This window comes from Taurulus bubalis, assembly GCF_910589615.1.
Source record: "Taurulus bubalis genome assembly, chromosome: 19".
NCBI classification, from domain to species: Eukaryota; Metazoa; Chordata; class Actinopteri; order Perciformes; family Cottidae; genus Taurulus; species Taurulus bubalis.
In genome coordinates, this window is record NC_136607.1 from 5607279 (window position 1) to 5751457 (window position 144179).

At 43.9% G+C, this 144179-nt stretch overlaps 6 protein-coding genes across 8 annotated transcripts; 2 read left to right on the forward strand and 4 right to left on the reverse strand.

Moving 5' to 3' along the window:
* Positions 1-1247: 1247 nt before the first annotated feature.
* LOC306751309 (dihydropyrimidinase-related protein 2) lies at positions 1248-13714 on the reverse strand. Its single transcript, XM_079234870.1, has 13 exons — positions 13680-13714; positions 13372-13556; positions 11470-11634; positions 10535-10596; positions 9336-9416; positions 9104-9172; positions 7878-7998; positions 7595-7751; positions 7329-7470; positions 6723-6893; positions 4557-4736; positions 4292-4457; positions 1248-2128 (listed from the first exon to the last, which is right to left on the reverse strand). Exons 1-13 carry the CDS (start codon positions 13697-13699, stop codon positions 2037-2039), a joined length of 1611 nt encoding a protein of 536 aa, XP_079090996.1. The 5' UTR covers positions 13700-13714; the 3' UTR covers positions 1248-2036.
* Positions 13715-34503: 20789 nt separating this feature from the next.
* Positions 34504-43277, reverse strand: bnip3lb (BCL2 interacting protein 3 like b; the record flags this gene model as incomplete). The annotated part of the gene is made up of 6 exons (XM_079234914.1): positions 34504-34845; positions 36207-36356; positions 36502-36602; positions 37010-37088; positions 40412-40628; positions 43220-43277. The coding sequence occupies 6 exons, from the start codon at positions 43275-43277 to the stop codon at positions 34797-34799; spliced, it is 654 nt and encodes a 217-aa protein (XP_079091040.1). The 3' UTR covers positions 34504-34796.
* A 735-nt stretch (positions 43278-44012) lies between these two features.
* On the reverse strand, positions 44013-58701 carry ppp2r2ab (protein phosphatase 2, regulatory subunit B, alpha b). Its single transcript, XM_079235058.1, has 10 exons — positions 58608-58701; positions 56361-56429; positions 53647-53744; positions 51843-52008; positions 51215-51327; positions 49985-50162; positions 47677-47841; positions 46835-47004; positions 46127-46218; positions 44013-45739 (listed from the first exon to the last, which is right to left on the reverse strand). The coding sequence occupies exons 1-10, from the start codon at positions 58612-58614 to the stop codon at positions 45460-45462; spliced, it is 1338 nt and encodes a 445-aa protein (XP_079091184.1). The 5' UTR covers positions 58615-58701; the 3' UTR covers positions 44013-45459.
* Positions 58702-63666: 4965 nt separating this feature from the next.
* On the forward strand, positions 63667-82688 carry gsna (gelsolin a). 2 transcript variants are annotated; one of them, XM_079234738.1, is made up of 17 exons: positions 63667-63753; positions 72074-72274; positions 73948-74102; positions 74909-75070; positions 75195-75344; positions 75427-75516; positions 75714-75846; positions 75958-76262; positions 76836-76969; positions 78202-78292; positions 78460-78486; positions 79910-80080; positions 80615-80789; positions 81307-81428; positions 81513-81590; positions 81687-81747; positions 81891-82688. In XM_079234738.1, the coding sequence occupies exons 2-17, from the start codon at positions 72079-72081 to the stop codon at positions 82058-82060; spliced, it is 2220 nt and encodes a 739-aa protein (XP_079090864.1). In that variant the 5' UTR covers positions 63667-63753; positions 72074-72078; the 3' UTR covers positions 82061-82688. The 2 variants fall into 2 exon arrangements, with proteins under 2 accessions (XP_079090864.1, XP_079090865.1); XM_079234739.1 differs by lacking the exon at positions 78460-78486.
* Positions 82689-86444: 3756 nt separating this feature from the next.
* On the reverse strand, positions 86445-94199 carry stom (stomatin; the record flags this gene model as incomplete). Of its 2 annotated transcripts, XM_079235464.1 has the most annotated exons (8): positions 86445-86633; positions 86748-86882; positions 89463-89666; positions 89809-89891; positions 92617-92689; positions 92952-93061; positions 93403-93429; positions 94139-94199. In XM_079235464.1, the coding sequence occupies 8 exons, from the start codon at positions 94197-94199 to the stop codon at positions 86445-86447; spliced, it is 882 nt and encodes a 293-aa protein (XP_079091590.1). The 2 variants fall into 2 exon arrangements, with proteins under 2 accessions (XP_079091590.1, XP_079091591.1); XM_079235465.1 differs by lacking the exon at positions 93403-93429.
* Positions 94200-132746: 38547 nt separating this feature from the next.
* On the forward strand, positions 132747-137401 carry barhl1b (BarH-like homeobox 1b; the record flags this gene model as incomplete). Its single annotated transcript, XM_079234694.1, has 3 exons — positions 132747-133197; positions 135646-135868; positions 137116-137401. The coding sequence occupies 3 exons, from the start codon at positions 132747-132749 to the stop codon at positions 137399-137401; spliced, it is 960 nt and encodes a 319-aa protein (XP_079090820.1).
* Between the last annotated feature and the right edge of the window lie 6778 nt (positions 137402-144179).

The window sequence follows — 144179 nt, forward strand, 5'->3', positions numbered from 1 at the left end:
AAAGAGGCAACAGCAGCCGGACGGCCTCGGGTCTGAAGCCCTCACTTCCTGACTTCCCATCATGTCTCATCTTTGATGGCTTCAGACCCGCGCTTCATTCAACCTGCTTTAGATCCTTTAAAACACACACACACACACACACACACACACACACACACACACACACACACACACACACACACACACACACACACACACACACACACACGTGCTACCGCTAGCTTTTATGTGCTGCTCTAGCGACTAGTAAGACGTGAATTCAGGAAGATGGTCTTCGACAGTCTAGAAGAATGCGAAACAGTTTTGCAGAAGCTCGCTGGGAGGACAGAGATGGTGACTGGCGGCCGAGACCTCGTTGGCGTGAGGACCGGCACAAGAAATCAGCCGCTTGGCTTAATGAAAACCAGATCATGCAAAGAGAAAACGTTATAATGAGGAACGTCGAGCGCTCAGCAGAGTCCTCACTAGTCAGAAGCATCAGCTCGTGTCTACTTTCAAGCATAAATCAACAGTGCTCGGCCCTCGGGCGCCGAGTCACAGAATGACACTAAAAAGACAAAGCTAAAAACCCTAAAACATTAGTACACGTCAAGATATCAAGCGGTTTTATTTTCCCGTCTTTACTTTGGGGGCTCCTCCGACAGAGCGGGGGCCCCCGTGAAGAGCGCAAAAATCTGGCACCTTGGAATCGGTTTATATCCTGGCTATTTCTACATTTATCTTTTCTTTTCGCCCCATCTCACATCCGTCACTTAGCCTGAATAAGAATAACACAAAAAAAAAAAAAATGGGGGAAAAAGGAACCATCTGTACAACTTCCGTGGGTTCAGGCACATAAAGAGTAGAAAAGAGGAAAAAGAGAGGAGAGGGTTAAAGTACAAAACACATTTGGAAGGAGGAGAAACATTCTGGATGTAAATGCACTGGATGGTGATGGGCGGTGGGGGAGGGGGCTGTTCATCAAAACCTTCATGGACGTTTATGATTCTCTAAAGGTTCTCCCAGAAGGACGGCACCGAGAGCCATCAAGGCGAGGAAAGGTCGAGTTTGAAGCGACAAGCGGGTCCAACTTTCTCTTTCCTCCCTTTTCCGTTGCCTCCGTTCTCCCACTCGTCGCCAAGCTCCATTTACCACCTGCCAGAGCTCCTTCAGCTCAAAAAAAGAAAAGAAAAAAAAGCGCTAAGGCAGCTGCCAAATGTGGAATATGGTTTTTTACTTATGAACCTTTGCAAAGCCACAGGTGGGAAAACATGAGATGAGTCAGTGCAGCCAGAGTGAAATAAAAAAGGTTGCTGTGTGGTTCCATTTTTTTCTCCTCCTGGCTCATAATCGAGTGGATGCTGATGTTGTGACGGATGGGGATGCAGTGGAAAGTGAAGCAACAGAAGTGCAACTATAATACAAATCACGAGTGAGTCGACGGCTCGTCGGCTGCATAAACGGTAAGTGTTCGATTCCCAAGCAAGCTGCTGTTTGGCCTGTTCAAGGAAAGCAAGAAAAATAATAAAACACAAACAATACTGGTTTTGTACCGGCGCTCCATTTAGACCACTCCCCCAAACGACAAAGGGAGGAGTGGGAGTACGATGGGCATCCTGCATGGAAATGTTCCTTAGCTGTGTCAATTCACTTTAGTCTCACTCGACCCCTCTATTAAAACAACGATAAAACAAACATCAAACGGACACATGGCAGGGAGAAAGTACGGTGTAAAAAATAATAATAATATAATAATAATGAAATAATACAGTCAAAAGTGCTCAGATGAGGAGTGCTTTCTTTTTTTTCTCTTTTTTTCATCATACGAGGCAGACCTTTTCTTCTTGTTGTTGTTTTTGTTTCTAACGGTGTCCTCTAGGATCGCGGTGAAGGGGTGGTGGGGGAGGGGTTTGGGGAGGAGGAAGAGGAGGAGGAAGACTGGGCCCGGTCGGGTGCTGCCAAGGGTGTTCGTCTTCACTCGACCCCTCAGCTCCCGTCGGCCGTCCGTCCTCCGATCTCTCTGGTTTCCTCCCCCAGCGGCCCGATGGGGGCGGGGTCTAACCCAGGCTGGTGATGTTGGCCCTGCCGCCCGGGGGCGCCACGATGCGCTGGGTGCTCCGGCGAGGAATGTTGTCGTCAGTCTGAGCGCCTGGGACAAAGAAAACAGAGAGTTGTTTAAAACTATACAACAGATGAAGGCTCATTTTATTGTCTAATTGTACTGTAAGAAAACACGCTATGGACAAACAAAATAAACAAACTTAAAGTCAACCTCCCTCCAAAATGTGACATACCGCTATTACACTTAATGCACATGTGAGAAAACATAACTTCTAGTTCATCCGATTTTGAAAACTGCATTTAAAAAGATGTCAAGTTGCTTTCCAATTTCTGCTTTTCAGTTGTATTACGCCAGAATAACCCCTCAGGTTCTTTCAAATGTGGTTCCAAAACTACAAAACCTAATTTTCAGCCATCGATCCCATCTGAAATGGTGCCTTTTTATTTTTACTCGTGAAAACAACATCGTCAGACACTCCGCTACAAGTGCTAGCGTAGTGACCGACACACCTCCAAGTGGACTGAGGAAACTTTCGATCCTGATGAGTGAAGCCAATGGGAAAGTCTCTTCAAACTTGCATTCTCTCTACTGACCAGCAGGGGGCGACTCCTCCGATTGCAAAAACTAGTCTGTATAGAAGTCTATGAGAAACTGACAGCAGTCCACAATCCAATGGGTGATGTCACGATGACCACATACAGTCTGTGGTATAGACAGAGCTACTTCACATCCGTAGTGTAATTTGCCCAAATACATCTTCCACAAAAAAAATCAAATCATACATTTAGTTTGTGTCTGACTACAGAAAGCCATTAAAGTCAAAAGTAGACTATAATACTATAAAATAAAGTGTCACCCAGTAGTTTCTGGTGAACCTGCATGATTTTTTTTCAGAGTCTGGCCCGGTGGCACAGATATAATAACTAAATAGAAATAGTCTTCTCATTGTGATGGTCTTGTTTACTTATGAAGGTCATATAGAGGCATCGATATTAGACTAGGACCAATTCATAACTAGTTAAACGTTCCTCACAGTAACTTTAATCTTTCACTAACACGTGTAATACCCAGTAAACCAAACAATAAAAATAAACTGTTCCAATTGACTTCCATAAATGATAAATTGTTTGTAACGCAGTTAGTGTGACCTGCTGAGATAACACGAACAGTCTCATATTGTTGTGCTGTAGGATGCCGTGATTTCATTTGTGCATGTGTGGGCCTGATGGGCCTGTATTGTAGTGCACCGACAGTGACTGCTTGATGAATGGTTGTTGCTGCAATGCAATTTCCAGGTTTTTCTGTAGAACAGGCTCAGAAAGCATTCTGGGTTTCTGCCGGCTAGATTTGTGTCCGACTTGATCCCGACTTGCTCTGACGTGGTGCACACGTGGTCAACGATAAGCTCAGGAGAGCGAGGCGCCGCAGTAGGACCCAATCACACTGTCCCCCGTAAGGCCTGTAAATGTAAGTTATCGGGCTGAACGTCCACGTTCCGTTCTTTGTTTTTTATGTCTCCATGCTTCCACTGGTAACCACCGTGTGTTTAACGACACATTGCTATGAATTGTGGGTAATTCCCTTGGGCAAAGTCTGCATCTAATCCTGACTCACTGAAAGGATTCATAAAGGGCTCAAAGTGTCTGCCAGAGAGCCTTCAAACACTCGACGATGCGACAGCGGGACAGAACTAAACCCTCACGGACTTAGCGGGAGCGCGGCTCAAAGTCTGTGGCTGCAGCCGAACAGTCCAACCATGACCTCCTAACGTCTAACCACTTGTCCTTGACCTCTGTGGAAAACGTCACAGGGTCAAGGAAAGATGGGAAGGAGAATTCATGAGAAGCTAGGACAAGACAACAGCGGTGTTTAGTAAATCAGACTCCACTTTCACTGAGCTGTTATGATGGGACGGCAGACGGATGCTAGTGACGTCGGTCTGCAGCGGTGAAACTACAAGTCACCTTGGAAGCTTTTTTTTGGAGAGAGCTCTTTGTCTCAGTTTAAATTGTCCTCTTGTGTCTCTAGATGAAGACAAACGATGCAACGAGACCGCTGACTGAAAGAGCTTCATCCGTCATGAGAGTTCAATCCGCGTGAGAACTTTTGGACATAACCCATTGAGAGCATCAACTCTTTCTTTCATCTTTTTTTTAAAATTGCACTTGAGATTTTATCAAATTTTATCCCTTTCAACATAACGACGTGCTTATGGAAAACACGGGACTAGTGATTAACGTCTGCACTGACCGGATAGGCTGAAGCCGGACTGGTGCAGGTTGCGGACGGGCTGGTTGGGCTGCTTGGCAGGTGAGGTCTTGGCGGAGGAGGAGGGAGTCATGGTTTTGGGGGTGACCGACACCTCGCAGACGGGGCCGTCGTACAGTCCTCTGGGCACGCCCCTCAGCTCGGCCAGCTGCAAGAACACACAGGGAAGAAGACACACGTCAGCGAGAATGAACCAGCAATAATCTGTCCTCCGTTAGCGGGTGTGCAGGCGACCAGCGGGACTCACCCTGCTGCGAGCTTTTATCCTCTTGTAGACGTAGTCGGGGAATGGTTTGCGGGCCACGAAGCGTCCCGAGCCCTCGGTGGCGTGGAGGTTCCCTTCCTCCAAGACGATCTTGCCCTGGCTGATCACCACCAGAGGACCGCCGCGCACCTCCGTGCCCTCAAAGATGTTGTACTCCACGTTCTGCGGAGGGGAAGAGGAAATGGTTTATTATTCATCTCAGGTACTCATGTGTTGCAGCAGTGAGTTTGAAAAAGAGGACAACACAGAACAGAGAGGCTCTAAATTACGGATTTTTTAAATGAAATGTTGTCGTTGAAAGGAGGTTTATTCTCTAGGCTGGCTAGGACTTTTTTGGGAACGCTGGCAAAAGACGTTACCGGATTGGCAAGAAACGATGTTAATGTTAAATTGAGTCTCGCTCCCAAACAGGACAAACTCATTGTCTTTACAATGGAATCATATTGAGTCCTCTTGATTGAGAAAACAAAACTGATCAGATAATCACAGGAATACCTTCAAAGCAGACACACTATAACCCCCCCCCCCCTCCATCATGATGTAACCTGCTGGAATTCTAAAAGATTTACGAAAGTCTTTCTCTGGAGACTTTCCAGGGCAGTTTGTGTTTTGCACAGGATGCCACCGTTTAAAATCGGCGGAAATGTCGATGGATTTAAGTGCACTTTTGCGTAAGGAGCTTAACTGATTTAACCAGCCCCGCTGGCTGCTAATGCTAATAAAGGGAGCAGAGCTAATAGTACGACTGATGTGGTACAGAGGCCTCAGTTCGCCGACCAGAGGACAAAGACGAGGAAGAAGAAGAAGCGGGGTCGTCTGTGTGTAAAAGCTGCTGTATGACTGCTCTCTCATGAAAGATACCGGAGCTGAACTGAGGTCATTGCAATCTGGTGGACTCTGACACACACACACACACACACACACACACACACGCACACGCACACACAAAATGAGCAGTTTCTCCCATGAACAGTAGTTCCGTCATATTTAAAAAAAGAAACCGAAGAACATGACGGGCTTACACAAACAGAGTCCAAGAATATACACAGCAATAGTCTCTCTGTGTCTCTCTCTCTCACACACACACACACACACACACACACGCCTGCTTACGATCAGAAACGACGTGTTCCAGTTCTCTGGCAGGTTTTAGGGATGACATCACTCCCTTGATGCCGTGTGAGGCCCACGCCCCGTCCAACAGGGAGGCGGCCAGACCACAAAGAGTGGACTAATAAACCGGTCGCTCTGGCTGCCATCAATTACGTTACCTGCATTCTTATCATCATTAATCACTATCACATGGTAGATTTTTATTTTATTTAGTATTTCATGGGGAATCGCTTGGTACTTTTAGGAAAGTAAAAAAAAAATATTTGGAGTAATGTTAAACTCCATGTTTAGACTGTGTGGCAAAAGTATGTGGAAACTTTTTTTTGGTACCTTTTGGTGTGCGGCTGACATCGATAGTTTAAATGATGAATTATCGCTGCAGCATACAATGATAATTTAAACAGCAAGATCCCAACTTTGTGGCAGCAGTTCCAGAAGGACCGGTTTCCTGTTTTAATATAAACAAAGCCTACGAGCTCAAAGCCAGGTCTTTTCTTTTTGTGCATTTTTCTTCAACAACCGGCCTGTTTCTTATCTCTTCAAAGACACAGACGCTTCATCTCTAGAAGCCTCTTGAGGTGGTGAAGAGCTTAATAGTTTCACAAGTCTAAAGATTTTAGGACCCAGATATAGACATAAAATACTTGACTAGATGGACATATTTTAACTGCATGGTCTTGAATGTGTGAATATTATTAGATTTTTAGAAAACATTGTATTTAGTCTTGTTGTGAGTCGCTGCTCTAGTATTCTGCTTAACCTGGTTCCTCATTTACATTCTGTTCTGTGGAGCACTTTATGCATTAAAAGGTGCTATATAAATGAAGTATTATTATTATTTCAGCTAGTCACACATTCTTAGAGCTTTTACTGTCCACATTTACAACAACAGTAACTTGAGAAGCCTGAAACAGGATCTTAAAGCCACTAGGTAAAAATAAAACGAATATAAAAACACAGGTAGAGGCTTCAACGTTTGCCGTTTAGAGGCCTCCCTCTCCGTGATGCGCTATGAAGTTAGAGTGAAGCCGGTACCGAGAGGTGGGTCTTGGCAGAGATGATCTTGGTGACGTCTGGGTCCCACAGCACCAGGTCGGCGTCGGATCCCACGGCGATGCGACCCTTGCGGGGGTACATGTTGAAGATCTTGGCGGCGTTGGTGCTGGTCACTCCCACGAACTGGTTCTCGTCCATCTTACCGGTCACCTGAAGGGAAGCAGAGCAGTACAGGGGGGTCACTCTTCTAATTGGGTCTGATTTGTCCCGATATTCTTGCACCGTTTGGCAATTTTTGTTATGTGTGCAGGGTTTTTTGTGTTTCATGTTTCCCTTTGTTCTGCTACTGGTGCGTGTGTCTTCTCACGTCTCTGTAGTTTACATTCGTGTCTGTATTTGTATATATTAGCATTAAGTCAAATGGAAACGCTGATGTCAGCATGCTAACATGCTTACAGTGAGAATGCTAACATGCTGACGTGACTAAAAGAAAAACACCCATCTGGTTATTTTAAGCATGAAATCAATCGTTTTGAAAGAAACTAATATATCATGATATCTACAGATCTAACTGTATAATGTGATACATATCCATCTTGCCCCGCCCCTCGCTGCAGGCTTCATTTGAAGTGGAAGTACACATACCACACACTTGTCCCAGATGATGGACATCCTCTCCTCAGTGCCGTTGACGCCTTCAGGGATCAAGCTGAAGTCGTCTTTGCCCACGGCCCGCTGGGCGGTGTTGAAGGGGCAGTGGGCGCTTCCTGTCACCTGCAGGTCACCACTATGCACGCGGTGTGGAAGGAAGGACGGGAGGAAAAGACGGAATTTTAAAGTTCACCATCGAGAAAGATGAAGACGGTCGTGTATATCTTTGACCGTGTGTGCGGTCTGAATGCCCCTCTTACCAGGAGAGCAGGGAGTTGAGATAGTCTGGTGTGGTCGGGTCGGGGCTCAGCGGAGGTGAGGTGACGTAGGCAGCGGCCTTGGCCCAGTTCTTGCTCCAATAGTGGGAACCGTCCGTTCCCAGGCTCGCGGTGATTGGCTCTCCGTAGACCACGGTGCCTGAAAAGTGCGATCCAGATTATGCCACCAGATGCTACGCTCCCGAGTTTGTGTGTTGCAGTAGTTACTGTTTGTGCCAATTGTATTTAGAGTATATCTATCTCTCTCTCTCTCACAGAGTCTCACCCTTCTTTCTGGCCTGGGCGATTACATCAGCAGCACTCTTGCTCATCACCTTAGTGATGTAGAGAGGGCAGTTGGTCTGGTTGGCCACAGTCACAGAGCGGTTCACAGCCTCCGCCTCCACCTGGAGAAGACAAGGCCCAGCAGAAAGAGGTGGAGGGGACATATTGTATTAGTTTGACTCTTTCTTCTTCCACACTCCACTACTATACGTCTCTCTCACCACCGACCACTAAAAGTAGATTTAAAACCTTGAGCAGGCATCAACGCTGATGCACTCTGGTAATTATTACAGACAAGATCAATTATAACCAGATAAAATGAGTTGAAGACAGAGAGTGGACCAAATCAACTTAAACGCAGCCTGAAAGTAGGTATAATCATAGTAGCATTAAGTATGCTTATTTGCAATCTTGCCCTGAATTAAATGATAAAAAATAAAATACCGCTCTCATCTGTACGGTATCAATCTTTCCATCTAACTTTCATCCAGAAAGCGAAGAAGCCCATTTCCCCAAAACGTGGCTCTGTTCCTTTGCAGTTTGTTTTGATGCATGAATGTCCTTCAATGTTGTTTTGCATCCACAGCAACCCAAACAAAATGTTCCAAGAGGAGAGAAAACTGGATCTCGTCTTCTTTTGGAGCATACTTATTTTTTCCTTTGACAGTTTTCTCTTTTCTCTTTCTGTCTGAGGCTTTTAATCTCCATTCTATAAAATGGCTCCGATAAAACAGTTTGGATTACAATCAAAGATTTGATTCATACGAGCAGGAACGGCATTGCTATGGCAATTCCCTCAGGGTACTGAGAAATCACTCTGTGTTTTACCTTAAATGAAGGTTGTAACCTCCACAGAGGACAGGGTGTCCCAATATGCAAAACACAAACTTTAGTTTTTTGTCTGCCCTTGCCTTGGGAACTGAACTGAAGTTTTAGCAATAAAAACAGCTGCCATAAGTCCTACTCTGTTCCCACATCTGGATGTTTACGGTTAACAGTGATTCATGGAGACGATGTATCTGTAACACCTGTGGGGTTGCTACGTGAAACACGTCAAGGTGAATCTGAGGTGGATGTGTAAGTATTTGCCAGACACCCACGGCTTCAATGTAGAACTGTCAAACGACGAAAACACCGACCGGAAAGGTCGGAGGTGAACTCTTTTTCCCTGAAGTCAAACCAGATTTTACGCCCCCTTAAGACCCGGACAGGTCAACTCTGTCTTACCTCCTCAGGCCGGCTCAACACGTGTCCCTCAGGCCCGGTGATCCCCTGCTCCAGGATCTTCTGTTGCTCCTACAGACACACACAAACCCACACAGTTAAAAATGGGAAATGTTGAGTCGCGACCAGCCTCAGCAGCGATCCTTGAGACACTCAAAGCTTACGGCCTTCATTTTCCATTTAACATCAGATAATCAGGTGCCAGATCCCGGCTCTCACACTGGAGTGAACTTACCTCGGCCACGATGTCCCCATTCTCAGCGTGCACCTGGGCGATGGCTCCCAGGTCGCGGATCACACTGAACACCTCGTACACCTGCAAGCAAAGAGAGAGACAGGTATGATCCCTGATGCAATCGGCTCTTTGCGGTGTGTTCGCCAACACACACCTCGATGGAATAGATCATTTAGATGAATAGATCATTTATTGTTCGACTAGTTTCCACAACCTGCGCATACATAAGAGCAATTGAGGAACAGCAGTTTGAGAGAGCATTTTCTTTAAACAAGCGTTTTTTTTCTTCTAAACGTCGATACTTGTGATTTTGTGTGTTGGTCAGTCACACGATCTTTGATTGTTAAACTGAGCGATACCGATTGTATTCAGTCTCCCAGGAGAAACGGCGGCTACGAGATGACGGCGACGCCCAGACAAACAGACTCTCAGCGTAGGATGAAGGCTACCTTCTTGGCATACTGACTGAAAATATAAATACAGATTATTTTTAACCATTTTAACCATAATTGCTATTCCGTCAGCGACAGAAAACCAACTTTGGGAGCACTTTAAAATCTTATTAATCATTTATAAGTTCTTCATACTTCATTTACAAATGGGGAATCCATCATTTATAAAAGAAGTAAACCCAAGCTTATTAATCAAGAATGAAACATTTATAACTGTGTTTATGAATTGCATGAGTTACTAATGAGTGTTCATGTTGGAGTAATGCTTTATAAATGATGAATTCAGTGTTTATTCAAGCTTTACTAATGCTAAATAGTGTGTACTTATTATAAAGTGCTACCACAACTTCTGCTTCGGTTGTTGATTTGGTTAATCCGACCACCACTTCGGCATTAACCAGCATCCTCTTTGTCCGTGGATCGTTAGCCGTCGCGTCTCATATTTCCCGCAGCACTGATGGCCATGAGGTCGACTCTAATCAGATTGGGTTTCATGCCCGGAAGCGAGTTTGGCGTTAAAGGATCATTTCGGTTTAATTAGATTCAGTGTGGGAGGGGCTGCATCTCAACAAATCCAATCAGTGTCATTGTTAACAGTACAGGTCTCTCCAGGTTTCATATTTATTCTCGTTTGACCTCGGCATAAAGCATGCATCGTCTCGACAAATGGGAGAAAACACATTATGGTCTTCAGTTTCTCGGCATGGAGAAAGAACAAAGAGACAGGGAGGAGAGAGGAAGCCCCACCTGAGCATCAGTCAGCTGGAAAACATCCTTATACGCCAGGTAGACCAGGAAAGAGTTGACGCCTGAAAGAAAAAAGACAAGGCGTCAGCGTGAAAACCACGAGGGGGAACGGAGGACTGACACAGAACGACATCAGACCCCTCTGATTGTGAAAAGTATGATAACAGTCACGTCAACATCTGATCAGAAACAAATACCTCCTGGTTGTGACAATAGGTTGAGTAAAAGTGCCACATTTCTACAAACAGAGAGAGATATTGGGAGTAGAGTTGCAAAATTAACCCAATGTTAATGATTTGGGCTTCCCACAATTAAATGAATGTGCTCGACTGATGTTTATAATGTGTGCCTCCGCTCATAGAAAACTCTGCTGCAGGTCAAATAAAACGCTTCCTTAACTAACAGCCACTAGGGGGCGATCCAGATGTTTCTGCTGGACAGCCTGTGACAAACTTTCTTGAATGTTGTAGCTGCAGTATACATATACATATATATTAAGAACGAAAATGCATTGAATTCAAGTGAAGAAGAACCTTATTTTAAATCTTATTGGATGCAACAGTTTGTTGTGAGCTTGCGTGCCTTCATCGTGATGCGTTGGAGGGAGGGGCCTCTAGTGTTGCCGACTTGGCGAATTTCGTGCTAGATATAGCGACTTTTGCTGCTAGCGCTGCGAGCTCATTGGTAAAGAGTTGGCAACACTAAGCTGTGTTTTTCCAAGATTACCAACCCTAACCTTTAAAAAGGTGCATTACAAATACTTTGCTCCTAAAAAGAAAATCAATGAATGATCGGGACATGAAACAGTTATGATTTTGGCCATCACCGTGCAGAAAATCAGCAATTTTATAATAATAACATCATCTTTCAGCTGTTTTGAATGCCAAGTGGATGAATGTTTCCTGTGAGACGGCGTGACTTGATGGAGCGCGTACCGTGATCCTTCACCAGCGCCTCCATGTCTTCCTGGATGCCCTTGTGCCACTCGGTGATGTCCACGTGCAGCGAGTAGTCGCAGCAGGACTTGCCGTCGGCCCATTCGCGCCACTGCTCGAAGGCCGTGATGAGGCTGACGCCAGGCTCAGGAACCACGTGGTCGACTGGAGAAAAACACACACACACACACACACACACACACACACACACACACACACACACACACACACACACACACACACACACACACACACACACACACACACACACACACTCTGAGAGCCTGGTTGTGGTATCATCGGTCAGATTGTAGTTCACACCTGGCGGACTAATGAGTTCCAGATTTTCTCTCAAGCGACCGCATTATTGATCTCTAAAGATTTCCAGATTTAGACTCCCGTCTCTGCACCAACAAGAGCCAGAGCTACAAACACAAACCGGCCGTGTGCTCCTCAAGGTTTCTGCCACACGGAGGCAAACTTCCAGTTCACGGGCAAGGATGTTTCTTGAGCTTTCAGACCCGAATGAGTGAACCAAACGACTCACATCTGCTGAGGATCCGGCGCGATCAGGGAAGAATATACGTTCCCATTTGGGCTGCAAAATAATTATGTTTCATCCAACTCATCGACACGTCTCTCAAGTAAATTACTTATTATATAGTCTGTGAAACGTCATAAATAAGTTAGCCCCAAGGTCACGTCTTCAAATTGCTGCAGACCGCACAAAACCAATCACATGCAATTTATTTGTTGTGTAATTTTCTATTGATAAACATAAATATAAGTTTCAGAGACAGATTCATGTTCTACTAACTGCTAAGTGAGTCTTTATGTTGGGACTGGCAGCTCACACCTTATGTTTCAAATCAGTTATATATTAATAGTTATTATTATTATTTTATAGTAGTAGTGGTAGTATTATAACAATGGATATAGCGCCTTTCAAAAACTAAGTTATAAAGTGATTTACAATAAAAAAAACATGATGAAAGTAATTAAGATCCAGAACTTAAGATATATGTGATATGATATGATTAAATGAGTCTAGACCACACGCAACACGGCAGTTTAATCTCAATCCGAGCCGTTGGCGGCGCGGTCACGTCTGCTCCTTGTGAAGCGTCCTCCCTGACATTGCAGTCGGCGGGCTGCCATGCTTCACCTGCAGCTCCAGACCCGCCTGACCCTGCAGCAGTCAGCGCTTCACCGAGGTGACATCGACAAGCGAGTCGCCCGGGAGTGTGTGTTACACTACGAGGGAGGAGAGAGTTCAGCTGCTGAGTCAGCAGGGAGGTGGGGAGCGCCGTCTAATTGTGTTTTTATTTACAGTCTTGAGTCTCTTTCAAATAACATGAAAATTAAACGAAGCCTGGCTGGGGACTGACATTATATACACTGCAGCTAACATCTAATACAAAAAAAGTTTATTGAAATCAAAATCCTCAACTCAAAGAATCTGGGTATTTTATCAACTTGCTGGATATAAATTCTGATCACCAGAACCAAACCTCAGCACCTTAAGAAGCATATTAAGAAAAAAAGGGCTAAATTATGCAGTAATACTGATAAACCTTACAATATGTGAAGAAAAGCAGGTGGGAAAAAACAACTAGGAGAATCAATCACGTGTCCGAAGGGAGTTTAACCGCCATCTTGACTGAGTGTGAACTCAGAGTGCTCAGAGCAGACGGACAGTTTTACATTTTGGCTCGGTCATGAACGCGCCTGGCACACGTCCTGCTGTCAGTAAGATGTGTTAAATTAAAAGGCGGATGAAGGACCGCTGCGGCGGGAAAGACGCTCTGCAGACCTCGTCCAGCTTTGCTTCCCTCACAGAAAAGAACCAATGGAAGAAGGCCGAGGCACGAAGTCCCAGATCCTTCCGACCGAGCGACTTACTGATCATGGTGGTGCCTCCGCCCAGCGCCGCCTTGGTGCCCTGGTAGAAGTCGTCGGCGGACACCATGCCCCGGTCGGGCATCTGGAAGCGCGTGTGCACGTCGATGCCGCCCGGCATCAACATGCGGCCGTGGGCGTCGATGGTCTTCACCCCGCCGGGCACGATGAGATTCTCCCCGATTTGTCTGTTGACAAGAACGTAGGAAATTACAAAACAGAGAAATAAAAAAAGCAAAAAGGAATTTACACATCGTCACGATTGTGCCAAAAGAGACAGACTTCGTAAACAGGTTTTGCTGTCAACTTACTTGATGACTCCATCCTCCATATAGATGTCAGCGCAGAAGGACTGGTCATCGTTCACAATCTTCCCTCCTTTGATGAGGAGACGGTCACTCTGGAAAACAATAGGAAAGGATCAGCCACCGCAAATTTGACGACATGTGAACTGCTGCATTAAATACTTCGTTGCACCGCAGACCTGAGCACGTGAAGGCCGGTGTTGGGTTTCTTATAGACGGCAATAAAACATACACTTTGAGAGGGGCGAGTGTCTGAGTTTAGCTGAAGCGCATTTTATTAAAGGCATTTTGGGAAATGTCACAGTAAATACATTTAAAAAAATACGCAAATTTACACAGCAGGCTTCACTTGGCCTTTTTAAGGATGCATTCTGATAAGGAACACATGGCTGTGCAGAGACTGGCTCTCTTCATCTCCACACACATGATACCCATAAACACACTTATTACTAATCCAATGCATGGATGGAGAGTGAAAGGGACACAGAACAGAGCTGTGATGTTTGGATCTGCTTTTTTTCTGTGTGGCTGTTTGAACAATGACAGAGTGACCAGGATTCTTCATTCCCGCTCTGCTCCAGAGACAAAATGAGGGGTGCAAAGTATTCAGTGTTACACAACAATGAGGACAAGAGCCCGCCTCCGGACACGCCCCTCCGTCCCCTTCATAGGGCTCTCAGGAACGGGACATGCGAGAACCAATCAGGGCGCAAGCTGTGTAATCAATCATCCACGCCTGCTGCTGTGCCACTTGTGTCTCTGTGTGGGAGGGGGCCCCCCTGCCACCGTCCCACCGTCCCACCGTCCCGCCGTCCACAAAGGGAGTAGCGGCTCCGGTCACAAGGCCTTCAGCATCCCCCGGCTGACAAAGGCTGCTCTGTTCCGAGCCTCCGCCGTGAGCTGCAGCTCTCAGCCCCGAATGCAACTGCCTCTCCTCTGCAGAAGGCCGGTCTGAGACCCCGCCCTGCATCTGAACCAGCGCGCGCTGGTTTGTCGGTTTCAGGTGTTTAAACGCACTTTGTGGTTTCTTATTAACAATCAAAATAAAAAAAATCTCTTGGATGCATTTCTCAATTTCATATCACTGTGATTTTTTGTGTTCGTCGGACAAGTAAGCAATTGGGAGACCTCACCGCTGGGCTCTGGGAAATTGTGATATTTCACTATTTTCTGACATTTAATGATAATCGACGGATTAATCAATAATGAAAATCATGTTTAGTTGCAAAGGCAATCTCAAAAAGACTACACCACTGTCGGACTAACGATGGATGCAGCAGAACAAGAGCTGTTCCCAGCATTCTTCTTCCTTGTCAAAACATGGGGCGACACTAAATTTCCCCTTGGGGATTAATAAAGTATATATTCATTCATTCATTACCCACAATGCAATGGGACCGCCAAAAGTTAAATCAGAGGTACAGAGGTCTGGCCGAGCACACTTCCTCCACATTTTTTTCAAACTTCAGGCCTTTTGTTCCTTGTAACATCACTAAAGACACGCACAAAGGGGCGGTGCCAAAGGAGCTGATGCAAGTAGATCACATGGTAATCTTGGATCTATGGAGGCTGGAGCGGCGGGCCTCGCTTCAAAAACCGCGACCGCTCGGCTTTGAAAACACGCCGTTACATCACGAGCCTCGTCATGACCGCGACTGTCATGCTCCCAGCACTCCGTGGAGTTCGTCAGGAGGCCTCGGCTCTCACATTTTCACACGGACCCAAAAGCTGCTCGGCAAAACTTGTCTTTTCAGAGACAATCACTCACTTTTTTTGTATCCAATCATAAATGATGCGCTAGTTTTGGGGGGGTTTGAGAGGCAGATGGTTTTGAGAGTCTCACTAAAGGAGGTGTGTTTTTTTTGTTCCTTATCTTCAGCTGCCGAACGCTAAAAAGACTCAAAAAATTAGCAGAACAATGCCATGCCCTGAATCCAGACTGCATAATCCTCTGATTGTTTTTGGAGCACACAAGCGGTTGGGAGAGAGAGAGAGAGAGAGAGAGAGAGAGAGAGAGAGAGAGAGAGAGATTGTACTGGCTCAGAGCCAAACATGACAGTGACCTTTCCCTCATGGGAACCTCTCACCGCCTCGCAAACAGGATGTGCACGAAGCTCAATGGGCTCACTGTTGTTGAGCCGCTGTGTTTTCCTTCCGCACTAGAGCTCGCTAATGTAAATGTCATAGCAGCGACGTGGAATGTGTCGAGCATGGCGCCGCCGTGAGGCTACTTGTACAACGTTTAATCATTCACTGATTTGTGTTGTTTTTGTCTAAGGCAATAACTTTCCTAAACCTCACATCCTGGCTGTTGTAGGGGGAGGGGCCAAAAGGAAAAAAGTCTGGGAAGAAAAAAAAAAGCTGAATGAATTTGTTTTAGGTGAGAACAGCGTTTCAGCTCTACTACTCTATACAATCTAAATATACCCTCATCTGTTGTTTCTTAGCCGCCTTTGATTCCTAGTGCCGTCGGCTGGCGGCTGTACAGCCCGTGTACGAGTTGACAGCTCGTACAACTTCCCATGAAACCCACGACTCTTCTTTGGCAAGACCCTCCTCTGTAGCTAGAGATCATGGTTGGGTCTAGGTCTTGACCTTTGAGTAGCTTAGGGGTCGGATAGGCCATTCGGCACGGGACCCAGACAAACAAAAGTACGAGTCATATTTCAACGTGATTGACAAGTAGGGCTGTGCGGTATACCGGTTTTAGATTTCCGTACGGTATGAATTTTTCACATACCAGTCGCCGCTGTTTGGCAGGCAACAACATTTAATGTTCACAGCTTGAAGCTGAAGGAGCAGCGGACCGAGCAACTTACGTCACATGTTAACTTACTTGACTCATGGTGTGCAAGAAATTACATCGCCAAAATGCATGCTGGGTAAATGACACCGCCCACACAGGAAGACTTTTCTTGTGCAGGAAGAAGTCTTTTCCTGTGCAGCTAAGTGGGCGGGGCTTTACCCATCATGCATTTTGGCGATGTCATTTTTTTTCAAACCATGAGTCAACTTCTATCCGTGAGATGTAAGTAGCTCAGACTGCTGTACACGTATCTGTGACTGTAAACATTACATGTTGCTGCCGGCCGAAGAATGACAATAGTCGTTACGCCCGCGCATGCGCCACTTTATCAAGGGATTCCCCTGGGTCCTAAATCCCTCCATGTTTAGCTCCCTATGTACCAATCAAAACAGCTGCTGGCCAGTTGCGAGCGAGTGGTGAATAACGATGGCGGTGGCAGTCCTTTTTGGCGTCAATAAATGAATGTGTTTATTTTGAAAAAAAATACTGTGATATACCGTGAAACTGCCAGAATCTTACAAAATACCGTGATATGAATTTTTGGCCATACCGCCCAGCCCTATTGACAAGCCTTCAAGGCAGCGCTACTTCAAGGCCTCTCGTGTCGGACTGAGGACAGAGAGAGGCTCACCATCGCCCCTAGAGGTATACGTGGTACTGCAAGACAGAATGGGCCTGGGCTAGCTGGTTAGCATGCTCATTTCAGTATGTATTTTAAATTTCCACGACACATAAACGTCTTTGACAGAACATCAACACTGTGTCCTCCTCTCAGCTCATCTTCTAAATGTTTTAAACTAAAATGCTGGCCAGATCTTACACGTTGCACTTTTAAACAAACATATTTCTAGGAGCCAGTCGTATGAAACTGCTGTTTCATATGACTCATTAATGAGTATGATCATTAAACACACACGTGAAAGAAATGGATGAAATCCATTTGGGCGCTGTAAAAAAAAAAAAAACATCTCCGTGTGTCAGACGTAACCCGGCAACGCAGCGTGTGTTGTCCAAATGGAAAGTATCCTGGGAACACTTGTGAAGTCAGGTGGAGAAACGCTGCCAGGTCAAACGCTGTGATTTATGCGGGTCCTGGATTACTCAAAAAGCAGCCTGCTACCAAAATCCTCCGAGTGTCCGTTCAGACCACTGCTTTAAAAACACGTGCAGACTTTTTGGTGCTTAATAAGACCTGTTCTTCAAAATAACCAGCTCAACAGGAACCACAGAGACAAAGTCCCAAAGGGATAAGTGTGTAACTGAACACCTTGCCGAATACAACACAACAGTGATTTATTTGTGTGTGTGTTTCTCTAACTGATAGATTAGGATTGATAGAGCGTGACCTTTGTGTTCACATCGGCAGTTTCGTAGAATTCAGAGGACATGCAGTCATCCAGCAAGTTTGACTGCTCACAGAAACTGGACTCATTCATTTGAGTTTCTCTTTCACAGAATTATTCACTTTAAAATTACCTCGTGAGTATGAACTTCACTTAATAAGCGCAAGTTCTCTTTGATCATGAAATATTCACATAAATTTGGTCTTTGCCCCAAAAAAAAAAGCCTCAAATTCTCTCTTTAATAATATTTCCCCAGCCATTTTGTGGGAGAAATTGTGAATGGTTTGCATCCCATACTAAAGACTAATTATCTCCTCAACCACAAGGCTATTTGAAGAATTTCAGAAAGGTATAATATACAGAAAACCCTTGTGAGACTAGTTAAGAAGTTCATATATGTGTTGCTGGTATATTGGTTTATGATAGTACACAGGAAAGGAAAAAATTAAAAAATATTTTTGTTAAAGAAAAGAATTCCAGGATGTATTTTCTTATGATTATTATTATAATAACATATACCTATGTGTTAACAGTATCTCTGCAAAGTTTGGCTTTGACTAAGTGAAGTTACGTACTTTTAATAATTAATTTAGTGCAAATATTTCAAATATTTATGTGTCAAATCAGCTTTCTTTGTGGCATTTGTACGCGCCTCGCGTCACTTCAGCCGGCTGCTGCGGAAGCATACGCTGCTAAAGAGCCCAAGCAAGGCCGTGTGAATTGTTGTTTCAGACATAAGGAAGACATATTTCGTTATAGCTTGACAGCGGATTTGGCATTAGTAAGTTCTAAGCTTTCCAAAACAGTGTGCAAATCCTGTGTAGCTTTATGCTATCGATATGGAAATTTATATTTTTAAAACTCGGGGTGCTCTCTCAAGTCACTCTTGAGTCCCTTCGTGTCATATTTATGGTTTATGTTAATATTTAAGGTGGAATAGTGTCATGAATATGAAAAATTGACTTAAATGCTCTTGTAAGGCAAGGCTATGCAGTTTATTTTGTCACATCAGTAGCTTTGATATTGATGGATAGGACTTGGGAAGAGCTGAACCCCATTTGAGGCAGTTTCGGGAGGCTGGCTCCCAAAACCATATTTCACTTGAATTCTCTCTTTGATAACAAAAAATCCCATTGATTATGTCTTCAACTGCAAGAAATCCCTTAAATTATTTCTTTCACTGTGAAAAAGAGCCCTTGTTGACTCTTTGTGCAGTTCAATCGTTACAGATTTGACTCCACAGTATTCTCCTCTGTTCATGTGCTGATTAATAAAAATAAACTAACTAATTTCTGGCTTTATGAATGGGTGGATTCAGAGCCAGTGGTGGGGCTGATCAGGACAGCAGCCCGCTGTGTGTGATGTGAGAGAACCGCGTGAACCAACCGACGGAGGCGGGAACCCGCTGCGCCGCCACCGGGGTCCACTGCGTCACTACAGGCACGCAGCGGACCGCCTGATGATCCTCATCCGCTGAGGATTGTGTCGTCCCCGAGAATGTAATCCAGGACAGTCTCCTTATAGCCGCAGCTCTATTTTTACCTTTCTTTAACGTGGACAGTGGAGCTGCTTTTGCTTCACTGAAACACCGAAGCTTTGTTTTTTCCGTCTGTATTTAGATCTTTCTCTTCGTTACGCTTTACTCCCTTGGCTCGACTCTTGTGCTGAAACGATCGGCCAATGTGACACCAGTTTTGATAATCTATTGATTGATTAGGTTATTTATACAGCCAAACATTTTCCGCTGACATGAATATTTGCTGTTTTTTTTAAATATATATAATTTTTAATCTGTTGATTATCCCTCTGATCAATTCATTTGTTATTTAGTCTTTTAAATGTCCATAAGAAATTGTGAAAAATGGCCAGCACAAGTTTCCCTAGTCCGATGTGACGTCTCCTAACAACTTGTGACGTCCAAACAAAAAACCAGAACCCAAAGATATCAGTTAAGGAAAACTACGAAAAAGAGCAAATTTGAGAAAAAACACCAATGATCAACTGAATATAGAAGCTATCACTTCCTTTGAAGAGGTCATCTTGGAATCTGGGAACTAGTAATGAGCCATCATTTACATATTAAAAGACCCAACCCTAAGAAAAGCATTAGTGTTGGCTCTACTATGTTCCCTTCCATCACACACCTTTCACCTGGGCTCTGGTTTAGCTGTATGCTCCTGAAACCCAGGAGGCTCATTCATATTTGATGAGGTCCGCCTTAAGTAGGTCCCTGCCTGTGAAGCTGACCCGACTCCCATCTGTCCAAGACTAACCAGGTCGCTCCACCCCGAACGGCTGAGGATGGATAGAGGAGATGTTCAAATTCGGCATTACGATATTTTACTGGGCACGAAGACACAGGCTTCCTTTGTCGCTGCTGCAGCCTTTTTCTATTGAGCTTCTGTTTTTTTATTTATACATTTAATTTAACCTCATTTCCTCTCCGCTCTCCGTTTGGCTTGACAAGCGTCACCCACTTCTTCACTCTCCCCTCTGTTCAGAGCAGAAAGCCCAGCGGTGACGCTGGTCGTTCTGAACCAGCTTGGAAAACACGACTTCCACGAAGCCGCTGAGAGACTCCCCTGTTCACCGCGCTCGGTTCTTAAGAGGCGGGGGAATGTGTTTGAAATTTCGTCCGCTGACCTTCTTGTTCTTTCATGCACTGTTCAAGAATAGGCTTTGGATCCATTTAGGTCTGTCTTAATCACTACTGGGACTAGAACCTTTACTAATCCTCTGAGCTCTCCGCCAACTGGCCGCAAGCACTCTGCAAGGGAGTCTGGGAGGGAAACGATTCACCTGAGAGGCTGGCGGCTGCTTTTTCCCCACCGGGGACGTCATGACATCAGCTTGAACGTGGCTAGACAAGTCGTCTTCACGTCCATTGTCTTCATGAACGGGCAGAATAAGCAATACGGTCAAGCTTCAATTAAACTAGCGGAACAGAAAAGGTGAGATTAATATTCTCCACTGTTTTGCAACGTATTCAGACAGATGTCAGTTTGGGTTTCTTCTGCTGAAAGGCGGTTCCCCATGGACCAAATAAATGAGCTTTTTGGGGACACCTATTGGTGTCGTCGCTGCTCACTTTGGCTCTGCTGGGTTAGGGCCTCTGCTCATCGAGCATAAATAAGAACGAATGGACTGAGACGACGGGCGGCCCCCATGGGCACGGACCTAGCAGGCGCCACCGCACCCTCATCCCGCCATCGCCCCGGTTGTCTAGTTTATTGTAGTGAGGGAATTGGATTTGCTCTAAAGGGACTCTGTAGAAAGTGCAACAGCCCAGGGGCCACCTGAGCACTGGCTCGCTGCCCCCTTCCCCGGAGGGCCCGCTGGAAGACGAGCACGAGCCAAGGGATTCATTTAGCATCTGCACAAAGCAGCGACTCCTGCCTGCACCGAGGGCCCGGACTGAGAGGCACAACTCCCCCGACCGGGGTGGCTTTTGTTCCGCGTGTTCGGATCCACCTCCTAACGCTTCGGCCCTGTCAGGCCACCAGCTCAGCCTGCATGAGCATCTTCCCTTCATCCTCCTCTACACAGCTGAGAGAGGGAGGGGGAGACATGGGAGGAAATAGGACCCACCGCCCTCCCTCCCTCCCTCCCCCTGGCTCCCCTCCCTATTCTCTACTTTCCATTCAACCACAACCCAACCAACCCTTGCAATACCGCTGTGAATTCGGGGAAACAGCGTGGCCCACAGTGACGATGTGCCAAAAAGTGGAAGGGGAGCGGGTTGGAGGGACGCGTTGGCCCCGCCAGTGTGTGTGTGTGTGTGTGTGTGTGTGTGTGTGTGTGTGTGTGTGTAACAAAGACCACCGGCATGAATAACCCCGGACACAGAGCCATAATCTACATTTCACGAGGGTAGGCAGACGGAGCACTTGTCGCAAAGATACTGCAAAGAAAAGAAAGCAAAAATATTTTTTTCAGCCCCCACCACAACGCTACCGGCGGCCCTTTGATGTATAGATTAACGTGCGGTCCCTTTGATGTATTAATTAGCGCGAGGTTCCAGTCCCAGTGAAGCAGATTCCACCATAAAGAATAAAACAATAAAAAACACGGAGGGGCGTCTGCAAAAAACAAAAACAAAAATGCATCCCGGGAAGCAAACATGCTGCGGCCGTGCCCTTCAGGTTTTTTATTTTTTATTAACGAGGGTAGCGGCGCAGGCACCGTGCCGCGGTGGTGACATCCTGCACACACCGCGCGCGCACACCCGCAGCAGCAAGCAGCAGGCCCACGCGCCAGGGACACCCGTAGTGTCTCACGCTCTGCAGCCACTTCGACGTGAAACACACACACACCCAAACCACTCACTGTGATGCGGGGGATGTTCTTCTTGCCCTGGTAGCCGGACATCTTGCCGGTGGTTCGTCTCGCGCTGCGCCGTGGACCGCTATCAATGCGTCGGGATGTTCCGGATTACCGCTGCTCGCCGGGATAAAAACGAGGATGACGGCGATGAAGAAGAAGAAGCGGAACAACTAGGGAACTCAGCTGATCCTCGGAAGGCCACAAGATGGAAAGAAAGTTGTCTCTGAACTCCGGTTCGCGTCCTGGCAGCCGCCCGGTCTCCGCCGATGCACCAAACCTTTTTTTTTTTCCTTCCCAGACGGAGTCAGACGGAGAGAGGGGAGGGGAGGGGCTGCTCGTGAGCCTCGTCCCAATGAAAGGACACCACAGCGCATGCGCGGAGCCTCGCCCTGCTCCTTTGACAGGAAAGAGCCACTAATGCCATCAATTTGCTCCCCGTTTGGATTAGTGCAGGCACAGAGTGTGCACCGGCTGAACACATGAAGACACAGCCAGCGGCCATCTTGACTCTTCTTCATCTGTTGTGTTTTTAAAATAAATCTGGGTTATTGTTGTCGTTTCTTTTTTTGGTGCACAGACCACTTCACCTGTTTTTCCAGCTCCAGTGAGCTCGTTTCAGCCATTTTTCACTACTTATTGGTGATTACAAAAATTACTAAATAAATAAAAAGTCCCAAGATAGTTTCAAGATGGGGTTTATCTTTCCCACCTTCATACCCTGCAGAGGATTATGTGTTTGGTTTGTGTTGAATAGCAGAATGGATGCCCCGATTTGTCTCAGAATAAAATCTGAATTTACAATAGTTCCCTTAGGAGTTATTTCATTGAAATATATTAATTCCCTAAGGGCAAATTATGGACAACTGCAATGTTTTTTTATGTGGGACTGTGGACATCTGCTTAATTCTTTCTTTACTCACAGAACACCAGGGGAGAAGTCAGTAAGCTGACTCAGCAGTTACAGAGCATTAGCTCATAAGGCTGTGACAGCAAAAACACCCTTGATTTGATCAAATGGACAAAATGCATTTTAACTTCTTATGTATTGAACTTTTCATTTACAAGAGAAGGGAAGTGCCGTTTCTTCTTTTAAAAGACATGACTTTCATTTTAAAAGTCACAGTCTCACCATGAGGGTCTTTAAAAAGGCTGCAAAAGTCTGTTTGAGGAAATAGATTGTCAACCTTTATTTCGAATATAGAGCTTTGCAGTCTGCTGGTGGTGGAAGAAGATATTTTATTTATATAAATACATTCAATATTTTATTCCTTTTTGCTTTCGGCTGTTCTGTTACACCTTCTTATATACATTCACACATGGATCAAACACACAAACCTTCTCTCTGAGGCTGCACTGATAACCACTGTGCCAACTCTGTATTACTTCATTATATATATATATATATATATATATATATATATATATATATATATATATATATATATATATATATATATATATATATATTTGCTCATTTTTTCTACAAAGATATATAAATATATAAGTATATATATATATACTTATATATTTATATTATAATATATATATATATAATATATATATATATATATATATATATATATATATATATACTTTGTAGAAAAAATGAGCAAATGTTAAAGTGCTGCATTAATGTGCAAAGATGTGGATAATTTGTAATATCTTAATATAAAGCTAGGCAGCTTGTGAATTTGACCATGGTATCAATAAAGTCTATTTCATTATAATGATTTCATAAAAGAGTTGTTGATTATATTGTGTATTATGAATCTGCAAAGTAACTTGTAATCTGTCAATAAATGTTGTGGAGTTAAAAAAAAGTGCAATATTTGCATCTGACAAGAAGTGGAGTAGAAATGTAAATATTGTACATTTACTAGTTGTACTGTATACATTGAGTAAATGTACTGCAATTACTTTCCACCTCTGCTGCTGATGTGATGATCAAGCCGGATGCTATATGTGTATAGGCTTTCCTTTTTATTAAACATCCCATTGTTTAATTGTGTCGCAATATTAATATGCCAGAGCAAATCAATTCATGTCAACATGTATATGCAGTATATCCAATCAGAGAAGAGCGAAGCCAACTGTACTACACATGTAAGAGTTCAACAGAGTTAAGAGAGAGGAGGTAGAACAGCTTTCATGGCTGTATGCTGCCAATCAATATGTAACATGAGGCTCGGCACCACTCAGAGTGCTGATGCTTATTAAAACATAAGTAAAGGAAGGAAGCGCTGGGACTGTCAGGGCCACCCGGTTCACCACCCAACTGCGTATGAGCCGGCCGGTGAGCTTGAACCGGCAGCAGAACAAAGTTTGGCCTCTCAAGTCATACAAGTCAGAGCTGCCGTCTCTCGTCCATCAGGCCCACACCCCCAACGCTGCGGTTGAAGAACTCAATGCACTTAATGCAGCAACCACGCACCACAATGCACGCGTGTCCCATTCAGAACCAGGGTTTCTCTGATTATTTTCTTCACTCAGACTCTCTTAACACCTGCAGGGCCGGCGCTTTTTGCTCAAGGACACTTCATGAACACACACACACACACATGTGTTGTGCACTATCATCCGCACTGTGCAGCAAAAATTAAAAAACACAACAACCAATGCAAGCTTCGACTCACAGGGGCCACTCCCTCTGCTCTGCATGCGTGGGCCCCTCCATCTACTCCCGTTGCATCGCACTGCCTTCTGGGTAATGTAGTCGGAGCAAGTTGTCTGGCATACATTTGGGCTGCAAGCTTACACAAACTCAAACGAGTGGAGGCTGTGAATTGAGAACAATGTTGAGATGGAAAAGGCGCAGCTTTGGCAGGAAATTAGAGGTGGAGAGAAAATGACAGACAAAATTAAATTAAATTAAAATGCGCAATAAGCATGGGAAAAATAGGAGAAAATTACCCTTTTATCGTCCAGGTTCTGTAGAGCTTCCTTCCCCGTGCTCTCCCTGATCTCCACCTTCCGCGGCTGTGAGATGTCTTTCTGCCGGTCGATGACTCGGTCGGCACTCTTGCTCCTGTCCGCCGAGAGAGCGTCAAAGTCCAGCGTCTTGCTGTCCGAGGAGCCCTCCACCGGGCAGAACATGCCACAGAATTTCTGCCTCGGCCTGGACGGGCTGTCGGAGCCAATGCTCTTGAAGAAGGCTGGTAATTCCCCGCCGGTCGACATGCCTCGCAGGTGTGTTGGGTGTGTGTGGGGGGGACTGCGAAGGGGGGCGAGGGGAAGAAGTAGCAGCACAGATGCTCAAGAGTCTTTTTTTTTTTCTCCCCCCTTTTCTTTTTCCTGGACAGCCACCGCCTTTTTCTTCTTCTTTTTGCCGGTATTCAAGCGCAGGTGGTCGCACTGTGACAAAAGATCGGATTCGGCTAATGCCGCGTGAAAACACTCCCACTGTAGGGGAGAGAGAGAGAGAGAGAGAGAGAGAGAGAGAGAGAGAGATGCAACGCGAATCTACGAGATGTTCCTAGATATCATGGGAAAGATGAGAGTATAAAAACCCTCCGCTCCGCTCCGCTCCCCCAGTCTACGCCGTTTAAATTTGCTTACTCATGAGTCTAAATGAATTAGCCCCCGTTCGCCTCGGGCCAATCACCTCCTGCGATATCCACGAGTCTCTGCCGACCGGTCCAGTGTTCAGCTGTGTCACATTCAGGAGGATGAGGGATTACCTGTAGCCTGTCGACTCGTCAGCAGGCTGCAGGAACGCGTCTGATCCCAGAGCCCGGAAGTGATCGGTGGTTTTATTGGGAGGGGGGCAGTGACCTGTCTGTCAGGGAGTCCAGACGCTAAGTAGGTAATCGAATAAAGTGAAGCATGTCGTAACATTTGGGGTCCCCTGTGTCTTTCTTTCTGTATTCGTGTGTCTCAGAGGGGCGTTTTTGGCACGAGGCTTGGGGTCATGAAGGGTTCAGCACCACGGAGAGCTCCAAAAGGTCCACACCCAGTGCGCACTTGAAGGGCGCTGTCCCTTCAGCACCTGCACGCGGGCGGACATGTCTCTTGAGCTTGCATATGAAAAGATAAATGGACGAGGGGACAGTCACATGAAATGCTGTTATAGCCTGCATTGCGGGGAGCCAGTGTTTCTGGAGTTTGACCCCATTTACTGGGGATGAAAGACATGGGGTCTCAGGTTCTGCTGCTCTATTTTCACCCTTTTTTCCTTCTTAAATTTGTCACCCAACTTTATGGCTGAGGTACCCACTGTGGGTCAACAGACCTCTAGGTATCAGCTGAAATATATTACCCCCTACACTGTTATTCCGAATTAATTAGAACATTTCCTGGAAACCCGTTGCCTCAAACCATTTACGTGTTTACACATGCAGGAACTAAACAGGTCAAGTTGTGTTAACATACATTAAATGGATGCAGTAGACATATTCAAGTCCACATTAGTAATCTTTACTCAAAATCATCAGTTCACTTAAATGATTTCTTTTCTTTAGTTTAAGATTATTAAAATAACTATTTTAAGTTCAACATACATAGGCATACATAACAAATGACTAATATAACATGATGTATTGCTACTTACGACCATTCATCTATTTTATTTTATTGGATCGAAGGAAAGGAATTCAACAAAACATTTTAAAGTTCAAATGTGTTTTATTGTTTCAAAACATTGCATTTTAACCCTTCAAATTTTTTAGCAGCATTAAAAGAAAACCTTGTCAACCAAAATATGAATAAAAACCGACATTAAAACTACTTGGTAACAATGACAACTTCCCTAGAGAAGGAATATGAACATACAGCAATACAGTATCTGGGCCTTGTGAACGACATACAGACAGCATCAAACATTTTAACTTGACTGTTAAAGAACAGATCAACTGGGTTTACCACGAAATCGACTGAACACGAATATGCAGTCCAATACAACACAACAAGGGGTGGAGCATTCCTGCTCCTCATTTAACATGAGTCACTTCTAACATAATTAAAAACAACATGCACCTGTTAAACATTTCCTCATCATCGGTGACAAAGGGGAATGAAACCATGTGAGGCTTTTGTGGTGCATTGTATCACTTGTAATGGTTTGGAGGGGCCATTAGGGTCAAAGCGGGGAAATAACAATACGATGGGCACAAAGGCACAAGGTTGTAAACAACAATAATGTTACCTTCTTCAGTGTAGACCAGTGAGATGCCATGTCATCATGCAGATAGATAGCACAGGGCTGAGAATGATGATGTCACCGTTGAGCATTTGCTAAGCTATCAGACCAAGGTTGAGTTGATTCTGCATATAAGACCTGGAGATGGAGGGAAGAAGAGAGCACAGCACCTTCAATGTCAACGAGGAGGAAGGAGTCATCATCATCCGAGTCCTGAACAAATAACAACAACATAAGAATACAAGTATGACATTTATCATTAAATAGCTAATGTCATGCAATAGCTACAGGAGAATCAGACACATGACAATCACTACACTACTATAGACACCACACAGTGCACCACACAGTGTGGCACACTGTGTGTACACAATGTCTTCAGGAAGCTGCCCGGCCTCTTTAGATCCTTTTACCAGTGACCATAATGGGTTCCAATGATATTTTACTCTGAGAAATACACATTAATCCATCACTATGCAAAGTGAGCTGGTTATTTATACTACTTGGGGTTTGGGGAAATCTGTCAAATGTTCTACATCTAAGGAGGTAAGAGATTATATTGCTAATTTACTGACTGCACCAAACTCGCTACAGAAAATCAGTAGTCCTTAGTCCAAATTCTCAAACCATGTATTGCAAGCATCCCAGAGGCGTGTATATATATATATTGTTTGTAACGGCTTTTAAGTCATCCGACTCACACAGGGAGAACTTTATCAATGCATTAAATATTATAATACACATATGAGCAGGCACCATGAACATGATGGGCAAATGTCTTTTGACTCTTACTAGAGTCTGGTTATTATATTTACTTAATAATAATACTTTTATTTATAAAGCACATTTCACAGACAAATGAGGTCACAAAGTGCTGTACAGTTAAAAAACACAGTAAAAACACATTAAAAGATGGAGGGGTAAAACAATGTTTTTGCACTAGCTTAACATTAAAGGGGGATCAGAATTATTTTCTTACACGCAATAATGTATTTAAATAAATTATATATATTTATTTACTCAGATGAATATATATGTATTTATATAAATATATATTTATTTATTTATTCATATAAATGTATATGTATTTATTTATATTAATTTATTTATATACTATAAGTTGTAGAAGAGGTTATTGAAGTCCTGCATTTGTGTATATCAAAGTAATAACTGAAGTTGCATAAGAAAAGAGCCACGACAACTATAACATCGTACATGTAGATTAAACTCAATACACCATGTTGCTCACAGCAAAGTTATAGAGTTTTGTTTGAACAATATGTATCTGCATGATGAAGGTTGGCGATGGACTCAGTTCCAGTTGAGCCTCGTGGAAAATATAATGCTGAGGTGTAGATAAATCAGTGCTGCACGACGATCAATGAGACCCGTAGGAACCGTTTCACATGGTTGATACTGACTCAAGTTGCAGGAGACCAAAAGCTCTTGTGCACGATGTCCATTAAGAACATTTCACCACTGAGTCCATGTCCACACAGTTGCCATAACAACGTGGCGAGTAGCAAATGGCTTTGCTGCTGCTATTTCCTCTCCCAGGGGCTGCGAGGGCCAGTGTGTGTGTGTGTGTGTGTGGGAGTGAGTGAGTGAGTGAGTGAGTGAGTGAGTGAGTGAGTGAGTGAGTGAGTGAGTGAGTGAGTGAGTGAGTGAGTGAGTGAGTGAGTGAGTGAGTGTGTGTGTGTGTGTGTGTGTGTGAGGGTGGGTGGTCATCTCTGCAGGAGAAGCCAACAGTCTGATGTCTGAATGTCAGAGTTGGATACTGAAAAGTGAAAATGTTGAAGGTGCAGCCACGCCCAGAGGAGGAGAGAGCGCCGCAACACAGAACAAAGGCCTCCTGCTGAGCATGGGCTGGTAGTGGGGCGGGGGTTTGATAATTAGAGGAGAAGGTTGGCAGCGTGCCCGATATACAGTTAAGAGAGAGAGAGTCTGGTCTCTGGGCAGGAGGGGCACGGTCCCGGCCTCTACACATGCAGGACATGCTGTGGGATCAGCAGCGGGAGCGACTCTCTAGCGGGCCGCTCCCCGTGAGCAACCCTGCGGAGCGGCTCGTTAGATTAGATTATTGCTTCTGTTCCGGTCCGTTTACACAGCAGGTTGTCAATCTGAATGAAGCCAATTTAATGTTGGCTGCATTTTGCAGGGAAAAAAATCGAAATGAATCAGCGGTCACAATGAAGCCGGGGCTGATGTCACAAAAGAGGCCAAAAAACCCAGAGAAAAGTAAAGATTTGAGAGAATAAGAATGAAATCGAAGATAATAGTCCTCTCTCCTTTCCCTCCTTAAACACACTGAGGGCCCCTGGGGGCCATACATGAGCTGTGGATCTCCAGTAGATTGTTATTGGTATATGTTATAGAATGATATTACAAAATAGTTTTACAACCAATATCTCCGTATTGAAGACTTTAAACTAGAGATTGAGACATAAACTCAAGTTCACAACGTTTACTGAGGGAATGAGAGGAGCGTTTCTAATAGTTATTCAAAGACTTGTGGCTCTCTTTCATTATTTAAAAAACAACATCAAAGTTGGTGTCATCACTTTGACACAGATCTTTAACTGAAAAACACCGTCTCTTCCCTGTGGAGGGCCAGTGAGTCAGCAGAGGAAAGACGAGCGGAGAAACACGGTATGCCTCCGACTTCCGCTTAATAAATAAATATGAATTGCCTTTTCTATATATTTCATGGTTTCTCGTGTTAGCCGTTTGATCAGTTGACTGTCTAAATAAAGCATGAGCACAGCTGATGTTTCATATTGGCAACAGCTGTCTTGATGAGCCGACACGGCGTCCAGAGAAGCTCCTCGTGTGCACGAGCACTGAATTATTACTAATTATTGATGGACTGCAGCTGATTTAAAGCAGGAGATGAGGAGGGAGGAGAAAGGAAGGGAAAAGAAAAGTCTCCTCACCAGAGGGATGGAGACGGAGCTGGCCACCACCCTGTAACCCATGGTAACGCCGTATCAGCTGCAGTGGGCGGGGCGACGAGTCCCACCGCGTCCGGATTGGTCGGGAACAGGTGTTCTGAGGCTCCATGTAGGGAAGATGGAGGAGGACCAGAGGCATTGAGGAAGGTGTGTGAGTGTGTGTGTGTGTGTGTGTGTGTGTGTGTGTGTGTGTGTGTGTGTGTGTGTGTGTGTGTGTGTGTGTGTGTGTGTGTGTGTGTGTGTTCTCTATTAGTTTAGCATTTTGTTCTTCATTTCTTTCATGATTTCTTCCGTTCATTTCGGCTGTCTGCTGTATTTGACTCAACCCATGATCTTTGTTTCACACGTTTGTGTTCAAAAGTCAATGAGAAAAGCTTAACCTGCCTCTGGAGCTGCTTTTTCTTCTTCTTTTTAAACGAGGATCGTTAATCAACCTGATAAAAATTATACTTCTGAATCTTAAAAGGAATCATTTTGGGAAGTATTCAGCTTGTTTTCCTGTTGTGCGTCAGGTGGGAAGACAGACTGAAGACTGTCTCATGTCAGCCAGCCAGCAGCCAGTTGAGTTAGCTTAGCATAAAGACTGAAAGCAGGGGGAAACTGTTAGCTTCCTTCTGTGAGGAGCTCTTAAACTGCTTCCATGTGTTTAGCTGTTTGTCAAATTGCATTCCTTCTGGTTTGACCAGTCTCATGTAATGTATTACGATTTTAAGTTGTCATTGTCTGCCACATTTTTTTTTTAATTAATTGCCTGCATGTGACATGTTGTACTTTGCATGATGCTTGGATTACTCCTCTAAGCTTTTTTTAATCCTGTTCACGGCTGTTGATGTTTCGCTTTCTGAGCTTCTAAAATGACATGTTGTGCGTTGCACTGTGGTTTTAACGGCCAATTTAACATCTGGCACATTTACAGTGATGTTGATTCATGTGAACTGTCTGAAAATGAATAAAAGCCAACTTGTTTGTCTAATCCAACAGCTGGTTGAAAGGCAAGACATTAAGTCATAACAGAGGAGGTGAAGGCCCAGTGTGGCGAGGAAAACAGAACTTCAAGCTTCACAAGAGTTAAGCCGCCCAGATGTTCTTCATATGGCCGCAATAAAGCCAGTTTCTGGAGGAAAGACGGGTGCAGATTACTGAGCGAGAATGAAAACTAAATCTCTCTTGAGGAACAAGTTCTTCTAATCATGTCTCAATCCGGCTTTGTGATAGGTACACCCGTCTTGTGTTACAAGTCAAAGATAAAGCACACAAAAACAGAAGTAGGCTGATACTCTTCATATGCCTTGAGGCGTGTTGGAACGAAGTCCATGGTTATGGTTGGGGGAAACATTTTGGAGGACGCTGCGCGAGCGTCTGCCAAATAGAGCTTCAAATAGTTAAACGTCAGCGCCAATGGGACATCTTCCTGAAGGTCGTGCTGCTCTGATTACAAGCGTCTTAAACATCCAGGTCAAGGTCAAAGGTTAAATGGGTTGGAGGGTTTCTAAGAACAACTCAGCACAAAGCGTTATATAGAGCGCGTTTGCCTCTTTACTTGTTAATAAGTATGTCTTCTGTAAGGACTTTTGTGGGAAAAAGTAATTCAGATATTGAGATTTTAATGCTTCTTTCGGTTCCATATCATGATAAATGTAATATTTTAGATAATCTTTGGGCCGCTGGTCAAACAAAACCAGCATGTGTATTGCATTATTATTTGGATCATTATTTCAAAGTAGAAGCTGAAGAATTACTGAATAAAACATGAAAATCATTCTTTTTAAACACACTTAAGCATTATTAAAAAGGGAAATGATTTTCAATTAAAATGGTCATTAGATTTCGGAATTCAAAGCAGCATTTAGGAAAATTAGATCCTTTATTTTGCTTTTAGTTTTAAACACTCTGGGATTTAGCAGCGTGGTTAAATCCCCAGATTGTTTCTAATCATATTAAGATATTCAGTAATAAATCTTTAAAAGGCGGAAGTATTAAACAGGTTTGCAGTGATTTAGTCAGAGCTGTCATAATAAAAAGAATTGAAGAAAAAATAACACTGGGGGGGGAAAGGTTCATTCAGGTCATTTTTAATGACAAAACGTGGATTAATTCTTCCAATGTGGCGGGAAAAAGAAAATCAAAGCAAACGCATCGTTACAATAATTAATGTTAGACCATCGCAGTCTTAAAGTCTCTTTCCACACCTTTTCTTTTCCTATTCACAGTAGTCTCTGCCGTCACCAACGACCGTTCCCTTTGCACACTTTCAAACTCGACTCCTTCTCTGTGCGCTCACAATCTTTCTGCGACATCAGGGAGGGGGGAAACAAAACAAACGGACACTCAAAAACGGGAAAGAAGGATCCACAATACTGCTGTCAAACAGGTCGCCAAGTACCTCTGCGGTTGAAATGGAGATCATCAATAAAAGAGAATAAATCAGAGTTCAAACTAAAAGAGAAGACGGAAGGAACGGAGTCGGCACACGAGATGACGCTCCCGTGAACATTTAGTTGATGATAAAACATCCCCTTTGGTCATCAACTAAATGTTCTCGAGCATCACCTCGCATGCAGGACTCTATTTCCCATCCCCCGTCTTTTACACGCCTTTCTGTCCAGCACCTCTCTATTATCGTCTGGATGCTGGTGTGAAAACGAAGAGAGAGCAGGACCCGAGTCGACCGGCTGGCTCAAACAGTATTTGCAGCTAAAAGTATTTCAAAGAGCGACAAATTCGACTTTTACGTCAAGTAGCTGTCGATAGCAGAAATAAAGTTAAGTAGTGTTTCTTTCCAGATACTTTCACATCGATGACACTCAACCCCTTGATTAAAAAAAAGCTAAAAAAAACTGTCAGAGGTCATAAAAGTTATTATTTTTTTCGTCTACTTTTTCCTTGCTGCGTGAAATGTAATACTGAAATGCAGCAATCATAAAAAAAAAAAGGTTAAAAGGCAACAAAGCAACGTCAGGTAGTATACGGTTCACCTTTAAAACTCAAAGTCATTGTGTCGTCATGTCAATCAAAACCTGGACATCTGTCAAAGGAGTCGGAAACAAGTGGAAAGGGGAAGAGAACCAAAAAGAGTTTTACTCCTCAGTCACTAAAATATCAGATCTAGGAGTTCTTTACTTCCGGATGGGTGTTCAAGGAGATCTGCACTTCTACATCAAATATTATTCGACCCAGGTCTGACTGTGGAAGGTCCACTTGGGACAGGACCGGCCACAGTCCAACCTCAGATGCTGCAGTGAGGCTTTTCCATCGTGCCGTGGACCTCACTGGACTAGCCAAGAACATGCGTTTACACGTAGAGCCCGCTGAGGCGAGAACAAACCTCCCATCCGCAGCGTCAAAGTGACGGTCGCTTTCCCCGCCTGTCAGAACCCTGGGATCTGTTCCCTTACACCGGCAGCCTGATGCCAGTCCTTCTGGGGACGTGGTGGGAGTGTTAGAAAGCAGAAGATAACGCCGTTTAAAAGTTCTGCTGACACAAGCAAACATCTTGAAAGTAAAAGTAAACTAATTCCAGTTTGATATTCAACTCATCGTTCAGGAAATACTTGACTTTTAAATAAAATTACTCGAAAAACAAATCTCACATTTCATCACTTTTGTCGCCACAGTATCATGCCATATCCGGCCCTACTGGGAGTAAAAACATGTGGGAACTGATCCGTCGGGACCAAACCAGCTCCACGATATGTTGCAGACAAACCAGGAAGCTCACTGGAAGGACAACGTGGACACCGACAGACGAGGGACACGCCGCATCTACACCCTTAATTATAGTTATTGTCGGCTTTGCAGAATATTCTCTCTAGATTCTAATTCCCAGTTTCCTGAAAAAGTGGGAAAAGAAAATGTCACAGAGATCTGTCCCCAGGGTACAATTCACGAGAACTCGTGGTTTAGCGTGGCCACTATGGTAACTGTCATCATTACACCAGTGTCGTAAAATAAATTTAAAAAAAAACTAAAATCTTTAAAAAAAAAAAGGCATGATCACATATTCGGTCTGCGTGGCCGACGCGGAATTTGGTCGGACCCTTTTTCCCCCTTTTCCCCCCCAAAGACGGCGTGCTGGGCTACTGGCGGGCGGCACGATCTGTGGTCCGTTCTCAAACTGGACACGGCCTCCCTCCTCGTCACATGATCAGGGGGGGGCGGTGTGTAGTAGAGGAGTTTTGGTTTGATGCTGCGACGCTCCCTGGAAACCCACCCGTTCACAAACGTTGAACTAAAAAAAAAGAATCGCCGGGGAAAAGTGACACACGACGTGATTCATTCTTTGAAAAAGCGGCACACAAATGAAGTGAAGGGCACAAGGCGGGAGGCGGGTCATATCTACAGACAGTCAGATAACTAAAAAAAGGCTGAGGAGTGAGGGAGGGAGGGTAGGAAAGGAGACAGAGAGAAGGGGTAAAGTCAGATGCATTACTCCTGAGAACATGTCCTATCTCAGGGACGATGGGGGAGGGGAGGGGTGGAGAAGAGATGGCCGTTCTTCTCGCGACAGCAAAACTTCCTCCGGCGCCTCGTGGACGCTCCTCAGGCACTTTTCTTCAGCTTGGGGTTTTAGAAAGAGCTGGCGGGTGGCGTGGTCAGCCTCTTTCCGATGTACACTCTGTGGAGGAGACAGGGAGCAGGAGATAGGGAGCAGGAGACAGGGAGCAGGAGACAGGGAGCAGGTTACACACTGGTTTTGTTTCGTTTGTTGTGTCCCTGTCTCGCATAATGACAATAAAAGATCCTTGAATAGCAAGGCAAGCAGATTTGTAGAGCAGATTTCAACAACAAGGCGATTCAAAGTGCTTCACATAAAACCACTAAAAGCATCAAAACATAATACAGAAGAAAACAAGATGTAAAAAAAAAATAGGAAAATTCATTAAAAACAGTCAAGAAGCAAAAAATAGAATAGCAGTTTCAGTGCAACTGCAAGTGAATTGCGATTAGAAAGGGACTGAAGTGAGATGAACTCGGTGAAAACTTACGAGATAAAAATGGGTAATAAATCACAACATATCGCAATGTTTAATATCGTAACACTAAACAACAAAATGTTTGAAATCGCAATAATATCGTAACGTGACTTCGGTTCTGTGATGACATCGTATCGTGGGGCGATTCTGACCCCGAGTTTCCTTTCACGACTGTTAAGCGAATATTAAAAGTTAGGCATCGAGATGAACCATCGCAGAAAAAGAGGCCGCAACGAGATCACGCATGAAACAGGCTTTTACTTTCTTTGGGAAAAGTCCAGGACACCGTCCTCGTGTTTTTTGTAAATAGGATTTAGGAGACTTAATGATAGAAAAATAGATCCCCATAATGATAATTTTGTAATTGGATAAATCCAGCATTAGAAGAACCAGTGTGTAGGGCTTAGTAGCACCGAGCAGTGCAGCATTCCCTCCTTTATTAGTATTATAGAAGTAAGACATTGAAATATTCTCAAAAGCTTTTAACAGCTGATGAAGAAACTGACAAACACCAATAATAAACAGGGAGCATGTTTTCTCATAACCTACATGTCAGTGGGAGCAGCGCAGTGACTCATCATGTTCTTGTATAAACCACCAGAACGGCCGACGGAGACGTTGCTCTACGTTAGTGACGCTCATTGCATCCGCCAGGTGAGGCAGCGCGATATCTGCGGCGCCATCTGAGCGTCGTCATCGGCAGAAAGGCATTCTGGGAGCCGCGGGCTCACGGCAGGTGTGCAGATACAGGAAGGGAGGGAGGACACAGCTGACTGGTGACTTGCGGTTCTACAGCTCCCCTTAGTGGCCTAACTAAATATTTATATTATAAAATACAACGCATTGTGTTTAATGAAATTGTTTTGAAACATAAAAATGTGAAGAACTTCTAAGGGAGGAGGGAAGTCAAGTGATGAAATAAAATGAACAGAATTGATGAAAATAAATGGAAATCAGTCCTTTATATTTGATTAAACTCTTATCTGGGTTTTTGTTTTCTTACCCCAGCCCCAGGGCGAGGATGTGCGACAGCACCAGCGAGGGGATGAAGACTTTGAGGAAGTCGGCGGAGAAGATTCCTCCTTTCTTCATGGCCCCGGTCTTCCTCATGCTCAGCGTGACGGAGCGGCGGGGGTGACGGAAATGAAACTCCCTGCAGAAATGTGAGTCGCTTTAGACACAACACGGGAAGCATGCAGACCAACTTCATGGCGATAACGACTATCGAGCAGCTGTGTGTGTGTGTGTTCAGTTGCCGTGGGAACGTCCCGTTGCTGTTTACCGAGTGTGAGACTCACTTGGGGGGAATATTTTCCGGTCGACTAGACCAGTCAGCGACCCAGTCAGCGTCCTTCATCAGGATGTCCATGTCCCGCTCCTTGTCCAAGGCGTCCTCCTCCTGAAGACACACACACACACACACACACACACACACACACACTTTAGCAAACTCTGCCTCCAGGCTTTATGTCCTTGATGACCATTCTTTCAAGTAAAAAAGACATGTTCTGTATATTACTGACTGGGTGTGTGTGTGTGTGTGTGTGTGTGTGTGTGTGTCTCATTTGTTGGAGTTTTGTTTGCAAAGTACTGACGGAGCTCGAGGACAGACAGAGAGACAGTAATGTGACAACACATGCTGGGGTCAAAGAAAGAAAGGTCCACATCGGGCGTCTCCATGGAAACTAAAGGCAGACGGCAGTTGTCATTCTCATGTACGCACACACACACACACACACACACACCACCACCACTTCAGGGCGAGTGGTTGGGGTTGCCATGACAACAGACTGATGGAGCTCTTACCAGGCTGTCTCTCCTGCCGCTCACGTCCACGTCGAAGATGATCTGTCCGTCATCCGGGGGGCTGTGGGGCCGCGGGGGGCTGCGTGCAGAACAACCAATCAGAGGCCTCGATTATGTGATAAATAACAACAGAACCATATTTAATCAACATTTTAACCATCAACACTTCTTGGCTACATTATTTACTTGAGAAACTTGCTTGATGCAAATCGCCAAGACCAGACACTTTAATAAGTGAACGTAAAGTGAAGCGGCGACTATTACAATAATTTGCAAGTGATTCATAAAAGAAAATACATTTACAGTGCAGTCTTTCACCATTTACAACATGTATAACTCTGGAAACTTCTTTTCATTCATTGACATTTCAGCAATTACCTAGTGAGAAAAGAAAGGTCAATCAAATGAATGGCAAATAAAAACGAGAATCATTGATGACTCACAGGTATCACAGTTCCACCCTTATTAGGTCTTTAAAATATATTTTTTTAACCACACGTCTCTTCTCACAAGGGTTACGGTACTTTAGCAATTTTAAATGAATTAAATTGTAACTGTGGATGAGGAGATGGCACAGTTTTAGTTTTGAAAAAACACAATTCTCATTTTCAGAAGAAGGGAAAAACGAGCTGCGGGTTTATAAGGTCAACGTGAACGCATTCTGCCAGGAAGTCGGGCCAATAAGTTTTCTGTAAGTTGAAATATTGTTGTTCAAGAGCTCGTCTCAAGATATTGACTAAAGAATCTAAAGAAGGGATTTGACGTCGCTGCTTTACGGAAGTTTATTCCAATTTTTTTCAACTTAAATTCTCAATTCATACTTTGGATTCAGTGTTGCTACGTTTAAGCCTCGGCTCGGACGCCATGGCCCGTTCACCCAGCAGTCAGTGCTGCTCTGACCTCTGATGAAGAAAACATGTTCCTAAAGGAACCCGTGTAACACGACACCTCTGTTGTTCTAAAAGTGTTAACGCGGCACCGGGTCGGTGTTTGCGTTCCTGCTTGTTGATACGGAGCTCTCAGGTGATTTACTGACAGCTGACTATCTCAGACTCCGCCCACCCGGACTGCACACATTCACAATGACGTGGCGGGTTGAAGGCTTGGGCTTGGTTTGTTCTCAATAAAATGGGAGGCAAGCTGTGGGAAAAGGACGTCATTTTTTATTTGCAGGAGCCGACTCAACTCTTGAGCAGCTGTCAAGTCAGAGTCAGCGCTGACTCAGCACGTTGAGAGAGCACTTCACGAACGAGGAGCCACCCCTGATTCATGGACCGATTTCCTACTGGAAAATTACGAAAAGTTGAGGGGTTTTAGAAGCTATGTGACCAATATTAAATCGCCTCTCACTGTGAGTGTTTAATGGGGTGGTTAGCAGATGAGCAGCCCAATGGACATCTCATCTGAGGTCGACTCGTTCAGATTCAGTTCACGCCATTCATGACCGCTGTTCTCTCATTTAAACAGTAATTATTTCAATACTGATTTTATTTTTTCCAAACCATTCCAACTGTTCCAAACCATTTTCCAAGATCATTTTAAATGAGCAAGATTGGACCCCCTAACTTTTTCTTCCCCACCACACACAACAATTTCAGCGTTTCCTGCTGCAAGAAGACATTATTCCCTGTAGTTCAAAAGAAAAGGAAAATAAAGAAGGGAACGCCAAAAGGAGCTGCTGATGTCTGATGACCCGCCCGGTTAGAGAAAACAGCAACTAGAAAAACAAGAAATTGCTACTGTGTCTGTAGTGCAAATGGTATTTGTTTGTATCATTCTCATCTTCGCAGGGAGGTAATGAGATCGGTCGTGTGCGTGCGTGACTCTGCGTCTGTCCACGGCTAATTTTGCATACTGCTACGCCAAACTGCATTATATTTCGGCTGCAAGCTCAAGGGTTGCAGTGACTCACGCTTTCTCAAAACAAAGCCTTTTTTTTTGCCTCGTTACCGGCCCTGGAGGGACTACAGGGGCCACAGGTGAGACACAGTGGGTAAACACGGTTTGATCAGTTTTGTTGTCCTGCGCCTTTTTTAAATTGGGCCTCAATCTTACACGCGAATCTTCAGAGTAACAGACTTGAAGCCTAAATAAACGCCTCTAGTCACCGTTGCACCCGTGAGGCGGAGCGGAGACCCCAACCTGTACGAAGCCATGTGCAGACATCTGCATGGATGAAAATGAGAGTGTGTGATGTGCGAGTTCCCTTTGTGTTCAAATGTATTGTAGACGTCTGACACTGCTAATACTTCAATATGTATGCTAATCCCTTCATTCAGAGCCCATAAATTAATTTCTACTATCAGCCATGGGAACAGAGTGTTCTGTAGTTCATAACCTCATAGCTTTACAGAAGCTTTGTTAACAAATGGAGACAACAATTTGTGGAGGGGGAAAAAAAAGGTTTCCAAACACCCTCGAGCTTTCTATCAAATCAAGACTCATGATCATCTCGGCATGCAGCATGGAGTGATTTGGCTTTTGGCTTTGAAACCGAATGCAACTTCTGAAGCGGGACGCTCTGCACCGAGTGAAAGTCAAGAAGAACATCAGAACCGACTTCACTGCGTGCTCTAAACCGTCCAACACAGACTGGTATGAACCCCAACAACTCTGGACTTTTTCCAGAGAGGTGGATATTCCCGTGCCGTCGTCCGCATTTAATGTTAGCAAGAAAATGGAAGTATGACAGCCTTTATTTTGAGAGATCAGTTCGATATCTACATATGGTTTTATTACACTTTTAAATATGCATTCAAAACTTTTTTCTGCTATTCTGCTACTGTACATACTTCTATTTCACTGTATATACTTTGCACTTTCTTTACTGTTTAATTCCCTTAAATGAATGCGCTCTGCTGGTTTGTTGTATATATTGAGTATTTTTCATACCTGATATTTTTTTGTCTTCTATGTAACTTTGCTTGCTGCTGCCACAAACAAATGTCCCCTTAGGGATGAATAAAGTATCTATCTATTCATGCAGTCTAATTATCGAAATGGCATTTAAATTCTTATTTGAATTGCATCTCCATTTTTTCAATAACAGGTACAACTACAAGGCCAGAGGTCTTGTTCAGAAGGGCAAAAACTGCATAAAGAAAGCTTTCAGAAGATTGGCTTTAAACGTAAGAAAAAAAAGGATAAAAGTCTGTAAAGCAGAACCCGTATTTTTTCTTCCACATATTCGTCTTCCTTGTTAAGAAGTTGGTGCCCACATTACCCATAATGTAACTATTTGACCACTGAGCTGCGGGGGTGTTGTGCCAGTAGCGGTTAATGTACCCTTGAGCCACTTCTCTCTAATTAAACTTCATCAGACTTCCTGTGTGAAGTCTGATGAAGCAGCACTCCCCGCCCCCCAAAAAAAACATTTGATGCGAGTTCCCCCGCTCACACTACCTGCCGCAGGAGGAGTTGCTGCGGCTGGACTCGTGCTGGGCGTCCAGCAGGATCTTCTCCATGTCATTGTTGTGGATGGAGGACGAGGACGGGACGTGCTCCAGCCCCCCCACCATGGCCTCCTCCTCCTCCACCTGAGGGAGCGGCAGCAGGCATGTGGAGGCCGGCGGGGCCGTGGAGGCTGTGCCTCTGTTCATCTCCAACTCCACCCAGGACCCTGTGGGGAGGACACGCGTTCCTTCAGATGACGTCAGTGCTGCAGGTGTTCAATGTTGTGGTTTTCACGCAAACAAAAAACACTGATTTGTGAGAAAGGTTGATTAGAAATGTGTAAACCTGTTTGTATGTCCCACTCCCCACCAGTGCACTCAAAAGTTTTGTTTCCAGCTGCAAGGAAACACGAAGAAAACACTAAGCACCACAATGTATTACACATCGTCTCTTTGGAACAGGGAGATGAAAAATGTGTTTTTATTCCAATTGCTATTATTTTCATTTTTTTCACTTTATCTTAATATTCCAAAAATAAACAGAGATGAAGTAATTATTGGATTTGTTTCTATATATATATATATATATATATATATATATATATATATATATATATATATATATATATATATATATATATATATATATATATACACACACACACACACACACACACACACATACATACACACACACACACATACACACACCTAATAAGCAAGAGAATGATTGTGGTAGAAAACCATGTCCAGATGCTAGTATGGTAAAATATAAAAGGTATTGACAGACACTCTTTGGCATGGCAGCAAACTGTTCTACAAAGTAGTTCTTCGACTGAGTTTATGTAAAAGAGCTGGAATTCATGAGTAAATATGAATATTAGATATAAAATACATTTTATACATCGATTTGCTGACATTTTGGTGCGTCTTCCCACCCTTTTGGGAACACGTCCAGAATGATGTGCCTCTACAGCAGGGGACCATGCACTGCCGACTGGCAGCTGAGCAGGCACGGCTTGTCGGAGGTGGCTTACAAGTGACTTTAGAGCAGAGGAGGGGGGGTTAGCAAGGGCAAGAATTTTGAGAATTGTGCACTGGGAGGGAGGGAGTGATGACCCTCATAAAAAAAAAAAAAAAAAACCTTTCTCCTTCTGTCCACACTCAAATGTAATAAAGGAGGAAGGCCTTCTGCAGGTCACATGACCCCTTAACAGTAAGTAAACACCATGTCCACATGAGCTTTCAGGGTGACTGACTTTCACAGTTCCGGCATCAGGCCAGTTACACCCACGACCCAAACGATGACCCACCCCCCCCCTTCCCCGTGAAACCGGCCTCGACTCAGCACTTGCACTCATCCTGCGGATTACCCAGCGGACCGCGAGCCGGGCTGCTGGCGACAGCCCATTGTCTCCAAAAACCCACATCGCCCTGGCGCTGGAGCTTCCGAACATTCTGGCCAGCGGGGCAGTTATCAGCTGTTTGGGTGGGTTTTTAGAGGAAGCGGGACACGGCGGGACCTCTTTGATTGACTGATTCTGAGGCTCAGACAGAGGAAGAAGAGGAGGAGGAGGAGGAGGAGGAGGAGGGACCGAAGATCCCAGGTATTAGACAAACATGACTCCAGTGAGAGAGCTCCAGGAAATGCCAGAAATAACACAGTCTCCGATAACGGAGCACACTGCAGCAGGCCTCTCCATCCGATCTGCGCTCGGCCTCATTGTCTCCGCATGTACACCGTACACTGTGGCATAATATGTCCCGTCAATAAAACCTGCAGTGAATCATGCACTTCATAACGGAGGTTATTCCTGGATCAGTCGGCAAGGGATTTGTGGGGGCCCCACACTTGTTGATTGCTTTTCCCTCCTCATAGAAGCGAACATGCGAGTTGTGAGTCAGGGTGGAATATAATTCCCATCCAACAGCTACTTGCTATTAATCACTGGCTATCCGATCCTATTAAAAAAATAATCCATGCCTCTCTTAAAATAAGTGCTGTGACACTCTCCCTCCCACCCTTTCCACTCACGTCCAAAACGTCTGCCCCCTTGTCACTGTGGCCATAAATAGCATATGCCATGTCATGGACCCACCTTTAATAAGTGTTGTACAAACTTTTCTTTCTTTTGTTTTTACCACAGCAGTTCTCGGTAAGCCCCTGACTCAGCAGCAGGGTAAATAAACAGGCGTTTGTTTGACGTCTCTAATTGGCTGATTGCATGTAGCTTGTTCCGTTTCAACAGCTGGACGTTCACGTGATGCGTGCCCGCACACATGAACCGATGCAGTGGAAAACATGCTATCTGCCAAGTGACCATTTCGTCAGTGATTTATTTATGTATCCCTTTACTACTTTTAAAAAGAAATTATTTTTTTCATGAAAAGACGTAGGATGGTGCATACGTTTGATATCTACTTTCTGTCATTTATCTAGATGCAGCGACTACGTGAAAAATGGTCTAAATTTCTCTTTCCCCCATTTTTTCTTCTTCCTCTCCTTGTTTACAGAGCTTAAGCCCGCCTCTACCGCCTCGCGTGAGTCGCCGATTGGCTCATTTGACCGTCAGTCAAGTCTGCCGAACCGCCGATTGGCCCCGCTGCTGTCAATAAACCCGGAACATCGCGTTCTCGCTTTCACCCCGGAGTCAGTGGAGCTTCGCGGGGGGGAAATGACAAAACTGGGAGAATAAACTATATTTAATGATTAAGAACACTCAATAAACGTTATATAAAACACAGACGTGAAACCCCCGAGCTGTTCCTCACAGAAAACACACTGACAAGTCCAGCAAAGTGTTGACATGTAGCTTACCGTTAAGACCGGAGTCTCCGTTGTTGTCTGTGGACGTAACGTTCAGGGTGTCGGACATCGTAGCTGCTTGTGAGCGGGGCGGGTCGCACAAACAGGCTCGAGTCAGTGCAAAAGGCGCGTGACCCTTTTCTTTGCACACATTCACACGTGTCGTAGTCCACTTGACCCTAGTGGCCTACACTCGTTTTTTTTTATATGTTTCTCAGATGTGGTATTCGTGAGCTAACGCTCGCTGCTGCGGTTTGTTTTCCAACCGTTAGCTGGTCTGTGAGCAGCAGCCGCGCGCGAACCGCTCAGACCTTCCCGGGGCTGGGTGATGACGTCACGCAGTCCAGGCGATAACAAAAGAGGGATAGGAATTACATAACGGGGGGCACGCGCACGCACGCATACACCCGCTCAGGCTACGGCGTGCATCAACTATTAGCATCGATTATTGATCGAAAGCACCAAAAATCAAACAAAACGACACCAGCTGATGCCTTTGTAGGAGGAGGCGGCGTGTGCACGAGCACGTACACGGCTCGTGCACGCCATTGTCCCAAGACTAGTCTGCAGACACGTCAGCTGATTGCAGGGCGGGTGATTTTCCTTTTTGGTCAGATCACTAGCTGGGTTCACACCAATCCAGGTGGAACACGGACTAAGTGCTTAATGAACTCATGTTTATGATGTAAACATGGATTTAGGAAATCTCATAACGGATTTAGAGAGGCATTGACATGAAGAACCACATTGGATAAAGCTGGAGAACAGAGATGAGACTGTCAACAATCAGGCAATCACAAGGGTGCAAAAAGTAGTTCCTTTATTATCTTCACTGTCATAGTTTAAAATTGTAGTTATACATTACTAGAGGCATCAACATAGTCTGACCTGTCCACATTTTTTTAAATACCTGTGGATACATCAACCGCTGCGAATCCTTGTGCAGCTTATTGTACCAGTACACACAGCAGCAGTAATAACGTCTGCAGTAGTTTGAACAAAACACTTTAAGTGACTTAATGCCTCAAATGTTTTTTTCTTTTAAACTTTCAAACACATCCAAGTACTTAAATTGGTGCAGCAAGAGTCCAGTGTCAAATCAAAAAAGGGTTTCCCTGTTGTGAAGTACTGCTTCGGAGCCGTGGTGCACCATGGGAAGACAATACTCAAAATCACTTAAAACAAAAAATGTGTGTAAAGGTCCAGTTTCATTTCACAAAATGGGGACGGAACAAAATCTGGTGACTTTAACTTTAATATAAATATGACAATTATAATAATTATCTTCGATTAGGCCATCTCTTATACCTGACTATTGTCGAACACAAACAAAGAGGAAGAGGAACCAATGCACGAAGATGACAGGACATAGAGCCAATTAAAGAAAAGAAAAAAGAAATAAATCTATTCTGGAGCCTGGAACTATTTGGCCAGCCCAGAGCCTGAGGCACAGCAGCAGTGGAGCGGGGCGACTTGGTGAAAACACACTGTACTTCTCAAACTCCCGGTGTTGCCGTCCCGTGTGTGTGTGTGTGTGTGTGTGTGTGTGTGAGCCAGGGAAACTGCGAGCATACGTTTGTGACTGTTGAGTACGCATTGGTTTAATCAATGAGGGGAGACATGTGAAGAGACTCAAAGAATACTATAACAGTACAACAGATGAATTAATAAAAAGGTGTTTACAAAAAGAAAAAAAAAACGAAAGTGGCATTTTTTTTTCTTAGAAAAATAAACACTACAATGGCACAGGACAATAAGGGGACATACTAATTGTGTTTTTTTTTTTCTTCTCATTTTCTACCACAGGGCCATGGCGGGGGAAGTTATAAAAATAAAGGTGTCTGTATTCAGAATTTTAAGGAAATTAAACTCGTTTACCCCATGTTACCCCAGGGGAAGAATGGGGCAGGTGGACTGGCAAAAAAAACAAAAAAAAGCCATACCAGAAAAAACAAAAAAAAAGGAGGGGCAGCAGGGAGGAATTGGCACAACATCACTTAAACAACAAGGCAGGTGTTACTCTGCCACTAACGGGCTGATGGTGGGCAAGAGCGAGGCCTCCTCTGTCCACATCTAGAACAAAGTGGCAAAGTCTGGTCACCCAGGAGCGCCGGACAGGGCTGCTGGTTGTTGGCGTTACCGCAGGTCACCCTGGACGAGGCTGCGAGGGGTGGGGTGGGGTGGGGGGGTTGTGGGGGCAGGGTGCACACAACGTCACCCGAGCCAGATCTCGCGTTAAGCCCGCCGCGTCGCTAGTTCACTTTATCCTGGAATATGTAGAGGTTGTTGGTCGTCGCCACAGCGATGATGTTGTCCTGGGGGTGCCAGGCCGTGTGAAGGATCTTCTTGTTGAAGTCCAAACTGTCCACGCTGATTTCGTCCTTCTTGCGCTTGCCGCCCGCGCACACTTTGCGAGGCTTCAGGACCTGCATGGGCTTGCTGTTTTCTCGGGAGGCCTCCAGGGTCACGTCCCGCCGTTGGCCGCGGTCGAACATCCGGAAGAAATTGTTGTACGAGCCAGTCATCACCACACTGACGGGGGGAGGAGAAAGGTACGTGAGCTTTTAACACGAACCACCTCAGAACAATGTCCGTCATCACAAGATACTCTGAGAAAATAGGCGTAATGTAAATGTACCGCTGGTGTTCTGCTGATATTCAGACAGATGCCAAAAGGCAGAATTTGTCAACTAAATGTAGGTTTTGTAGTCAGCACATTTACAGCTTAGTTAATAGTTACAAGACTATGAGCTTTGCTCTAATTTGCAGGCACCGTCAGTAAAGAAATACAAAATAAAAACTTGAAAATCATGACGTCATATTTCGAACCCAGATAAGCAGCACCAACAAAGCAAGGAAAGACACTGCTACTTTAAAGATTTTCTTTTAAAGTCCCCCACCCCCTCTGCATGTCCTCACCTGTCATCGCCATTCCAGCAGCATTCAAACTTGTCAAAGATGCAGTCATTCTCGTACAGCGAGCACAGCTTACTCCTCAGGTATTCATGGACCTGTGAGGGTCAGAGGCAGCGTGGAAGGAGCGACCAAAAGACTCACATCACTCTTAACCATCTATGTGCTCATCACATTACCTAGAAGCTATAATGGAACTAACTTCAGTCTACACAAAGGCTAGAGAAAGAGCAAAACCATGAGTTTATGGCGCCACCAAGTGTCACTATGTGGAATTCCAAGTAAGATATAAAAAATAAGAAAAACAAGGTGTGGCCATTATTTAGAAAGAAGGAAAGAGAAAATCTTTGCTTTACATTTTTTTAAATTAGCAGCATATCTACAACACAGTATAAACATTTTAAAGGTACATTGGTCATTGAATTAAATATATTTAGTGTGTTAAAAAATAAAAAAATAAATCACAGGGACAATTAATAATATATACGGCCGTCGGTGCAATTTCTGTTAAGACTTTAAGAAAACATTACACATCTGACTTTGAACAATGTTAACTTAAGTCAGACATAAGGTTAAACAAGTAAAGTCAAAATGTTGAGCCTCCAAGTCCAGGAGAATGCTGCCGTTATTAAAAGACTCTCAAAGCGCAGCAAATGATTTGCACCTGAGCAACACACCTCACACAGCTGCTCTGCTTCTGCTCGTCAGCCTTACCTGATACGTCTCCACCGGCCTGGTCTCCATGTTCAGATCCCAGATCTTGACGGACAAGTAGTCTCTGGTCATCATGTAGCGTCCGTTGTGGCTGAACTTCACATCCGAGATCGAGGAGATGATCTCGGAGAAGAAGGAGCGATTGCTGGGATCTTCCGGCTCCTCAAACACTGGACAAGAGAAAGGAACATGGCACAAACATGAGCCTCTGAATGTGTGACGGAGGATGTTTGGGCCGTCCCTAAAGAGCCAGCGTGTACGATTTGGCGGCACATAGCAGTGTGGTTGCAGCTGTCCGCTCTGGGCTACTGCAGAAGCATAGCAGCCGGCTCTGTCCTAAATGCTACACAGTGATTTAAGATAAATAAAAATATTTCCATCATAAATTGGTGCATAGAAATTCACCAGAATGCAGGAATGCTCAATATTTCTGTTGTGGACCAGCAAATGTGCAACTATATCAACTTATCACACAATGTGGGCTGAGCTTTTAATACAGTGACAGTCTTTGTTTTCTTTCTGGGAACTACGTGTCCAGGTTTATGTTATCACTGCTACTAGTTGCCCTTTCCACTGGAATGTTCTTCAGGTTAGATAGCGAGAGCCGACAAGTCCACCACATACCTTTTACCTCGAAACAGCAAGTGGTAATATTGTGGTTCCCTGCAGAATACACATCTTTGAATTGTTTGTGAATGTGAAACTCCTCTTCTCCAACGATAGAGTATGAGATGGAGTGTAGTTTAGTTCACTGACAATCAGGGGGCTTAGCGCAATGAATCCAGTACTTAAGCCACCTGTCGAGGAAGGGGGATTAAAGAGGGACCGAAGCGGGGACTCACACTTTGAGTGCTTGTCGCACAGCGCCTGCGCCCTCATGTCACACAGACGGATGGTTCCTTTGCTGCTGCTGTAGACGAAGGTGTTGCACTGGAGAGGATGGAACTCTGCTGCTGTGATCACCTCCGTCAGCTCCTCCATGTTGGCCGGTTTGATGTCAACAATGTCTTAAAGGAGCGCAGGGTTAGGGAACAAACCTGTAGAGCGATTAGCGCACAACGCAAAAATATTTCATAAATCATGCTCTGAAATGAAAACAATCACAGCAATTTCCTTTAGGTGACGATGTCTGCTAAATAGAGCAACGTGAAAATTACAAATGTCTTCCCCTTTGTGTCAAACATTTTCATGGTTGAGTGATGAAAACATATTGGGCTGTACTAAAAGAAAAAGCCTGGCATTAGACAATCTCATTCTGATAAGAATTTCATTGAAACCCCCGCATGTATTTAACCCCTGGACGCCCTATGGCCCGCTATCGGGCCAGGAAACGTACACTGTACAGTTTAAATGTACAGTGTACGGTACATGCACACTTTAGCCGATCTTTATTTATAGTTCGATACGAGTGTGGTAGTGCGTTAGAAAGCTACGGTTCTCTGGATTCTAATTATGTCAACCATTTCAAGATCGGACCCCCACAGCAGCTACAGTTAACGTTAGTGTCAAACAACAACAAACAAACAATATACACATCTAGGCAACTCACCGATGACGCCTCATAGTGACCCGTAGCTCGATCACATTACAACAAAAACTTTCTTGTTACGTCGTAAAAACATCCAGACAATCCAATAAAATATTTTGTCCAAAACACTTGATTATATGCATAAATATCCACAAACTGGTGCTGCATCATTTGAAATCAGCCAGCAGATATGACAAAATATTTCCGTATCTTCCCTGTAAAAGCCGTTATCATGCCTGCACTGAAGAAAACTTGACACCGGACTGTCCGTTGAACTCTAACCTTTCGATTGACACCAAACGTGAGCCAATAGGAGCAACAAGTCCTCTTCACAGCCTACATTAGCCAACGCGAGTCAGCGTTGGACCGCGCCCACTGAGCCCGATTTGAGCCAATAAAAAGACGAAAGCGGTATGCAGAGCGTGTCAACAACTGCGTCACGGTAAACAGTGGACGTAGTTTCATTCAGCGTCAATACAAAAACTGATAATGGCGAATCTGTCGGGGAAATCACGTTATTATTCTACAAAAGAGGCAATGGAAATGTTTCTGAAAGGAGACAACAGGCTCGTTCGTTAGAGACGCTTCTCGCCTGGAATCCAGACGAGCAGCGTCATCAGCAGGAGGCGTTCACAAAAAACTGAGACCAAATCGGACAGTTTTCAGCTGACTGAAAAAGTAAACACAGGAAGTCACAGATAAAATTACTTCCTGTTAGTTCTGATCTTTAGTGTACTTGTAGTTTACAGATCACGTTTTGATTTATGTGTTTATAAATATATATTTATGTAGAAATGTGTGTCCATCCTTCTTTTTATGTCTGCCTGTGAAATTCTGCGCAGAACTGGCTCATCTCGTACGAGCCTATTATTTTCGACAGGTATTTTATTATTGTTGTATTATTATTATTATTATTATTATTATTATTATTATATGTTGTAGCATATATATTATTATAGTATTTCGACATACATTTAAATTTGAATTATGAATACATATTGTGTAGATTGCCTTTCGACGTGCATTTCCCTAGTGAGGCTGCTGACCTGTTGGGGGAAAGGAAGGTGTTTGTGTAAAGACACTTTAGGTGTTACTGCTAGCCTGGGTGTGGTGTGTATTGTCTTTTATTTTTCTCTAGTTTTGTAAATGACTAACTGTTATTTCTTTATTTTCACATAATAGGCCATCATCTCCAAATGGCCTTTATTGGAAAACGCCTAGACATAACCTTAGTAAAACATGCGTAAAATATTCATTTTCTGTGATATTATAATAATGTTTTCACTTAGACTAGAAAAGGCTTCAGGCTATTGTCCCATTCAGTTTTCCAGTCAATAAGTCCCATTTATAGTCATCTACAGGCATCTATTTGCAAAGAAATGTTCAGGCGGAAATAAAAACCTTATACTTCAGTGTGTTCAAACTGATATAACTCAGTGTCAGCAGCACTTAAAGTGATTCTGACTATTGGGCGGAAATACTTCAGATTGTTACCTTTCAAAAGAGACCAAGACCATGCATTTACTCCAAAGAGTTCAAGTACAGCTTCCAATTTACTTTGGGTATACCTGGATAGGCGTTTTTCATCAAATTTTACAGGAACGCTAAGAGGTTAAGGATACTGAAGCTGCGGTCGGTGATCTCGAGGTTCCAGAGGTTGATGCGGAGGTCGTCTGCAGACAGGTAAGTCTCGTCGTCGCTGTTGACCGAGATAGAGTTGATGTGGTAGGTGTGGGCGTTGGCGAACACCCTCCGTGGACTGGCTTCCACCATGAGGTCCATGGGTATTAAAACAGGTACCTGAGAGAGAACAAATGGGACATGGTCTGAGACGGGAGGACATTTTCATTGAGCTCATCTAGCCATTCATAGGCTTTCATTACCGTGGTAGGTGTGTCGGGAATTATTCCATGTATTTAATTAGCTTGATGAAAAAAAGAACGCACAAACACCCACAAAGGAAGCATGTCAGACATTTTCTTTAGTCTAAAGAACCGCTTTACTTATTTTTTATGTCAATAAAAGCAATCCACACAGGTCATAAGAAAACTACAGATGTGAAATCTGTCTGTGGCTGCGGAGTCAGTGTAAAGAAATGTTTATTGAACAAAGTGTAAACCTGAGCATTGTAGCTGAGCGCACCGATACCTATAAACACACACATAGAAGGTGCAGGACTTTGACAGACAGGGGTCTAAACATTAGTAGCACAAATTGCCATCAAAGGAAGCCATCCTGACTCGTAACACACCCATGTTTAATAATTTAAATCAGATCTGCAAATGAATGGTATTTCGAAGAGAAAAAAAAAGTAAGATTCAAGCATTAGTTTCTCTTCCAAGTCAGAGGCACAACCATTTACATTTTGTAGATCATACAAAGCTATTACTGGTGTGGATAAACATTGGTGGGTGGCCACAGTTACAGCCACAACACACCTATCGTTACACCCACAGAAGGTGTTGTCAGTTATTTCGGCTGATCTCAGGAATGCCGACATAAAGGCAGTGCTTTACTAACATTTAGCTAGTCCTGTTAGATGACTAAGTTTGTTTTTTGTCACACCTGTTCCTGTTAAGGCAGGAAAACGGACTCCTATAGGATTCTCTTAGATCAATTATTAGGTGATCTCAGCAAACTGCCAAACCGTTTCACCCAGGTTCAGCCGACAAAAAAGATCCGGTGCGATCAGCCAGAATAACTGCAGCCACATAACCCGTTTGCCCAGATCACGGTTGATAAAACGCTGCCTGCGTTACCTCCCGAAGCAAACCTTCTTCAAATTGGGCGGTACCAAGTATCAGATACATGTGTGGAGATTATTTTCAGCTGTGTTTGAGTCAGGGACTGACCCGCAGTCCCGTGATAGTGTTGGGGTCTTTGTAGCGTCCATCCTCCTCTTTGAGATTATAACCCTCCGGTCTCTTGTCTCGTTCACTGATTTTCCACAACTTGATTGTCTTATCTGCCAAAGACAAGAATAATTGGGTAAATAACAATATAGCACCACGAACATATGCACACTCTTTGCCTAAAAGGTTATTTAAAAAAAGCACTTCAGGTCTTCATAGCCACAGATTGTATAAAGCCGTTTGATCTGCTCATAAGCCGCTGCCACACACAGAACCGGCAACGGGTCATAACGTCTCTACGAGATCACTGTCACACGTGAGATGGTGGTCCAAGAAAAGGGAGGAGAGCCTGGATGTTGTGTTTGAGAGAGCAGAAAACATTACTCATAAATATTCAGACTACCAGGAGATTTCCCGGGAATTCGTCCTACTTACAGAGAACACCGTCGTTAGGTTTTCTGACATTTTTATTCCAGCTCTCGCTCACATTTGACTGTGAAAGGGGCTATTTTTAGTTTCTCTGTTAATAACTGTTTTAATGTCACCTGCTTGAATTTGGAATGAAAGTCACGACAGATTGCTGTTGAATAGCTGGGTATGTGTGCTCAATTAAAAGTGCCTAACTTACCGTTAGTTGACAACAGGAACTGAGCAGCGTTCTTCTGAGGAAGCCAACGAATCTTGTTGATCTTCTCTTCTATTTCCAAACTCTTCAGGTAGTCAAACTCTGGCTCATGGCTCTGGAAAGTGCTGTAAACATTGTATTCGCTCCGGAACTGAGGCTGATTCTTATTCTGCCCGTGAGATGGGCAAAATATCAGACGAAGAAAAAAAATGAAAGAAGCAGACGTTAGACAATAAGCCAGTTCTTTGGTTCTATATCTGGGCATGCAAACTCATCACGGGTGAAAACGATGACATAGATTTCAATAACTAAAAAAGAAGCGAGGATAAGGAGCTGTTTTTTCCTCATCCGGGGGATCTGCACATCTGGGTCGATTGTTTGTTATGGATTTCATTTCATTTATTTGAACAGGGACCGTACACATCAATCAACCCAGGGGTAAATGTGTCAGTCTTAGCTAAGGCTAAATTTCAACCGTAGTCCTTGTGGCTAGATATAACAAGCCATCACTAAAGGAAAGAAATGGTTATAACAAAACATCATAAAAAGCAATAAACATACAAGTTACGATCAAATATATAAATAGGCCTCATCATAAAATCATCATAAAGATCAATAAACATACACACATTTTGTACACACAATCATTTAGGAGGGAGTCACGATTCATGCTCACACACCTGATTGCTAATAAGCCAGTTCTTCAGGCCGTGTTTAAAAGAGGGATATGTTCTGCTAGTGCGGATATGCAGGGGCAGGGCATTCCAGAGGTGTCCTGCTTTTACTGAGGATGCAGACTGGCTAAAGGAACTTTTCCTAAAGGGGATGATACAGTCACCTCTCTCCACAGATCTAGTTTGTCTACCACTCTGCGAGTTTCGTTTGATAAATTCACCAAGTGGAGGAGGAGCCATATCATGAAGAACTTTAAAAACAAGACACATATAGGAGAATTTAGTGATGTTATCCCAGCTCAGGAGACTGTGTTTACTTAGAATTGCACAGTGGTGATAACTCCTGGGCTTTTTATCAAGTATTTTAAGAGCCTGCTTATGAAGGATTTGAATTGATTTTAGAGTTGTGCTAGTGGCTTGAGCCCAGCTGGTTAGGCAATAGGTCAAATATGGAATGATCATTGCATTAAGGTGCAGCTTTGCAGTATCTATGGTGAGATTGTTTCTTATGTACTTGAAATTAAACAAATGAAAACTGACAACTTTTGCCACGTTTTTTTACCTGCTTCTTAAAAGAAAGGTTTGAATCGAGGTAGATACCTAGGTATTTATATTCAGGCACTATCTGGAGCCGCTCACCAGAGACATAGACATCCGGCTCAAGTGAGTTACATGCCGTCTTTGTGAAAAACATACAGACCGACTTTTTCACGTTTAGGTGTAAACAGGACTCTGAGAGCCATTTAGACACATTGACCAAAAAATTATGTTGGATGTGTTTCCATTCATATCGCCTGCAGCAGTAGAGCAACGCATACACAACGTCCTCGTCTTGTACACAACTCTCCCGCTCTTATATATTGCATTTAATTTTTTTTTTTTTTAAAAGAGATCATCTTCTAAATATGAACTGACCGCTACTTTTGGATGTAAAGCATATCACTTGTTTACATTAGCTGTATTTTAACAATCGTAACACTAATATAGCAACCAACAACTACTTCCTGTGTCAAGATGTATTGTTTTGTTGTTGTTGTTTTACTTCGAGTCATTGAGTTCAGAGGCTGGCCTTTAAAAACAAATTATAATGTGTGGGAATAAAACTCAACAAAAAGACAAACTTGTAGCCGTACCTCTATTTCCTGCTGGAAAATGACTACACGGCCACCCTTGTCTCCTGTGGCTAGCAGCTCCCCTGTGTGGTTAAACTCGACTGTGGATATGATGTCCGCTGTAAAAAAACACAAACAAACATTATACTAAAGACAATGATGGGCCACTCAGTTAATCCCAACTAACCCCAGATCAGTCTGTGCTAGAATCAGAGTGCACTAGATGGACGAGCGTGTAGGCCAGAGCATGTAGAGCAGACGGAAAATGATCAGTAACCTAGTTCTTCCCCCCCCCCCCCCAGCAGCATTACCCGTTTCCCCCAGCAGTAGTATGTTGCTTTATAAACAGAAACTCGCTCACACACGCACACACGTAGTTAACCCTTTGTTACCCGCTGGAGCAGAAGGACAATGCTGCTAAAGGTTGAAGGACGAGGTCTTTGTGAGCGTTGTACCCCCTGGGGCCAAAAGTATACATTTGTAGTAACTAGTAGCATTGCTACGAGAAGACATACTTATAACCGCTCTTCTACTAGGGAAGCCACTACATATTACTAATTATCATCATTAAAGAGGAATGTAAAATACAGAACTCACAGCCACAGCAAAGCAACTACCCGCATTACTAAGAAACATTACACATTAATGGCAAACGGAAGTCCCTATTTGTACGTGGACGCTGCATAGATCAACAACAGTGAGAGTAAAAAATGTAGGCCAAGGAAAATGTAGCATTTTTCTTTATCGATAATCTTATTGGTCTTTTTGATTATTTTGTGAGAAGAAAAAAAAAAAAGGACAATTAAGAACAGAATCAACCTTGCTTTATTATTCTTGTACTTAAACAAACAAGTCTTTCTTAAACGGCAATACAAATACAATCTCTCACTGGTAAACTAGCAAAGCGATTAGATTTCATATACTACATTTAACTATTCTCTTCTGCAAACTGTGTGGCATCGCTAACGTTACCGGCAGAGGACGGGGACGGACGGCTACTCGACAAACTGAGCATTTCTGCAGATTTATGTTCTGCGTGTTGGCCAAAGGTTTTGATAAACTGTTGCCGTTACCTCCCTTACTTGCAAGGTTTCTATTGCATTTGTGACAACGGGAGTTCTCAGCATCTACTGGAGTACAATGTAGCCACACTGGATCATTTTGTTCTCTCTGCCATGAAGCGTGTGTCAGAGTAAAGCACAGCTCCGCCACTCGTGCAAAGACAGAGACGGAGGTTTACGATGCTGCTCCGTGACTTCTAAGTATCGATAGCAGGAGCATTACCCTCGAACTCATCAATACGCTGGGTTTTACTCATATAGAACCGGTTTTCGCTTAGAACCGGCTTTCAGGATGGGGGGGGGGGGACATACCTAACTGTCGCAATGTGTTAAATGGTTGAAACATGCTAAACTGCTGTAGAGCATTATGAACTGAACAACATTAGTGTGGTGTTGTCACTGTTCAGGTTCCAGCTGCATGACCAACCTTTGTGTACTGTTGAGACTACACTCAAAAGAGTGGCGTGATCCAATAACCTGCAGCTACATGGAAAGTTAAACGCTGGCTGAATGAAGCAAGCGATAAAATACAATCAAGAGAAAGTATATATTCTTACATACATTTTCTCTTAAAAGGCGCGGCAGAAAAAAAAAAATTGCATCTCTTGGGGTGCAGCCACCAGCCAGAGTTTCGCAGAAGGACCAACAACAGCACTGCATTTTGGAGGCAATCGTTTGTGGCATTTGTATCACTTTGTCCACCCCATTTACAATCAAGGAGGGTAGGCAAAGTAACAAAATGGCAAGTCAGGGCAATATTATTAGTAAACACACAGTGCTGGCCAGTCAAATACATGTGTAAGCACACATTGGAGGTAAAATACAGTGAAGCATTGTGCTTAATAATAATAATTATTATTCAACAGTTTACCTTGAATCCAGAGAGAAGTGGGAAATGATTGCCACCGTGACAATTCTCCAGAAATCCTGTCTATTAGGATTATTAACTGCTGTGCTGCGTCTGATAAGCCTTCACACTCATGGTTATATTATTCAGAACCTCTGAACCTCTGTCCATCCCCAGCCATCTGGCCTGCAGAAGGCTCTGCTGCAGGATTTCCCTGTAGTTGGGACACCTGCACCACGAGCAACTGAAATCAGAGTCCATCAGCCAGGCAACGCCAAAGTGGCACCTGTCATCCGATGCTCTTCATCTACCCAGCCCACTGCGGCTGCTTCTTTTTTTTTTTAAATCATTCAAATCCATATTATGCCATTTGATTCCAAATTGATCGCGACACAAAGACTTCGTAGTCAGCCACTGACCGCAGTGATAAACAAGGCTGCACTTCCTGTAGCAATAAGAACCTTCCAGTGACTTGCCACTGGTAAAGTTGTGAATGTGAAGAGGAGATTGGTTTGCCTAAAGACTACCTGAACATGCATACATGGCTGCTGTATGATACGAGTAAAAGCAGAATGTAGGAGTGAATTATGTCACATGGGAGTTTAACATAAAGAGCCTATTAAATATTTGCACAGACTCTCGTCATCTACATGATGACCGCCTATGGCGAGCCAGTCGATCGACCCGTCCTATTACTGCCCTAGCGCAGGGAGTGCACAGTTGAGGTGCGTTACATCATGGCGGGTCACAGGTAAATCAAGCTATATCTAGCCAGTGGGAATGGAACGAATGAATATACAAATACTAGTCCTGGGCAGAGCTCATACCTTCAGCTACGTCATCGTCGATGGCTCCTTTCACCTGAGAGAAGCACCACTGCATGTCACCTCCAGGTCCTGCAGAGACGAAAAATGTAAATCTTCAAATACAGTTCTGTGGGATCCTGCGTTTCTCACATGATCTTGTGACATCGCGAGAATCCTACTGCCTCGCAACGTGAGGAACAGAGTGCCTCAGAGGTAATGAATTATACAATGTGGTAAGTCAAATCAGTGTACTCATTGTGCGCTTGGACCTTTCCTTGTTTATACTTGCGCAAATAGTTGCACATTTATAAGTTTTTGTTTCAGCACATAATTGAAATGATGTTGGAACTGCGGTGAGATGGTAGACCTGTTGCAAAATACGTGCAGTCACATGTGTGCACATATCCTCCAACAGCTTCTCAAAGTCTCGCTTAAAAAGACAATATTGATATCAAATATGACTCCTCAATCTCTCTAAAACTAAACTCAAGATATAGGTATCCCTGAAGTGTTTCACACTTGATGCCTGCAAGGCCAGCTATGCCATCAGAACATTAAGAGGCTAAATATATTTTATAATATCAAGAAACATGCCACTTGGATGTCAAGGATCTTTAACATCTAATAGGAACGAATGCATCTACTGAATGAGAAATTCCATTTGAGCCTTGGCACGGTGGCTTTATCGCTTTGAGAGAAAAGTTGATTGCAAATCATGTACTTAGCTGCAGATCATAGTAATAAAAGGTGAATGTAATCTTGAAACAGCTTTCATTATAAGCCTGGGCAAGTTACACCAGCAGGAGATGCTCTTACGTCAAACTCGTAAGTTAAAAATACATCAACAAGAATAAACATGCTGGCTTGTGTGATGACCTCCATCATTTGCCTCAACAGGTTATTCCCTGAGCACAGCTCATTGCACAACATAGAAAAATAAATTCGTTTTTTTCTTTTCTTCTTTCTACACGTGATCATTTGTTATTACACAATCTAAAGGCTTCCGATTTGTCGATAACACATAGTGGAATAGCTCTGCAGAATAGCCAAGGACATTTATGAGTCACCGTGGCTTCATCATACACAGTATTCTGAGATGAATCATGATTTAAAGCAAACAGCCAGGACAGGGTTGGTGCTGGTCAGGACAAAAATGTAGCACTCGAAGATTTGCCTGCCTTCTGTGTAGAATACAATGATCATAGTAAACAGTTGTTTTCATGTTTAAATCATCTTAATCAGCCAATTTCAACAAAATGACGATGTGCAGAGCCTCTGCCCTAAGACCACTGTCACTTCCCCGCCCAGTTGGACCACATGCATGTCCTAAACACGTCAGTGGCGACCAGTTTTGTTTGCCAAATGAACAAATAGCCAACAATCTCAACCGGATAAATTTGACTTCAGCCGCATATCATTTTTAATAACTCTACATTCACTGCACGACTATCAGCTGATGAATGAAATGGGAAATGCTAACGTTACACGGGGAAATCAAAAACCTTTGACTATTTGAATCATATTTGAGGGGAGAACATTTCGACGTATGCATATTTATGCCCCCCACCCCCAATACTTGACTATTCGGCCCCTTTAGTCCGAAATTGCACAGAACATTTAACAGCTTGCTCAGTCTGCAGCAGGCCCGGAGTACTAGCCTGCATGTGGGCAATGTCAAAGTTTTAGCTAACGTTAGCTAGCCTGGCTTGTCAACCCAGTCATGGTATGTGTGAGAAATGTGTGCACTGGGGCGATAGCCGACGAGCTAATTTCTCTAGATTTCTAGTAGATTAGGTGACTTAACGCTAGTGGTAGTCAGTAAATCCCGTGCACAAGTCTGAGAAGCAGTCGTTGCAGCAACGACAAGTTAGCGATTTAGGGCTGGTGTCGCGGCTAGCAATGTTTGGCTAACACGGCTTGCAGCGTTAGCTAGCTCGCGAGACTGTTTCCGGGCCGGCGATAACGGTAAACAGCCACCGTTTGCTAGCAGCAGCCGGTTGGCTAGCTAGCTAGCTAGCTGTAGCCGGCAGACACAGGCCAGATAGATGGGCGATGACGCTCGAGTTTCCTGGATAGCTAACGTTAACACTAGCTAGCTGCTAGTGTTAGCTAGTAGCCGTTAGCTGAACTGACACTGGGCTGGGTTAGCGGAACCGTGCAACCTTTGGGGCAGAGCTCTAGTTTGAACGGATTTGCGTTTTAAAAAAAAAACACACACACACCGGCCTGCTCGCGGTGTTTGTGTGTGTTCTGGTTAAATTGAGTTACCTGCCATGACGAGACAGACAGTGGAGCTTGTCTCAGTCAGTCACGATCCTGCTTCCCACTCCCACGCGCTGGTTTGTAGGGTCTGAACTTTTTTTCTTCCGCTGGATCTCCGCCGTTTGTCTGCGCAAACCTGAATGGCAGGCGCTCAATTAACCGTAAACGACTTATTTTATTGCTCCCCTCCTCTTTCCCGCTCCTCTCGCTGTTGTTTCACTATGTGTGTCAGTCACTCTCTCACTGTGTGTGTGTCGCGCGCTCTCCCTCTCTCTCTTGCCGCATCCCACAAGTCACTTCTTCCCCACCCCTCTCTTTCCGCACGTGAACCAAATGGTTTGTATAATGCTCGCGCACACACAGGGGCAGATGCACAGGCATGCGCGTGCACGCAGATAAAGAAACACCTTTTGAGCTGGAGAGAGTATCAAACTGTCAAGTGAGGGCCTAATACTGCTGCTTGAGCCACATTTTTACCAAAGTATCTATATTTTTCGTGATGAAAAACACAGAATACAACGCAGTAGTCACATCTTGAAGTGTCCATTTCAATGTGACTGACGCTGTAACTTATCAACCATAAGTCATATTTATTTGTTCAAAATCTTTCTCAAACTGAAAGACTGTATATACATCACATCTACTCTATACACATAAATCACCTCCGTCTGTACAGTAACTAAGTCTATATGTATGTGTTTCCTTTGCACTTGCATAACACTGTAGTATATACTATATATATTGCTCAACCTTTTTTCTTTACATTTAACAAATTAAATGTTGGTATGTTCGCAGTATAACTGCATTTGGATGCTTTTTTAAATGAGAAAGAAATAACTTGCATGTGTCAACATTTATACAGTTTACCCTGATTCTGAAATACTTCCCTGGAACAGGAAATAATGCAGTATTCATATTAATAATCATCATCCTTACGATCATTGTTGAAGCATCATCCTCTTCTCCTCCACGCCTCCTAAAATGACACGTTTGTGTAAAGGAGGCCTTACAAGGGGCGTCACCTTTAAAGTTCCAGGGGAAAGCAGAGCAATAAGGGAATCACTCCGTTGTAACTAGACATGTGTGTCTGATTACAGTAAATGACAATTTAGAAAATCATGAAATTATTTTCTCCAAAAGGGAGATCCAGCTTATCATTTCTGCAACAACAGATGTCAATGATGCAAGACTAATGACCTAAAGCTAATAAAAGAGGAGAAAATAGACATTGCAAGGCTATATATATATATATATATATATATATATATATATATATATATATATATATATATATATATGTGCCTCTGCACATTCTGAATATTTACTTCCATGCATTGAATATTGCAAATCCAAAAATGCACCTCTGCTCTGTTAGAATTTCCGAGCAAGATATCTGTGGCGTCCCCACATTAGTCTGTTGGTGGCCTCTGGAGGGGATTTAAGAGCTTGTAATGTGTCCCCTGCGCCACAGATACGAAGGCCTTCAGATGTGTAAGTTATAGATTCACCGTCCACGTGGACACTTCAGATCCCTCGTCTCATTCAGGAGATGTGAGCCCACTGAAGAAAAGAGAAATCCAGCATTCCTTAGTCGCTAAGGTCTTGCTATCAACAACAAAAAAGAAGCAAGAATGAGGAGGAATAAATGGCAAGCCCAGGAGAAAAGAGGATGAGTAGTTCCTTTTGCCAGGAAGCTTGTGCAGTTAGAGGAGAGCTTTCAAAACTGCCAACTGCAATATCTGTCAATTCACTTTTACTGCTTTCTGACCCACTTCACCTGTCAATGATTGAGCATCCCATAATTGACGTTTCCAAAGACAAGATACACAACGACAATGCTAACATGCTAATGTTTATCGGGTACAACGTTTACCATGGTCACCATCTTGCTAACATTCGCTACACAGCACTAAAGCACAGCTGAGGAAAGGCATGTCATTAGTTCTTGCAGGTATTTTGTCATAAACCAAAGTTTTTTTTGTTGTTAAAAGTTAAGGAATTTTAATCTGTGTTCACTCAAAAACCCACACGTGTCAACCTTATGTTGGCACTGGAGGAAAAGTCAAGATCACGGTCATTAGGGTTTATCATCTGGCAACCATGCATGTCTGTATAAAATGTGTTGCAAATATATTAAGGATGATTATGATAGTGTAATTTCATTTCACGATAAGTGGCATTGTCACTAAATGTCACTAATAACCAAAAATGTCATCCTGTTCTAGGAAGGTTCTAAGGAATTCAAAGCATTCACTAAATCATCACTCCATCTGTTAAAAAAAACCTTGAGCAAGTTTTATTCGTCAGATCACTTTCACTGTATTTTGCCCTCAAAAATCAACATAGACTAACTTTACTCAGGGTAACAGGAACATATAGCTAACATTATATGTTATGTAATAATAAGCAGACCCTATTTTTCCAAAACAGCTAGAGTAAACCTTATTTACACTCGGTCTCCAACTAATGACAGTTTATACTCTTCTGTAATTTAACACACCCTTTCTCGCCCCTCAAACCCAGAGAGGCCCACAAGTCATTTTTCCCAAGTGCTTGGGCACTTAAGTGTGACTTGAGTCCAAGTCCCGGAGTCCGAGTCGCCATCTCTGCCACAAACTGTCTCGCTGGCCCTGTTGTGGGACGCTGGAAGGGGCATGAAAGCATTCATGTAGACTTCATGCGTCGTCTATAACAGTATGTTCCTGTGTTGCACTGGCTGGGGAACAAATCTCCCTCTGGGACAATGGATCTAAATCGGTGTCCTCTGGGGAGCATGAATAAAATGTCACGGTAATCCGCCTAGTTGTTGGGATATTTTGGGCCGACCGACACTGCCGTCCCTACAGCCCTGCTGCCAGCATGGCCAACGACAATGAAGCAAGCTTCAGTTATTAGTGAAAAAAAAGAAATAACAAGCTGTTGCAAGGCCTATATAATTAAAACGCTGTTGTGGGCGGGCTAACGCTTTCTGCCGAATAAAGTTAAGACTATCCTGAAGGCTCCCAGCCTGGGATCTTGGGAAAATATGTTACTTCTTCTTTCTTTTTTTCTTTGGTTGAGCTGTCCAACTCATGTCCAAGTCTCAAATCTCAAGTGTACTCTGCCTATTGAGGCCTGCTGGACTTCCTGCCGGGCTGAATGCAGCTTGTGTTGCTGTCTGACACTGTGAAGGCTCCAAAAAAACAAGACTTTCTTGTTATGATGTTTTCATGCATGACTGAAGCTTTGTCAATGTGTGCATACATTACGGCCCCTCGTTTTTAGAAACTGGATGACATTCATAAGGTTTAACGCTGTGTTAATAACAGAGGAAGGAAAAGAGGAAAAGCCATTGACAGTTGATTGCTACTTTACATCACTCCAATGAAATGCCCTTTTTAAATTGCATTAGTAATAAGCTAATAATGTTACATTGTTATAACCTTTTTTCACAATAATATCATAACGAGAATGCCGATTCTCCTTTTGTTATTCTGTTTTTTTTGTCTTTTGTCCACCAGAGGGCCACCAAGATTTGAAAATGTGGGTTTACAGTTTACAGTAAATTAAAGGGGCCACCTGGACGATGTTGAGGGTCAATCAATTCCCCTCCCCGTTAATTTGAAATGTTAATTAAAAATAATAATAATCTGATTAACCTGCAGGATTAGTGGGAGCACTGGTGGGTTTCTGTTGTCAGACATGCAGGTAGTAAAACACTCATCTGTCCGGACTGCACTGTGGCCCATTGCAGACTATTTCTCTATTTGGTCTGTAAATGTAACACTAGATGCAGTTCTGTTCTGCATATTTCACAAGTTGATGAATGATACCTGCATTTTCTTTTACTTGTAGTGGCTGAATGCACTTGTTGTAAGTGACTTTGTATAAAAGTGTTGGCTAAACAAATGTAATGTGCAGGGAAATTCTAAATGCACTTATATAAATATTTGGAAGCGACCTTGCTCACCTGGAAAAAGGTTACACATATAACTATATGTATTACTGTAATACCACCCAGGGTTGACCAGCATCCTCAATCCCCTATAAATTGTCAAACATCTTGATAGAATGACCTCAAATGCTATTCATTTTGAATGCATATGGATCCTAACTATGTGTGTTATTACTGTTCCCAGTAGTGGCATATGTGCCTATTAACAAGACAGACGACAGACAAAGACCAAATTAATTTGACAAATACAAAAATTATTACCATCAACATGGTGTCCATGCCACACCGTGCAGATGGGAGGTGTCCAAGACGACACATCTTTGTTTTTAGAAGGGGGAAAACATTACCAAATGATAATTAACAAGTTTATGTTCTCAACAAGTCCAAACAAAATAAACTGGGTTTCCTTCTCCCCTTTAAGTTGCATTAAAGGTGCATTTTTTTTTGTACGCTGGGATATGTGTTCAGCATCTCAGTATATTATATTTATAAAAAGTACTCAGAACTTGCACCACTGCAAATCTTTTCTGCTTTCAGGCTCATTATTGTTAAATAGTGTAAAATTAAGCAGAAAAGGTGACAGATTATAAACTCTCAAAAACTATTCCTCACCCATGTGCGGTGAGTACGGTGTAATAATTATCATGATGTAATCATTACAGTGGTGTGCTAATGAGGTGTGCCACCAGGACCAGACAGGGCAGTGTTGATCAAGATGCTCTGTGTTTCGACTCCTCTGTAAAAAAACAACACACCAAGTATTATTATTGTGTATTATTGAGACAGAGGGGGTTTCATTCAATGCTAAATCAAATTGTTAAGGTTATTTTAATATTATTATACTATTACATTAAAATAATATGTCCACACATGAACACTTGCACCCCATCCGGTACAGAACACAAAATACATCACCTTTATGACACAATCTAAAAGTGATGCCCAACAGCTTCCCCTGTCTAAATGAGTTTATTACTATTTTATAGACATCAGTGCGTGTGCGTGTGTGTGCGCGCTCCCGTGGGTCGGCCGCTCCCCTGCTGCGGGCGGGCCGGAGGAGGGGTGTCATGAACGGGGAGTGTCCCGGGCCAGAAGCATAAACAGCGGCTCCGCACTCCGCCGCCCCGCCGACTCGACGCCTCTCTGCTCCCGCCAGCAGGTCCACCGTCCACCGTCACCGTCACCGTCACAACAAGCTACAAGCTACCCCGCGTCCAGGTACGTTTCCTTCGCCTGAACACAGGCTGTCGCACTGATTTCGGGATTTGTGCATTATATTAATTAGAGCAACAGCGACATTGAACCGTTACTTTCTGTCCCCGGACCGGAGCGAAGCCGTGAATAACGGACCGTACCGGCTTCTGTCTGCGGGGAAAACACGTTTTACTTTGGGCGTCTAAATTACGCGTTTAAATTAGCGCACGAGCTTCTTATTGTCTTAAGTGCAACTCGCAGCGCGCTGCCATATATGGGCAGGCAGTGAAACCCCTGCATGATGACTCAAAAATGCCGTGTGCTTTGCACTCAACACTCTGCCTGTGCAGTTTTTTACTGATTTCAGGCTGAAATGATGTGACACTAAACCCAATGCGGCCTCTAACACCCGGTGTTTGGCTGCATTACAGTAGAAAGAGAAGAAGAACACACAAAACCAGTCAGTTGTTTGAGCATCTCACAGTTAAAAAGTTTCCTCAGCAGCTGTAAACATGCTCATCTCTATTTCCAGACATCTGTGGTTGCCTGAGAAACACACAACCAAACAGGACTGAGCGGAACTGACCACCGAGGAAGTTAGTCACTACATCCCCTTTGGTTATTAGTGAAAGAGCAGCTGAGTGTGTGTGTGTGTGTGTGTGTGTGTGTGTGTGTGTGTGTGTGTGTAAGAGATAGACATGGTTCTTTGTTGGCCAATCTGAAAGTTTGTGTCACATCGACACTCAGCCGTTGTCAGCCGGACAGAGATTACACGAGGCTTTTTGAGTCTGTTATCTAAATCTTCAGATTTAGATAACAGGCGAGTGCACCTCTCTGTCCAAGGTTACATATTCTCTATAAATGTACGTTATTTAGGTCTCTAAATGGCTTTTATAGGGTCAAATGAAATGGGAAAAACATAGACTATAATGGGGACTCTTGGAAGCCGGAGCTCAGCTGCTGGAGCCAGAAAATCCAAATTTGGGGGACGGTCCTCGCACGGGAAATGACAGCATGGGTCTTTAAACTATATTTAATTGTAAACACAAGTTATATTTACTTCTCTATGCAGGCAGCCTCGTGCTGTGAAGCGTCAGGAAGGAGGTTGGGTGGATGTTTTGGATTATACGTCCAGTGAACGTTGGTTTGAAACTGGTGCTGTCGAGGTTACCTGTAACTGTGCTCCAGCATTTGAATCACATTATTTTAGCATGTATCACGTCTTAACTACTGTACATATTGAAATGTAGCCGATGAAAACACTGGCAGTCTTTCACTAGCCTTCCTCATGTCATTTCAGTTGACTAAACTTATGCCAGATCTTAACCATCAGAGGAGTCATGTTTTGGACCTCAAAGACCTGAAACACACGTCTTAATATCTTCGACATGAGAAAGCGGCTTTCAGAGAGATGAAGTTCGCGACCCAGACCATGAGTTGTTTAGTATTCTCCTGTATTTCAGGAGAACAGTTGTGGGTTTTCCCATCGACTTCAATGGCCAATGTTTTTCCGGCCGAGGAAGAAAAAGGCCACGCCTCTCACTCAAAACACACATGTACTTCTTCCTGATTTAGGTTTATACGTGAAGGCCAAAAGTATCGTATTAATTGTAACACTTTGCGATATTGATGTGCATCACATTATGTCACATGTTATGCGCATACTTTTCTGTTAATAGGAGTGTATTGCATAGCAAATGTCCATCAAATGCTGATATTTCGTTGAAAATATATGAGTTTCTAAGATACTTTCAGATTAATCCTTCCCTAAACAACCTTCTCCTTTTAATAACCGGCCATATATCCGGTCGGTTATTTACAAAGTCATAAGCAACCATTTTGATTGTCTTACTGCGACGCTGTGTAAACAGATGAGAGGGAAGTGGAGCGCTGTCGGTCCTGAGCGAGGTGGAGGACAGCTGCTCAGCCCTCGGGAGGCTGAGAGTGGCATACGTGGAGAAAATGAGTCATCAAGAATCCCTCCTCCTGCGGGAGGCCCGGGTGGGGGAGGGGGAGGAACGCAGAAAATGTTTTTTTCCATACCAGAAAGTTAAAGATCTCCTCTGTCAGGTGTACAAACGGGGACATGTGACACCGCGAAGGGAATTCCTGCACAAACGGGTGCAGGGAAGCCCAGGAAACGCAGTTTACACGGCACAAAGCTCACATGTGCTTGTTTTGTTTTGTTTGAAGCAGCAGACAAATCATAAGGGCAGAGACACCGTTATCAAGTGTGGACGCCTCAAGGGAAGGCAGACACAAAGAGAGGCTGGGGAACATGGGGGAGGGGAGCGAATAGCTGAGGTCGGATGATAGACTCACTCCGTGCAGCTCATTTGCTGCATGGGTCCATGCAGCCAATGAGCTAAAAGTGGACTAATCTGCTCTGCAGAGGTGCAGCAGGGCGGCCTGCAGACAGCATATGCTTTTCCCAGCATGCCAGAGAAGAAGCACTGTCAAATAGTCATGTGACCTGTTCTATTTAAGCTGTGTGTTGAGTCAAACCCTCCCTGAGTCACTTAATCCGACCTCGAACATTTCTCAGTTAATGATTGTTTTTTTTTTTCTTCGCCAAATCCTGCAATTCATCCAATAAAACTCTAACCTTCTCCCTCCTGATGAGATTTATTATTTCTTGTTTCTCAACCTTTTGTCACAGTTGTTATCACATTTCTAAATGTTGGCTTTGATTTTCCCTGAGTGCGAGGTGAGCGGGATGCTGCGTGTCCCCTCTGATGTCGAACCGGCGGAGAAAGCAAAGGCGGCTTTTGATGCGCAGAGACTGACGGAAGGTTCCTCTCCATCAGAGAGGAAGATCACAGGCAAAGGCTCAGTAGTCGTGCTTATGTAACACTTTACTGTATTTGCAGAAAGCTAGGACCAGATACTAGGTTCGGAGGAGCAGTTTAAAACTAGTTAAAATCAGAAGTAACAGACCACAGACCAAGGAGTTATGTTTGAACGGCTGATTGATTTATGTAGAAAATAAAACATACATATCTGCACCATATCACGTTACCTCACAGATAAAGACAGTGGAATTGTGCAATTAAATCCCTTGAAAACATCCAAAATAAATACCAAAACCTCAGAAAATAAATATGTCTATGTCTTTAAACCTATTTGAGATCAAGATAAATAATCCTACTTTAAGTGGTTATTTAGTTTATCTTGTCTCTTTTAGTTGACTCAGTTCTAAGTTCTCATTCTATCATATTTGGATATATTTAACCATTTAGTCCTAACTTTTCATTAATTTACTTAACTAGTAAATTAAGTTCAGACTTTACAGTAAGACAATCCCATTTGCATTGCCGGTTTGGCACAAAATCAATGGAAAATAACAAACAACTCAATATAGAAACAAAATCCAAAACTCTCACACAATGACATACAGTATATGATCATTAATGCAATTTCACAAGTAAATAGTCCTTTTGCAAAGTCTTTTGCTCTCCAAATTAATTCCACTGCGTGTTGCAGCAAAATATTGAAAGTCCCAGTCCTATCACGACTCAGGTGTATGAATCAGTGTGTCCTTATCCAAGGAGTGTAGTCTCGTCCGGCAGAAGCAATGCCGTCCAACTCAATTTCTCTTCTATGGGTGGCTCGCCATCTTCGTTTCCCGGCTTCCGGTGTATAAACACCAAGCGATCATCTCACTATAAAAACCTGGCCTGTTGTGCAACAGTGCCATACACATAGATATTTTAATCATACATATTCAATCACATAATGAATTGTTTGAATAGAACTAGCACCTAAATACAGATTAATCATCTGAACCACACAAAATGGCGGCGCTGTTCACTGAACCATGCTAACCAGGCTAACCTTGAACATGCCTGCTGCATGTAGCTTCTCAGTTCACTTTACAAACAGACAAATGAACAAACTACACGATATGAACTTATTCCCACCGTCTTAATTGAGCTACGGGACATTTTGGCTCCACATTCAACTTAAGAAACACAGGGAAATAGCATACTAACTTGACACGTGAAAAGTACAGTTTTAACTCACCAAATCCTGATTCAAAACTCAATCGAACCTCTTCCAGCAACAGGGAGATAAAATCGTCCACGTACGGAACATTAAAGCTTATACTCTTCAAACGTGAGGATCCCCTCAGCTCAGATCTCTGCACACGGGCCGTTGTCATGTAGTGGAAAGTTAATGGACGGCTGTATATCAACTCAAGCAGAAGTTACTGGTTTATCACCAGTTGTCTGGGAACACAAAGTCATTGTGTCCCGCTGTCGTTTCACATGGTTCCTCAGAGATTGAGGAAGTTTGAAGGTTGTGGTTAGCCGACTCATTAAGTGTGGCTTCAGCTACAGGGGTCATAGCAAAGCGCACTTCATGTTCTCCTGCGGGCTTAATAATAATAATGATAATAACTAGAAAATTTCACAAGAAATTTTGAAAGTGTGGCTAATACTGCCGTAAGACGTCGCAATATATATACATTACCGGTAGTGAGATGTGTTATTGAGGTACATTATTTATATATATGCCAACATTAGCTATGAGGGCTTGATGGTGTAAATCTGAATAGGACAGCACTTTGCTGCAACATATCACGTGATTACATATGAATACCAGCCCCTATTGTCCTTGATCTCTAAAGAATCAATAACTCCTTGACTTAAAAAAAATATATATATTATTAATTTTTTGCATAAATATGATCAAAAGTCAAGAGTCTGAGTGCACACGACCGTATTACCACGTGCACGCGCGCCCGTTCGCGCGTGCACGTATGTGTGGATTGGATATATATATATATATATATATATATATATATATATATATATATATATATATATATATATGCCAACATTAGCTATGAGGGCTTGATGGTGTAAATATGAATGGGACAGCACTTTGCTGCAACATATCACGTGATTACATAACAAAATATTGTGTACATTTGTCTATTTAATACAATAATCCTCATTTTAGCTTTATGTTTAGATACACTTAAATCATGGGGCTTTTATGTTGAAAGGGAAGACAGAGAGACAGACAGGTAGACATAAAAGCCCCGTGTCTCACGTGTCACCGGTTGCCATGGTGGCAGCTTGATTGATTGGCTAATTGGTAGCAGCTGTGACACTGTCACAGAGCAGGAGACTGGACTGTGGATTTAATCATATATATATATATATATATATATATATATATATATATATATATATATATATATATATATATATATAAATAATGTACCTCAATAACACATCTCACTACCGGTAATGTACATATATTGCGACGTCTTACGGCAGTAGTAGCCACACTTTCAAAATTTCTTGTGAAATTTTCTAGTTTTAGATGCGTTTTAGCAAACAATTTCCATCGCCATAGGCCCTCTATCCTAGGACAGTTTAAAAAACTGCATGCGTCAGTATTCAAAGTTTCCATATCTGATCATTCCATTGTCCGTGAAATATCACGGCATCTTTGTTTTCGAGAGGGACAAGTTCAACCTTCCTTGTGGCCACAGAGGCTGCAGGTTTGCTCCGCCAGACTCTTTTAGAGCCACTGTAGGAAAATTCACCTCATCGTCCGCTGAGTCACGTGGATCCCGGTGGAATCTCCCCGGCCGCCTCAGTTTCTCTTTGTCTGGCCGGACCGGGACGCCGGAGCTGCAGAGTCATGGAAGTTCAGACGCTGCGTGACCTCGTATGACTCCAGAGTACCCATTTGTTTTGACTACTTCTTCGCTCTGCTTTGACGTCAATGTCAGACGTAGCACTGTGGCCCAGTGCATGGAATCCCTTTTCACATTTGGACCTGCAGTTTTCTCGTCCTTTTCCCCTCATTTAGGAATAGGAATAATCCCTTATTAGTCCCACTGTGGGGAAATGTATTCTCTGCATTTTGACCCATCCTTATGCCGTGTTCACACCAAATATTCGCGCGAGTAGATCACATCTTAAGTCAATGCACACTTTTTCGCTGGGCGGCGCGATAGAGGCGAAAAGGCATTGCGAATATTCGCTTTTCACGGAGTAAAGCCACGGATAAACCACGCTCCCTTTCCCCAGCGAATGTTTGCGGAAAAGTGAATTAACCACATGAAGTCGAGGCGAACAATCGTTGTGAAAATTCTTTTGGTGTGAACACGGCATTAGTATTTTAAGGAGTAGTGGGCTGTCCCGAGCGAAGCGCCCAGGGAGCAATTTAGGGTTCAGTGTCTTGTTCAGGGACACGAACCGGCTACCTTGTGGTTGCAGGACGACCATTCATCCCCTTGACCTACAGCCGCCATTCATTTCAGAGACGTGGATGTTGATGGTGCTGATGAGATCCTGTGCCGAGAAAGTTGTTGTTGTAACCGGATGTGAGGCACCTGTCCCCCAGAAAGCATGATTTTGATTAGAAACTCTATAGTGCCGACACCCGAACGCAATCGTAGGAGGAAAGCCAACTGAGAAAATGTCTCTTTCCCAAATTGTCCACTTATTTTTCAAGGGTGAAACCAAAAAATACTGCGCAGAGAGTCCGGCTGTTACACAAGAGGAGAGCCGGAATGGTGGGACCCCACATTTGTTGGGCTGGTTACATGAATGCCGAGCAGATTCCTGCCATGCTTGTGGGCAGACGGCCCTGAGAAGAATGGGCAGCTCTTGCCCCAGTGAGGACGGCGGTCGTGCAGATTGAGAGGCAGCTGGCCCGAGCGGCATTCCTGTGGGAAACCTTGTGCTGCCGTGTTCATTCTGAACTGCACGACCTCCAGTTTGGAGATCGTTTGAAGCTGAGCTCCATTAAAAAAAAAGAAGCTCTTCAGGGTTCGGTACGTTGAGGGGTTGAATGTCTGATGAAGCCCGTCGTCATTCAAATAGAAGACGAGTGAAATAAAGGATGAAAATGCACCGTGAAAGCTCACAGAAAGCCTTTCTTAAGAGAGGTCGGGTTCTTGTTTAGGAACACTGCTTCACTTCAGAGAAGCTCTCTCTCTCTCTCTCTCTCTCTCTCTCTCTCTCTCTCTCTCTCTCTCTCTCAGTCAGTGTGGTTCAGAGTCCGCTGCAAAATCTCTGTCTTTTGCATATTTTATGAAAAGGATTGCCACACTCCATGAAGTGTGTTATCTGACGTTGCAAACATTACAATCTAACTACAGTAAAGTAGTAAAAGTACAGAAGGGTCTGCAACAAAATGCATTACAGGAAGATTCTATTGTTTTTTTCTCTAATGGTGGAGCTGGCCCGGTGGAGATCTTTTTAAGTACTTATATACATTTGGGTAGGTACATTGCGATGAATCATGTTTTAGAAGATCTTAAATAGTGTATGCATGAATCTTAATCTGATGAGTAACAAGCAATTATAGCTGTCAAAGAATTGTAGGGTCAAAAGTCAAAAGTGCATTGTCAGCAACTGTGAAGTGTGATTACGAGAACATTATCAGACATTTTATATCAATAATCCTACTTACAGTGAGTAAGAACACCACTGAAATGTTCTTTGTCATGCTGTCTTTTATGAGTTTTATGAAGCGTAACACACATTCTAATTTTTGTCAAACAATCACTCCTTTTTAAATGATCCAAGGCCGACATGTGAAACAGAATCAGCTGATTGGCTCGTCGTCGATGCGTCAACTGTTGTTCTGAACCAGCTCCCAGACGCCCATAACGAGGAGGAATCAACGGGCCGCTCGACTCCCCTCTTAAACATCCCAAACATCCACACGTGTGACTGGGAGGCCAGCGGGTCGTAACCCCACGCGGCGCAGTCTGACACCCACTCGGACGTCTTGACTGGGCGCCACACGTCCTCAATGCTCTCAGACACAACTGAAGTGTGTGTGTGTGTGTGTGTGTGTGTGTGTGTGTGTGTGTGTGTGTGTGTGTGTGTGCATATGAATTTGGTTGTGATGTCTGACTTAAACTTAAGTCAAAGCAGAGTTATGAAAAGATACATGTCTCACACACACAGCAGTCTTTCTTCATATCTATAACCACAGGGTTCCTTTCTCCAGTTATGACTACGCATGAGTCATAACTGCCAGGACTTCTTCTTCCTCTTCTGGAGGAAACAGTGACTCACCCTGCTGTACCACCAATATCTAACTATAACCCTAAACTTTATCTTTGTATCCATGGCAACAGCCCAGCCTTCAGAGGGAGTGGCTTTCCAGAGCAAACATCTCTCAAAGTCTCCCTTTTTAAGCATTTAGTGCAAAGCTCTGCGACTCTCATCTGTCTAGTATCCGACCGCCGATCCGGAGGGTAAAAACTAAATCACAGCGCGTTGCCACGGGAACACATGTCGGTTTAGGCTGGACCAGTGGAAAGTAAACATCAGGTGTGTGTGTGTGTGTATGTGTGTGTGTGTAGGCAGGATGGCAGTGCAGCACCCACAGTTCGAGCTGGCCGGACAGAAGCCGGGCCTCCAGGTGTGGAGGGTGGAGAGCTTCGACCTGGTGCCCGTCCCCGAGAAGCTGTACGGGAGCTTCTACACGGGAGACGCCTACCTGCTGCTCAACACCATCAAGCAGCGCTCCGGGAACCTGCAGTACGACCTCCACTTCTGGCTGGGTGAGTGCAGCCAGGCGTGACCACGGAGACATGAGACGAGGGAAACGGAAACGGACGCTTTCAAATATGTACTTCTTTTCTTTTTTTTTTAAAGAGGACAGGAATGCTAATTTGCAGATTTTTCCTTCATGTAAAATCAAATGAAAACTGTACACAATAACTCTAAAAGTACTTTAAAGTTCACTCTAAGTAAATAGGGAAATAATTTAACTTATTTTTTCCAAATGAAAAACACAGATAAGATGCTTGTGAGAATAAAACATTTATTCTATTTGTATTGTTGTCATATGCACAGATAACAGACACTTACTCCGTACAATGGAAAACTTATTTTGCTAGGTCCTCCGTACACACAGAATTACAATAAACTTACGGTAAAAAAAAAAATAGCATAAGAATTAAGAATACAAAAAAATAAAAAATAAAGTAAGCAGAGACACATTTCTGAATGCATTTTGCTTTTTTTTGTTGTTGCGCGTGACAATTAGGTGACGTGTTGAGTCTGATCGGATGGGAACTGAAAAACATGTTGGCAGAACTTCTGTCCTTCAATTTAGAAAAACAGACAACACTGTCGTCAGCAGACAAAGTGGTGTTTACTGCGCTTCATGCTCCCGCTTCAGATCAGCGTCTGAATCGGTGACAGGCCTTATTTCCTGGGACAGATGTGCTTTGTGATCCAACTTGAAAGGCCTACAAGGGCGCAGGGGAATTTCAGAGCTGACATTATTTTTTTCTTCAACGATCTAAAAAGCCTCATGAAGGTTCACATGATGTTCTTATGTGTCGGTACAAAGGGGTTTTGTCTGGAACGGTTGGCACCCATTCGGCATACACGAACACATGTGTATTCAGATCTTTAAATAAAAATCAAAAATAAATGTTCCATTACAAGTTAAAGTTGACTTTAAATGATCTTATCTGCAAGATTGTATAACAAGTAAAACTACTCACAAATAATGGCCCCTTTATAATCCAATAAAACATGACAAACATAGTAGATTACTATCTCTGGTTCGTCCACATCTAAGCAGCATTTAAAAGCTCTAAATGTAGAGGTAAAGCTAAAGGAGCTACTTTAGACTGATCACGTCTTTCATACAGACACAGGTCTATAGGTCTGAATGAAAACCATGCATCTTAATGCCAACCTTTTACAAAATAAATACAACTTCCTTTTAGATAATCCAGTGAGGATAGGATCATTTTGCTCAACCCATTAAGGTACATTTCATCTTTCAGCCGGGTTATCATACGTGGTTTTCACTGGACAGACGGCGACATCAGTGTTATTCACGGTCACGCTGGTTATTTGGAGCAGCCGAAACCTAAAGATGGGTCCTGTAGCGGAGCATTGGCAGACTAGTTTTGTCTGACTGGTTCCTTTTTTTAAGAATTTCTCTGAAAGCAAACAGGAAAGCGAGAAGCTGAGTCGTGTCTTTTTGTTTTTGATTTATTTTTGGCCCTTTGATTGATCACGAAAACATCATTTACCAATAAACCCTCATCTGATGTGATATTCTCTCACACTGCTGAGCTGCTGTGTGCGACCAGAAATAGAATAATGTTGCATGTATTAAAGCGTCTGCTGGGATCTGACCCGCTGCTGCTCGCGCACATCGATCTCCTGACTCACTGAGTCCTGATATTGTCCTGTGGTTCCTCTGCTGCAGGTGATTTCTGCAGCCAGGATGAGCGCGGCTCGGCGGCCATCTTTACAGTCCAAATGGACGACTTCCTGGGGGGGAAACCCATCCAGTACCGCGAAGTCCAGGGACACGAGTCCAAGACCTTTCTTGGCTACTTCAAGTCTGGAATCACATACTTGGTAAGATGGCATGTTTATGGCTGCAAGACATCCATATACACGGAATAAGATATGTTTATTGGGATTTCTTTTCTACTTTGTTTTGGTGTAATTTAAACCTGGGATCACTTCGTTCAATTTGAGGTGTGATCTGGTTACTGACATTTTCTCGGTTATATTTGTATCACATTTTAAAACATAAACATGCGCGTTATCATTCAGTATCCATTTGGATAGAAGAGCCAGTTTGGTATAACACTATTGTTTTGTAAATTTGCCATTTTCCATCCAATAATGTCAGGGTTCTCACAGTCAAGGAAAACCTGGAAAAGTCATATAATTTTAAAATGCTTATTTCCAGGCCTGGAAAAGTCCTTGAAAAAAATAAAATCCCCAAAGGTTTGGAAAAGTCATGGAAATGTGTTATATTCATGTGTTCATGACGTTCATTTACACTGAGTTTGAAATAATTAATATGCTTTTAAAAGAAAGACGCTCAAAATATAAGCAGGCATACATACAGGCATCTATATACATGTTTATTCTTTTAACTATTGGCTCTCATTCATTTGAGTCATTTAAGGTTTACTGTATGCTTTGGAATTCTCATTGTTAGTTTAAATACTACATTTTATCACTTTTTCATGTTTACACCGAGATTTCACAAAATGTTTGTTCATGGAAATTTGGTTTAAAGTCATGGAAATGCATTAGTCAAAATGTGTATGAACCCTGAATGTATAAAAAGTATTTTTTTTTATTAAACTTGGAGCCACTTTTCTGAAAAGGCGAGTATCTTGTACTGAAATGCAGCTCCTGTCTCACAGAAAGGGGGCGTGGCGTCTGGGTTCAAGCACGTGGTCACCAACGAGGTGGTCATGCAGCGGCTGCTCCAGGTCAAAGGTCGCCGTTCTGTCCGGGCAACGGAGGTGGCGGTCAGCTGGGACAGCTTCAACCAGGGAGACTGCTTCATCCTGGACCTGGGAGCTGTGAGTCACACAGATTTAGGGATGGCCAAGAGTACACACTCCTTCGTTCAAGGATTGTGGGTAAAGTGGTCTTCCCTTGTTGTAAAACACTAAATATGTCCACTCTTTGCAATGCGCTGTACAGGAGATCTACCAGTGGTGCGGCTCCCAGAGCAACCGCTTCGAGAAGCTGAAGGCCACTCAGGTGGCCAAGGGTATCCGTGACAACGAGCGCAGCGGGAGGGCCCGGGTGTACGTCTGCGAAGAGGGGGTGGAGAGAGAGAAGATGGTCGAGGTGAGATCGGTGAACCGCGAGAACAAACGAAGTCTCCAGCTGAGCTCTGAGGTTGAAACTCAAAGCTGCTTTCCGTCCTCAGGTGTTGGGCGCAAAACCAGACCTGCCCGCCGGAGCCTCCGACGACATCAAAGCCGACGCTTCAAACAGGAAGATGGCCAAACTCTACAAGGTGGGAACACCCAGACACACACGCTGGCTTTTTCTCTTTACATTGCTCTCATTTTTTTTCAATAAACAGCTCCACTTATTGATAATTGACAGTGATTTTATGGCAGCTGACGTTTACTAAGTTGAAAAGCCGAGGAGAAGCTTCTCCGACGCCCGGCGCCTCGAGTCATCCTCTCTCTTCTCTTTCCCCCGATGCAGGTGTCCAACGCCAGCGGGGGCATGACCATCGCGCTGGTCGCCGCGGAGAACCCGTTCGCCCAGAGCGCCCTGGAGTCCGGCGACTGCTTCATTCTGGACCACGGCTCCGATGGAAAGATCTTCGTCTGGAAAGGTCGGCGCTGAATTAGTGAATTATTTGGGACTTGAGCTTTTTTTATTGGACGTACAAAGAGCTTAACGCCCTTGGTTGAATTATCCGTACCGTCGCGATCTTTCCTTCCAGGCAAAGACGCCAACATGGACGAGCGAAAGGAGTCGATGAAAGCGGCGGACGAGTTCATCAAGAAGATGGGTTACCCCAAACACACGCAGGTTCAGATCCTGCCGGAGATGGGCGAGACGCCGCTCTTCAAGCAGTTCTTCAAAAACTGGCGGGACAGAGAGCAGACGGTGGGCCTGGGCGTGGCCTACATCGCCAACAGCATCGCCAAGATCGAGAAGGTGGCCTTCGACGCGGCCGGCCTGCACGACTCGGACGCCATGGCCGCCCAGCACGGCATGGTGGATGACGGCAGCGGAGAGAAGCAGGTGGGAGGACAGAGATGGACGTCTTTTAAGGGACATTTCCCATCCTGTGAGGGAGAGTTCATGTGCTAATTTTGACAATTGCTCACAAATGTCGGTCGCACTTTATAATAACTACACACTTTTTGGCATTATCAAAGCATGAATAAACACTGAATTCATCATTTATAAAGCATTGTTCCAACATGAATACTCATTAGTAACTCATTCATAAACATAGTTATAAATGTTTCATTCTTGATTCAGCATTGTTTTTATCATTTACTAACTTACAAATGACCTTATTAATCCTTATTAATAAATCCTGAATACTTAATTTACAAATGGGAATTCATCATTTATAAAGTATGTAACCCAAGCTTATTAAACAAGAATGAAACATTTATAACTGTGTTTATGAATGAGTATTCAAGTTGGAATAATACTTTATAAATGATGCATTCAGTGTTTTTTCATGCTTTACTAATGCTAAAAGGTGTGTAGTTATTACAAAGTGCTACCCAAATGTCTAATAAGAGAAAATTAAATTATGACATTTTTGGACAGACGAGTAATTTTCGTAATTCTTTTCTTCAGATCTGGCGTATTGAGGCGTCCGAGAAGGTGGAGGTGGATCCGTCCACACACGGACAGTTCTACGGCGGAGACAGCTACATCATCCTGTACAACTACAGCCACGGGGGACGTCAGGGACACATCATCTACATGTGGTGAGAATACCAGAGACAAGCGGGTCGGATGAAGCTGCATCAGGAAAGCTTTTGATAAAATAAAAAAAAAGATAAAAGAAAGAAACGTGTGTAGATCAAAGACGTTTGCGTTGCCAGTGTTTGATTTGGAAGTTAAAGGAGTCCTGTGGAAGTTTTTGTCCACTAGTGGCGCTAAAGAGCAACATTTTTATTATGGGGTTTAATTAGTAGCTCAAGGCTTCAGATGCAAAACAAACAATTGTTTCTTAAAATATATATATTATGAATTGTTAGAAATAAAATGGGGCAGCTCAATCTCCAGAAATGTTAAAATACTTTTTTTTCAACATAGTGCTTGTCTGTTGCGGCTCCCTGAGGCTTTGACAAAAAAAAAAGGGAATTCCTCTTATTTTAAATATTTCTTTCCCTAAAATGTGCGTCACATCCTGTCACGTCGCCGTCAAGCCTCCGCCCCCGTAGCTGCTACTCGTGATTCAGAGCCCCGCCTTCGCGCGCAGATGAGTGCAGAAGAGCGTTTCCTCAACTGCTGCAGCAAACTGAGTAAAGTAGATATACTTTCAGGAAGTGGATCACGTCTCCAAACTCCACTCCTGCTGCTGGTTCTGTGTCAGCTCATGAGACACTGAGGCGTCCGCTCGTGAAAACGGATCCGTCCTCCGTTTGCGGTGCTCTAAAAGTCTCTAGTGAGGAGGACGCTCAGTGTGAACGTAGCAAAATATATGCGTTTAAAATGTAAAACTCACTGAAGAAAAAACTGAAGGGTATCGAACCTGCTGCCTCGCAGTTACAGGGCAAACACTCTACCACATGAGCCACAAATATAGATAGTACTGAAGGTCTGCATAGTTGTGTTTTTAATTAACCTTAATGTAGCCGACACATGACTATTTGTTTGATAGTCATAAACAGGTAAAATAGCAATACAATGTAAAAAAAGAGTCTTTATTCTTGTTCTATGATTTCATAAATACAACAAACTATAGTTTTTTTGTATATATAATATGACTATATATAAAACAGAAGCTGTGATATCAAATAGTTTTTGCGGCACCAGACAACATTTTTTTGGTGGAAAAAGGTCAAAATATCTCTTTGGATACGAAAGGTTGCTGACCTGGTTTAAGGGAATAGAGGTTTTTCTATGATTAACCTTTATTCGACCTTGACCGGAGGCCGGTTCGAGCCCCGTACCCTCTTCAGTGTGATGACGATGCGTTCTCCCCGTGTCCCAGGCAGGGCGCGGACTCCAGCCCCGATGAGATCGGGGCCTCTGCGATCCTCGGCTCCCAGCTGGACGACGAGCTCGGCGGCGGCCCCGTGCAGGTGAAACCCGAGGCTCCTTTAGAGGCTTTTCATCTTCATCTCATCTGGCAGCTCAGTCTCCTCCTTTCTGATCTTTACATCCTCGTACTCTTTCTGCCCTCCCTGCTGGCCCCTCCCCCTCCGTGCTGCTTCTATCCTGCTGGGTTTCCGACCTTTTCTGTCTCCAGGTCGTTGGTGCTCCTATAACCACTCAGGTATTCTCCCTCCCCGCTCCTCTTCACAAAAGGATTTTTGTCCTGAGCCGATTCCTATTCTCTGCTTTTCCCCACAAGTAAATGTGAATAGGGCTTGTTGCCTTCAGTTTTCTGGCTCCTTAAGACTTAATGAATGTGATGAGGAGTCCAATTACAGTGAAACCATCTCTGTCGAAAAACACAAACAGGACATTTCGATGTGGATGTTATTGGTCCCCCCCTTCCTCCCTCTGTTTCCAACTCTATTAAGTCCACATAAATAACAGCCCTGTTCCCAAACTCTGATCTGACGTCACAGTGCAACATCGTGACTTAAGCTGTCAATGTGGAGATCCTTCTGTTAGCTTTGAGCTATCGAGCTCATGCGAGTCATGCACTTCACTCCTCATGTGTGTCTTACGTTTGCACGCACACCTTCATGTTGTGTGTGTGTGTGTGTGTGTGTGTGTGTGTGTGTCCTGTGGCATGACTGTGTGTGTGTGTGTTCAGTCACACTTTGAAGCACGTTCTTATACAGAGTGAGTACATCCAGTGTGGAAACATCTGCAGCTGTCACCTCTGTGTGTTGCAGATGTTTCCCTGCTCTCGCTGTCAAAGCAGAGAGCAGCCGTCCGGCATGCGTCACGGCACTTTTGTGCTCAGTTTGTCAAACGTATCTTTAATTAACCCGGAGTCGTCTCAGTCCCACGGTGACGGCAGCACAGGGACAATACCCGAGTTTGAGCACAAACGGCAAAACGACGCTATGAGGAATAGTCTTTTCTTTTGATTTCAGAAAACATCACAATAAAAGTCAAAATAATTAGACCTTTACCTCAATATATGATTGGTAGAATCACGTTTGACCATTTTTGTGGTAAAGACACATTGTGTTTTGTGGCTTTGTGATTGGTCGCTGACTTTTAGCAACCAAGACAAGGAATCGGACAAATTATTTATCAAGAGATTGGACATAAGAAATAAATACAACTTTTGTGCTATTAAGAGACAAAGTCCTGCAGAGCGTTTCATATCCCACCAGAGGAAGCACGAAGAGTTAAGATTGCTGGCCATGTGTGTAGTTTAGACGAGAATATGTAAACACATCTATGATTGTTTGATCACTCTCTCGGGACATAGGCATAATTCGCTGATTTGGTCAGGAGGAGAGTTGGCAGCCATAGATATTTCTGAGAGAAGCTGCCGACCAAAGAGACTCACACTCCTGTGTTAGACACAACCTGCGTCATCGGCTCAGCCCCGTGCTGCCATCTGGTGTCCGTAGCCGGGACGTGCAGCAGACACGTTTCACACATTGTTGACGCGTACTTCACGACACACAACAAGGGAGGATCCGTCCGATGTGATGTGGTTTGTCAAACACGCATGAGGTACTTGGAAAAATCATCATTCTTGTGTTGTAACTTTTCCGTTTGTGTGCCAGGTGCGGGTGGTGCAGGGCAAAGAGCCGGCCCATCTGATGAGTCTGTTCGGAGGGCAGCCCATGGTGGTGTACAAGGGAGGCACGTCCCGAGACGGAGGTCAGTCCGCCCCCGCAGAGACTCGACTCTTCCAGGTGCGCTCCAACTCCGCGGGACACACCAGAGCCGTGGAGGTAAGAGGACGCACGCCATCCGCCTTCTGGCTTCAGCACCTGGTTGCTCGTGCTGCCAACAAACGATGAAACTAAAGTCTGATGCGTCTCCTTCCTCTGGTGGCTTCAGTATGACGAGCTAAACACACACTGTAGTTTATTTTAACTCATTCTGACCATCACCTTCCTGCTGCTTGAAGTACTCACTAGTTTAATCCGCCGCTGGAAATAGTCCCCAACAAAGGGACTATTTATTCTTTCAGTAACTTTAGCTAAAGTCAACAGCTGTTCTTGGAAATTAATGAGACTTAAAAGCCTTTTTTTATTTTTATAAATTGGATAATTTTAACAATAAAGAAAATATAGAAAAACGTGATCTACAAATTATTCTCACTCTGTAAAATAGATTTTTTTTTTACCATTACAACCGGTATGAGGTCCACAAGAAGATCTGGTAGCTGCCGAATACAAACACTTTTTTGAAGAAACTTACAGTAAAAGTGCGGATTTTGAGATTAAAAAACGTAAACCCACGACATCCCTGCGTCTCCACAGCTCGACGCAGCGTCATCCAACCTGAACTCCAACGACGCCTTCGTCCTGGTGGCGCCCGGCGGCTCCTTCCTGTGGGCGGGCGTGGGGGCCAGCGACACAGAGAAGCAGGGAGCCCAGCAGATGTGCGACATCCTGGGTGTGTCGGCCTCGGAGCTGTCCGAGGGAGGAGAGACTGGTGAGTAAGCGCGATGAATGAATTACAATTTATCTCCTTTTTTGTGTGTGTGCGTATCAAACCGAAGCCCAATACCAGTTCATATGTTCCTTTGTCCGCCACAAACTGGGATTAAGTATTAAAATAACGCTTTAGTGTGAAGCTGAATAGTGTTCTCTTTGTATCTCAGCTAAAGTAGGTGCTTGTGTTCATCTATTTTAAAACAAAGGAGACTGTGGTTGCGTCAGCCCTTTCGATGTTATCAGCAATCTCGTGGCTCGCTCTCTAAGCTCAAGAAGAAACTGGATTCTCTGCTCACAATTTTAAACAGAGGACCGGAGGCTAAAACACAAAGAGAGTCCATTCTTTGACGAGAACAGAACAGAACTTCGACATTTTATTTCTGTGAGCTTTTGCTCGTAGTGTTCAACCCTTCCTATTCGCAGTATAAAGAAACGTGTTGGATTTGTCTCAGGCAAAGAGATGCGTGTGTTAAAAAACCTAGAATAATGTAAAGATATAACTGTCCTCCTCACAGATGAGTTCTGGGAGGCTCTGGGAGGAAAGGCGGACTATCGCACGTCAACCCGACTCAAGGACAAGATGGACGCTCACCCACCCCGACTCTTCGCCTGCTCCAATAAGACTGGAAACTTCATCGTAAGTCTTTTTAAAAAGGAGAAATGATTTTCCACAGTTGTCCAACATCAACACAGCTCCACTAAGTCCTTCTCCTCCTCTCAGATCGAGGAGGTACCCGGGGAGATGACCCAGGACGACCTCGCCACCGATGATGTCATGATCCTGGACTCCTGGGATCAGGTGAAGAGCTCTTGCCGCTTCAGATGCACCACACAGAGGCAGAGTCACTGCAATGAAAGGAACAAATATGTATAAAACTCCCCCATTTTTTTGTAGGTGTTCGTCTGGATCGGAAACGAGGCCCAAGAGGAGGAGAAGACCGAGGCAATGGCGTCTGGTAAGGACATCTGGGAACTTTAAATGAAATACAATGCTGTTTTGATTCCGCTCGTTCAGCAAATACACGTTACCCTGGCGCGCACTTGTGATGAACTTTACCCCTCGACGAGCACTAATGCAGCTTTTCCTCGTGTTGCTCAGCGGCCCGTTACATCGAGACGGACCCGGCCAACAGGGACCGCCGGACGCCCATCGTGAAGATCAAGCAGAGCTTCGAGCCGCCCACCTTCACCGGCTGGTTCCTGGGCTGGGACCACGAGTACTGGACCAGCGACCCCCTGGAGCGCGCCATGGCTGAACTGGCCCTGTGAGACCTCTCCTCCTCATCAATCAGCCCTGACCTTTGACCCCTGCACCCTCTTCTGCTTCGCCGCAATCATGAGACTTTTATTTTTTAGCCGCCAAAGTGCCCAGATAACCTTTTAAAGTTATTTTTTGAGAGGGCTGCTGGTCGATGATGTAGTGTTTTAATTCACTTTGTCTCAACCAATAGCGATAGAGCTTTAACAGATACTTCCTGTAGGGTTTGCACTAAACACATTTTTCACATTTGTTTTATATATCGATAATAAAAACCGTCCACTAGTGAAATAAAAAAAGAAAGTCTTGGTGTGCTGCAACTTCAGAAAAGACCCTGCCAAGAAAACCAATGCCTTAATATTGTTTCCCTCTAGTTTCCAGTAAATCTGCTTTTATACATTTCTTTTATAAAAAGGTACCGTTTCAGTTCAAGGACGCCTTTATAGATAGGTTGTCTGCACTTTCAGTTATCTTACGATATTTATTCTTTTTAGATATAACAGATTTATGTCCAGGAAAGCTTGTGTGATGCTGCAGTCGCCAACTTTAAACGGAAACTTACGCTTTGCTGCTTTACATCCAGATACGTCCTCTGACGCTTTCCTTCGTTAGAATTTCAATAAAACTAAATTAAATGTGTCAAGTGTTTCATGGCTCTGCTTGTACAAACTCATACACCGAGACAAAAAGGCTTTTTGACAGCGTCTTTATTTCAAGTCTTAAATTATGTTGGGAAAAAACTATATCAAACTGTACAAAAGAAATTGGGTTAGATGCAGAAACTATAAACTCTGAAGGAAAACTTACAAAAAATAATACTGATGTGTGTAACATAAACATTACATAGGACAACACAACAAGGGTCTCTTTAAGTAAGAGAAGTGAACACGAACGCCGTCTGAGAAAGAGTGACGGGACACTCGGCGATCAGCAACGTATGGAACCATCCGTCTACTTCCTGGAACGGAGTTCAAACTCTTTACCAAAGCAAAAATAATCCCCTCACTCTGTAACGCAACATGCATCTCAAATAAACAGAAGTTACTGTCGTAAAATTATGTAACAGCTTTTGCCTCAGCAAAACTATGAGAACCGTTGCATATATATATATATATATATATATATATATATATATATATATATATATATATATATATATATATATATATATATATATATATATAAACTGTATAGATACACATATATAGTAACAGACTTAAACTAGATTTAGACTAGAATAGACTTACACGTACACTTACACTGTCCTTTCTATGTCAAAAGGAGGACATATGCAACAACTACATGATATTTTTATATAAGATTAATACGAAGAGGTCTAACTATTTGGCTTGTTTACACCTAGAAAGAGCGCACGTGATAAAATTCTGTCGCTTAAAAATAAACATTGTTGCTCGTTTGAATTTCATAGTGCATAGAAATGTGATATTTGGCTGCAAAATGAATCGATGGCAGTAAGTTAAGGCTTTGGGCAGAACGGTTTGAGATAAATATACCGTAGACTATATATGAACAGAACGCGTACTGTAAACATGTACAAGTAATATCCAACCTCTCAGCCAAGTTCTATGTGACAAAAGTATTGGCAACTGGAGAAAAGGTGTGTGTGTGTGTGTGTGTGTGTGTGTGTGTGTGATGTCAACTTTAAGAGAACTGCCAACCTCTCGTGTAAGTCAGTGTTGTGATGCAGCAAACAGAAGGAAATCCACCAAGATGAAGCTATTGCAGCTTTTGCGTGGCTCCATCCAGCGCCTCTAAAAGAGCAGAAGCAGATCTTTAAACCAGCGTGCCAGTGTTTCTTTATTCTCACTCTCCAGATGAAGAGATGAACGTGGAGAGAGGAGCAGGTCGAGTAGTGGAGCGCACAGCTTACTGTACGTCCTGCTGGTACACGCCTCCACCTTCAAGGTCACAATGCAAGTTCGCTGGCGACTTTAGAATTACTTTCTTCACTCAAATTCAGAAATGTATGGAAGCCCGTTTCTGCCACACAAAAAAAAAAAAAAGAGATGAAAAAAAAAAAAAAAATCTCATAATTATGAGATAATAAAGTTGAAATTATGAGATAAAAAGTCATAATAATGATAGAAAGTCATAATAATGAGATAAAAAGTTATTATGAGATAAAGTCATGATTATGAGATAAAAAGTCATAATTATGAGATAAAAAGTCATAATTATGAGATAAAGTCATAATAAAGAGATAGAAAGTCATAATAATGAGATAATAAAGTCAAAATTATGAGATAATAAAGTCAAAATTATGAGATAGAAAGTCGAAATTATGAGATAGTAAGTGCGCATGCGCTTCAGTGACGTTGGCTTTTCTCCTTCCTGTTATCTGCGCTCTCTTCACAAGTCTCTTCATCCCCTCGCCGGTCTAACCATGCAAACGATATGCAAGCGTCACTGTTGACGTTTTAGCTCAACAAATAATAGCATTACTATTAATGTAGCTGTTGCATGTGTTTCTCAAAGAGGCTACCGGTACGACAGCCCTTTAATCAAGATGTGTCATCACAGCCGTGGTGTCCTACTACCTATGGGGTGGCTGGGTCATGAGCGTGGCGGAGAGAGTGAGGTGGCATGTGTTGCTGCCTGTGCAGATTTACCGGTAGCGGAGACTGAAGGACGTTAAGAAAACGTTTAACGGTGTTGTTGACTGTTGTTGGCGGAGCCTACGGCCCACAGTAGCCTGTGTTCTGTCCCCGAATAAACCACACAATGAGCAAGATAACGTCTCGTAGCTTTCCTGACCAAGGGTCGCTACAATATGCTTGAGACTCACTGTTGTTCTTCTTTCTCTAAATGGTATTATGTTAACACACTTCACCGCAAAGCGCCTGTCTAAACGACAGAGGACGACTCGGTGCGTTACCTTTCAACATACTGCATTAGTGTTAACTAGGATGATTCACAGCTACACAGGTCATGAGACCTTCACTGACCTCCTGAACTCAGTAATTGCAATAACCGATCTTAACTATAACTTCTTCCTATAAACACTTCCTGCATGCAGCCCCTTAGTGTACGGAGGTAGAGATTGTTTGCACCCTGTGGACCTGGAGAAAGTTCAAGTCTGCCTTGAAGAGTGTGTGTGTGTTTAAGGATTCCCTATGTGATGAAGATATGTTCTATATCTGTGTGGACCTAATGTCAGAGTATAATCTGAAATTAACAGGCGGTCAGTGAAGGTCTCATGACCTTTGTAGCCGTGAGCTGCCTGTGGCGAGTTACGGTGAGCGGAGTTCGAGGAACGTTAAGACAACGTAACGGTGTTGACTGTTGTTGGCGGAGGCTGCGGCCCACAGTAGCCTGTGTACTGTCCCCAAATAAACCACACAATGAGCAAGATAACGTATCGTAGCTTTCCTGCTTTTACCGGTAGCCTCTTTGAGAAACACATGCAACAGCTACATTAATACCAATGCTATTATTTGTTGAGCTAAAACGTCAACAGTGACGCTTGCATATCGTTTGCATGGTTAGACCGGCGAGGGGATGAAGAGACTTGTGAAGACAGCGCAGATAACAGGAAGGAGAAAAGCCAACGTCACTGAAGCGCATGCGCACTTACTATCTCATAATTTCGACTTTCTATCTCATTATTATAAGATTTTTTTTTTTGTGGGTATAAAGCCAGTAGAGTCCTTCCAAAACGGCAATTAGGAATTAGGCAACCAGAGATTGGTTTATCTTTTGGATTCTGATTGCAGACGGCTGCTCCCTCCCGGTGTCGAGTTACATTCTCTCACGCAGGCGCAGAACATGCGGCCGGCTGTCAGCTCTGCTCTGTGAGGTGTGCGCTGTCGTGGCAACACACACTTGCCAAACAAGTTTTGATGCATGAGGAGCGACAAACACAACTTCCTCAGCATCATCCTAGCACTGCTGGTTCAAAGAGACATGCTTCATAGACACAGAGGCCTACATATGTGTATATATACGTACGTGTGTGTTTATATGTGTGTGTTGCATGTTGTGCGAGTGCACGCATGTGAACGAGGGATGTCCACGGTTAGCTTTTCTCTACCGGTCAAACGGTAGAGAATGAATATCGGCTGATAACGATCCGTGGAGCGCCTGTGACCTGAATCATAATAAATATTCTGTAAAGCCAACAGAAGATCCAATAAAAAAAGATGTTAAAAATACAAAACAATGAAAAATGCATGTAAAAATGGATGTAGCGCTTCGAAATGCGGCGTCAAAGCTCTTTGAGTAAAATGGAGCGCACCTTTTGTAATTCATTTTTTTTTTCCTCTTAAAGATTAGCCGGTTAGTTACCGGTTAATGGGCGTCGGCCTTTCGAAAGTAAAATTTAACCGAAACTGACATCGCTAAGGTTGACACTAGCGCTTTGAGACTCCTCCCCCCTCAGCGTTTCATGAAGCCCTGCATCATCTCCAGCGGCAGCGGGAAGATGATGGTGGAGTTCTTCTCGGCGGCGATGGTGCTGAGGGTCTGAAGGTAGCGCAGCTGCAGGGCCGACGGAGACTCGGCGATCACCAGGGAGGCCTCCTTCAGCGCCCGCGACGCGTTCATCTCCCCCTCTGCTGCGATCACCTTGAGGGAGGAGATTAACACGGAGGGTGAGGAACCAACGGCGATGTTCAGGAATGAGGAGCGAATACAGAAAGCCGTTTGAGACGACGGCCTCCTTCAAGCAGAAGCCCGTACCTTGGCTCTGGCCTCGCGGCTGGCCTCGGCCTCAGCGGCCATGGCTCTCTGGAGCTGTTGGGGCAGCTTGACGTCTTTGATCTCCACGCGCTCCACCTTGATGCCCCAGTCGTCCGTGGCGTCGTCCAGCGTGGACTGAGGAGACAAGAGCGTTCGACACGTTTTTCTAACGTTTCGGGAGCTTCTGTTGAAAGATCTCATTTTGCTACATGTCAAAAATGTCAAACATTTTACTTTGCGATAAGAGGGTGGGGAAAGAGAGCGAGAAGAAGTTCAACATAAAAAGACCCAAACTCTTCCAGAGCAAACTATCTTGCTCTTTTCAATTTGTCCAGCAGGTGGAGCTCCAGCTGAGCCCATGTTTCTCTCTTGCAGACACTAAAAATAACACATGCAAAACTGTAAACACTGTAAGCCTCATAGTACTGCAGTATTTATGGGTTCATTTTCACTTTTATTCATTAAGTACTTCATGCAGATGAGCGCCTACATATCGGGAGCTTTGCAGCCATAAAAACTGATTGGTGTCTGTACTTAGAACAGTGGAGCTGCTTCGTTCTTCTTGTACTTAATTAAAAGCAGACAGACTCCTACTGTGAAAACATGATGCTAAAAAGGGCTGAAGCGATCTGTGCTGCACGCCCTCTGAATCCGTCGATGAAGGCCACTGCGTTTACGTTGACCGTACGGCCATTCAACAGCGATTCAATCAAGGCTCTTAAAGCAGCAGTAAAGGAATCGTTAGTTCACAGCTTCTGAGAGTCAAGCAATCGTCACCACATTGTACTCCAGATATTTGTCTGACAACTGAACCAGAGACATTGTCTGTGCGATTACATATTCAAAAACAGATGACGTCTAAATGGCCTGTCAATTCAACCCTGTGCCAGATGATGGCGGCAAACACCCCATAACGGCGTACAGGAGGAAGAGGTTTAACCCTTCTCCTGTTGCGTTTCCTCATGCGTCTCAGTGGGGATAGTGGAGAAACCCCAAATTTGCCACATAATAAACAAGCTTAATAGGGAGCATGGCGCCTCTTTAGTGTGTGATGCCGAACGGTACAATGTCACACACCATCAGCTATCACAAGAAGAAGCTAGCTCGATATTCTCAGTACGGACATCACGGAAGAGCCCGAAGAGCTCCGGAGAGGATGTTGATGGAGGACGCAGGGAAGGGAACCAGAGTGTAATGTTCTTTCCGTGTGTGTGTGTGTGTGTGTGTGTGTGTGTGTGTGTGTGTGTGTGTGTGTGTGTGTGTGTGTGTCAGGAATAAATATTAAATCAGTTACAGAAGCGCAACATACACTGGAAGTAAAAGTTTAATGAATAAATAAATTATTGAACTCAAAAAGGCAAACTAACAGCTGTGCTCTACACAGAACACAGGATTACCTCAGGTTTTCTTAGTTTACAGCGGATACACATCTTAACGTTTGTTAGTTTAACTGACACCGAGTTCAGGCAAAAGGCTTCAAGGCAAGGCGCCACTGTAATCCTGCATTCTGTTTTCTCTACGAGCCAATCAGGAGTCTCATATTATTGCCTGTGTCTATTTTTACTGATGACATAATATGTTTATATGAATATGCTTTCCATTTAAAAAAAATATATATTACTCCAGACTGTCTTTTGTCTGATAAATGGTCTAAAAAAAAAGCCAAAAAAGGTGGCGGTGGGTTTATGTCACCACGACAGACACCTTTGATATTACACATAGTAATTGTATCTACTGTTAATACCTGCAGGCCAGACAGGAAGTGTAATTAAGGGGTGGCACTAAGTTTGCATGCTTGTCTTTCATATTTTTTACCTCTTAGAATTCTCTTCTGCTTTCTCCTTAATGTTGTTTGTAATGTGTTTCATGATGACCCCGAGGAAGCTCACAAGTAGACACGTGCCGTGCTAAACAATAATGCTGCTCCAGAATATAATACAGCTTCCATATATAAGTGTTGCCCTTCTCCATGCACCTTGGAAGAAGGTGAAGTTGTGCCAGAAACCCCGACTCTGCATCTACTGTTAATATACAAATATTTATTAGTGCAGCTTTCCCGTCATTGTGTAGGATATCCTCTGAGCTGTGTTTATTACACAGCTCAGAGGATATCCTAAGAAATGTCAAAAAAAAAAAAGGAAAAGCAGCAAGCAACATAAAAGAGGAGACCAAATGTCTATCAACAAATATACATATTTGATCCATCACGTTTTTAAAAAGGTCAAGTTTGAACTAATTCAAACGAGTGCAAAATGATTCAAATGTTAAAATCGGACACTTTCAAACCAACAACCGGCAATTGTCGATATATTGAGGCAGGTTTGCGGGCGAGGTGTTGATTAATTAAAGAAAATACATTCAAAAGTTTCATTTTATTGTCCATGTTCCTATTTAAATGATATTGTGATTGTGTTTGGATCTGAGGTGGTTGAATGGTATTCTTTATTGTTGAATAGCAACTACACACGTCTCATTCTCTCCCAAAGACAGACACAAAAAAGAAGAGATGCGTCCTTCACATCTTTTAACTGGGACAAAAGTAGCGGCCTTGTATAAAAAGGTCTATACTGTTTTTTTATCCTGGTGTTTGGCTGCTCTGGGTCAAAAAGGAATGGAGTCCACGATTTAACCTCATTCGCATTGAGCAACAACCAGCTGGAAGCACCACCGTGTTGCATTGGATCACAATGGCCGCTAACGGCGACTTGACTCTACCTGCATGCTGTGTGCGATTTCTTCGCGGTCAGACAGGATCTCGGCCAGGTTCTTTGTGCCCAGGACGTTCCTCAGGGTGGTCTGGGCCAACAGCCGGGTCGCGGCATCCGCGTTGGTGATGTTGGCCACAGCCAGAGTGGCATTCTGGACCCGGTAGTACACCACGCCGTCCACACTCACCGTCACGGAGTCTTTGGTCAAAACCTGAGAGCGGGACAGTGATTGAACACGCAGGTTAGGAAATAAAAAAAACAAGCAGAAATTGTTTAGCGATTACAATTAACTTGATGTCCTTTGAATGTGACAACGCATTTGTTTTATGTAATTGGAAGTGTGCGTGTCGTACCTCCTGGGGAGGGATGTCGAAGGTGATGGTGCGCATGTCCACATTGATGAAGCTGTCAGTGCACGGCAGGATGAAGAACAGCCCTGCGGAACCACAAGAACGCAAATAGTTCTGAACAAAGACTAAAGCCCCTGTAAACACAATAATGAGGAAGCGTCTTCACAAATATTTGAAAACACCGGGATGAATGGAATTCTGGCAGGGGGCCAAGTCGAGCTCTCTTTGTAAGACTGCAGCTGTGCTGACAGCGAGGCAAAGCTGCGGATATCTGCAGCTTTCATGAGCCCGTTTTCAAGTCGCAATGATTGAATTAGTGCATTAAACAACACGTGGCATGTGCCTGAGTGAAACAGACGTGTGCGAGGTGTGCGATCATTTAGCGAACATTAATGCCACGCCAGTAAAAAGACGAGCGGGGCTGCACTTCCTGTCAGGATATTGTGTTTTTAAATGGGGAGATCACAGCCATCTGCTGAGAAGGGGAAGACAACAGCAGTCGCATGGTGGCGTTTCCCTTCGTGACATTTCTAGCATTCTCAACGATTGCGGTTTCCGTCAGATGAGAGAAGAAGAAGAAGCCTCTGTTGCTCTCACACAACCATCTCAGTGGAAAATTCCACGGATAAGCATCCTGGAAAAGTTCCATTTGCAATAAACATCTCTGTTTATGGCAGAAGAGAGAGTGTGCACAGATGCAAAATGCTCCACAAACAGACTTTATTTTATGGCAAACAGTAAATATGCAGGGAAACGCTCCAAGTCACAACTGTATAAGAGTCGTTGTAGACAAAGAGGGCGAGGGGCGTTATGGGGAACTAAATGCTGAATTCGGCTACGGCGTTGGTTCCTCCAGCGCCTCAGGAACGTGAAGTTTGCTGGCGGAGAGCTATAATTACTCCACGCTGTCATAAACGGGGTCCCCAGGCACGCCGAGGAGTCACATTTCAGCATTTTGAGAGGACACTGCCTGCTTTTTTTTTTAGATCCCGTAAAACAAGAAATCAAAAAGATGAAAAGACAAGCGAGTTATGAGATGCATGCAAATTATTCCTCGTGGGAGTCTGTATTGTTTTATTTATTTTTTTACTTAAACAAATCCACCGCCTCTCAAAACAGAAGTCACGTCGCTGAGAATAGAATGATTAAATCACTCAGACCTTGAACATAAACGTATGCAGCAGCGTCGACAGAAATATGGCTCTGTGGACTGGGAGCCCAGAAACCGTCTTCTTGTTGTCATTATTAGGCCGACATATTTTTCCGTTGGTAATTTTGTACTTTTAATATGTATTTAACTTGTGTCAGCCGGCCCAGCAAGACAGGGATGGGTGGGAAAGTAATGTTAGCACCCTCCTCCTCGCGTGCAATTCATCCCATGCAAAGAATTTTCAGCCATTTTAGTAGCCTGGTTCTCGGGGTGAAAATGTTTTGAGGGAAGTGTGTCAACTACGACTAGATGGATTGCCGTAAGGTTTAGTGCAGAGATTCATGTCACCCTTCAGGTTGCATTGTAATTAAAATAACATTTGCATTAGTCTGAGCTGTTTTTAGTGTCGAGTGTCAAACTAAGAATGTGTATAAGGTCACAACTGCATCACATCCCTACGTTGGGCCTTGCCGTGCATCGCTGTGCCCAATTTTAGCCTCAGAGCTGCTAGCACGGTGGGAGACCCGTCAGTCTCGTTTTCAAGTTGTTCCAAAGAGTGTTTACTCTTTCATGGAGCAAACATGTCTTTCATGAAATGCAACTGCATGTTGAAAATACCGACGGTAACAGAATTTGGATGGTATACAAACATAATCTGTTATCTGATATGTGAAACAACATTAGGTATGAAACTTGTGTTTACATGCTGTGACATTTAGGGATTCCTTGTAGGAACCACCCACTATAGCGTGGGTTTAAAAAAGGTTAAACTATGTGATTTTAGGCCTGTTGACAATCAAGAATCAGAGGCAACAATAACAAATATCGGATGATATTTAAAGATTGGCTATAGGTATAAGCCTTAAAAATACAGTATCCATTAGGCTGAAATTAAAATGTCCCTAAAGTTCCTTTCAACATATAGAGGTTTTTGGACAGTGACATGTTAACTCTTGTTTGGCTTTGGACACCAACACTGCAATTAAAGAATGACTATGAGGCCAAAGCGCTGACTTTCAACTTTAAAAATGGGAGATTATGAGTGTGTATATTTGTATTTGGACAATGATCCTAAATTTACTGAACTCTGAATCTGGTCTCAATGCTTCCTCCTTGGTGCATTCACACCTGTGCCAAGAGCTGTCCATTTGTGATCGGATCACCCAAGACGCATGTTACCGTTAGGTCTGAAGAGGGTTTACGATGTATGACAACAGAGGACCAACAAGATGAGCAGAAGATTTGGTCATGTGACCACTCTCATCTGCTAACTGAGGTTCTGTGAAGTCAACTTCATGGGGACACGTGATCGAGCAATGAGTGACTGATGCACTGCACCCGATTGCATTTAAAAGAGAGTTGATATGATAAACAAACAGGAATTCTACAGTATCCAGTTTTGTATTTTCTTGGTTTTTAAAAAAGGACATTTTACAGTTAAGTGATTCTGAACCGACTGCTATTACTTTAAGTTACCCACTTGGTCATTATATCCACATTACTGATGATTATTTATCAAAAATCATATTATTATGTAAATATTTTGTGAAAGGACCAAATAGCAAACCCTTCAATATTTTCACAATATTGACAGAGGTATTTTGTCAAAAATGTCACGATATTTGATTTGCGGTGTATAAAAAAAAAGAAAAGAGACTGACCTGGACCTTTGGCACCTCCTCGCAAAATGCGCCCCAGGCGGAAGATAATGGCTCGCTCATACTCCTTCACGATCTGTGTACAGAGACAAACCACAGAAATGTCTTGTATACTAGTCTGTTCTTTCTCTTATTCGGCAGTCTACATGTAATTGGATACGCTAATGGTTACACATTTTAGAAAAGCACGGAACAGTCACACTGCTCACTGAGGATACTTTTAATAAAGTAAATGCTAAACAATGAGTCACAGACTCTGAAGACTATCCAATAAATACACATACGCTAGCTTTGCTTATAAAGTGGACAATAAACACTGGAGTGGACCAGCAGCTGACCTTGATGCACATCCATATGGAGATGGGCAGAGTGAGCAGCATGAGAAGAATGGAGAACGCGACCAACACCCAGCCACACAAGCCGATGTCAGAGTCCGAATTCTCCAAAGCTGGGGGGGAAGAACACAAATACATCCGTGGAAATACCTCAATACACACAGATTTTAATACATGTGCAAAACAGCTGTTAAAAAAGCAAGTTAATTCATGATCTCTTAGTATTCTCTTGCTAAAAGCACACAATTATAACCCAAGCATGCACCAGAACACTCACTTTTTGTAAATGTGTATGATTAGTCAGGTTTCACGCCACTTCCACCCACACATACCATACTATCACTTGTCATAGGCTCTTGTTAGACACATCATCAGCCATCCAGCCTGCAGCATTTCACTAGATCAGTCAAAGTCAGATACATACATGCAGCCAGTCAATGAATGAGAGCCCTACCTTCAACATCTTGTAAATTCATTGGACCTACAGACAGAGTTATAAGTCAGAACGCCATTGAACGACTTACAGCAACGTTGCAGTAGGCAGAGCTTAATAACGGATGCATGGTATTAAAAACATTAATTGACGTACGTCAATCAATGATTGGCTTGGTTGGGTTGTTGCTGATGCTGCTGCTGCTCATCATCATCCCTGACGTTACGTCACTGACATAATCAATACTGATAACCACACCCAGTGACTTCAGCTACTAGCTTAGCTATCTTTATCTATCACAGAACATTATCAATAAACATACACAGTTAAATAAGCCAATGGCTGCACAGCCGTTAACGTTATGTGTCTGAAATCATATCTGAACTGCGTAATGGGACAACACAGGCAGCGTTGTCCCATTACGCCGTTCAGATATGGCGCGAGCTGGTTCACATTTACTGCCGTTACATTAACGGTTAACCTATCGAACGCTGACCGTTACTAATATCAGCTAGCTTGTGAGTTAAACATGCTAATGTCAGTTAACCTCAGATAGCTAGTTAGCTGGCACGCGCTAATGTCCGCCGCTGGCGCTGCGTTTGATGTTGTTAGGGTTTCTGTCGTCACCTCGCCAATAACGGCAGACTCAAATAGCCTCAGGGGTCACTGTCGTTGACACGGAATGAACCGTTATGACGGCCTCTGTGGCCAAGCTGCCCCAAACATAGGCGCATTTAAGAAGCAATTAAAGCGGTACCTGATTGACGGTCGCGTCTCCTGGATTCTTTCATTGCAACTTCTTCGTTGTCGGTATCCATAGAATAATGTGTGACAGCGAGCAGTCGTAGCCTGCCTGCACTGGAGTGACTGGCCGTGTTCCCTGCGAGCTGCTGCTGCTGGGGTGGTGCCCTGACGTTTGGGTTTTCACCCTTAAGGTTGACTTGTAGGTGCCGTGACGCGGAAGGGAGGCACGTTTTCCGGGGTACCCGGAAGTGGACGCGTCTCAGCCTTCAAAATAGTGGACCAGATTCATACACACAATACGGTTATCGATGTGTGACGAATCAAGTTTGTGGAAAAACGGTGGACTTCGAGAGGAGAGCAGAGTTTTGCGGTTCAGCAGCAACTGTACCGTGAATGCAGATAATATGGCTGACAGTACAGATGGCGAGAGAGATGGAATGCAATGGCAAGAAGCTAACAGAAAGAGGAGAGATTGGAGCGATAGTTCTGATCACTCCGGAAATGAGTTCGGCAAGGGGAGTAAAAAAGCGAAGGCTAATGGAGCAAGTGTGAGGAAAGAGGATGAAACAGCGGAATGGAAAGTGGTAGTTGCGTTCAAAAATGAAGGGGCTCACTATCATCCGTTAAAACTGACCAAAGCTATTGAAAAGGAAATAGGGAAGATTAAGCTTGCCAAGTTTTTAAGCAACAGGCGACTGTTGATCTTTGCTACAGATCAAAGGCAAAGGGAGAAGATCCTCAAAGCGGAATCATTGAACGGAGAAAGGATCAGCAGTCATAAACTGAGGGGTGTTATTCAGGATGTGTCAATGTCAATAGATGAGATTATCCAGGAAGTGAAAGGAGGAAAGGTAGTGAAAGCTTCTAGACTGCAAATAAATCGAGATGGTAAGAAAACTGATAGCCTATCAGTGCTGATGGAGTTTGAAAAGGTCCTAGCCAAGAAAATAAGAATAGGATATATGAGCTATGATGTTAGAGTTTATTCCAGCTCCCTTAAGATGCTTCAAGTGCCAAAGAATGGGACATACGGCAGGGCAATGTAAGGGGAAGCAGAGATGTGCAAGATGTGGAGGCGAGCATGAATACGGAAAATGTGGCCAAAATGTAAAAATGAAATGCTGTAACTGTGGAGGTGAACACAGTGCTGCTTTTGGAGGATGCCCAATTCAAATGCAAGCAAAGGAAGTGCAGAAATATAAAATACTCAATCAGGTGTCCCATGCGGAGGCAGTTAAAAAGGTGAAGGAAAATGGAAAAGTTACACCCAGGGAAACAATCATGAAGGAAGCGGGGAAAAGACAACCCCTTGTGGACCTTCCCCCTGCCCCGATGCAGTCAAATAGAGTTGAATTCATGCATAACAGAGGAAAATGAGGACACGCTAATTGTTGACAAAATGTGCTTTGTGGCCTTCATCTGTAAAACTATGAACTTGGCAATTCAACAAAATAAAAAAGTGATAGAATTAAGACCATTGTAGAGGCAGCTATAGAGATTCTGGGGATCAAAGAAGCGAAGGCAGATTTGATTCATAAAATGTTAAATCCTCCCAACTACGATGTTCAGGGTGATTAACCTCCTAATGGTGTTGCATATCCTACAATGGAATGCCAGAAGTTTAATAGCAAATGGGCAAGAGTTCAAGAAGGTGGTGGCTGATCTGAAAGATAGGCCAGATGTTATTTGCATTCAAGAAACTTGGCTAAAGCCACCATTGGACTTTGAAATTCCAGGGTACAGCTCTGTCAGATGTGATAGAACTGGGAAACAAGGTGGGGGGGGTGTAACATTTATTAAGGAGGCACTAGCATTTAGGAAGATTAATGTTCCAGAGCAGTATGAATGTGTTATGATAGAAGTATGCAGTCCCAGAGGAGATATCAAGGTGGTGAACTTTTATAATCCTTGTAAAAAGCTGTCTTTGGAAATGTTTCATGAGATATCAGGAAATGCTGGGAAAAGAGAAATTTGGTGTGGAGATTTTAATGCTCATAATACACTGTGGGGAAGTGAGTGCACAGATTTCAACGGAAGGGTAGTTGAAGAATTTATAGAGGAAAGAGCATTAATTTGTCTTAATGATGCAAGAGGCACTAGAGTGGATGTTACTCGAAATTCAGTATCCTGTTTAGATCTCACCTTAGTCTCAGGAAATATGAGTAATTTGTGTGAATGGAATATAATGAATGACTAACATAGGGAGTGATCATTACCCAATATTATGCTCATTAAATTGTAGTATCTTTACACAGAAGGGTAATTCAACAGAAAGATGGTGTTTTCCTAAAGCTAATTGGGGAATATTTAAAGAATGTTGTAGGAAGGCATGTGAAGATATAACTATTGAAGGGGATGTGGACAGCTGCGCGGGAGTAGTGACCTCCATGATTATTGGTGCTGCATCAATATGCATTCCTAAGAGTAAGGGGAATGGGAAAAAGAAAATGGTCCCATGGTGGAATGAGGAATGTAAAAATGCCATTAAAGAAAGAAATCGCACCTTCAGAAAGGTAAGAAGCCTCCTGACTCAACATAATTTGAGCGCCTATCAAAGAAAGAGAGCGATAGTTCGGAAAGTAATTAAGTCAGCCAAGAGGAATGCCTGGAGGAAATTCTGCTCTTCTATTGGAAGAGAAATACAGGTGTGTGATGTTTGGGCAATGATCAATAAAATGAGTGGGAAAAGGAAATCAGGTTTAATCCCAGTTTTGATAGACGGAGAATATCGGGCAATTACAAATAAGGAGAAAGCTGAGTTATTGGGGAAGAAGTTTGCAAATGTTCACAGTGGAAGTCATTTATATGAGATGCACAGACAGAGAAAAGAAGAAATGTTAGCAGTACATATAGACGTTAAAAAGAAAAAGGGCAGTGAGGGCACTCCCCTTGATATGGAGTTTTCAATACAAGAGCTGAAGACAGCAATAGAGGGAAGTGGGGATTCTGCACCAGGACAAGACCAATTATGCTATGCTATGTTTAAACAATTACCAGAGGAAGCCTTCGAAATGGTGCGTAAACTGTTTAATATGATTTGGAGGGAAGGTGTAATGCCAAGCAGCTGGAAGAGTGCTTTGATTCTACCTTTTGGCAAACCTGGTAAAGACCTTGCTAATGCTGGCAATTACAGACCAATAGCGCTGACGTCGCACTTGTGCAAGTGGATGGAAAAGATCATCACGCGCAGATTAACTTACTTCTTAGAGCAAAGGGGCTTGCTTAATAAATCGCAGAATGGGTTTCGTAAAGGTAGATCAACAACTGACGCTTTAATAAAAGTTAGCAATGAGGCAGAGAAAGCAATAAGTATGAAGGAGGTTATGGCGATAGTTTATTTTGATATAGAGAAAGCATACGACTCCATGTGGAGAGAGGGCCTGTTGATTAAAATTAATAAATTGGGTATTGGTGGAAGGATGTACAACTGGGTATTAGATTTTTTGTCTAGCAGGGTATTCAAAGTAAAAGTTGGAGATGCTGTGTCAGATGAATTTAGTATTGTAAATGGGATCCCACAAGGGAGTGCCATTAGCCCTATTCTATTTAATATTATGATAAATGACATATTTTTGGATATTGGAAGAGATATGGGCTCCCTGCTGTATGCTGATGATGGGGCGGTATGGAAAAGAGGAAAGAATATTGGGTATGTGAGCAGTAGCATGCAAAAAGCTATAGATAAGGTTGAAAAGTGGTCATATGACTGGGGGTTTAACATGTCAGTGGATAAGTCGTGCTACATGCTATTCACCAGGAAAAGAAATGTAGTCAATTGGAATCTTAAATTATATGGACAAAGTATGGAGAGGGTAGCAGAGTTTAAATACTTAGGCTTGTGGTTTGATGGGAAATGTTTGTGGAGAACTCATATTAAGCACATTGAGACTAAATGCAAAAAGGTGATCAATGTAATGAGAGCAGTTTCTGGGCATGAATGGGGTGCAGATAAACAGTCACTACTGGATATATATAGGGCCATTATAAGATCAAGTATAGATTATGGGTGCATGGGGTATGAAGCAGCTGCTAAAAGCACACTTGAAATATTAGATAGACTTCAGTCCAAAGCTCTCAGATTATGCACGGGTGCAATTAAGTCCACACCAAACATCGCACTTCTGGTGGAAGCGGACGAACTGCCATTAAAATTAAGACGGGCCAAGCTAGCGTTGGCATATTGGGTGAAGCTTAAGGGTTCGGGAGAGGAACTTCCTGCAGTCAATGTGCTGCAGGAATGTTGGGAATACACACACAATAAAGGGAAAGGGTTTGGGTGGAGCATTAACTCAGTAGCCAATGAATTCGGATTAAATAAGTATGACTATGGTCCCAGTGTGATGTGGGGAAATGTTCCTCCGTGGATTTTACCAGCCAACAAGGTGGACTTATTAATCATAGAACAAAGGAAAAAATGGGTGGGGAAAAACTGTGACATTGGACAGCAGACACAAGAATACATGAACAACACATATTATAACTATCTGCAAATATACACCGATGGGTCGAAAGACAATGGGAATGGTCACGTGGGTGCAGGAGTATTCATAACTGAATTTAATAGGACTATATGTAAAAGAATTAATGACAGACAGTCTGTCTTCACGGCGGAAGTTGCTGCTATAATCCTGGGGCTGCAATGGGTGGAAGAGGTCAGGCCGGAGAGAGTGGTTATCTGCTCAGACTCTGCAGCAGCGTGAAACAGCATTAAGTCCAAACGATCTATACGAGAGGACTTAGTGCTGGAAATATCTATGATAATGCTGAGACTCCAAAGGCTGGGTACTAGTGTGCATTTTTGCTGGGTTCCTGCTCATATAGGTGTGGAGGGAAATGAGAGAGCGGACAGGATCGCTAAGAATGCACTTAAACTTAAAAAGGAGGAAATCCTGAGTATTCCGTTTGGAAAAGGGGAAGCGAAAGCTGTTATTAGAGAGGCAGTGAGGGAATTATGGCAGAGGGAGTGGGACAACAACTGCAAAGGAAGGCACTATCACAATATACAAAAATCCATTAATGTTAAGTTTTTCAAAGGGAAGTGTCGGGGGAGAGGAGGTAATCATATCAAGGCTAAGATTGGGACACACAGGACTGAATGCAACTCTGTTTTTAATGGCAAAAGTGGGAACAGATAAGTGTATTTTTTGTAATGAGACTGAGGATGTGGAGCATGTTATCATGAAGTGTCGTAAATACAACGCTGAAAGGAAACTTTTGAAGGAAAAAATTTCTCAGCTGGGACGGAGGTGGAGTCTGGAGGGAGTTCTGGCAGCGAACCAGGTGGGTCATGAGGGTTATAGGGCTTTGTTGCGATTTGCCAAAGATACATGACTAGGACGCAGGATTTAGGTATAGGTTTGTCTGGGTATTAAGTAGATTGGCTGTTAATGGGTAGTATTTTGGGTTTTGGTTTGTTGCTTTGAGGTGCTTTGTTGTTGTTTTGTTTGTTTTGTTTCTATTTGCTTTGTTGGTTTGGTTTGGTTTATTTACTTATTTACTTATTTATTTATTCATTTTGTTTTGCTTCTTTGTTAGTTAGAACAGTTAGTCCTGAATCTGCACACTCCGGTACAGTAGGTGGCGGTATGCACCTAGGCAAATTGGTTGCGATCCGCCAGTCAAATTTATAGAAGAAGAAGAAGAAGAATACACACAATACAATACTACATTTCATAAACGTCCCAATTCACCAACCAAAGGGGAGCAGGTGCTGCTAATCTATGAAAGACAATTCAAGATGTAAAAATAGATTTGGAAACACCCATAGCGGCACTGGCACAAGGTTCTGGGTTGTGGGTCAGGGCCTCAGAGGTCCATTTTTAAACGCTTCCCACACATACCAATGGTGGCCTGCAGCGGCACCCTATTCTCTGTGGCAGCTGGGCTCTAAATGCGCCAGAACTTTAAACTGGCTAATCAAAGAATGGCTATATATGTATAGGTGATGAGGAATGAGTTCACAGCTGAAGGCAGCTCCCATTAATAACCATTCAGCATTCAAGATGTGTATTGTCACTCCAGTTGCACAAGATTAATCATGTGAAATGCTTGCCATGAATGTGAACCTATTGCAATACATAGTGGAAACGTCTATGTGCACAGGGTGTATGCAACCTGGAGCCATGACTGTTTCTGTAAAGCTGCAGAGCAAGTTTGAGATGGGGGATAAGAGGCTTTTTGGTTTGTCATGTGACTTGTGGTAAGTGAATAAAAACATCTATGGTGGCTACATAAGAAATGGAAGAAGAGGAATGAAGATGACTGCTTTTAAAAACATGTTTTGGAAAGCACCAGATGGTGTTTCATGTTGATGGATAACAAAAGCAAACACACACTTTGACATGAAACAATGAACCTTTAAGAGCAACACAATGAGCACCGTAGTGACAATGGGAATGACACGTCTTGGTCTTGGAGGTATATGTGTGTTGTTTCAAACTTAAATTGCCATTTGTATTCATCCCATTTATCTTACGCATTGTGTCAATTCTGCATTTATGAAAAACACAACACCACAATAAGTTTGAATGTATTTTGCAATTTTAGCTTTGAATTTCTTTCAACTCATCATCAATAAACACAGTTGAAAATGAGGTCAGTGAGAAGTATTTGGATGGAAATCCAGCTATAGTGACCACTGGTGTCCGTATAGTCCTATGTCCCTCTCAAGCTGCCTACAGGTCTGTGTGCAGGGCAAAACACGCCCATCAATATACAAGTGAGGCCTTTTGTAGCATACTGCTGGACAGCCTGCTGGTTGATTCGTCTGTTTATTCAGTTGATCCTCACGTGATGTGGTTCTGTAGCTGACATGGCCGTTCAATGAAATGAACTGCGAAGAGCTGGCCTTATTTACAATACATTATTAGACTGGTGCACATTTTTGGAGAACTGCATATCTTCCAAATGAAAATATCGAGCTCACTGTAATTGAAATCCCTGCAGATATCCTCACAGCACATGCAGATATTGTTATAAGAATAATAGTAAAGCAATCAGTGATTAAATCTTATAATCACAAACTATAAAATAGAGCAGATTTTGGAGTGTGTATTTGGGAATTGCTTCAGTGCCCTTTTTTTGTGGCCCAATCCATATTCGTAAGCCTCAGTTAGTCTCGGCTACTATTTCAGTGGAGTTCAGGTGGCGGCCTGCGCAGAAGATCCAGGCAATTCCAGCAAGTGTGATTATCCTGGGAAAGTGAAGTGGCGGTGGTTGTGCATGTTGGAGTGGCCCAGAGCTCCATCCCATCTAATCCTCTTTTAATTAGGGTGAGAGAAAATGCGGGACCCCTCCCGGATTAGTCACAGCACATTGACAAAGCACCAGGCTGGGACCAGTGCACAGGTCTGGTGGCCAGTGTGGCCAGTTAGGTGCCGGGAAGAGCCTGTCAGGCGTGAACAAATGCCCACTCATTTCCCAGCGGCTACCTGGAGTCTGGCCTCCCTGCTTCCATAAAGCAAAGTGTCTTTGGTCTCTGGTGAACTGGGAGGATAAGTTACAGCGAATGATTTGCTCATCTCCGCCTTTTCCCTCTCACTTGATAGGTCACTGTATCTGCAGTCACACTTGCTCCCTATTATCCACCCTTTTTGCTAATCCTACAGGGTACTTTGCCATCCTCGTTATCTCTCCCAATCCCTAACTAGCTCTCTTCATGCTCTATCTGTCCGCTCCTCCATCCCTCCTTCTTTTCTCGCTCAATAATGGAGGCTCAGCCCCATGTTGATGAGGATCGAGGTGAACAAAAGAATCGGTTAACAGCCAAATAGTCCCCACTCAGATCTTTGAACATGTACAGATTGGCCTTACACCAAGCCAGTTTAAGGTTTCACGATACAAAGAGAGTCACGCAATCAACATAGATTACAATTATTGTAGCGCTTCAGGTCTACATGCAATGTAGCACGCAGAACAAAATGGATCAATGCAGTGCAAATGATGCGTTTTAGGATAATAGTTTAAAAATAGCTGTAAATCCCAGATGCTTTTGTTCAGGAGAATTTTAGGTCAATGGAGACACACCACTGGAAAGATTTTTGATTAAACAGATTTGCTCAAAGAACTGAACAATATACATGTTTGAAAAGTGATTGGTTTAGTGACCACTGGGGGTCACTGGGGTGGTTCCAGTGAGTTGCTGGTTTATAGACTATCAGCCGGCTACAGCAGTGGAGAAAGATTCAATTGAACTGATCTAGTGGAATTGAAGTCTAAATGAGCATCGCTTTTACTATATTGAAAACATAATCAAGTTTATGAAGAGAATCGGAAGTCTAGTTTATTTATATCAGAGCCTAAGGAGTCAGCAAAGAGCAGAAAGAGACTGGGAGCAGGAACACTGATGTCTATAGAGAGTTCTGGGTTTCATCCGACTATGATTATCACCCCAGTAAAATATGGACCATTATGTATTTGGATATCAAATGATATTGATAAACAAATGGTGTCAGATATCATTTCTGCAGTTGGTGCTGTGAAAGTGTTTATGGTTGTATAGCGTGACAAGATGGCAGTTGACATATGAATTCATCATTTCTCCATGAATAACAGCTGTCCAAGACAATCCGCATAAAGTACATCACCTTGGTCCCAGTTGTTTATTTCCCCTGCAGAGCCAACAGTTGCTATTCTAATGTTTGAATGTGAGTGTATATATATATATGTATATATATATATATATATATATATATATATATATATATATATATATATATATATATATATATATACATATATATATATGTATATATATATATATATACATATATATATATATATGTATATATATATATATATACATATATATATATACATATATATATATATATATATATATAAATGACACATACATAGGATTTTGACCACATTGTGTAACTTCCATGTGTTGTAATGATCGTTCATCATGATATGTTGTGCGCAATGTACTTACATTAAGACCTGTTGGATAAAACACTGAACGTGCGAAAATGCCGGAGTAAAGCAGCGACACAATTTCAAAGTCTGTCAAAATATAACTGGAGGAATCCGGACGAACAGATGGAAGGCTGTACCGGAGCCAATCGGGCTTCAGGAGACATTTGGCACCTGTGACAGATAAATACTGACTCCATCACGGTTTCATCGTGGTCGGCAGGTTGGATGCCTTTTGAATGGCAGAAATGTGACGACAGCCTTCAGGACCTGCTGCATGTCTCATTGACATCAAAGAAACGGTACAAAACTTTCTTTTCTCAGATTTTCACATCTCATCAGATGATGATAAACTCCCCAGAGTGGGAAACTCAGCGTCCAATATATAAATAAGTAATATTATTTCTAATATGGTAGTAGTTATTTAGAGATAATATTAGTCTTCGTAGTTCCACCAGATATAAAACAGTATCGTTATACATCTCAAAACTTGCTGTCACTACTAAAAATCCTGATAACATTATTGTGAAATCCATAGAATATTTGACAAAAAAAACAATCAAATGCTGTGAATCAAATTCATCTTTAACTTGGTTCATTGTGCATTTCGTCTCTTTTTTACTCAAAAATAAGAGCGTAGATGGAGAGAAAGTCTCTCACCAAAACTGTACAAAAGTGTGATTTAAGAGGCACTGGATTATTTACACAATATTTCCATGTGTATTCTGAACACAGTATCAATAATTAATTTTAGATTCTGTCATTGTTTTTCATGTGCACGCTAAATTCAGCTATAACCAGCAGGCAGTTAGCTTAGTTGAGCATAAAGACTGTAAAAACAGTCTCTCAGAATCTCATTTGTTTATTCCATGCATAATCCAGTTTACAGACATGAGAGAGACATTCATTTTCTCATTTAAATAAAATTCCCATTCCCAAAATGTCAAACTCTTAGTAAATAGCCCGCTCTGGATAATCACAGTAGTGGATGGGAATACTCACTCCCTTCTAGATACTTCAGCAACTAATGAGCCAAGTTGTAAATAAGTAAAAATGTATATTAGAGAAAAAAAAATCATGATCGTTGGTGAACTTAATCCCCATTTTCATCCTGAGCGCTCCCCACTGCTAGTTTGTAAAAGACATAGTGGCAGACAGTAATGCTGCATATGAGTGCATCATAGGCCAATATTGATCCTCATAGATTTGTATTATGTGGACTGAAGGCCTGAGGTCATACGGGATGTATTTTAACTTCACTGTAGCTGAATAGCTCACAGCGGCTCCTTCTCAGCATCCGATTCTCTGAACACCAGACAGGATTCAGGGAGGAAGATGAGGTGAGGTGTCTGGTATCAGAAATGGACAAACTTTAGTCAAAGTTCAGCTCCTCCTGCCTCTCAGCCTATAACACTGGGTGGCAGTGTGTCCCTCTAAACAGAAATCTTTCACCTCCAGCAGAGGAGCTCCGTCTGTGAGGAGCGAGTCTCTGAGGCTACCTCGCCTCGGTTTGATCCGTCTGAAGATTATTAATAGATTAATCCTAAAAAAAAGACTTTACCACTGGCTAAATCACATGGAATTATTACCATTTACTTTTATGAATCAGGTAAGAAGTATGCATCAACATAAACTGGTCATGTAAACTCAGACAGGTGCAAGAAATAAAAAGATATTTAAAAAAAGAGCCATGCAATTTTGAATAAATAAAGATTACTGTACGAACAACATTTGAAGTCAGTCACTATAACGTTTTATTTGCTTTAATCTATCAAAAAAGACATAAATAAATCTAAATTCTTTGGTAATATTTGCAAGGGGCGCACTTATTTTATATAAAATATATGTATTATTTTTAAAGCTACAATACAATCTTGTTGATTCATTTACATACGGTCATATAGACTTGATGCTAGGTGGTTTGTCGTTCTTTCTGAAAGTTCATGTACTGCACTTTTCTAATCTTTATATCATCTGAATAATGTTGTGTGAAAAAAATCTGTTTGAACTGATACATTTAAACGGCATCAACCACAAACACTTTTTCATTTTAATGCTTGACCCTTAAATCTACCCATATTGTGTTAGTGGCTGATTTCATATTCATTTGTTTTTTCTGATGGCATTAGCAGCAAAAACAAGCAAAGGTTTCCACACAACATTTTGCATAGATGTCACATCCACTAATTCCCAATACAGCTGTTGATCCGTTCAGAGTTTCATCATCCAACCGGCTGACAGTCACAGAAGAGGCCTGCAGGATTTATCAACTCTGTGAAGGAGCAAGTAGGGTCAATTATAAAATCACACTGTATATATATTTTCCCCTTTTCCAATTTGATCGAAACGCAGTTCCACAGAAACCAAAATGCATTGTGAAAAAAAAAAAGAAAAATCAATTTCCATTATTATATATAATACCAGATTATCCTGGAAAAGTCTGCAACAACTCGAATAAGCTTCCAACGTATGATTTTACTCCAAAAGTTGACGGTGAAGATTAAGGTCACGGAGGTCACGGCGAAGACAAGCTGAGAACTTGTAAATCCTGTCAATCTGTTTTCAAATTACTGCGGTAACAGCATGCGAGGTGTTGTTTCCGTGTATTATGGTAATGTGATAGCTGAGGCGGGCCTTGGTCTGCAGCTCCTGTTTGTTCGCAGGTACCGCGCTCGCTGCGTTTGGCATTCTGCTCCACTTCTCCCACTGAAATGAGTTCTCCCTCTCCCTCTAAACTTACAGAGGATGCGGCGCCCACACAGCTGTTCTCCCCTGAGCTGGCGTGCATAAAACATAAAAGGCGAGCCTATATGAAAAATGCACAGAGCGCTGGAATATAATGTGCTTGATACCCTGCTGCCGGCGGGCAGGCGAGAGATAAAGAGAGAGGCCTGCCCTGGATAGATTCCTTCTTCTGCAGAATTCGTTTGACTGCAGGCTTGGATGACTGCCTGTGCAAACATTTACTCGCCGCGCTCAATCCGTGGATCACATTACAAAGATTGATTGTTCACTTGCCTCTCACCCTCCACTGTTTCATTGGCCAATATGAAATCAAACGGACTCTTGAAAAGAGGAGAATCTGAGGGGTAGAGTTGTTATGCACAAGAATAAGTGACTGTGCTTCCCGGGGCGGACGCGAACGAGCCCCGAAACGCGTGCGTGCGTGCGTGTTTTCGAGCAAATTCCTCCCATTGTTCTTGTGTTATTCGAGATGAATTGAAATGCTTGAGTGCCAGGCAGTAGGAGAAAGAAAAAAAACACGCAAAAAAACCCCAACAAATCAAAATGATTGTTGCAGTTGAAAGAGTGGCACATCGCGAGCGTGTTCCCCCTCCCCTCACATCGCCATGTAAATCAGCCGAACTCGCGGGGCAATTAATCCGCGACACACACAGGTGCCTCGCTAGCTACCGCCGCGTAATTGCAAAGTTCACAAAAAGAGCTAAATTAAACAAGGGAAACAATGGGTCGCGCCTGCTCTCTTTGGAGAATTTGTAGTTCCAATTAAAGCGGTCGGGGCTTGAATCGTAGCGCAGGCACGGCATCCCGTTGGCCGTGCCAAACCTCGGCTCGTAATCATCATTTTCAGCTCGAGCAATTGCCAAATATTGACTCAGTTGTTTTTAGGGCCTCTGGGTACTGTATCTAGAAGCCTAACTAAGAAAACAATTGTTCAGGCGGCAGAGCGAGAACTCATAACGAAACAATCCCCGGGCCCTCGCTGCGCCGCCGGGGAAACCAGATCGAAACAGACATTACTCTCAGCTCAAGGTGACCCGCGGCTTTTACCCCGGGTCTTTTCCAACCAACTACACCAGCCGAGGCCAATCACATCCATGACACGCAATTCTTTGCAGCAGGCGGACACACTAGCGTTCTGATCAATAGAGAAGTGAAAGCGGGTATTAAAAAAAAACAGAAAGAGAGAGAAAAATAAGCACAGACAAGGACAGGAGGTGTTGGATGTTGGTGTGTCACGACCGCTCTGCTCGAGTGGAAGTAAAGAGGCGAGGCCGGGGTGCTTTGACCTCCGGGGGCGGAGGGGTCAGCGCACGGGACGCCGGGGCTTTTCTCCTCAGCTAACCTGCTTTCAAAATAACCAAACTGCTCCCGGAGACCCGGAGCAGCAACAGATTAGCCCCCCTCCGCTGCATCTCGTCCTCAACACGCTCGCGCGCTCTTTCCCATTTCCCCCCGGTGTCTTCCTCCCATCATCATTTTCTTCCTTCTCCTTCTCCTTCTCCTCTCCCGCCCTCCCTCTCCCTCTCGCCCCCTCACATCGTTAGCATTTAGATAGTTGAGAGCAGAGGAGCTTGGGTAATAGGCTTTTCCCTTCCCCTCCATCCCTCTCTCTCCCATCTTGCTCAAATCAGCTGAAGTAAGAGGGATTAAATCAAAAGAACAACAATGATGATGAGAGCGACAGCGAGGGGGAGAAAGGGAGAACCGGGGGTGCCGGTGCATAACGCTTGATCGGCTGTGAGCTCATTAACCCGGGCCTTGGCAGAATTGATGTTAGAGGTGATTGGAGATTATCACATTTAGGGGATACTTCATCCCCTTATTTCACTCAGCCCCCCTCGCCTTCACTTCATTTCATCCAGGTCAGCTGTCCCCCGGTTTCGATTTCCCCACGCGCAGGGGGGGACCCGCGGATACCATCAGCACCGGCTCCTGTTTCTGCTTGATCTCCTAATTCTGCTTCATTTAAACTTCATCAACTGTTCCACTGGACCGGAAGCGGAGAAGAATGAGAACAGCTTATGTGGAAACAGCTTTTTCTCCCCTTTTGTTGTTCGATCTGATATGATATTCCCAAAGCTGCTGCTGCTGCGACCCACGCCCACACACACACACATACACACATACACACACACACACACACACACACACACACACACACACACACACACACACACACACACACACACTCACATACACACACACGATGAACGAATTAACTTGTTTCAAATCTTTGTGTGTTTCAGTCTCACTCGCCACTGAACACATGAAGTCAGAGCTGAAATAATTAAGGCATCATTCAATCATTAACATATTAATGGGGAACTTCAGCAATTTTTTTCACATCAAGAGAGACTGAAAAAAGAAAAGAGAAGAGTCTCATGAAAAGAGCGTACTGAGTTGCATTATGGGATATCCATCCGTTCTGGAGTTTGATCCATCCTGGGGAGTAAAAGCCAGGAGTGGTTATTTATTCGACAACAGTGGATCTCTCTTCCCCACCGTGAGGCTTTGCTGCTTTTCTCTGTTCTACATGGTTGTACATTGAGTGTCTTTCTTTGGGTTTTGGGCCTTTGGTCGGACAAGACAAGACAAGATATTTGAGGAAGTCACCTTGGGCTGAGGTAACTTGTGTTTTATAGACTGAAACATAGTGAAAATACCCATTGGTTGCAGCCTGAGTTGAAACAAAGTACTTGAGAATACATTAACATGAGCAATTCTTTTTTTTCCCCAGTCTTGATTTAAAGATTATTCTGATTTATTACAAGTCTGGCCTCATTTTGTAGGTTTTGTTCATCTTTTCCTATTTTTCATGATTGCACTGTAATCACCACACACTGAAATGTGGTGACCGGGCAAGCAACGTGACAAAACTGAAAGAGTACCAGAGATGTCGTCAGTAGTATCTCATTGCATGGCAAGGAGTATTTAATTAAAAATCAAGTTTTCTCTCCCTCAAAAGTTTGACGAGAAATTAGTGCAATTATAACCAAAGCATGATGGCCATGAGTACACAGACGAGACCCAAATTGCAATAACGCAGGATTCCATTCTCAGGACTTGATACTAGAAATCAATTGGTAAAAAATAGGTGTTTTTCCTGCATTGTACCACCGCTGCAGCCCACAAACTCAGCACACAGATTGAGAGAAGTCACTAATCCTGCTTGCCCTGGACGCCGTGCGCTCTCCTCCCTCCCTCCCTCCTCCCGTCACACTGGGAAATTTAGCATGCCCCCTCGGCTGAGGCAGAAAATGAGATTACTGTATTTAAATGACTATGGTAATGGTGAGCATGCTGCCGGGCCCCTGTAGGATAAGGGATTTCTCCTGTGCTCATTGTTAGCAGTTTTGCAAAGTGCCATCGTCCTGCTCGGGCTCACAATGGGGATGTCATTTAAAAGACATTTCTCTTTCTCCCTCGCTCCCTCGCTCCCCCCCCCCACCTCCTCTTTTATGCCCCTCTGTTCCCTGTCAGCCCCATGTACCAGTCCCCAGGAGGGCCACTCTCACAGTGTGTGTGTGTGTGTGTGAGCGTGTGTGCGTTCGCGTCAACCTTCCCCAAACCCACCAGTCCAGACATAAGGTGAATATTCTCCATTCAAAGGCGCACTGGAGTGATTGGACACGGTCAGTCTGTTTGGGAAGACATAATCCAATCTATGTTTGTAATGAAGTGTTCTCTCTGAGGACCGACTCCATGCGTCCGCTGCGGAGCGCCGGCACCAGGTGGCCGGCAGGTCAAGTGTTGGCCGTATACCTGCACGAGTCCGAGCGCCTTTTCCAAAGCCGGGGATTATTCCACCTCTGGATGGAGAGGTTTGCTGTGGAGACAACTGCTTGATACGCACCATCATGTTTTTCACAAACACATTGAGATGGTTTGTAATTGAGATTTTATTCTTGCGTTGGCGCAAAATCTGCAAAAACTGTAGTATAAAGTATACGTTCTTGTTGAAGCAATTAGTCGGTGAGTCAATTAGTTGATTTAAAGGAAACCAAGGACAACCATTGTGATAAATATTGATAATATTTTGTCTGACGGTGTTTCTCAATGGATATAGTTCACCCAGCATCTATTTATTTCACCTTTGTTCAACGCAATTCATTAATAATTTACATTTTTCAAGCAAAATGCCACTCATTAACTAGGTTTAGCCCATGAAGTGTTAAGGTTGTTTTTTACTGACTGTGAATTCTATAAATTAGGATTTTGCACTGTTGGTCATACTTGTGATGAGCAACATTTACACCATTCTTTCTGTTAGTCCAAAATTCAAAATAATAGAATCCGGTTATGAAGGCGTAATGAAGGTAAACAACCTGAACCTGCTTGCGGTAATTCACGGGGACAATTCATGCACCTTCATGCACTGATTTACATTTCTGGAGAAAGGCTTTTGACAGCCCACAGCGCTAATGGATGGCCAATGTGATCGCTGGGACGGCAATTAAATGCGCCATGTGCATCTAATGTATGCAAACATGAACCTTTTGGGAGTCAATTCTAGTTTTAATCTTTCTACCTCCAATGCACACGATCCCATTTCTGTATTGCTATATATTGTTAATTAACACATTTACAATTGATGTCGCGACTGACTTTTTCCTGAACATAATATTCTTTGGACGCAGTGTTTTTGTTTAAGCATTGAAAGTTGTATTTTATAACACAATATAAATGTGTACAATTTCAGAGAGAAAGCCCGTATGAACAGGTATGATGGGCGGCTTTCTCTGGCAGCTACCTGGTGAGGTTGTGTCAAGGTCAAAGGTCAAACAGCTTGACTGTGAAGCATTACATCCAACAGCTGACTACAATAACTAAGTTCAAATCTCTTTGCTCTTCAGGGTGGTAACTGGGGTTTAGCTTCTACGATTAAAACATACACATGGTGGCTATTTTACAGACAGATTCCAGTATTTTTAAGACTTGGTTAAAGGCCGAGAATCACTTTAGTGCAAATTTCTAGTTTCAATTAAGAGAAAAAGAACAGGAAAGTGAACGTTTCCATCCAGTAATGTGATTATTGTGAGTTGGACACATTGAGCTGCTAAAAAGCGAGTCCTGTTAATTCTCCAGCTGAGAGCCTTTCAATCATTTCAGAAGAAGAATGACCCACGATATTATATTATATTGAAAAAGCGACGGTCAAGCTGTTTGTAACCGCCCTCCAGAATGACACCATGGTTGAGGTGCGGTTGGGATTGGGCACATGAAAGGACTCGGTTAAGGCGAGGAAACAATGGCGGTAGTGGTGAAAAGAAGGACACCTTCACTGACGGTAGGAAACAGGAAGTGAACAGCGGTCTTCGGTGATCAGTGGTCGACGTTTTGCCGACCTGTCAAACTACCCGGGCCTCCTCCCTGTGCCGCCTCTGGGCCTCCCTTACAACGTCAAACTACGTCCTCCTCGTCTCCCGACAGACGAGAGTGATTGGGGGAAGTCACACTCGTGACTTCTTAAAAAAACAAACATCCTGGCTCCGGCCCCCCGTTCCATTGCAGCGCTCCACCGAGCGCCAGCTGATCCAAAGCTAATTGTGGGAATTATCGCTGCGCTGATGTTGAAATTCAGTCTGTCTTGAGTAAACAGGGGGAAAGCTGCAACAAGGGGAGGAAGCTATTCGTAAAGAAAAAAGATGAGAGCAACAGAGACACGGAGGAGGACACTGGAGGGAGGCTGCAGAGAGATGGAGGAAAGGCAGGAAGAGGAATGCGCTCAGGGGGACGGCAGGACGCCGACTGCGAGCTGTAATGTCGCTGTTGCTTTTCCTGTGCGTCACAGAGCACTTCATCATAGGTGGGTTTTTCTCCTGGTCCCCTCCCATGCCCACCCCCTCTACCCGCCACCATTCCCATCCCATGTACCTCTCTGCCTCACAGGCCCCCCGCCGCAAGCCTGATCTATTGGTTTTCAGCAGCGCGCAAGGTGATAAATCATGGGAATGGGGGCCGGCGATGATTAGGTTGCGGGGTGCAGAGAGAGAGAGAGAGAAGAGAAAAGAGGGGATGGATGCATTGGAGGAGGAAGAGGAGGAGGGGTGAAGGTGGGCCCAGCAGCCTTGTGTACAGCAGACAGGTTACTGATGGTGTTTGTTTCTCCCAGGCCTGTACCTGTGCAGGGGGGCAGACTCTCCTGGGTGTTACATAAAGGAGCTATGGGTCTCCAGGACACATAAACTGAGCTGGAATTACCCAGCGGCTGAGATATATATACGGGCACGGCACAACTGCTTATTCTGGCCAAGCCCATTATATCAGCCCTGCTCCTGAGACGAAGAGGAGGAGGAGGAGGAGGAGGAGGGAGACGCAGAGCAGGAGCGAGATGAGCCCATGGGAGCAGGAAATGTAGATTAATATACGGTTGCATATTTTACCACAATTAAAACTTCATTTGTCTAAATGCGTGGACTTTAGCCTCATTTAAGCCTTGGCGGCTTGGTAGTTTTTTGTTAACAGGAGGAGTTGAGAGATTGACCAGAAAACACAGGAAGGATGACTTCAAGATGCTGTTTTTTCTTCTGCGACGTTTCAGAAAAAATGGATAGTTACACCTTATTTTGTTCCAACTCCTGGAAATTGAGCTTCCTGTCAATTATTGATCCCCCCACCGCACAACCAAATCGGATTATATAAATACCGGGGAGGAATGTTGATGAGATTTGCTGGAACTTGAGCAAAACTTTTTTTTATTGCCTCATTTGACAGAGATTTGCCAGTCAAGCGCCCTTTAGCCTGTCACCGTTTCCTCAGGTAACAAATCCCCCACGATGCACCAGCCGCCATGTCTGGGGCTGAGGAGTCGGGAAAACACAAACACGAGCAGGGAATGATAATGAACACGCCTGTGTGTGTGTGTGTGTGTGTGTGTGTGTGTGTGTGTGTGTGTGTGTGTGTGTCTGAGAGCGGGATGTGCCACAACAAGCCCCCCCTCAACATTGTACAACTCGCTTTTACCGCTCGCCCATTTAATGGCTGTTCTGTGTTACTGTATGTTTCATCAGCGGCGCGGGGTGGCAGGTGGGAGGGATCCTGCCTTTGGAGGAGCGGAGAGGGGCTTTGTTTGCTTTAGTTTACACGCTCGCTCGTTGTTTGTTGCATGTTGACGCGCCAGCTTCTCTGCCGTCAGCCTCGCCATCATCGAGTCTGACAGCTCCGCGGCCATGTTTTGAAGGGAGGGGAAAGGAATTAAAAGATGGAGACGGGTGGGAGAGAGGAAGAAAGGATCCAGGTGCTCACCTGCTAAGATCTTACAAAACTGAATCTCCTTTTAGGATCACTGGTTTGAGGTTTTTGGGGTGCGGCTATACAGAAGGCACCTTTAGAGCTAATGTGGGTGATTCTCTTCTTTTTCTTGGGTGCAGGAGGAGGAGGAGGAGAAGGAGGAGGAGGGGGCAGGATTACAGAGATGATCCCGCCATTCATCCTAGCTCTACACAGAGCCCCGTCTTCCCTCCCCAAACCCCTGCTAATTCCCTTTTGATGAGGCGTGCTAAATAAATCCTATTTCCACGCCTTTATTCCCAAACCGACTCCTGGAGCGTAGATCACGGGACGCAGATTTTTAGGGGCTTCTGCCGCCGTTTGGGACCCACAATGGAAGCCCGTCTGCATGGCAGCCCACTCCGTCCAGTCGGCCTCATTATGCTTTCACCCCAACACATGCCCAGTGGCCCACACACACACACATACACACACACGCTCACACACACAAACACAAACACACAAACAGCAGAAGACTGACACATTTACACATGTAGTTTCTCACAAATACGCCATGATGGCTTTGTGCAATTGTTAGGACAAATGCCGGACACCATGTCATGTACTTCAAATTTGTGGTTGGAGTGTGAGAGGATACTCCAGGTGACTGTGTGTGTGTGTGTGTGTGTGTGTGTGTGTGTGTGTGTGTGTGTGTGTACTGTACATCTCCCTCCTGTTCTGTCGGCCCTTCCACTCTCACATGCTGAGCCCCTGCGCTCGGCTATGACGCTAACAAGCTCCTCCGTCTCTCCAGCTCTGTCTACACCGGGGCCCGGTTATTAATGGGGACCAGCTGGGAGTGGTGAAGGTACATGCACAGCCAGACAAAGCCCCATATATAATCATAAAGTCATAACAAACGACCTGATGTAAATGAGGATTGGGGGTGTTTTGGAGGAGGCGGGGTTTTCGGGAGAGAGAATATAGGCCCACGGATGCAGTAAATAAAGGATCGAGGTGTCATCCGCCATCAAAATGGCCAGTGCCCTCTTTGGCTGGCTGGCAAGGACCTGCCCTCTCTGACCTCTGATCTCCCACTGGACGTAGCAGACTGGGGGGGTCAGGCCTCGAGAGGCGGCGCTGAGTGCCTCTCCGACCGGCCCGCTCCTCTGCTGATGGGTCAGTTAGCCTGAGAAAAAAGCTGCTTCCCTACGTGTCCAGGCAAACAAAAGGCAGCTTTTGCAGACCCTCTGCGCCGGTAGCTTGGCTTCTTTGACATATGGCGCCGCTGCAACACGCGCTTCACGACCCGGCCCGGCTAGCGCGGCGTCGGTATAATTTTGATTTTTAGATGAAATGGTGATTAAGACGTTACGTCGCGACTGGCGGCGAGAATCCTGGCCTGCTCATCTGCGGTGTGTCTGCGTTGGAGAGGCTTACTCAGACACATGCTTCCAATTAGCTGGGCTTCTTCATGTAAATGCTTCATAAATTATCCCCCCTGCCCCAGGATTAGGTGCTCATAAAGAGAGTTAGCATCTCAATAAACAGCAAAGGTTGTGTACGGAGAGCAAATTAGAGAGACTGTGGAGATGGGAGATGGGGGTGGAGACTGGTAGCTGGCAGAGAAGCTGAACTCTGAGCAGAACTGCACCTATAAAAGCTGCAGGAGACTGGGCTCCATCAGGGAAATCTGAAACGGTGCCATGTTACAGAAAAGTGTGTGCGTCCAAAGTCTTGCTATTGTGTCTGGCATTTCTTTTTTTGGGGTCGGGACCTGCTGGTCAGAGATGTTTTTACCCATTATTATAACAACTGTTATGAACATTTAACTCTGAGGTAAACATAAACGATCAGCTCTTACATTTTATCACGGATGGATTGACGACATACGGAGACATTTCTGCTGATGATGAAAATCGCGTGACAGGATTCAGGGATTATTTTAATAAGATAATGATTATCATAAATATTCAAAAATAATCTGGTATGCCAAATTGATGACAATCGAAGAATAATTCAATAATAATGAGGATGCGTATTATTATTCTAATTTATAAACTCTAGCAGAAGGCACATATAAGCATATTACATAATTGAATGCGTACATATATAACATATTTGCAATATACTGCATATTACATAAAATATCGGGCTCCATTTGAACAAGAAGCTGAGAAATGCTAGAAAGTAGACTTACCCTATTTATATACCCTGTTCCAATAGGTCAAGAACACATGTCCATCATATTACATTATACAGACTAACATAACATGTATTCTGTGTATTCAGTTGTTTTTTTTATTCGTAAATTATATGTGTAAAATGAATACATTCATTCTTTACAGGATCTTTTCAACTATTGAATGGAGTACATAATAAAATATATAATACAAATCTAATGGTTATAGTGTAACGTATAACGTGCTCTCATAGAACAGCTTCTGAATTCGGGGTCTCAACTTCCAAATATTTCTTTATTGATTAATGCCTTGATTATCTTCATGGTCAGTTGATGTGTTTAGTCTATAAAAAGCCAGAAAATAACCTATTTCTCAAAGCCTAAGGTGTCATTTTCAAATTGGCCGACAAACTGTCTAAAACCCAAAATAGAGTCAATTTCCAATGATGTGATTTCAAATGGGAAGGCATAGTTGTTGATCACTGTAACTGTCTGACTGTCTGTCTCTGGCTACTCACTTTACCAGCAGTCAGATGGATTTTTGACGTCTGACACTTAGAGGAAATGCTGATGCAGAGCTCTCCTCATACAGACAGGAGTGGATCCATGCTCGCTGTGTGAAAACCACAACTTCCCCTAAATGGAACCGACTGTCTGTGAAAATACGTGACGGGATCATTTGATAAAGCAGCGCGCCTCCGTTCATCCTAACGGATAATAGCCGGGGCATTAGGCGAATTAGGCCGTTTGGTTTTTGTGCGAAAAGGTGTTGGGCGAGCGAAGGCTTTTTGAATTCTGCCGGGGAACGTAAAGCGTCTGTAAACATGGATCACAAAGGGCCTTAACGCACTAAACCTCGGGGCCACACCGGCCACACAATGGACTGTCATATTGAATTGGCCCGGAGCTGTGGGAGAGAGGCTGTTTAAGAAGACGCAGGGTGGGAGTTAAGCTGAGAGAGAGCCCAGCGTGACAGACACTTGTCCATGTTACCGCTCTGCGGAAACTCACACCGGCTCTCAGCAACACTCCGCTTCACTGTCGATCACCAAGACATGCAGCAACACCGGCTGTCACCTATACATGTAATATAAATGCAATCTCACTTTTTCCCCTCTGATATGTATCGACCGTCTCGGAGGGTGCAGACACAGACTGACACACATGCACACACGCGCGCTCACTTTTGAGTACAGCACCATACAGACAGTCAATAACAGAACGGGGTGCGAGATTAAGGCTAAGCCCACCTTCTTTTCATGTGGCAGAGCAGCCGCTGCCCCGAGATCTGGCACCAGATGGCGCTGTGCCGGTCGGTGCCAGGAGATAATCGGGACAGATCGGGCCGCATTACTACCCATTATCTTCTAATTATTCTTGTGTGGAGCGCTGATCCTGCCGTTTGTGTAAGTGGATGGCACAGAGAGCCTGTCGCCCCCGGCAGCACGAAAATCCTCCCCACTTCCCTCACCCCCTCTTGGGGATGGAGGGAGAGATCAGCCGGGGGAGGGAGAAAGGGAGGGGAGGAAGGAAGGAGCCGGTGGGTAAGGAAGCCAACCTGGTGGAAGGGAGATGCGCCTTTATGAGATATAACGCGCCGTGCAGTGTTCACACGTCAGAGAGAGGAGATCCTGCCGACCTTTGACCCCTGCGTTGGGGGTCACACGAAGCAACATCTTGTTCCCCGGCAAAACCAGAGCGAGGACAGCATCTTTCTCCTCTGACGACTCTATAAAAGTGCGATAAGGATACAGTTGAAGTCTCCCAGGCTCCGTTTGTACAGTGCCTGAGTGCAGACAGGCCCCAACCCCCCTCCCCTTACCCCGAAGGATAGCGCTTACCGCGCAGAGGCATATGGCTTACCATGTGCTGGGTCCCACGTGCACACCCTTAAGCAGCCATTCTACCCAGAACATCTTCGCTTAATTATCAGCATTTTGTTCAGCATCCTCCCATTTTGCATATTAATATCTGTCAGCTCAGGATGTAATATGAGGAGATGAAGGCTTAGGCTACACTAAAATGCCAGCCCGTAGACGCGGGCTTCGCCGAGCGAGGATGCGCACGCTCAGCCGCATCAACTCCCGCGGGGTGCAGAGTCCAGGAAGATGTGTGTGTGTGTTTTCAATACCTCTTAACCAGGTCTCAAGTGTGCAGGTATGCATATTATCTGTAAAGTGTAAAACAATCTGTATGCGGCGCACGAGCTCTGCGTGCGTTTTGTACGCGACACGACGTCACAACGCGACACGACGTCATCACCCGCCGGTGGACGCAACACACATGCATGCCCGTGGCGTGTGGTAAGTAACCGGCCCAACATGACTGGCATGTAATAAAACACGGCATTGTTGATCAATCTCGCCAGCCCACAGGCCGCACAGCGAGGGCATGTACATGCAAATGAGTATAGTTAAATGCCACCGAGGGGGCGGGAGAGGGAGGCAATCACTTCAGCTGACAAACTGAGCAAGAAGAGAGAGGGAGGGGGGGGGAGGGGGTATCCAGGGGGAAATTGTTAATTCTAGGTGATCCAAGAGAAATAAAGACAGCGGGCTTAATTACAGGAGGCGCTGCGAGAGATGAGTTCATCTTCGCTGCAGAAGTACAGGTTAAAGAGAATCATCATACCGTCTACTGTGCGGATCATTTTTGCCTAGACGGAAGGGGGAAAAAGTATGGTGTGTGTGTGTGTGTGTGTGTGTGTGTGGCGGCGACAGAAGAAGAAAAAAAACCAGAGCTGTGATTAAAATGTAAGAGAGGCTGCGGCTAAGACCCGAACCATTCTCCGCCAAGCTGGGGTCAGGGCAACTGATCTGGGGGCCACTTGGTGCAAATCCCAAACACAAACACGGCAGAAGAAAGGCGCAGAAAGCGCGAGGAGGCCGGTGGTAAAAAGACTGATAGAACGCGTCCATGGGAAGATGAACAGCCAGGGAGATCATGAAGAGAGAGCTGATTAACTGGCTTTTAGATCTCTGGGAAATAACCCGAAGGATTGTGCCTCGAGCTCCGCAAATCCTGACCCTTGACGCTGAATCCATCAACCCTGGGAGCCCCTGTGCAACAATGAGAAGTCTATAAGCTGGTCCAAGCTGCTCCATTGACGGTTCATTAAGCAACAATGAGGACAGATAACCACTGCATTGCTGTATTGGTGGCTTTCGCTTGACGCTCAGAAAGGGTTCTTAGCTTACGTCACCGCAGCTTTGAAGCGGGGGGGCATTCCCTTTATGCTGAAGCGGGGTGGAGCGTTCAAAAGGCAAAGATTGAAGCAGGTGTTTTTCCTCTCACACACGTGGACGCTGTGTTGCATGTTAATAATTGTCAAACGCACCACCGTCAACCTGTTTTTATCTCCCGATCACAATAATACGGCGGGGCGACATCAAGAGGATGGGTGGAAGTTGGATATCAAAGCTTGAGCCTGGGGCTTCATCCCACTTCAGAGGGTCTTTCCCTGACCAAAGATCACAGAGCAGCTGTGTGCAATACTGGTTGGAGAGAGATTGTTCTGTCAATGAAGGAAGGTAGCCACTGGCCGGCATGCCAGCACCTGTTAACGGCTGCTGATGAAGTGGCCCTTGGATGTCATTCATAGACTATAAGACATGGACGTGGTCTCCCGGGGGTGTGAAGCTGAAAGCGGGTGGATCTGGCCGTCGCCATCTTGGCAGGCAAGAGCCTAAAAAATGTGCGAAGAGGTGGATTGTGGGTGGGCCCGGCGACGCAGCAGAGGAGAAACAACACCCAACTGTCACTGACAGCGGCCACACCTTTAATTATGCTCTAACTTTAAGTCTTAATATATTTTCAAACATGTAAGTTATAGATCAATGTGTCCCCTGGACGGTCATGAACAGGGTTATTAGCTGTCGGGACCCAAACCGTTTTTTTTGTACCAGACTGTAAACAGGTTTATTTCTGCTGTAAAGTTAGGCCTTCTAACATAGAGGTCTATGGAGAATGACCTAGAGCTAGCCTCAAGTGGCCACTTGAGGAACTGCAGATTTTGGCTCGCTTTATTTTCATCACCGGAGGTTGCCACTTTATGTCATTAAGCGTCGGCGTCTCTTGAGCTGAATTGGTGTGAGAGGTGATTGGTGACCCTGTGTGAGAGCTTTTGGAGCTGAAATGCAGAACGCCAAAAAGAAATTGTTTAACTGCCACTGAATTTCACAAGCTGCTGTTTTCGTCAACCTCTATTCTACTAATGCAATACGAGTCTAATAAGCATTTGGTAAAGCCGACTTTTTTTTGTTTTTTCCAAATGACGATTGATGGTTTCACAAATGTCTGTACAGAAGGTGAAGGAGCTCTCGGACCGGCTGCTCAGCTCATCTCATCAGGTACTTAAGTTCAGTTTCTCCTTACTTTTTGCCTCAGCCTTTTTCTTGCTCTAAAAGCTGAAGACCGCAGGCTGACATCAACAGGGAAAACTTTTACATTGCCAAGAGCGACTTTTTAAATTTGTATTCGGGGCATGTGACAACACTTTCCAATCACATTCCCGGTGGCGGTGAGATGGCCTCTTTGTGATCTCTGGAGTTCAAAGATTACTCAGAAGTTATTCCCTCTCACGTGGATCAGAACGTACAGTCAGACGGACACCAGCAGCTTCAAGTGCAACTTCAGACAGAAGCCAGTGCATCGGTGTGTTTTTGTTGGTACGAGCTCTTTGAGGTCGGCTCGGTCTGCTCGCACACTCCTGCACGCCTGAGCTGGGCCGGGGATCGAACCGCGATAGTTTTAATGTGACAAAATGTGTTTGTAGCAGCCAGTATCGTAAACAGTCTAGTGCAAAAAGAATTAAATATAGTTATTGCAATCTTATTGTGAAGTGTATCGCTGCTTTTAAGAACTTCTTTTGTTGAGTTTTTCATGCATAAAACATATTAATCTGGTGTATTAATCATGTTAAACTACACCTAGCCCTGCTGAGTCTTTCAAAATAAGAGCGCTCTGAAATGCAAAAGTAAGCTATTCCTATGTGTATGCCCCCGCTTGCCATACATCACACTCTTGGATTTCCGGGTCTTGACCCCGACTCCACGACGCTCAAAATACACACAATCGTTCACCAGACACCTGTGTGTTCGCCTTCAGCGGAGGAGGTCCACCTTCCCATGAGGCTTTGTGTTTACTCTATGATCGCAGGAGCGGCGGGGTCCGCCTCGCGACAAGAAGTCGCGGGTTCTTTCCCGCTCTCTTTTCCTGCCTGTGAGTGACAATCAGTGGCGAGTCGCGACCCGGGCGACAGTAATCAAAGTGAATAGAAGAGTGAGCCAGGTGGTAATTGTGTATTATTCAACTTGCGGGGAGCACGGCACGCTGCTTTAGCCTGTTGATCGCTTATGTATAATTTAAGACAATCTGTGCATGCATTATAAATGAACAGGGCTTGCGAAGTAGCAAATAGAGTGCAATTAATGTCTCGGAGCTCAGAGCATGTGGATTGACTGTCTTTAGCCTATTTTCCCTTTGCTCATTTCCCTCTCCTTTCGTCCCTTTTCTTTCTTTTTTTGTAAAAATCTCCCTCCCTTCTCTTTTGCTTCCCTCTTTCTCTCCCCTGTTCCCCAACCTCTGCTGTCTCCCTCTTTCTCTGGGAGTCAACTTTATGAAAGGAGTATGAGCGCGAGTGAGTGAGTGAGCACTCTGGAGGCAGTCAATACCTTATCAACTCCTGCCGAACGCTGACACCTTGACGTCCTTGACAGCAAATTATTACTTTTTCATGACGCAACCAGGTGCAATTACAGCAACATCTTTGCGCTGTATCCTGCTGCTCCTGCAACTGTCAAAAGGTGTTCCTGGTGGGATCCTGGAGGAGCTGAGACATCAGTCTCTCAGTCCTTCCCAGCTCTCTGCAAAGACAGACTGACAGACAGGAGCGAGGTAAGGGGGACGGAGTGCAAAGGGAGAAAAGACGGAGCCATTCAAACATGCCCAAAGATTCAGTAAATAGTTGCATTCGACTCAAATTCCTTTTTCTGGGAACACTAAGAGGTTTGTTTAGAGTGCTGTTGACTGACAGCGAGAATGTGGCAGAGTTGTGTGTTGTTGTTGTTGTGCGCTAGGTGCAGGTAGCGAGCTAGCCGCTGCTAGCAAGCCGGTAAACAACCGTGTTTGTAATGTCATCACACGCTCCTCGCTGCACACCCTGTAGGCTTGATTATAAAGTTTAACCGCACTTTAACACACAACAACAGTGAAGGGGGGAGAAAAGAAACACACACACACACACACACCAGGTAAACCTCAATTAAGACTTCAGAGTGTCACTTTCTCCCCGAAGCGCAGCAGCAGAAGAAGAGAACACAAAGAGCCCACAAGCCTGTGATGCCACCCCTGTGAATATGGGGATGCTGGGTGGTTGGGGGAGAAACTTTGCCATCCTGGAGCTGGATGTTGCCTCATGTCTCTTTGTGTGTTTGGTGTGTGTCCCCTGGTTGGGAGCAGAGGGGGGAGGCACGAGGGTGGCAGTGGCAATAGTGTGTGTGTTGCTATGTGTGTGTGTGTGTTGTGGAGAAGAAGGACAGGTAAAAGGAAGGGAACAAGCTGTGAACGCGCTACACAGACACCTGAGAGTCTCCTCTTTCATCTCAGACTCATCATCCACTGATCCTCACCCCTCTTCCCTCCTTCCTTCCTCCCCCACTCAGCCAATTTCCTCAGTTTCCCTTTAACACTCAGTGGGCCTAGCAGATTCTTTCTTTCTTTCTCTTTTTTTTCTAAACACACACACACACATCTGACTTATGTAGGTAATGACACCTCAGTGAGCTATTGGTTTTCCTCGGCCCTCTCTGTGTGTGTTTTTTTCCTCTCCTCCTGTCGCCCCCCTCCTCTTCCTCCTCCTCCTCCATCTCTCTTCAAGCACTCTCTCCTTTACTCCCTCAGGCCTCCCCACTCCTCCCCTCTCTCTCTCTCTTTTTTTTTCCTGTGGTGTCAGACACAGATTTATTCCGCCTGTGATGCGTGTAGAGCAGAGGAGTGTGAGTGAGCAGGGAGCGGGGGCAGGGTCAACGGGGGAGGAGGTGTGTGTGTACAATAAGAGATAAGATCATGGCTCCCCGGGGGCTTGTTTGGCCCTGTACCCGATCCATCAAACGCAGGCTCCAAGTGCCAAGGTCAACTCTAATGAGCATTTTCTGGGGTCTTATTCTCCACGCTGAACACCGACACACACACCGACACACACTAAACACACCTTGGACATACCTGCTTAGCTGCAGGATGGATGGTTGTGACAGGACATAGAACATGCTCACATGCATCCCAACAGGTATTTTACACAGAAATCAGACAACGCTGCAGGAGAGCAGGTGAGTGATCCGTGTCAGGTGTGATCTGTGGGGACGAGCAGCCCGACATCAATATTTCACGACAGTACGGATGTACTAATGCGTCTGTAGCGTCTCCTATCAGACACTGTCAAATGTGGGAGTTGTCATAACTTTGCTATTTTTCTTCACAGGTTAAGGTGTATGGTTGCTTGCGTTAAGACAACATTAAATAACCGCTGAACATCCAATTTCTCTATTTTATTTCCCCTTATTCCACACCGACCATCGGACCCTCATGCACTCTGAGTCAGATTACAACTCTTAATTGAAGCTGTATTTTGTTGACACTGAATTGAGTCTTCAAACCAGAGGCGCATCATTTCTTTTACAGGAGTTTTGTAAAGGAACCTATTTCTCAAACTAAAGTATTGGAGCCAAAACCCAGGTATAAAAATTGGCATCAGACTTAAAAAAAACTGAGTCCTATGGCAGGTCATCTCATCTGCTGCAGGATTTCAGGCGTGACACCCGGAAAAAATCCTTCACACCGGCTCGCCCAGCTGTTTCCCCTTACCTTCCGCATCACCGGGTCGGGCGCGCACTCGGACAAAAATGGGCCACGCCGCCAGGTAGGTGGGCTTTGAGCACAGAGAGTCCCTCATCATCCCCTCATCACGCACTGATCTGCCAAACGTTGTTAGGGTTTGGAGGCTCGCGGAGCGTGGGTGTGCGGCGGAGCATGTGGAGCATACTAATGAAGCAATAAAAGTCACTGCGGGAGGGGCGAGGGCAGGGGGTGAAGGCATGTTGGAGGGGAAGGTAGCAGCCAGCGCAGGATCGGGAGCCTCTGACAGGAGGTGTGATAATTGAGATGTTGCGACCCCACATATTACCTGCATATTGGCCAAATTAGGAAGCGGGGAGTTTAAGGCCAGAATGGAAAGCTAGAGCCCCCCCTGCCGTGTGTGTGTGTGTGTGTGTGTGTGTGTGTGTGTGTGTGTGTCAAAACTAGAACATGGCATGACATTCTTTTTTTGCAGTAACAACTGCTCAGTTAGGTGTAAGAGCAAAAATATATGTGAATGTAAAAAACGCAACAAGACAACGTTTGACTGTATGAGATGGAAATATAAATTACAGGAGCATTATATATGGAATTATACAAACCTTAAGGTTTCAGATTTAGTTCACCGCACAGAAAGCAGGGCTGGAAACTTGAATATCACCACCTGAATAAGAGGAAAATAATGCAAAAAACACATTTAAAAAAAAACAAATTGCAATGCGATGAACTGCTTTGCATCAAACAAATCTTTAAACGTGGAGAAATACAACGTCTGAAACACATTTCAAGCAGAATTGTGCACAGATCACAACAGCACTCCATTCAAACTCAGTAATCTGACAAATAGCACATTTATCAAAATCAACAGATCAGTGGATGACGAAAATAGTTTAGGTAGCAGCCCTAAAGAGGAGCCGAGGCCATCCGTCTCCTGGACACGAGCAGTTCTCCGCTGCATCTTGTCAGACGGAGCTTTCATCCCTCTTTCATGTGCGTGGGCGTGTCCATGGTGACACGATGTGCGGCGATGTGATTCATGGCCCCCGCTTCCCCACATGGAGGGAGAAGGCCGAGGGCCCGGCCAGCCTCGGCTTCCCCTGGCAGGGTAGAGAGGGAAGAGAGGGAAGAGAGGGTGAAGGAGGGGAGACCTGGACCTGAAGGGGAGACCTGGACTTGTGTGCGCCTCCCAGTGGCAGCTGCAGGAGACCCCCCCCCCCCCTCCCACCACCACCACCACCAATACGCCATCACTCAGGGGGAGTCTACATGACAGGTTAACATTGAACTATGACACCTTGCGTGGGGAAAACAACGCTTATCGACCACTGGTTTGGCTGCTCAGATGCACCATCACTGGTCCCAGTTTGTCAAACGGAAGAATTGGCTAGTTTTCTCTGTTCCTTATCATTGGAAGTGAAAATATAATAAATGAGTAAAAACAATTTGCCAGATGGATCAGTAATGAACATAACTGATAGTTGCAGATCTACCCTAAAGTACTAAAAGTTAACATTGGGTGCTTTGTCAGAATCTTCAGTTTTTAAGGAAATATTTTGTAATTAATGTCATAGTTTTGCTTTTTAGATTGTATTGTAATCGGCCAAAGTCCTTGCACAGTTTTTTTTTTATGAAAACAGGGGTTTTGAAGGGTTTATATTCCTCAAAGAATCTAAAAAAGGTCCTGTCATATTGGCCAACAGGCCATCCAAACTAAACAACAACACGTTGTCTTCCAAAGAGAACGAAATTTCATTTCCAGAAGTCACTTTTTTTTAAAGTGACTCCATTCCTTTGAGAACAATCAACAGCAAGAGTAATTCAATCAATTTAAACAAAAAACGCTGAAGCTAAGCTAAACTGAAGCTAAGCTAATGTTACTGACCGCATACAGGACTCCAGAGACTTCCTGTCTTCCATTGAAGGCTCACAGACCGAATAAAGGCACCGAGCTAGCAGCGGCTAGCTGGCAGCTAAGAAGACACCACATGTAAATAAGACAACTTTTCAGAAACGGAGAAGCACATTTCTCTTTTTTTTGGTCGAGGCTAACCACCTCTCCTCTCCTCACCTCCTCTCCCGTCCCACAGCAGTGTGTTCACTGAACACAGCGAGAAAAGATGCAAACCATCCATCAAACCGGCCGTCAGGTATAGCAAACAAATCAACACTCACATTGTCAAAGTCCCAAAGCATCACTCGGATTGTTACTGAACTTCAAATTGTAATCTACCAAAAAAAAAGTAATTCCATTGCGATCAAAAATTATTAATGCCATGTGATGATTCACATTGGCATTTTCTGACAGTACACAGCTATGGTTGAGGTTCGGTTATGTTTTTAGGCTAAACAATAATTTAGGATGAGGGAAACATCGTGGTTGGGGTTGAAATAGCTATTATAATAATATAATAATAGTCATATGGTCAGTCAGGGAGGCTTCATCAAGGTCAAGGTCAAAAGAAACCATGATGACTTTTTCCACGTTTTTCTTTCAACAAACAGTGGTCTTCCATATTGGATTCAGACCTTCTGTCAACCGCTCTGACCTCCTCCGAACAAACCTCTGTGGCTGCATAACTTCCTCTGCTCACGTGCACGAGTGTCGACAAGAGATAATTCACGTGGCCACGAGACGTCTTGGTCACTGATGATTTTAGTAATTTGGACAACTGGGAGGACAGTCCTGCATTGGGCTTATTGTTAATACATAATAATCAGATTCGCCCTACTGCGAATCTAACCACCTAAAACTAAGTAAACAAAAACCCGCTAAAGCCAGATCCCCTCCATCCTCTTTCAGAGAGGATCCAGTTGGAAGGAGCTGGCATTCCTCACGAGGGGCGGTTAGCATGATGGATGGTTGTAGTTCCTCGTCCTCCCGCTGCCCACACCCCTCCCCACTGTCACCCTCGCTCACCTCTCCGCCTCTTGGCACCATCCCTCCATCCCCTCTTATCCTCTGACCAGATGTGTTCGTTGAACTCTGTCAAGAATAATAAAACGCTGGCTGCAAGGGGAAGCGCGCCAGGGCCGACAGCGCTGGGCGGTTCGGGGGCGGGCGGCGCCTTCGGATGCACGGGTGGACCTGTAATTAGGAGATACACGCACACATTAGTCAAGAGGGCCAACCGAGGCATCCCGATTATTACCTCCGTTAATTAATAACCTTGAACAAAACCATTCAGAGGGCTATGTCGTGTTGTTGCGTAACACGGAACAAATCAAGGCCCTGTCAGGACGGTATAGTTTCCTTATCAAATGAAGATATTTCAAGGTGCTTGGGCATTTCAATCCAAACACATTGCAGCCACATGAATGCAAATATTTACTGAGGTGTAAGTGGCCCCATGGGAGTCCGAATGCGGGCGTTAATGAGCTACACAAGATCTCCACCGCTGAATACTGTCAGTATTCAGTGCTAGTTTTGATCCAGTTCCAATGAACATGGACTTGTTCAAGAGTCAAACCAATGTGTGTGTGTGTGTGTGTGTGTCCCTAGTCTTTAATCTCCCTTTCTTTTTCTTTTCATTAGCAATGAGCAACGATTAAACGATGACAGCCAAAAGTATGTGGACACTACAACGATGACACCCATATGTGACAGTTGAACATGTCTTTCCAGAAACATGGGCCTCCATCTGCTCCTACCGGAAAACAGCCTCCACTCTTCTGCTTTTTGCCACCAGATTTTGGAGACGGGCCGCAGGGATTTGCTCCTATCTTGCCACATAAGACCTGGATCAGAGTCGGTGTTCCAGTTCATCCCATAGGTGTATGACGGGGTCGAGGTCAGGGCTTTTTGTTTTCTACAAAGACCCGCCCCCCCTTACTCTGCCTCCGACTGGCTCCGAATCTGATATTCTTCTTTTGCTGAGTGAAAAGAAATTCCTACTAGAAATAACTTCTCCCCCTCAAGAGCAACATCACAGCCTTAACACATACCGATAATTCAGAGAATGGTTTTATTTTCCGTCACCAAAGACATCATCTTCTCCCCGGTCCCCGGTAAGACCCCCTCCTAATCCTGACCCAACATCTGAGACATTGAATGTGGGCGCACCGAAAGTAACCGAAGTAAAAAGTTAGCCCGGAGCCCTGAGAGGCTACAAATAACTGTGACAGCAGGACTCAGCGAACTACTCCTGAACCCAAACCTTTCTTTTGTCTTCATTTTTGCTTTTATACCCCCATTTGAACTTTGGCATCAAATTATTTTCACATTCACCAACAGTCAACTGATGCATCTTTAACGAGCACACGGAGACAAACCAGACTACAGGGACTACAGGGTGACATTTGCTCTCCTGGACAGAAAAAGTTGAGGATTCCTCTGGTCGCGCGGGTGTCAGTCGACAGAGGAGCACGGGAAATGTCAACCCATTGCTCATCCTGGATACTGAAGGGCCGAACCCAACTCTGTTGATGGAGGATGAAGAGAAAACCGAAGGGGTGGGTGAGGGGGGGGAGATGAAGAAGAGGGAGAAACACACTCGGCTCTGATGTTGCTGCTCAGGAAGCCCCTCCTGGGACAGAATCAAAAACCGGCCTCCCCCCCGGCCTCCCCGCGCCCGAAACCCCCTCTCACCGCGGGCGACCGGTGACCACTGGCCCCCGAAGAGCCGCCAGATGAGAAGAGCGGAGACGGCGGCAAAGATGGAGGCACGTTGATGGCTAGAGTGATGATTTCCTACACACACACACACAGACACAAATGCCCCCCACTTTACACTCATCCTCACACCTCCTCCCACCTCCCCCGTGGCCCTGCAGGCAACACACACTGTCTACCTCTCTCACACACACACACACACACACACACACACACCATGGTTAGGCCTCCAATTAAATCAAAAGTGGTTTGTTTTTATTGGTCTTTTGCGCTGACAAGTGGGCTATCATTCTGACGGCTCTACCTGTCAGCGAGCAGCTGAAAACCCTCCGTTGACAATGCCCAATGCTTCCAATTAGGGGAGAATCAGACTCCTGGCGCGCGAGCCATCTTTCCTCCCTCCCTCCTCCCCCAAGGCCCACCTTCCCTCCCTTTTTTTTTCTTCCTCTGCACTCGCTCCACGATCCTCTTTCCCTCTCGCTCCTGCTCTCCTCCTTAAAGTCTCCCTCCTCCTCCTCCTTCTTCCTCCTCTCCTCCTCCTCTTCCTCCTCCTCATCCTCCTCCTCCTCCTCCTCTCCAGGAGAAGGGGGTCTGTCTCCGCTGCAAATTACCGACACAAAACGAAAGGTGGTGGCGGCGCTGGCGCTGGGAGCTGCCGGTCCAGGGCCCTGTCAGCATTAATGAGACGATGAAGGTTTATTTTGCCCGCATGCATGTGCTAAATTCTTTCTTGTGTGACAGCTGACTGGGAAATGTGAGTGTTAACCTTATAAAAGATTCAGCGGGTTCTCATTATTTTCTGTCAACTCCAGTACCTGATGGCGTTAAGGTGCATCATTTGCATCCCTGACTGGTCCAGGCTGCAGCACCAGCTCCAATGCAAGTGCCTTTTTTTTATTATTTATTTCTACTGCCATTTTTTTTTTGTTATGCTGTTTGTTTGTTGAGAGGAGTCATCTTTTACATACATCCCCCTCGAAAGACACGCTTTACTCGATGTTCCAAAACGATAGAGATGCCAAAGTTTATTCAAAGGCGACACACATTTTTACAACACACAACTAGATATATATTTAACACACCTGCTCGGCTGAGCCGGTAAATAAAACGTAGCTCAATGTTTTCTCTTTTTCCTCCACACACACACACACACACACACACACACACACACACACACACACACACACACACACACACACACACACACACACACACAAACAAAGGCCCAGAGAGCTGAGGAAGCCCAGCAGGCATTATTAGGAGTAAAGCTCATGGACATGATTCCAATAATGTAGAGGGGGAACAAATACATAATAAATAAATGAAACACAGATAGATTATTAACAGAGACAGGTCAGTTTGGGTTATTATGATGAAACTGTATGGTGCCACGCCAAGCTTGTTTTATGCTCAACATAATTCATATTTTTGTAATTATTCACACTTGTATTCTGATTAGAATTAAATATCAATATTCTTCTTAAATATATGGAATTAAATTGGGAATAAACTGTCCATACTTCACTGAAATGGCCCACGGGTGTCAACTTGGTTTTGGTAAAAAAAAATGTGAGTGGCTGGTGTGGGAATGTTTAATGTGGATCAATAACAGCGTATGATTTCATCATGCGATAAAAACAGAGACGGGCAGTTCATCATTTCCTGAGAACATTCCTGTTTCCTCTCTTTAACATGGATCAATAACATCCTCCCTCAACATCAGTGTGTGTGTGTGTGTGTGTGTGTGTGTGTGTGTGTGTGTGTGTCTATTTCAGCATTGGGGTAACAGTTGCACTGGCCCTCAAAATCAAACCATTTCCTGGAAAAGGAGAGAAAGAAAAAAAATTGAGCTCCACTTGACCAGAGGGATGCTTGTCCAAAATAAGCAGCAACATGAGCCAAATCCTCACACACACACACACACACACACACACACACACACACACACACACACACACACACACACACACACACACACACACACACAGTCTAGCTGTCTCCTCATAATCTTTTAAAAGATTTATAAACTCTACCATGAAGCCTTTAGCTACATTTAATTGTACAAAATAATGTATTTGATTAAAACTGTTTATTCACCGAAAATAATGAATTGCTTGATTCAAATGTGTGTTAACTGAACTAAACATTTGCACAACGCTCTAAAACAGTTTCTCCAGTTTGAGTATTTTCTGCTTTTCTGTTCCTGTTATATTTATCTGCAATTGTAATATTATTATTTATTGTTTAAGTGTGTGTGTGTGTGTGTGTGTGTGTGTGTGTGTGTGTGTGTGTGTGTGTGTGTGTGTGTGGGGTTGACTGTTTGCTGGGCAGAAGCAATGTGAGGATGTCCACTCGTGTTGTGAAACTTGGGATTGTTTCACTTTTTCTTCACTATTATCATTTTAAAGACTAAGCCATTATTGGAAAAAAATATCAATAAAATAATGAAAATAAACCTGCAGAATAATCACGCATGGCGTGTTTATTGGGGGAGGGGATCGTTCAACCCAATCATTTTATTCTGTTCAACTATTGGTTAGTTTGTCAGAAGACAGAGATTTAAACTCAGCACCTTATTTCATCCACTTTTGTGAAGTAGAATTGTGGGTCAATTAAAAACACGAGGTCAACGCATTTTGGAAAATAAAGAAGATGAAATAAAGTAGGATCTTTTTCGGGTCATTTATAAGACCACAAATCTAAAAATAATTCAAGCTCCTCTCCAAGTTCCACATGCGGCGCGATGACCAAAAAGGGGGAAGAAGTCGGTTTTAAATCAGCTTATGATTTATTTACTACAACACTGCTGGAGCCGCGGACACGCGGAACAGCGCGGATAAAGAGAAAGGAGACAAAAAGAACTGTGAGCAAAAGCATCAAACCACTGCTCCTTTTCATGCACCAGCAGAGGAGAAAGAAAGCGCTAAGTCAGGGTGGGTGTGTGTTGCCTTATATCTGTGTTGTCCCCGCCTCATATGTGACAGCTTGCAGCCGTGATGGGACCCCATGGGAGCGGGGAGCGGATTCACTAACCTGCCGGTGTCTGAGACCGACGCGCGCCTCCAATCTGGTGGTCACATGGGGAGGAGGAGGAGGAGGGGGAGGAGGAGGGAGGCGATGATGAGAGGGGGGGTAGTTAGATTATTAGGGCTGTCGGGGCCGTCGCGCGGGGCAAACTGTTGTGCGGAGTGGGAGCTATACGAAAGTGCACACAATGGCATTTCACGCATGTTAAGGTGAAAAGTGCGCACAATGGCGCCTCACGCGTCTTGAAGTTTTGTTTGCGTCACGCTGCTCTGACTATTGTATAGAATTACCAGGGACTATTAGATAGTCATTATGCTCTAAATGATGACTGCTCAACGACCAGGCGGTGTTCGTGCTTAAAATAATAATAATAATAATAGGAGGAGGACATTTGAATTATATCGTATTATTATAATAATAATCTTCATCCAGTAAGTTTCTTATTTGAAAGGCAACATAAAAAATATCTTGTCATATCTGCAAAGATTGTTTGGGGATTTTGAGTGAAGGGCAAAGTGATGAAAATTCTAGAGTTTAATAACAACAATGTTTTGAAAATGAAATTGAGGCCTCTAAGGAATTCAAATTATTTTCACAATAAAAGCACCACCACAAGGAGCTATTGCTAATTATATAACAATACAAATGATATATTAAGAAGAAGAATAAAATCAACAACAATTTCATTTTCTTATTTTGTCAGTTTTAATAAATTTTGTCATATCAAAAATATTTGCACCATACCAATATTAAATCTAATAAACCGGTAAATGATTGATAATAAATAAAGAATGTCTGATGATAATAACAATTAAAAAGGTTGAACAATAAATGTGTATTAAAAAAAAGAAGGAAAAAAGGAAAAGAGGAGCTGTGGAGGTGGGAAACAAATCCAGTCAAGAAAGGGAGTCGAGAAGAAAAACCCCGAGCCGCTCCACATAATAACCCCATTATGAGCCTCATCAATGATGTAATGAAAGCAAACAGTGTGAAAATTGCCTGTAAACAGTTGGATCTGAGTCTCCTGATGAATTCAGTGTCTCTTTTATCAAAGTGAGGATGAGCCGGGGAGGATGGGAGAGGGAGGGAGGCAGAGAGAGTGGGCGTGTAGGGAGGTCCACTTCCAGCTCCCCTCAGCCAATGGAGGCTCGTCACAGGGGACTCACGTGGACGAGCCGCTCTTAAAACCTAGCTCCTGACTTTTCCTCAAGTTCAATTTTTTGGGATTCCCTCCCACCCCCATCGCATCTCGTCCTCTTACTTGCCAGTTGTGACTATTTAACCCAGTTTACATCTCCTCTCTCCTTCTTCCTCCTCCTCTTCTTCTCGACAGCGAGTCGCGCATCGCATCGTCCCGCGTCTTCCTCGTCTGCTGCTTTCTTTTGCTGCTGCTTGCGGCTCTCGGACTCCTCTTTCTCTCTTTATTTATTTTTTTTGGTCACGGTTTTGCTGCTCTACTTGAAGGAATGCGAACACTTTCCAGCCGTCTTCCGTGTGGACACATGACGAGCTGCGCTGCGCGCTCAGGTCTGACGCGTACCTGTCCATGGTGCTGAAACGCACCAGCACCACCAGCCCCGCAGAGACCGGCGCGCTGCTGCTCCCAAATAATCCAGAAATAGTCTCTATTTTCTGCATCTGCTCGTGTCTTGCTGGTGAGTGTGTTTTCGTGCAGTAAGCGGTCCTTCTTCTGAACTCACACGCAGACGGAGTTGCTGTTAAAAGGAAGCGACAACGAATCGACGGCGACTCTCCCGAAAGAGACTACATCGATCTCAGGAGGACACGTCTTTTGAGACTTGACCAAAACAAAAAAGACAACAACTAGAAAACTGGATGCCTGGACGATTGCTGTAACACAACTTAGCCTGGAGATATTTTCTCTTTAGAGAACCAGTCGGGCCACTGGAAATAGCGGATGAATCATCTTCATTTGTAGCATCAAAAAACAGTTTCCTGGGCGCGGGGCGGGGGGCTCTTTCTCCTCTGCTGGATCAACTCACACTTAGACAACCTCCCTCCCTCCCTAAAATAAAACTTGTACTGAATACCAAATGGTAGTTTGAGGAGGCCTCGCACGAGACAATGGAGGCGTCCGCCAACGGGTCCAGTTTTGGCATCGACTCGCTGCTGTCCCACAGGCCGGGAAGTCCCGTGTCCAAAGGGGACGTCCTGACGGGGGAGTGCCGCTCGCCTCTGGAGTTCAGCCCGAGATCAGACGCGGAGAGCGGCTGCTCGTCGCCGCCGTCGCCGCGGAGGGAGTGCGCGGACGACGTGGCCCAGAGGCAAGGTCACGGCGTCGGCCTGCCGCCGCACCTGCAGCACGCGCAGATCTCTGCGGGGTCGCAGCAGAGGACCGTGACCTCGTCGTTCCTCATCAGAGACATTCTCGCGGACTGTAAGCCCCTCGCCGCCTGCGCGCCGTACTCCAGCAATGGACAACCGACACAGGAGACGGGCAGGCTGGTCTCCAAGATAGCGGAAGACTTTATGGAGAAAATCCACAGCAACTCGTCGTCAGACAGTGAATACAAAGGTAAGGAGAGGCGCGCGCAGGAAGGGGAGAAGGGCAGCTGCTCTACCGGGGAGGGGAGACATGTGGAGGGGAGCGGAGACATGGAGGTCCACCGAGCTGGCCTTCTGCTTTCTGACGGGACTTTAGGCTCTTGTAGAAAAAAAGTGATTCTATTTGAAGTAGGTCGTACTTTAGCTATTTCATATTATAGTGGAATTGTTTTTTTTAGGTCCATATTTGTATGTTTAGCTGCAGCTTGTCTGGTCTTGGTGTTTCTTTCTCCGTTTTTTAAAAAGTATTTTATAAATTGAAAAATAGGACAAATCTCACTAAATAGCAATTCAATAATTAAAGGCAAAAAAATAAATAATCGTGAGGTTTTGTACTAAATACAATACGTGGTGAAATCTGGACAAATAGAGTAAGGGAATAACAATAAATGAAAATGTTATTGAAAGCAAAACTTATATTTAAAATATATACATAATGTTTGCGTTTAGCTGAGCTGATGACAAAAAAAAAGTAAAACCTAAAGCCATATTAAAAATAGACCAGGACGTTTATAAAAGTATTTTAGGCCTTTTTGCAGATGACCTCATAATAATAATAATAATAATAACAATAACAATAATAATATGTAGCCTTAATGTAGAATAATACAAATTTCGAAATTGGCTTGAGCAATGTTAGGAGAAAAATTGAAGAAGAAAAAAACTCCCCATGAAATAAACTGACCCTCTCCATGAGAGGCCATCATGAGGGCGCATGACGGCCCTCTGCTGCGCCTGAGCCTTAGATTTGTCCCCGCGCGGCGACTGGGTTCACTTTCATTAAGTTTATACATTTTAAAATGTGTATTTTAAATCAGCGCGGGCGCGTTTGGAGCCTCCGCGTGAGCAGAACCTCCAGAAAGCATCTGTTGATGTCAGGGAGGAGAGGGAGAGATGACAGGGTCGCCTCCAGATAAATGCCATCAAGGGCCTCTCTGTTTCCAATCATGTCAGCCATAACAGACATGTCACCTCCATTGACAGTTTAATGAAGCAGAGCCTGTAAAGACGACGACCGCTGTAGGCTATGAGGGGGGAAATATAATATCTAATCCAATACACGTGATAATGCATTATTAATAACGGGACTTCAATATTTACCCTTTTATTTTGTTTTTACTTTGGGCTCACATTTAGTTTTAGTTCACTCTTCTCGGAAGGCCATCGCCATCAGTGTTCGTGTGTGTGTACGCGCGCGCGCGTGCACGTGCGTGGCTGGAGATGATGCTCATCGACGCGCTGATTGACTGAGGGAGCCGCCGCGGGGCCCACGGCGCGCCGGCACGGTGGCTTTGATTTCCACGAATCCGCCTCCTATAATATTTTGGGGGGATTTGATGCAATTTGTCCCCGGCGCTAATCACATTTGTAAAGCGCGCGCGCGAGGCCGCCCGGCTCTTGATTCCCACTCATTTCCACGGTCCTGTGAAGTTCCTCCGGTCGCGGTTGAAAGGCTCGTCCTTCCCTTGTGGCTCAATTAGGAGGATTATTGTGCTCCTTGAGACGATTCAACTATTCAACTACGAGATCTCTCGTTCCTCCCCTCCCTCTCCTCTCTTCTCTTTCTTTTCTTCCCCCTCTCTCTCTCTCTCAGAGAGTTGACTATAAGGACTGTATATCAAGGCTCGCCCTGACATGACACCACGCAGAAGGAGAACAAAGGCTGACGGGAGGAATCTCAGATTGGAAGTGCGAATATTGGAAGAGCTTTTCATAACAATTTAAGCCCAAATCAAATAGCTCCACATCGCCTATAGGCACCGTAATGGCGCCGGGCTGCAGCGCCGCGGTGGAAAGTGTAGATAAATAGTTTTTAAAAAAGATTTAAAAAAAACAAAAAACAGACGTGTTTAAAAACTAAAACATTTATTAAACAAAATATGTGAAGCCTTTTTGACACTTTAAAGTTCGCATTTCTACACACAAATAGTTTGTCTTTGATTCAAACTGATTTAAAAAATGATTAAAAAATAAAAAATGTGTGGTTTTATTTTGTTAACACGGACAAATTACATTTAACAACAAAGTGATGCGTCTTTCGAGAGAGGGGAAGCCATAATTGAATTATTATTATTGTTATTATTATTATTATTATAATAATAACAACAGTAAATCCAGCTAATCAATCAATCAAATAATCAATCATGTCTTTAATTGGCTCACATCAAACAGCACGTGCAGGTCAAAGTGGTTTTCACTTGATGGCAACTAACTGTATGTCATATTGTATTTTCTCCTTTTAATGAAAAGCTGCAGGGCAATACAAGTGTGTGAATTTTGTATAATACAGTAAAGACCTGATATCTGTGCCAGTGTGATGCTTCTGCACTGATTTGTCTGTTGACGCAAAGATGGACGCAGCGTGACGTATGAGTCCAGTTCTCCTATCTCACCTTGATTCTCCTGTTTGTGTCCTCAGTGAAAGAGGAGGGAGACCGGGACATCTCCAGCAGCAGGGACAGCTCTCAGGCCCGCATGAAGAAGCCCCGCAAGGCCCGCACGGCCTTCACGGACCACCAGCTGGCGCAGTTGGAGCGCAGTTTCGAGCGCCAGAAGTACCTGAGCGTGCAGGACCGCATGGAGCTGGCGGCCTCCCTCAACCTCACCGACACGCAGGTCAAGACCTGGTACCAGAACCGGAGGTAAAGACCCGGATGCTGCTGCTGCTGCTGCTTAAAGAGGATAATCTGTGTCTCACCTCATGACTCATGGACCCGGGGACGCCATGTTCTCCTCTCCCCCCTAAAGGTTGCATGAGTTCACGTCACTTAGCTGCACGTGCGCCTCTGCCATCAGGGCGGAAACCAAACGGTATTTTAATTATTGATTAATCTGCCGATTTGATTTTTTTCTTCTTCTTCTCGATTAATTGTTTGGTCCGTGAGATGTTTTTTGTGGACAAACCACAAGAGTTTCTCCCAGAAAGGAGCACGTCTTAAGATGCGTTCAGGTGCTTTTTTTTTTTTTTTTACTTTTAACACATTGATCAGGATTCACTTTTCTGCCAATTAGTTTTCAGCTCTTACATTTTTCTTACATTTACCCACAGCGCATTTATTGATTGACAGCTGATGAATCGATCCCGTATATTTTGAGCGTTGAAGAATGGGTTAATTAGCAGCTTTGCACATTTTCGATTTGTTGCACCTTATTACTCGAAGAGAGAAAAAGCAGAGCTACAAGTTTACATCGGGGAGACACGTTTTTCCTTCGGTCGATTCTATGTATTGGGGCTTGTCTGAGTCTCCTCGTCTTTCTGCATCTCATGCAACACGATTACCTGCAGCATCCGATTCAAGTCACACACACAATGACCCCGCAAACAGCTCGGAAAGCGAGCCGTCAACGTTTTGTAAATAAATAAAACTCCAATGCAAGAGAAACCATCTTCACCAATGTAACAAAAACAAAAAACCTGCTTTCTGCACTTTTCGGTTGAATTAACTTGAGCATCTTATTCGTCCACAGTCAACTCCCAGGCAGCTAAATGACATAAATAAATATAAAAACAACACTTTGGCGTATGAATAATGCATCGTTGCATGTGTGCATATCAATAATTCAAACAAACCACTATATCTACTCAATTATCTTTATTATGAATTATTCACCTGCGTGGAGTGCATGCTGGCAATCTAACAGACGTCCTTGGGTGTGAGTACAAGTGGCAGGTTGGAGGTTTTGGTGCTTTAGAAAGAAAAGAAAAAAGAAAACACATGTATTGCTGAGTTCTAATTTGGGGCCCAAGGTAAACAGACGGGAGTTAGTACACACACACACACACACACACACACACACACACACACACACACACACACACACACACACACACACACACACACACACACACGCAATCAAAGCTAAAATCAGCGTCTCTTCTCTCCTCCAGGACGAAGTGGAAGAGGCAGACGGCGGTGGGACTCGAGCTGCTGGCGGAAGCCGGGAACTACTCGGCCCTGCAGAGGATGTTCCCGTCCCCGTACTTCTACCCGCAGAGCCTGGTGTCCAACCTGGACCCCGCAGCGGCCCTGTATCTGTACAGAGGCCCCTCGGGGCCCCCGCCGGGCCTGCAGAGACCCCTGGTCCCGCGGATCCTGCTCCACGGCCTCGGGGGCGCTGAGCCGCCTCTTCCCCCCATGTCCGGCGTCCTCACCCGGCCAGTTCAGCAGCGGTGAGCCGGTCCCCTGCTGGTTCTTTTTTTTTCTTCTTTTTCTTCTTTTTTTTTTTTTTGTACGCCGAGCTCGGCAGGACTCTTAAGAAGAAATGACACAAAGACAGAGACAAATAAAAACGGGACGAGCCAGAATAAGAGATAAGACTGTTGGCCGAGGAGGCTGAACCCTACAGGAGCTTTGAGACTCCAACTGACTGTGGGAGGATTTCCCCCTGTGTTTGGTTTTTGGGACATGAGCTTTATTTATTTATAACTTATTTATTTTTCAATATGAATCAAAGCAACTAAGTTATGTATTTATTTGATCCCAGTTTCAGTATTTTCAGTGTTTTCCACCAACAACAGATACTTGTTGGTGGAACTTTGACCTACAGTTCAATGCCAATTAGACCCCCTGTTGGTATTATTATTATTATTATTATATCATTATTATTATGTGGACGTTCATGGATATTGGCAAAGTAGCACCCTTCCATGTAATATGAATATAATGTAGAGGATCCAAAAGTATTAGTAAATATTTCTTCTCCCCCTCCTTTCTAAATCTGTCTTGATTTTTCTTTCCACGTGAAGAACAAGATGATCAGCAGTCATAAATCTGTAAATAAGAATATTTTGCATTTTATTCGAAAGAGACTGATTTTAAAAAAGAAACCTTTTTTTGTTTCGTTTTTGGTTTTTTTTATCTATTCTGTGCGTCTTTTTCAGACCGCGGTGATCCAGTTCAACCTAACAGGCTAGATTAGCCATCAGAATATACAGGAGAACGAGGCAGAATGAAAAAATAAAAATAAAGCTGGACCCACAGAGGCGCAAACACGAGAGCTCCGGAAAGAAGATACATCTATATAAAGTCGTTTATCTTGTTCTTAGTTGAAGTTTTAGGGGAGAAAAAAAAAGTCAAGTAATTTATTTAAAAAAAAGCGGTTTTATTCCTGCAGAGGAGGACGCAGTCACCTCAGTAATGTTTTATTTATATATTTCATTTGTGCGGTCGCACTCGGGTCCACGTCCAGGTGTAAGTGCCTGTGGATCAGCTCTTGGTGTATTTGAACAGACGTTGTGCATTAATTATACTTATGTTACTTCATATGAAGCCGTGGTAACCCCTCATTGTTTTACTCTCCTTTTGGTGAAACATGTATATTGCAGATATCAAACTTGTGGAGTGGTTCTCGTATTTCCTGGATCGTTTTTCTTTTTCTTCTTTTTTTTCTTTCAAAAATGATTTTCTTCCCTCTAGCTTTCCCCCCAAAACTCTCCCTATTACGTGAAGTTTATTTTATTTTATTTGTTTTGCTAAAATTCACAGCAACCATTGGACAGAAAAGGGAGGGGGGGATTTGATGTAAAAGAGAAATACTTTTATAAATGTGGAAATAAAAGTCTTTCATTTAATCACGTGGCTGCTTGAATGTGTGAATCAACACGTGGAGCTAGAGAGCAACGCAGAGCAACACCTGCAGTGTGAAGGTCGATGCAGCTGCAACACACAGCTACTTGTTGTTGGTCGTCTTTAAAAGCTGCAGATGTGGCATTACATTACATTATTATCCTTTTAATCATTATTATTTAGTATATGCACATGTAGCCTTCAAGCAACTAATTTTAAGAGTTGTTTTCTATATAAGTGATCACAGGTAACTGACATATACTCTTTGTTTGAGAGAAAAATAATATTTAGTAAATGTAAAAAAAATGTGATATTGAATCAGTCAGAATAAACGCCCATATTTTCCCAAATCAGAAGGAAAGGGAAAAGCACCTCATCGGGTCACATGGAGAGGCCTGCATGGTGCGTTTGAGGCTGCATGGCCGCCGTTAATAGGAGTATTGTGAAGGGATGTGAACACGTGTCGGTGTCAATGAGCAAAGGTTGAGGAGATGCTGATGCAGCTTTAATTAAACATCTCCACTTTTCCGGAAGCAGCTGGAAAAATCAACAGAATATGAAGGGCTCGCGGGTTTATTAGAGGGAATCGTGTTTGAGTGAATTTGAACACGTCTGTCAAACGACTTTCCCCTCCTCTGTTTGGTTTGGGCTCGTTCATTTAATTTGTTTAATGTTGAGATGAGGGCGTGAAAAAAAAAAAAGTTAATAAAGAGTTTCACCGGTGGAGCGGGCACTTTAACACACATATATATATATATATATATATATATATATATATATATATATATATATATATAATAAAATAAAAATAAAAATAAAAAAAAAATATATATTTATATATATATATATATATAAATATATATATATTTTTTTTATTTATTTATTTATTTTTAATTTTATTTATTTATTTTTTTTACCTTTAGAGCAGAGATTTTTGCGGAAAGATTTCACAAGCAAGTTTAATTTGGACAAATGTTAATGTTATCCTGTGTTAATTACAAACATGTCGCCTCGTACTTTTCCATTTATTACATTTCATGTTCGTCCTGTTCCCAAAGGAATGCGTGAACAGTCTTGATTGCAAAACGCGTGAAAAAAAGTTCGATTGGAAATTGGTAGGAAAGAGCAAGCGCGCACACGTACACGCGCACGGCTCTCTCTCCCTCTCTCTCTCTCTCTCTCTCACACACACACACACACACTCACACGCACACACACACACACACACACACACACACACACACACACACACACACACACACACACACACACACACACACATTCAAAAGTGCAATCAAAGATCACTTCCAGCTAATGTCTTTAGAGAACAACAGCAGAAGGGTGTCCTGTCCAAAATGGAGGTCCTGCTCTTCACCCCCCCCCCCTCCTTACCCCTCTCTCTCTTTCCTTCATCTTCTTCTTCACCATTCCCACTCTCCTAAATGAACAGCAGCAACTCCAATTCGTTTTTTTCATAAACAATGCAGGAGATGAAATATTAATGTCATGTGCGCAATTGTTTAAGTGCCCTAAATGATCCCATTTGGAAAATTGATTGTTTCCATCCTTCTCTTCCTTGAGGGTGCTGGATGCGCGCTCCTGTGCCAAACGGCCTCCAGCAGCTGGTGACCGGGCTGGAGCCGACTGCAGGCCGGGGATCAGCGCGGGGGACAGCTGGTCAGCGGCTCCACCCCGCCCTCCTCCTCCTCCTCCTCCTCCTCCGCGCGCATCTCCCCCACCTCCGTCTCCGAGTCGAGAGGCCGCGCGTTATCTCGGTGCGTCGGGGGGTTAAAGGAGTTCAGGCTGACGGACAAGACTTGGCGTGTAGGATGTTAACGATTAGACAAAAGACTTTAATAGGTTTTAATTGAAAGTCGATAATGGGTTTGATAGCCAGCTCCCCCTGCTGTCCTCCACGCATGGCACCTGTTATGTGGGGCCTCCACTTAGGGGGCTGACCACGCCGTGACGTATCAGACTGACGGCCTGATAACTGGCGCATTTATGATGCGGAAAATTGCATTAAAAATACAGTGATGCCGAGCCGAGGTCTGGCGGCGGGGAAAGTGAAGAGGGGAAAGGGGAAAGAAGAAAAAATCAAACACCTCCCAACTTGCCAAAAGATCATTATAGTCCCATCATGTGGATCCGTGACCGATTCAGATAATGAAAAGGGGGTTATTCTTGCAAAGTGCAGCTGATTATATAAGAAAAAGCCCCCCGTGTGTCTTGTTGGGTGACTGGGAGAGGGGCTTTTTTTCTCTCTCTCTCCCCCCTCTTTTCTTTGCATGTGAAAGGCTGTTGGTAAATCCCCCGGCTCTTACCGTGGATTGTCCCCGGCTCAGGGTTAATGAAGTGCGGATGGAGTCTCGTTGAGCTCCCGACAGACAAAAAAAAAGAAAAAAGAAAGAAGAAGAAAAAAAAAAGGCTTAGACCCAGAGGATCAGTGACTCTGCTTAATCCCGTGGATTCCTAATACTAATAATAATAATTCAAAAGAAGAAGAAAACTAAACAAAAAACAACCATTTGATGAAATTAGGAGTGAATCAAAGCGTAATTTGCATTGTGCTCGTGGTGTGAACGCTTTTATTTTCCCTTTCATTCCTTCCAGTGGACCAATGATGCAGATCTGCCGCGCGCATTCAGATGGTTTCGATACACTGGCAGCGTTTTGCTTAAAACAAATCCGCGGGGGGGAGAGATGAAAAATAGATCAATTAAAATGTTGAAGAAACGCATGGCCTATTTTGCGGGGTTTTTTTCAACAATGGCCACAAACGAAAAAAAACACTAATTTTGGCAGTTTCATGCGCAATGTGCTTTTATATGGGCTGTTAGTCAGAGAAGACATTACATCAGTTTATTCCCACGTGCCTATAGCCTCTATACCGCCTGTATTTAGGGCATTTTGGAGTAACCTTTGAAGCCATCTTAGCACAGTGAAGTGTTTCAAAACCGAGCAAAACCATTCTATTACCCACATCCCCTCATGTGGAATACTCCAAACAAAGTGGTTGACGTTTTGAAATATGGCAGTCTGTTTTAAATATAGGATCAGCTGCTTCAGCCTATATGTGGTTTAAAAAAACAACACACAAAAAAGTCAATATATGGCTACAGTTGGATGCACTTATGTTGAGTTTATGTTTGTGATATGTATGCAGTATATGCAGCAGGCAGGGAGAAACTTATTCCAAATATATTTTATTCTCTTTCATATTAAAATGTCAAATTAAAAACAGTCCGCCAGCTTTCACTCACCTATAACCAACATGTCTGGGGCTCAATAGCTGAACAGGAGGCAGAGGGAATGAGAAGAGAGAGGCTATAGTGTTGAAATGAATCTGACTCAGCAATGAACAGAGACATTTAGAGAGATGAAGTGCATGATGAAGTGTAAGAGGAGGGAGAGAGTGTGCAGAGCAGAAGCCTCCCCTTGCCTGGAGGTACGGAGGCCCGCGAGGAGCAATGAAAAGCCTCGCGAGTGGAGGGGAGATAACCCCACTAATCATTTCCCCAATATGACGGGGGAAAACGACAAACTTGGGTCAGGGGCGCGGGGATTGACATCCCAATCTCAGCAAATAATGAAAGCTTTCCTCTCGGATCAGAAGGAGGGTTAGGAAGGAAGACAAGAGAAGAGGGAGAGAGAGAGAGAGAGAGAGAGAGAGAGAGAGAGAGGTGGGGCTGCTTGCTTCACTCCACTTGAAACCTCTCCTTCTTTGGTTCTGGACTGCAGAGGAGGTGAATATCTAACTAGCAGACTGCCATTAGCACATTGTGTGCTTCCGGATGACGCATTCAGGGCCCATCGAAAACGCCAGAACCACCCTCGTTTATAAAATGAACCAATGACAGAACACACACCTTTCAACAAAAGTTTGAAACAACAACCTGAAACATACCAACTGCAACTGTTGAGTCCAACTTGTCAAACATGCGGCCTCCACACTGTCAGTGGATGAAATGAGCCTTTTTCAACATTGTTCTATATTTTAATGCTTTCCACAAGTAGACAGGACAAGACAATTCTTGATCCATTTTCAATCAGATTTTGATTGATCAGATTTTGATTGAACATTACTTCATCATGGCAGGACATTTTTTGAATATATTTGATTTTTTTTTTAAAGCTCACATTATACTGTTATACTACTATATTGTACATTTCATATTTAAGGACATAAAGGCATGTCTTTATAAAAAAATAAAGAAAGAGAACAAATGTAAGTTGAAGGTCAAATTTCAGTCTAAAATGAGCAAAACTGTTATTCAGGTAATAAATACCTGTCAAAAAAGAAGTGAACAGCAATCAGTAATTTATGGGACCCATTTCAGTGGAAACCCCAAAAGTACTGAAGTACAACAAGCTTGAGTGTGGGATTGACATGGCGATGATGTGGAATTGAGATGTGGAATTGAATCCTTATATATGTGGATGATATATATATATATATATATATATATATATATATATATATATATATATATATATATATATATATATATATATATATATATATATATATATATACATACATATATTTTATTTTGTGTGTTTATTTGTATCTGTAAGCTGTAAATTGTAAGGCGCTACTACGACAACAAATTTCCCCTTGGGGATTAATAAAGTATATCTATCTATCTATCTATCTATCTATCTATCTATCTATCTATCTATCTATCTATCTATCTATCTATCTATCTATCTATCTATCTATCTATCTATCGATCTATCTATCTATCTTTCTATCTATCTATCTATCTATATTTACCTGCTATAAAAAAACTAACTTAAATGTTCATCTTAAAATGTTAATCTTAAACTAATTGTTGCCTCACTGGTCCCAGGAGTGCGGCGGTGTATCTGGCAGCAGGGGGTCTGTGTAAACCACATTACTATCAGATGACATAGAGCTTATTCAATCAATACCTTGTTGTGTTTCACACTGGGCTCTCAGCAGCCACTTGGCAATCTTTTTTTTTTTTTAAAAACACACCCCGAGGCCCTGACCCCCACCGGCCCAGCAGCCCTGGGAATGCCTCTGGGACCAGACTACGACCTGAAGCGATGAGTAAATCTCGCACTGATCTGTAAATGACTTCCAGACAGAGACGTTGGAGGAAATGACACAGCCGGCCATGAAATCCCACCAGAAACCACTCATTTATTTCAGCTTCTTCCAGAAGGAAAATGCAAAGTTATTCATCTGCCGTAGACACATTGTGATAAATTCAGCGAGAGCAAAACAAGAGACTGAAAAATAACCCCTCTGTGTGAAGACACGGACTGTTTGATGTTCAGAAATGAGTTGGCTTGACTGCTATCCTGTGATTCACAGTGACGATAAATGCATCTGATAGACAACGGGAGGCATTTCACA

Excerpts from the sequence above, each read along its gene's own strand:
- gsna (XM_079234738.1), top strand. The coding sequence starts at position 72,079 with ATGGCAGTGCAGCACCCACAGTTCGAGCTGGCCGGACAGAAGCCGGGC. Across the intron at positions 75,071-75,194 it reads TCATCCTGGACCTGGGAGCT|GAGATCTACCAGTGGTGCGG; the intron begins GTGAGTCACACA and ends TGCGCTGTACAG. Across the intron at positions 81,591-81,686 it reads TCCTGGACTCCTGGGATCAG|GTGTTCGTCTGGATCGGAAA; the intron begins GTGAAGAGCTCT and ends ATTTTTTTGTAG.
- LOC306751309 (XM_079234870.1), bottom strand. The coding sequence starts at position 13,699 with ATGGAGGATGGAGTCATCAA. Across the intron at positions 9,417-10,534 it reads TCCAGCTGACTGATGCTCAG|GTGTACGAGGTGTTCAGTGT; the intron begins GTGGGGCTTCCT and ends CTTTGCTTGCAG. Across the intron at positions 4,737-6,722 it reads CTGCCAAGACCCACCTCTCG|AACGTGGAGTACAACATCTT; the intron begins GTACCGGCTTCA and ends TCCCCTCCGCAG.
- ppp2r2ab (XM_079235058.1), bottom strand. Across the intron at positions 51,328-51,842 it reads GTTCCTGTTGTCAACTAACG|ATAAGACAATCAAGTTGTGG; the intron begins GTAAGTTAGGCA and ends TGTCTTTGGCAG. Across the intron at positions 45,740-46,126 it reads TGCTGGAATGGCGATGACAG|TGTGGTGATGACTGGCTCGT; the intron begins GTGAGGACATGC and ends TCCCCCCGTCAG.